Here is a 144,179-nt window from a genome sequence, read left to right on the forward strand (position 1 = left end):
CAACTTTCAGATAATAGCATGTATATGCCAAAGGCAGCATCAGCTGTTAAAATTAAGACATATCCGTAAACTCCTTATGGCCCGCCGCTCCCTTTGTTCCGGAATATGCAAAGCACTGCGAGCTTTCTCTGCTGTAGCCTTCTTGGCGCGACCCTCCTCTCTCACTTCGTCTTCGTCAGAGTCATTGCGAAGAAAAAAAATATGACCCAGTTTTATACCCGAGCTTGACGTCAGACTTTATCACTATCTGGGTGCCCCCAATGATTGACATGATGTCAAGTAAGCTCCGCCTCTCCAACTATTCCCTGCCTCCATGCAGTTCTTTTGCACATTTCTTGCTTATCATATAAGCAGAGAAGTTATGCATAATATACATATGCTCCATTCAGAATTGATAAGTGACTCTGTGCTCATGAAAGTCAGAAGTGGCTTCTGGGTAGCCTCCATAGGGGTGGAGACTTCTCTTACATGCATAGGAGAAGCTTGCTTAGCATGCATGTTTAGTACTGTGAGCGCTAAAATGCTGGCATTCTTAGGGGGGGGGGGGGGGGGGGGGCAGAGCCCCCCTCTGAATCCGCCAGTGCCGCAAGCTCATTTTATTTTAAGCCTCGGTGAGCAGGCACCCAACACAGTTAAGCCATGTACAGATACTTGTGCAATGTAACTAGCTTAGTACCACGTTTTTATGGTTTTTACGTTTCCGTTACTTTCACTGTGCTAAGGCAGTCAGTGTGTAGTAATAAAGCTTTATGAATGATTGTGCCTATAATATATCTTATGGTGAAAATAACTGTTAATGATTTGGTTGTAAGGATGCTTGTTTGCACATTAACAGCTTCACATTCATTAAAAGAAGGTCCCGCTGCAAACAATACTCTTGCTTGTTATTTTGAGGCATCAGTGAAGAACTCTGAGCATGCATATTTATATTTCAATTCCAGATAGTGCAGTTGCGTATACTCGTATGCACACCTAGCACATGCTTCAAAGTTTAAGAAAATTATGTGTACTTTTTGCACTACCTCTGTCAAGGTGTCAAATGCTTAGAAGGCGTCAATAAACGATTGTCAAGGATCGCTATGTCAAAGATCTCGCAGCTATGGTTCTAACACGTATTGTGAATGGCAGTCTGCATGTTGCTCGTGTAAATAGATCAGAGTATTCGACATGTCATCTACTACAGTGTGGCAGCGTTGTTCAGAATCGGACTGAACCTTAGGAAAGTGCATAAGGCTACAAAGTGATGCATTTGACTGGGTATGGAGAGAGTGAGGGATGCGGAGAGAGGGGGGCTAGAAAAGCCGCATACTGACGGACTTTTTGGGGAGGGGGGGACGTGTCCGGTGTGTCCCCCCGGGCTACGCCACTGACGTTGCTACAGGAGCCGAGCACTTGGGACATATCTCTTAGCCAACTTTAGGCGATCCCCAAACCTAGGTTATTAATTGTGTAAGGGCCACTCCATCCCAAAGTCTCCAAAGAGACAGTTCCTGTGTCCGGGTAAGGATTTATTTATTTATTTATTTATTTATTTATTTATTTATTTATTTATTTATTTATTTATTTATTTATTTATTTATTCATTCATTTGTACATACTGCAGTCTATACAGACCAAGCAGGTGGGCGTATTTCTGCAAACACTCATATAAGACAAGAATTATGCTCTTGTGCTAGACATATGGAACAGAAGAAAGAAGAGAGCAAAAAAAAAGGAACAAGTTGAACTTTCTTTTACTGCAAAGGACGATATTCACACCATCAGTTAATGCATTGGCATAGCCAATATCATATCGAAATAACAAGTTCACACCAGAACAAAATGCACTTGCATAGGCGATAGTAAAAATAACATGAAACATGAATAAAAGAAGGAAAAAATAACATTCCATATTGCTGTGCAAAATACATGAGTAGCGCCTGCTCAAAATTATCAGCAGAGAAAATTTCTAAGGGTAGATCATTCCACTGAACAACAGTACGAGGAAAGAATGAATTTTTAAACAGGTTAGTGCGTGCGCGGAAAGGGAGCAAGTTGTGAGCGTGACGGTGTCGAGACGCGCGTGACAGGTAAGGTTGAATGTATGTTCATCCTTTAAATTCAAGCGACTTGTCGTACATCGTGAAAAGAAATTTTAGTCGTGCCACAGTTCTTCGTGCTTTTAAGGTAGGGATATCGTTTTCGGTCATTAGTTGTGACGGCGAATCAGTGGACCTAAACTTGTTGAAAATGAACCGTACTGCTCGCCTCTGAACCATTTCAAGCTCATGCTTATCCTTTATGTAATAGGGGTCCCATACTATTGAGGCGTATTCTGGTTTTGGCAATATAGAGGTTCTGTATGCTAGAAGCTTTAAATTTGAAGGTGCTGTTTTCAGTTTATGACGCAGAAAGCCAAGCTTTCGAAAGGCGAATGCACAAACGTTCCCAATGTGTTTCGATCACGATAGAGTGTTGGTAATCGTTATGCCTAGGTATTTATATTCGGAGAGTTCCTTTATTTGTGTACTATTGATGCAATATGTAAATGCCATAGGTTGCTTTTTGTTCATGACTCGAAGTAAGACAGTTTTGTCAGTATTTAGGGTCATAGACTAGGTGGTGCACCATTCATGAAGTCTGGTTAAGCTAGTGCTTAACTGAACTTGATCATCACGGCAAGTAATCTCTTTAAAGACTACACAATCATCTGCGAGCAATCTGATGTTTACGTGCGGATGAAGGTTACGGGAAAGGAAGCAGACATACTGGGGAATTAAGGCACATATATATGTGTCCCATCAGAGGTTAAATTTCAATTTGCGGTGGAGAACATGGCAATCAGAATACAGTTAGGCGTCGCAGATGAGGAAGGTGATTGAGGCATTTGGTCTGCCCAAGTGGTTGAACCAATTGTATTTGTACTTGTAGCCCTTGTACTCAGTGCACCTCAATACTGAGATGTGAGTACTTGTAGTGTCTGTGGATTTAGTGACAGATTTGTAGCATTCTTGTAATTTGCTTGAGGTGCTTCACTGCAGCAAGTGATCAAGACTTTGACCGTAAGTGATCGAGAGTGATTTGCAATATTGTGATGTTGGTCGCTCTACTGATGGACTAGATGGCATTGTGTGAGGCTTGCAATTGAAGTGGTAATTGGTTGGCCGCTTCTGCCTTGTACGTGAAGGAAAGTCTAATAGGGGGATGAGAGGGACTCACATAACTTTCTGTTATGCTTAGCATGTCACAGATGCCCATTTCTGGTATGTCTCACAAGATTTCATAGTTGAGTTGAGTTGAGTGAGTTGAGTGGTTGTAGGCTACTGGTGGGATTAGCCTTGCAGTAGCTGCCGGCAATTGCTCCACCGTAGCGACACTTAAAATACATAAATCATATAAATCAGACACAGACCTCACAACTACACTACACATAGTCACACCTAAGGTCACCATGTGGAGGCCAAATCCGTGTCCTGCAGGTAATTTAAAAGAAGGCGAGAAACCTCCTTCCTATCTAACCGGTTCCCGCGCGGGAAAACAATGTCCTGTATAGAACTGTGGGGAATTCCTGTCCTCTTGAGGGACCCGAATAACACGCTCCTTTCCGCGTCATACATAGTACAGCACATAAGGTAATGTTCTATGTCACCGCACACACCACACGTTGAACATAATGGTGACAACGCCAGGCCAGTCTTACACATCCACGCAGGGGTACGAGCAGAGCCCGTGCGAATGCGGAGCAGTAAAGTGGCTTGGTTTCTTTTGAGACCCTTAGTCACACATGGCTTGTGAGGTGAGCTCCACAAAGAGTGGAAGTGGCACGACACCGCTTCTCTGAAGAGTCTCTTGTCCTCTTGAGGCACTTTTCTCAAAGGATTCCCAGACAGCGCTCTATGGGCAAGGCTGTCCGCCATCTCGTTGCCTATGATACCTATGTGCGAGGGCACCCATTGGAATCGTATCGAGAAGCCTTTGATAAGGAGAGTGTGCACCGAGCGTAGGGAGCTTAGACATAAAGCATCAGTAGGGAACCCATACTCTAACCTTTGAAGGGCGGATTTCGAATCTGTAAGAATGACTACGGGTTGAGGCGTACAAAGCCGTAGCTTTTTTAGGGCTGCCTCAATGGCAACGCTTTCGGCCGTTGTGGAGGACACGACTGTAGTGAAGCGAACCGACCAATCATACTTTAAAGCGGGAATATGAAAAGCAGCTGCACTAGATCCTCTGACCTTGTCCACAGAGCCATCAGTAAAAATTTGAAGATGACGTGCATATTCAGTTTCAAGATGTTCCAGTACGAGCGAACGTGTTGCCGCCAAAGGAGAACTCCGCTTAGCACGAACGTGAGGAATTGTCAACGAACAATCGAGGCTCGCGAAAGACCAAGGTGGATTCAACCTCTTAGTTCGACCTCTAGCGTCAAGACCCAGGTAACCAATAGTATTAAGGGCCAAGTACGCTCGGGACTCGGATCTCTTTCGAAGGCTCTGTAGAAGGGCTCGACCGGCTATCGTCTGTTTGAGGCGGCCAATTTGCATCAATAGCCTTTGTGAAGCGACTAGGCTAAGAGGCCTCGATAGAGACTCATAAAGTACTGCATTATTAGGAGCAGACTGCGGAACGCCAAGAGCCCTCCTTAGGCCCTTTCTGTGCAAAACCTCAAGTCGTTCCAGCTGTGATAGTGAGGGGGAAATTAAAGGGAGCTGGTACATTATTCGACTCGTCACTAGTGCATCGTGCAGCCTGATCATTGAAGAAGGGTGATTTCCCCATTGCTCACTTGCAACTCTACGGATCACATTGAGACGCGGAGATAGTGATGTCACAATAGAGTCCACAGCTCGTCGCCACTGTAGACGGTAGTCAATAATTACGCCCAAAAAGCGTTTGTACTTCAATTGACGAAGGCAAGATTGATCAATGTCTATCTTCAGCCGCGCATACCGTCTTCCTCTACCTGGAAACATGATGAAGCCAGATTTTTCCACCGAGAGAGTCAACCCTACACCTTGAAGGTAATTTTGAACTGAAAGTAAGGCCTGTCGAGCTATCAGAGCTAAACGCTTGTGTTGATATCCGCTTAACCAAATACAAATGTCGTCCGCGTATATCGACATATGGATATGCCTGCAATGTTTTTGCACTTCAGCGGGAAGACCAGCCATTACAACATTAAACAGCGTCGGGGAAAGAACACTTCCCTGAGGTACACCTCGCGATACCGCCCTTTCGGTGCTTATGGTACTTCCTAACCGCACTTGGATTTTACGATCACTGATAAGTGAGTGAATGAAGCGCAGAAGATAGCCCTGTACGCCTATGTCCATCAAGCTATTTAGTACTGAACTTTGAAGTACGTTATCATAAGCCTTTGATACGTCTAGGAAAATAGCTAGTGTTGAGAGGCCGAAAGCTCTTTGATGTTCAATGTGGCTTATCAAGTCCAAGACGCTATCTTGCGCGCTTAGACCTGTGCGGAATCCAGTCATGCATGTTGGCAGAGCCCTTCTATCTTCAAGCCACCATGATAAACGCTTACTTGCCAGCTTCTCCATGAGCTTAGCCACACACGACGTCAATGATACAGGTCGATACGAGGCCAAGTCTGTCATTTCTTTGCCGGGTTTCAGCACTGGGACAACACAAGCCACCTTCCATGAAGGAGGGACGTCGCCAGTCTCCCATACTCGATTGAGAAAGCTTAGGAGCATCTTCCGGTGTTCTAGAGGTAGGTTCTGCATCATCTGGTTGGTAATGTCGTCAGGACCTGGTGCACATCGACGCCGCAGGCTGCTGAGTGCTGTCTGTAGCTCTCGAAGTGTGAACGGGGCGTCCATAACAGACGTAGATGTTGCAGGCCGAGCGCACTGATGAATTCCTGAGCTTGCACGTACAAATGCATCTGCAAATTCCTCTGCCAAGCAAGCGAGAGGTTTCTGCTTTAGCAGTGCAAGCGCTTCGAAAGGCTTACGAGGACGAGAATCACCAGCAAGGCTGCCAATGACTCGCCAAATTCTCGTCATTGGTGAAAAAACAGACAAGCTGGCGCAGAAGGACGCCCACTGCGACCTACAGAGCTTGTTCGTATGGCGACGAATGGCAGAGTTAAGCCTGTTATAGGTCGTCTTCAAGGATCTGTCGTCCTTCTTCCGCATCATTTGTCGCTCCGCCCTTCTGCGCGCTGCGCAAAGGTTCCTGAGTTTTAAATCTGGAGTCGGAAAATGATTAGGCAACTTGACCGCCGTGGTAGCTGCCATCTTGCCATAAATCATTTTTTCTATCACATCTCCAGAAACACATGCAAGTTGCTCCCTGTATTTGTCCCAATTAACAACATGGCTTCTTTTAGTGCCGCGCGTATTGAAGTCGGCAGTAAACACAAAAATTGGGTAGTGATCACTTCCCATGCGGTCAGGTGCAGTTGACCACTTCACACGAATGTCAGGTGAATGCAGAGTGAGGTCTATAGATGTGGCTGAGGCGGGAGGCCGGAAGAAAGTGGGACTTCCGTCATTGGCCACGCACAGGTCCAAACTGTCGATAACTTCTACCAGTTCGCGTCCGCGGGAGTCTGTGTTCCTGTCACCCCAGACCGAGTGATGGGCGTTGAAGTCACCGCAGATAATTCGGGGCGCTGGGCAACGGTCACAAAGCTGCTGGAGAAACAAATCCATTGCTACCTTCTTCCGCGGAGACACGTATACGGATGCAACTGAAAGAGTTCGAAAGCCGAGCCGTATCTTCACAGCCGCTACCTCAATGCTATCGGTGCAAAGATCGGTAACGTTCACAGCCACATGAGGAATCTCTCTTCGTACGTAAAGGGCGGCACTTCCTGTGGGAAATGACTTTATGCTGCAATTCTTGTGCGCAACATATCCAGTCAAAGATCTCCCCCTTGGTAGGCCAGCCTCCGAGAGCGCCAATACTGGAACACAAGTTTCTTTCAAAAATAATTTCAGTTCTGCTAATCGACTTAGAATCCCAGCGCAGTTCCATTGCATAATAAACGGCACTTTTCGGTGATTTTTGGTTGCACGAGGTTGAAGAAAACTAGCCATATTATAAGGCAAAGTTCGCTGCGAAGGCGGTAATCATGGACTCAAACGAAAGAACGAGCTGTAGAAAGGTCTTCAGGGTGCCAGCCTGCATCGCTTGAACATAGGAGCGGAGGACTTCAAACAGAACTCGCAGAAGGTCGGACAGATCCTGATTTTTGAGCTCCTTATTTTGTTGAACGCACTGCCTCACCACTTCAACAAAAGATGCGGACTGGGACTCACTCTTCGTCGCTGCAGCTGGTTTCTTCGTCTCTTTTGAGGCAAGGGGATGTCCTCCTTGTCTTCGAGTCTGGTTGTGATCTGGTCGCTGAGGAACTTGGACAGTTTTGGTTGAAGCAGATCGAACAACCGACTCACTCACAGAGGACTTTGCCGTCTTGCTAGGGTCAGGTCGCTCACTGACGTCGCTTGTTACCAAGCCACGAACTTCCGACTCTAACGCAGGGAACTCAACTTCCGACTCTAACGCAGGGAACTTGTCACTTCCAGGTGTCGGCTTCTCAGTAGGTCGTGGTTTGGGACCACTAATGAAGGACACTCGACGGTGTAAGGCGCTTACACGGAAGGGGCAGCCACCGAAACTCGCTGGATGGTCGCCCCCACAATTAGCGCAAGCAAAATCTGCCTTGCAGGCTTTGTAATCGTGGGCGCCACCACATCGTTTGCAACGTTGATCTTTGATGCAAACTTTGGCTACATGCCCAAAGCGTTGGCACTTAAAGCATCGGGGAGGAGTTTCAACGAATTCTTTGACTGCATGCTTGGTGAAACCGAGGTTAATTTTCTCTGGGCGCTCGGTGTTGGGAGCAAACGTTAGCACAACAGAGGTAGTAGGCTTCGCTGCCCATTCTTTTTCTTGAGTTTCCACCCGGCGCATCATACGTTTCACGTGCAATACACCTTGCGGTTTCAAGTAGTCAAGAAGGTCGCTTTCTGAATACCACACTGGTACTTCCCTAATAACACATGTGTTCGTCATGTAGGAGTGGGGCAACCGGGCTTTAACTCTTATGTCACAAAGCTGAGAGCACCGGAGAAGAACGTCAACTTGCTCTTCCGTTGCGATATCTAGATGAAGAGCACCTTGCGTAGTGAAGCGACTGCGAATCGGAGCAGATCCCAGCAGCACTTTAATGGCTTCGAAGAGCCTGATAGGGTTCTGCTCTCTAAAATCAGCACCTTTCTCTGTTGGTAAAACTATCACTGGGATTCCGACCGTTCTTTGCTTCCGATGACTCACCACCTTGAAGCCGTCGCTGTCCACTTCCGCCATATCAGCCACTTCCTCGTTAGGGTCGACGATAGTGGAGTCGTCCCCACTGAGCGATAATGACGTACTGGACTGCTGATCGTCCCTGATGACTGGCAGCTCCACGCCTTGCGAGGCCATGGCCGCCTCCGCCACGCTGGCTTCCTTCGGATGGCGCTGTCCCTTTAAAGATGTCGGCGCCGGAGCAGCCGTACCCTTTCCATAGGGACAGTACCGCCTTAAAGATGCGGCCGTCTTCCCAGGATATAAATAACTCACTCAATGAATAGCAAAACTTTGGGAAAATTACAGAGCTGAGGTGACAACAGATCGAACAGCGTCGTCGTCTTCTTCTCTCAAGATTTCATAGCTCCAAGTTGTGTCATAAGCTTTTTCTATATCTAGGAACATAGATGGAAAGAGCCGGCTCAATGTATACCATTTGTTGTTGATCGTCAACTTGCCTTCCCTAAAGCCACTTTTTACGGATTACGTAGCTTTCTAGAAAGTGTAGGAGACAACGAACTGTTAGTTTCTCGAGGATTTGCATATACAGCTATATTAAGCACCACACACCTGTAGCTAAGCGCCAAAGATAGATCATTTGCTTCCTTGAGAAGAGGAATTACAATGGGTTATTTTTATGTAGAACTAAGATGCCCGAAATGCTAGATCTTGTTATAAATTAAAGGATCATTTGTGTTTCAGGGTGCAAGTATTTTAATATATCGTGTGTGGGAGGTCAAAGCCGCCTTAAATTTATCTAAGTCTGCCCCAAGCACTTGATCGAATAATATATATATATATATATATATATATATATATATATATATATATATATATATATATATATATATATATCATCATCAGCCTGGTTATGCCCCCTGCAGGGCAAAGGCCTCTCCCATACTTCTCCAACTACCCCGGTCATGTACTAATTGTGGCCATGTTGTCCCTGCAAACTTCTTAATCTCATCCGCCCACCTAACTTTCTGCCGCCCTCTGCTACGCTTTCCTTCCCTTGGAATCCATTCCGTAACTCTTAATAGCCATCGGTTATCTTCCCTCCTCATTACGTGTCCTGCCCATGCCCATTTCTTTTTCTTGATTTCAACTAAGATATCATTAACTCGCGTTTGTTCCCTCACCCAATCTGCTCTTTTCTTGTCCCTTAACGTTATACCAATCATTCTTCTTTCCATAGCTCGTTGCGTCGTCCTCAATTTAAGTAGAACCCTTTTCGTAAGCCTCCAGGTTTCTGCCCCGTACGTGAGTACTGGTAAGACACAGCTGTTATAAACTTTTCTCTTGAGGGATAATGGCAACCTGCTGTTCATGATCAGAAAATGCCTGCCAAACGCACCCCAGCCCATTCTTATTCTTGCTGATTATTTCAGTCTCATGATCCGGATCCGAGGTCACTACCTGTCCTAAGTAGATGTATTCCTTTACCACTTCCAGTGCCTCACTACCTATATATAACCTACCTATTATATATATATATATATAATGAGAATGGCTTATCTGGAGCATATCTGCAGTTGAGTTGTTTTCGTTCAACATTTCATATAAAAGACTAAACAAGAATAATTTACATCACCAGGAAATATGTTCGAAATGCGGAACTCCCGCCCGCTACCCAATGTGCATGCTTAGGCTGACCTCATAATGTGTTCCCTTAATTAATAATTGGCCAATGGCAAAGCGTGCACGGGTTTGCTTTCGTTTTAGCCTATCCAAGCCCACCAAGCAAGGCCCACCGCTGAGTCACCTTTCATAACACAGTCTTGATTACATATTCAAGATATCCGGGATCGGCCCTGTTTACAATTACTCTTTCAAGGATCGGCTCATTTTACGCACGAGCACACGCCTAATCCCGGGGACGTAAGAAAATAAAGCTTCTGTTTATAATTGCACGTGAGCACTGGAGGCAGTTTCATTGGCTTCTCCGCAATCCGAGGCAGGAATGTTTGTGCAGCTATTATGGCACTAAGACGGACAGAACGCGCCGTGGTTGCTTAGTGGCTGTGGTGTCAGGCTGCTAAGCACGAGGTCGCGGGATCGAATCCCCGCCACGGAGGCTGCATTTGGACTGGGGTGAAATGCGAAAACACCCGTGTACTTTGATTTAGGCGCACGTTAAAGAACCGCAGGTGGTCCAAATTGTTCCGGAGTCCCCCACTACGGCGTGCCTCGCAATCAGATCGTGGTTTTGGCACGTAAAACCCTATAATTTTTTTAAGGCGGACAGCACTGCAGCAAACGCGTTGTCAAGGTTTATTCACTGGGTGCTTCCATCCAGCAAACGACTCGCGGTGGCAGACGTTCCCATGGTAGCAATTAACTCATATGGGCCCGACCCTTTGAGGAAACATTTGAATGACAGTGCGAAGGCCACAGTTTCAGGGATCCGTCACCTCTGTATATAAGCACATATTGCGGCGCTCGGTGACTACTGTAAACAGAGCGCGTGGCGATGCAAACGTGGACGTGTACCGTACGCTTGCAGTGCCTGTTGTCGCCTGCTGAACACACGCTCGCCGAGGAAGGAAGGAAGGAAATCAACTTTATTCAGGTCGTGCAGGCCACGAGAGCTTTGGGCTCTCATGGAGTGGGCGTCTCCCACGACGGAACCGGGAGGCTGAGTTTCCTGGCGGCGTCGTGGACCTGCTGGACGGCCCAGAGTTGGGGAGCGAGTTCTTCGCTCCGGATTGCTTTTTGACGGCGCCCAGTGAGGAATCGGGCGAAGAGCGTGCGTGTGCGTGCGGTAACACCACCACATTGTAATTCATCGAGTGCACGAATGAATTATGCGGCTGTTATCCGATATGTTTCCCAATGTTCCGAGAAGAACTTACGTCACAGCGTGTTCATACTCGAGGGAAATCCGGGTCGTGTTAGGCGCAGTGTGTGGCGAAACGTTAACGTCTCTCGAATAATTAGGAGCTTTGCAAATAATTACTAAACCGTTGCTTTCGCTCTATTATCAAGCGTTATGTGAGACGCCTGTGGTGCCCTCAATGAACTACTCATGCGCGCGCATACTCATGCGCGAGCACTTTATGGCAATTTTCTTCAACCACATAACCCACCATTTACCACTTCACTAAGAGATACATGTAAGGCGCTACTTACACAGGGCTATCATATATATGGTTCATTCGTTTTGAAAAGGCTGTATTGTCAAAAGTATTATATACACGTAAACACATGCAATATATATGGAAAGAACCACAAACTCACCAAGTTTGTAATGTGCGATTCTGGGGTACGGAAAATCCACTTGCAGGCGTGACAGTTGAAAGAGGTTCTTCGTGTTCCTACTTTCCTTTGTCCGTCTCTCCGCCATCTGTTTATTTACTATTTTCATTCCTATTTGTTTCCTATCTTCTCTTTTCATTCCCTCCACCCGCAAGGGTAGGTAGGCGTCGTGCCCCTCTCGGTGGCAGTTGTCAGCTTGCTCCCTCCCTATTTCATTTGTGTGCTTGTATGCTTCAACAACAACAATAATAATAATAATAATAATAATAATAATAATAATAATAATAATAATAATAATAATAACTCAACACATAGCCTTTTCAAAACGAACTAATAACTTATGATAGCCCATATGTCAAAGCAAGATTTGTTTGCCCAAGTGGTGCCAGTGGTTCATGAGAAATTGTTAAAGTGTCGAGGTATATTTTAACGTCACAAAAAGCTAAATGTTTCTCTCCACTGACTACACCAAAATACAAAGAACTTTTATTTGAAGACACGTTATAATTATGCTATCATTATTATTGACTATTTTGTTGTTTCCCGTGACTTCCAATTGAGCCCAATTGGGACCAATTGGCATATCAAGCTCCAATGATGTCCAATGGTACCAACTGGACTTCCAATGATGTCCTATCGGAATCAGTTGGACTTTTAATGGTGTCCAATTGGAACTAATAGTATCCCATTAAAAAAACCCTATTGGACTATGACGACACGAACGCAACTCGTACTGTGGAGTAGCCAGGATTTTTTTCGATACAGAAACTTGGTGGGTAGTTAACATATCCGGAAGAATCGACATTTGGGCAAGTTGGCACTAGCTGAACCTCTAGATGGTTCTTGCATGATCGATGGCTCTTGAAGACACAAAGAAGGGAAAACACAGGACAGCCCTGTACTTTATTGTCTTTGTGGTTTGCGCTGTGCCCTCCCCCTCCCCCCTGGCTACGCCCCTGCTGCTACAGCGCACACGTAGCTATGTACTATTCTCGTATGTAGCAGCTACTGAACAGACCGTCGCTCTAGCCAACTTCTTCGTCGCATCAGACAGCTGCTCGAGAACGCAAGATCCAATGACCAATTATGTTGTCAGATGGTCCTGGTCAGATGGTCAGAATTGTTCAGAACTGGTCAGAATTGTCAGATGGTTCTGGCGACAGCTTCCGCAATGGGTCGACCAGACTTGCAGCGTTGGCCGACAACGTCATGGATAGCCACCGGATGACACACGCTCTTGACCGCACAATCTCATCTCACCTGCAGAACAGCTCGAGCGCAACGCTATACCTTGTTATCGCTATCAATCCACCGCCTTCGGGCGAGACTGCCACTTTTTCTAACAAGTGTTTATGTGATCTTCGGCGTTAACAACCTGAAGTGTACACAAGAGTTTTGATAAAATGCCCTGGCAAAATGTTTGGCCCCGCCTTTTTTTTTCTGTCGGCCTTACTTTAGCTTAACACGTGCTCTGTCGGAAAAATATTTTTCGCTATACTTTGTTGTTCCTGGAGTTTAGTTGTAATGTCTTTAGATATAACCCCCTAAGCAACGGTATTTTTAAGGCTTACACACAGAGTTCCTTCGGTGGGGCCGGATCTGGGTTTGAAGCCACGCTCCCGGGCTTCAAAAGGCGCGCCCAGGCCGGTAAATCCGGCCCCATTCGGTGCTCTCGTTACGCTGCTGAGGTAGCGGCGACAATCCCGACCACGTCTTTCGCATTTCGAAGGGGCGAAGTGCAAGAACGCTCGTATGCTGACATTTTGGTGCACGTTATATAACACCAAGTGGTCAAAATTATTCGGGAGTCCCCCACTACGGCGTGACTCGTAATCAGATTGTGGTTTTGGCACGAGAAACCCTAGAATTTAATTTTAAGTAACCATTATCGCCTTCGTCACACTTACAGCGACAAGAAAATGGTAACATTTGCGACATAAGCAGCGTGCCATCAAAGCAAAGTGTTCTATAAAAGATTCCGACCCTCTATATTTACTTAAGAGTACAAACACTCAAGACCATTCCACCCAGAGAAGCTGTAAACATCGTGGTATGACAACTTGTGGTAAAGACTTAGTAACTTATCACTTAGTAACGACGGTCACAATGGCTTTGTGGTAGCTATGATATACACTGATCGGTATACTCGCAACTGCAAACACATTCTTTAATACTGTGAAGTCCATGCACGCACGCCGCTGGGTGGTCGGTTGGGCAGGATCAGTGTGGCATCGCAATCGATGTCTGCAACCCGAAACGCTAAACCACTCCCTTTTCGGTCCCGACACATCCACATTGAAATTAACGACAACGACCACTGGGGTAGTGTCATCGAACTAACCCACGCAAAGTGAGTAGCCATCAACCTTACGGGGCTACGAGTCATTCCATTTTTTGCTTGCTTACGGGGCTGAGCCATTGATGATATTTTTTGCGTGCGGACCCGAAAATTCTGTTGCCCTAGCCATATACATCTCCGCATCTCCACTTTAAAGGGACACTAAAGCGAAACAATAAATCAGTTTAGACTAATGAAGCATTGTTTGAGAACCGTGCAGGCAGTCATTTCAAAACAATAGTTCTATTATTAAATGAGAAATTGAAGGTCCAAGTATCAGTATTTGAATTTCGCGCCGAAACCCCAGCGCCGGTACGTCAGCGTGACGTCAGGGATACCAAAGTATGTTTTCGCATTTGGACCGCGTTGGCTGAATAAAGGTTCCCGAAACTTGCCATGTTTATTATTTGGTTCCTTCAGAACACAATGTAGTCAATCTGTACCGCTATATATAATTAGTAGGCCCTAGAAGATGCCATCAACATTCACGACATCACAGCCCCCAGGTGCGGGAACTTAAGTAGGCATCGCCACCCGTATTTCGTTCTTGCGCTTTTTCTGGCTTACCAAACGTCTTATCGTTGTAAGAGCGGTGTTTTTGGTGTTGTAGAACGGCAATTTACTGATGCAGAAGAAATCATTTTTCACTTTAGTGTCCCTTTAAAAACTAAATGTGCGATCATCGCCCACCTAGTTTCGCTAGAACAAAAGGCAGCCAACAACTTAGAGTAAATTGTGGGGAGCATGAGCACCGGACATTGTACTGCGTTCAAACACTGCTACGAAAAGACCCTCCATGACTCTTTCCGCTGAGCAGCGCCGGTCACGCGGCTTGAGGTGGCTGTGAGGACGCATAATATATAAAAAGCGAAGACTGCTATTTTATAATTTCATAAATTGTAGAACAGCTGCAGTAACTGAATTGCTTTACTAACGCTGAATGCTGATTTTGCGACAATTGCTTTCTGCACAAAATAATCTTTTTCCTAGAAAAAACTGACATACTCGCGTCATCCGTGCGCTGCCAGGGAGTGGACATCGACATCGCGGACGCTGTAGCAGGCGACGCAGTCGTCGCCGCCCTGCGCGCATCGGCGGGTAGGAGGACATGAGGGAACCCTACGCTACTGCCTTCCACAGCCTCTGGGGTGTCATTACATCATCACATCGCCGAAATGGCCATATTGTCAATTTTGATTGGCCGAAAACGCCGTCATAACAGAATTACACACTATCACGAATAGCACCCCCTGTAACCTCGTATTCCTTAAGTTACAGCTAAACCTCTAATATTATATACACGCCGACCCCTATTTGCTGATCCTTGTTTTTTTCATGTACCTAATTTTGCCTTTTAATGCTAATGTGTCACTCACTTTGTGCCTGCTCATTACAAAGGACTGAAACAACAATTAGCCACAACCAGCTCCAGTAGCTCCGCATCCACCAGAGTGCCTACTGTGGCCACAGTGGTAGAATAAGCGCGAGTATGGAAACAGTCCCCTTGCACCGCACAAATTAGCACGCTGTCTTTATTATCCTGCCATCATCACACGACCGCGACGCCTTATTAGGTGACACACTTGCGACACCTAGCAGTCCATGACCAGCAGCAAACCAATCACGATTTATGTAGCACCTGCGTAATATCTGCTGCTTATTTCACCACGAACAGTCACAAACTCCAATCGATACATGAAACTGTGCAAGTCTTACTGCACATAATATTGAGCGCCTGTGGATTTTACAAAATGCACCAGGACAACTATAATTGCTTGGTGCCACTTTACAGCTGACCTATAAAAATCAGTACCAAAGTTAAACGAAGCCAGCAGTAAACAACAAAAGGCATGATAGGAAAGAGAAGGGAAAAACCGTTTCTACAGAACCGCGAAACGCCAGCTCCACAAACGTGACAAACTAACGTTAGAGGGCCCCTCCCCAGGCCACAGCAAATTTTGATTGTACTCTGGAAGTTGTTACGTGCTTTGAGTGTTTTACCGCAACAATGTTTCAGATTAGTTCGTTAATTGCAAAGATAATATTTGAAGCGCCGCGAACCCATTTCAGGAGGCGAGCGTCGCCGCCAACATACACACTCCACTTGCCCCGTCTAGCCCCCGCAAGGAAATTCGTTCCCTGCTTTCTCCCATGCTGGAACCGGAGGATCGCATGACAAATACGTCACGGGCTTCGCCATCCTCGCCTTCATATTTTTATCGCGCGCGCGTTTTTGCTGAGTGGCGCACTTCCAGTGACGGAGCGCTGAGCCGTGCTCCCTCAATGGCTGCAGAACATAGCTCCATCCGTTCCCTTCCTCATACAGAACCATTCCTCACTCTGATGGTCTCCCACGCGAGCGGTATAAGTCAGTGCCACAGTCAAGAGCACTAAGGCGTGACAGGATGAAAGAACATGATCGCGGAGCTAGAACACGGTAGAAAATGGTAGTTTCGTTTTATGCGCGCGCGACTGCACTACGCAAGAACAAGCAGACGAAACGGAAGTACACATCTTGCTACGGTACGAAGTAAAACAAGAACATGCAGGCATTCGGTTTGTATGTTTTATTATCTCTCGAAACAGATTAAACAAATAACTGATGTAGCCTTGAATAATTCTCGAACATGTCACTGCCAGCGACGTAAGAGCACAGCAATGTACTTAGGCGCACTAGCGCGATACTACCTCTGGCTGGGAACGCGGCGCCACAAGGGCAAACGGCGTTTGGTTCGAAACTTCAGCTCTTTAGCGGCGCGTAGCGATGCAACACTTAGCAGACACGATCATTAGCGTACATTGTATTTACTATTGTCAGCTCAAGATGGTCAGACCTGGTGAGGGGCCCTTTAACATAAAAGAAACGAAAATGTGCAAGACTTACTGCATATAAGGTCTCTGAAAATTAACGGGACTAGGTTTGTTCTGTGGGCTGTGTAAAGCAGGGGCTTGGTTCATAGTAATTAAATAATATACCTTAGTAGTGTTCACTCTAATTTTAGCTTTCAGCAACGATTCAATTTTTTATAAGTCATTTACACCCTTGTCTATGCACATCATTCAGCAGAACTGATGAATCAGCCACAACATGGAGCAACGAATCAACTTAAGATTCGTAAGGTAGAAGTAGACTCCATCAGAAGCACTCTAAATTCAATATACCTTGGCATGGGTGTAACAACGCCCTGTCATACAATTGTGAGTGACACAAGGGGTTCAAAGAAGAGGGCATATCTAATAGCAGATATGGGCCTTCAACAAGAACTGAAGGTAACGTTGTATGGGTAAGGCATACATTGTGTGCCAATCATTGGCTAACTGTTCGGATAACTGCCAGCTAGCTGGCCATGCTAAACAATTGGTTTGGTAAATAATCTTGAAAGACTTTTGCATACAAAACCTGTGCAGAAATGATGCTCAATTCTGATCAGAAGCTCTACATGCAGGTGTGTCAGTGCAAGATGGCATGTTTTCAAATGGGGCCATGCTAACTTCGGAGAGTCATCACTAGTGATGCGACACACATTTTTCAGTATGGCCCAGAATTCAAGCGCCAGGGTTGTCGATGAAAGTCACAGACATCACCAAGACCAAAGAAATCAAGGCAGCCCTAGTCAAAAGTGAAAGACGTGCTGATCACATTATTTGATGTGAGAGGCACCATCAGTATGCATCAGGCAGTGCTCAGTATGTGAGAACAGGCAAGGGCTGTGGCAGGTCAGGTCTTGACTGCTGCATCAGGCCTGCATTATTCGGCAGATCGTGGCCAAAAGGACCATCACCATCCTGGAATCCCCCTATTCCCTTGGTCCTGCCCACTGCAAGGCGATTATCAAAGGGGCCTATTTTTGAAGGCGTAGAAGCAGTCAAGAGGGCCATAACGACAGAGCTGCAAAATATCTTGGAATCCTTCCAGCAGTGCATGGAGGAGAAGGATGGAAATTGTGTTAGGGCTTGTAGGGATTACATTAAAGGGAGCACCTCTTGCAGTTTGCCGTTTCGCAGATAAACAAATTGTCTGCAATACCAGTCACATTACTTTTCAGGAGACTTCGTTAGGCATCAGCTAGTACATCACTGCTTCACATTATGGGTAAAACTGCAATATTTTCCCCCTGATACCAAAATGCACATTTCTACTGGTGGGTGTCGTATTATGTTGCACAATGAACAAACCAAGTCTCTGCACTGCAATTACTGTCGAGCACTATGTATAAAGAAAAATAGAAGAAAAAGCTTTGTCACAGCAACCAACTTATTAGGCCACTTTTTTGTAAATACAGTAACATTATTTCACAGGCATCTGGTAGACTTCCCTGCCCGTCTTTTACATGGTGCATTTTATTGCTTGAAGCGCCTGTACTCTATAAATTTATCTTCCAAAGTAAATGGCAGTTGTAAAATAAAAGCGGGAATGGTGCACAAGGTACAAATGAAGACTTTATATGCCAAGAAAATGGGTTACAATTCCTTGTTGGAAAACAAAGGAAGGGAGGTGGAGGAGTTCCTTTTTAATTTCACATTAAACAAAACAGTCTTACTGTGAGCTGTACCGTGCATAGTAATTTGACTGAACAAATGCATTTCGATGTACGAGGTGCACTCACGACTCCAAAAGCTTTTTGAAGCACTGCAGAAAAACGAAATTTCATTGCGGCTAATGCGTGCATCTTAAAACCAAACTGTGCAAGATACAGTAATCTCTTTTACAACCCCTGCACTGTGCCTCTATACTTCGTTTCAAACTTGCCCTTTGTTTCATATGCAGCAGGCAAAGTACAGAGGCCGGAGACCTTCCACTGCTCGATTTCACTACCAATACATAGCTTGTCACATATGAAGAAAAGATGTAGGTATCCGTAATGTAATTCAGTAAAACATATATTTTGATGTGTCATAATATGACATGTACTTACAAAATATGTACTAATTATGTCATATTCTGCAACACAAAAGTATAAGACAATGTTATGTTGAATTACATCATGCAGACCTATATCTTCCTTCGATCGGCACACTGCTCTTTGGAGACAAATGCAATGACAAAAACACCTCGAGAAAGTCTGTAGTTTCAGCTTATACCTTCATTAAGGCAGAATGGAATAGTGAAAGCAGCAAGGCACTGCGGAAACACCTATAAGGAACAGAATAAGTCTTCGAGGCTTCCGAATGTGGAGTAAGGCACACAGGCGTCGGAAGAGAGCAGTTTTGAAGTTTCAGTATCAAACTTCACACCTAAACAAAGCATGACACCTGCCACTGGTACTAATCCATACGGTAACAATACAGGCTTAGTGCCCATAGACAGCTAAGCTTTCATAATAACTGAAGCAACACAAGACAAACAACAGACATACAATTTGCAAGAAAACAAGGAAAAAATAAACACTGCACAAGCGGTGACAAGAGGATCCCAACACCATATTGCACACTCAAATTTTGAAATGCTAGCAATCTGCTAGGGGGACACAAAGCATGCTCAACCTTGCACGACAACACACACAATACACAACATATTGCATTTCTCAAGTCACGCTATGGGCGACTTGATCCACCGGTATAAAAAGAGAGACCAGAGCTGGCATCTTTATAGACTATACAGCCAGTGCAGCAACCATCTCTGCAAGCAAGAAGCATTTTGTTCAACACAACACACCAAACCACAATCACAAATTAAGAAAAACATAGCTAATGCATTGACAGTAAATGAAAACAAAATGAATCCCTGATAGTCGGTCAGGTTCAAGCACCTCTGCAGCTCACACAAATTTTGATGAAGTGTCCATAATGGTTTGTGATTGCAAGTAGCATCTGCATAGGAATGTTCAACTCTGGTGTTATAAGGCACATTGGTTGTCATCAAAAAAAAAGAAAGGAGGGGGCGGGGCCTAATATGCACTTGCATATTGACCATGGCAGCTAATGTGGACAATAGTATAAAATCTATACAGCTATAGTAGGCCTCTGTAGTTAGAATTCTAACAAATATAAGGCATGATATGTTGGCTTAAGAAAGTGATACACAAGCAATCATTTTATGACTGCTGTCAGCCCTTATCACCTAAATCACTGAGGGAATTTCATCAAACAAATAGTTGTTCACAATAATAGAGCATTTATGCTTGAATGCTTTCCTAGGAACAGTCCCTGGGTTATATAGCACCACAAAAATAGTATTCTGTGTTATTTGCAAACTAGAAAATGCATAGAAAATGCATTCTTTTATTTATACAAAAAACATGTGACCAAAAGTTGCCTTAGTCCTATTCATGTTCCAAGACCATGTGTGGTTCACAAATGTATGTTGAGCCTTGCATTAATCAAATTACACTGCACATGAGTGATTTCAGGGAATTTAGACCCTATTATGCAGTCACTGACTCTAAACACAATCCAACAAGGAAAACTGCAACAGTAAAATTGACAGTGCTACTGATGCTGTAATACATACACACACACGATCAGAATCGTACACCATCACTCTACAGCAACATGCTCGTAACATGTGTATGTGCTATATAAAAAAGAAAAAGAATGAAGCCCTGTGTCTTACAAATGCAGGAGCAAATAATGTATATATAATGCATAGCTTATTCTCAAGCAGGAGTAAATATACAGGACTTGGGGTTATGAGCAGAGGAAGAAAAAGTCAACACTGAGATTCACCCCAACTATGGGGAGAACAAGTTCAGTTTACCTGCAATACAAGGCACTTTGGTGATGCAGATGATAGACTGGTGAAAGGTTAGAATTGTTAATTAACACGCAGAGCAATAGTGCTCCTCCATTATTATTATGCTGCACCATGGTACCCCATGAAAGGGACAGGTCATGCTTGGGCATGGAGAGTAAGAAAGTGTGAGTAGAAAGGAGCCAGGTGGCTCTTGTAAACATGCAGTAAAAACAGCAATTATGCTTTGTTTCAACAATGAATAAGGCACACGCTGGATAAAGAAGAGATGTTCAGAATGGTTGCGAGATGGCATCCACTCGTTTGAAGTTACCAACAGGCAACATTCCTCCGACAAATGCTAGACTGCAAGGCACGATCATCAGCCATAGGAGCAGCTGTAGCCTGCCAACTCCCACAGAAAAAAAGTTACAGTCATGATCAGTCAACACAACATTCGGCATGCACGCTTTTTTTTCACCGGTTGATCGCTGTTTCCAGACTTGCGTTTCACACCAGTCCACTCACTAAGTGCAGTCGACAAACAGAAGACCTCATTTCTCTATAAAATACAGCTCTCAGAAACGACAGCGCACTGCCCAAACAGCATCGCGACATCTTACACGCCACATATAATGCAACAAGAAGGACAAACAAATGCAATGTGTCACAACCACTCCTTATCCTTGAGGTGGCGGTGCTCCACAGTGATCAACCGGCACGCGTTGTCAGATGTGCGGGTGAGCAACCAGGTGGCTGGCAAAGTCATACCTGTGCTTGCATTGGTGACCGCAAAGGTTGCACCTCCATGGTTTGCGGAAGGAGTGAGCGCCACGGTGTAGAAGGTACAGGGTGCGATCGTAGAAGACAACATCACAATACTGGCAGGCCAGAGGACTTGGGTAGCGCATGTCAACGCCACTGTCACCATCGGCAGTAGATGTTTCTGGTGTGCTGCGCATCTGTTTCTCGTCGGCTTTATCCCCGACAGAAGTGGACCCAAATGCGCCAGTCGGAGGAGGCGAGATGACTATACCAAGGTCGTGGTTTCCATGTACTGCTGTTGCACTCCACTGCCCACTGGTCCCCAAGGAGCAGTGCTCTTGAGACGACGAAGATGAAGGCATGGTCCAGTTTCCTGTATCAGAGGTAATGAACCCATGGTCTTCGGCAGAGGACTGGTTGTCCCGAGGAGAATCCCTGCTCTCATCAGCTCCAGCTGTTCCAGAGCCAGTGCTGGCAGAGGCATTGTTGTTGTTGCTGGCATTTGTGTTGTTGTTGTTGGTGTCGCCGTTGTCAGCGGTAAGTGTGTCAGTGATGTTTTCCTGCATCTCAGATTTGACCACAATCATGCTGTCATCGTCGTCCTCCTCACCAGCCTTGTCAGCGGAGTCGCGCTGAGATGTTACGCTCGTGATACGAGGTGATATTTCTGAGTAGTCTCCTTCAATGTGATGCACCTCTATGGCACCCACACCATCCTCGGAGGACTCACGGTACACATCCATTGCCGCCATGGTACTTGGCCCTAAGGTGCAGACTTCACCATTTGGACCCTGGTATGGTGAAGAAAGCAAGGAAGCAAGGCCTGGTGAATTTCCTGTTGGAGATGACGACCGCAGGGCTCTGCGAACGTGGTAGGTCATGTAATGAATCTTTGCTCCGCCGGCTGAGGTGGCAACAAAACCGCATATGTTGCAAATGTTGCTGCGAGGAGTGTAGCCTGACGAGTGGGCATTGGAGAGGTGACATTTGAGCATGGGCACAGAGGGAAACGTCTTTGCACAGAAGGGGCAGCGCAGCGGTCGCTGCTTCGAATGCTTGCGGACGGTGTGTTCAACGAGATGGTCCTTGCGGAAAAAACGCCGAAGGCACAAGCGGCACTCGAAAGGGCGGATGCCAGAGTGGCTGAGCTTGTGCCTCCGCATGTTGGCAAACTGGGTGAAACGCATGAAGCAAACATCGCACTCGTACGAGCGGTTGTCACGTACAGGCTCGTCACCAGACTTGTTGCTTGCTGCGGTAGTCGTGTTGTTCATCTCTCGTACTGTCACAGCCATGCTTTCACTTCTGGGTGTCGTCACCTCCCCCTCAAGATCCATCCTATGCAGCTCTACACGGTGGCAGTGTTACCTGAAAACCTAGAAAATGATTTGAGCAAGTTAAAACCATGACAGCAAAATGTGCAGGAACAATGACTCATGTCTACAAGTGTGACGATGTACAATTTGAGCGTAACATACCATTAACCCTGAAAGATATTTTTAGTGAAACAAATGTACACACTAACGTGCCTTGAATAATCAAAGGGTTTTCCATCATTTCTCATGCGTTAGGTCAAATAATGCCCAATTGATGCCCCTGCCATCTTGTGATCATTAATAGCCAAGCATTCTTTTATCACAGAAGTGTTTTATGGCTAGGTTGCCCATAGGCTTCTAGTATCATGATGAAACGAAACTCAAGTCAATATCAACGTGCCAGTGCCCAGCCTGCCTGCTTCAGGCCAAACGAATAGCCCTTTCTTAAATGTCTGCTCCCTTCACAAGCAGCGAATGGTGTTGCAGAATTTTATTGTGATAGCAATTATTTGGACACTCCAGACACATTTCTGCCATCGCCGTTGTTGTGATGTTCAGTATAAAGTCCAAGGGTGATAACATCGTTGCCGTGCGCCATATGCTGTGCTTGCGAATGAAAGTGCGCAAGGGTGAATCGACGATGGCAGCTCAATCTCACACGCGCAAGGGAGGAAAGTGGGGAGGAAGCGCACAGTCGTCCATCATGTGCAAGGCATCGGGTGGATATTCCCATTTGTAATAAACAAGCTCTCAGAAAGGGGATGCACTATGTTTAAAACACGTTTACACTACCCTGACTTGCGTGTTAAATAGCAAATTGCTTTTCTTTGTTCTGTTCATAAACTGTAGCTTTCTTATTTATTCTAGTACCTACAGCATGGCAAAGATCTGAACATGAAGGATAGGGAAACAAAAGTGTGTCGAGAACAATACACAGAAGTAACCATGCATGAAGAACTCGGTGACAGGAGCACTTCAGGGAGTGCTTTGAAACTTTGTAATGTAAAGGGGCTGCAGTATTTTGGAATAAGACTCTACACTGGAAGACAACGAGTACAGATCTTGGCACTCCCTCACATACTGTCTTGCCCTGAATAACTGCTTCAAATACACGAGTTGGCAAAGTGTCACCATGGACACCTATTTGAACCTTCCAATTCTTAAGCTTGCTGTATCTCATGCTCTCTACACTTCATTAATGTCAGGAAACACACACTTGATAGGTTGAAACCGGTTAGAATAGAACATGGTCTTTACACAGTAAACAGATGTCTAACAATTCACTGGCTGTTCAATGTGAACGCCTCCTGCTACAGTACTGATGCTTCGAAACAAGCTAGAAAAATATGAAGTGCCTCGTGGCCAAAATTAAACTAGAACAAGAATTAGGAAGCAACTAGCTGCAAATCTGGTGAATTCAAGTTCTCTTGAATGTTTGTTGCGAGTGTTACAGGTACTTCAATTCTCATTCTTTTTTTCAGAACCCACTTTCATACACGACAAGAATGATGAATCTTCTAATAAAGATTTTTCAATGATACACTGCACACTTAACTTTACATGGATTGCTGTACAATGAACGTACCAAAATTGTACATCTTTTGATGTGGCCCCATTTTATAGGAAGGCATACCAACCAGAAGAGCAAGTTTTTTTGTGTGTGTGTAATTTGATTATTACGCTCTCAGAATTTATCAAACCTTGTTATAGGCCTTTTCATCGGGCGAGGAGAAAACAGTGCGCGGCGAGCCTTTCCTCCTCTCTGGCCTGTGCGATGCGGCGTGCCGCTGCTTGAAAGTAGGTATTGCTGTCGCGTGCTGCGGAACGATTTTGAGATGTTTTAGAATGTACTTTGTGAAATTTACGCTATGTCTCGTCATATACGGTCGTCAGGGAAGCCTTTCGGTGCATCGGTAACTACAGTACACGGAAATACCTCTTGGGGGCGCAAACATGTGACGCGCATTATCAGCCGCAGCGTGTGTATGTGTTGTGAGCTATCTTGTGTATATCGGTTTTAATTCAATCAAGAGAACTGGCGTCTCTGTATTAACAGCCTGAAATGGTAAATCTGCTTACTATCTGATCGATTGGCGTAGAGACTAAAACTTAAGAGCACATGCTTGTGTACGACCAATCTAGGCAACCCCGAAACATCTAAGCGACAGGCGCTATCAAATATTTGTGATACACCGGCATACTTCTGACACATTTCAAGTCTAGTAGGTTTGAAATCTGCGCTAGCCTCCTGCATGAGGCTGCTGGCGCTGCTCAACACAGCTATCACTGCGGTTGGTGAACCAGCATGATACATATATAAGCTATGTGCTTCAGCACTGCCTTTTTGCGCTGTAAAGCCATAATATCCAAGATGGATCGCATAAAAAGAATGTGATGGCTATTTTTGAGGACAAAATTTTCGTAATATGTGTGACTGTGTCATAGAGAATGGAACAAATACAACCGAAAAAAAATTTGGTTATTCTTTCTCGAAAAAGAGAAAAACGGGCTAACGCCCCAGTACGACCTCGCATAGTGACGCCACACAACGTTTATACATCTTTAAACGTTGATGCCGCAAGCATGAAGCACGCGCTATATAGAACAAAGATATCTGTAATCCTGCACCTACCACTGCTTGGGATGATCGCACAGTTTGTAAACGGTCACTTTGCTAGACAAATATAGTTCACAATGTAAGGTATACTGTTATTACTAACCAAAACTATTTTATTCATGGGTGGGAACCTCATCCACAGAACCAAGTAGCCACACAATGCAATCTGCAGCTAACAGTTTGAACGCTTGTCAAAGTATAACAGCACAGCTCAAAATTATTGTAGCAGAGCAGTACCCATGCTGTCACGATCGTCGCTAAACCGCAGCTTAAAACTAGAGAATAATACTGCAATAAGGTCACACTAGTGAATGCAACTTTCATAAATACACAATTGCTCTCTGAGGCTGATTCTAGGCTCAAATATGTGCCCACACATCGCGCTGCGTGCGCAGTCAGCACCAACACCAGCAGAAAGTCCGGCCATATCGACTTAAACCAATTAAGTACATCTCACAGAACCGTTTACCACATAGAAGACACCACGTCATATTAAACAGACCACACGAGCGCAAGAACAAGCGCCAGAAACTACCGCCTGCCATGCAAAACGGAGCGCTCGCCCAAGCCAGCATGGCGACTGCCCATAGATGGCGCCACTGCACAGCAATATGGTGGCACCAAGAATCACAGTCCAGGCTGGCGGAATGGACGGCGACAGCTGCGGCCACCTGGGCCCCGACCTAGCCTCCCACCATGACCTGGCTCCCCCTTCCCCTACTATTTAATAAGGTGGTTTCCTCCTCCTCCCATGAAAAAAACTGTCTATAGTTTCAGTTCACTGCACAGATAAATGTCGCTCCTATGTGAGTGCAAAAAGTTACTTCATTATGGCGAGCTGAATTTAAGTTACAAGTCCTCGCGTGACATGCACATTCGTTATTTTTAATAAATAAAAAATATCAAAATTGTTTACACCTTATGCAACACTTTAATTTGCGTAGAAAAATGTGCTCTATAATATAGAGTAATAACCAATGTTCTTATTTTTCTAAATAAATATTCCATCTCCAACTTGGCGTCATACGTTAAGGAATTCCAGGTGGCACTAAATAATTCAGAGTGTTTCCCATCATCAGAGATTGAGTGAAAAAGAGAGTCGGGGTTGTACCCTTGCACAATCACTTCCGCTAAGTTTTGCATGACTAGCGCCAGACACGTTGGCTTCCACGAGTGGTGGTGTTCCTGTCACTGTCGATGTGTCCAGCTTCAGTCAGGTGAAATTTCACGAAAGTGAAAGTATCCCCAAAAGTGATTGTCCAAGAATACAGCCATAGCTGTTTTCCAACTGTGTGATCATTTCTAGATGTCAATGGCATGACTTCATTGTTTTTTGTAGTTGTTTTTTTGCTTGCAACACTGATACTTTTTTCATACCGTCTGAAACGTGCCCACATATAGACCTTTTCATCGAGCGAGGAGGATAGGGCGCGCAGCCAGCCTTTCCTCCTCTCTGGCTTGGGCGATCCGGCACGGCGCTGCTTGAAAGTATTGCTGTCGTGTGCTGCTGAACGATTTCGGAATGTTTTAGATCGTACTTTGTGAAATTTACGCCATGTCCTTTCACATAAGGTCATCAGGTACGCCCTTCAGTGCATCAGTACCTACAGTAGGCAGAAATATGTCTTGGGGGCACAAAAATGTGATGCGCTTTATCAGCCGTGGTGTACACACATTATCAGTCACAGTGTCTGATCATTTGGCATAGGAAGTAAAACATAAAACATAGGAGTGCATGCTCGTGCACGGCCAAGCTAAGGCAACCACGAAACATCTAAGCAGTGGGCACTATCAAATATTTCTGATACACCGGCATCGTTCTCACAAATTTCAAGTCTAGTAGGCTTGAAATTATTTGATGTCTACGCTAGCAATCCTGCATAAGGCCGATGGCACTGCTCAACACAGCGATCACTGTGGCTGGTGAACCAGCATGATACATATATAAGCTGTGTGCTTCGGCATTGCCTTTTTGGCCTGTAAACAGCCACAATATATGAGAGGGATCGCATAAAAAGAATGCGATGGCTGCTTTTGAGGACAAAGTTTCCGTAATACGTGTGAGTTCGTCATAGAGAATGGAACGAACACAACTGAAAAATAAAATTCGGTTATCCTCTTTCTCGAAAAAGCAAGAGAAAACGGGCTAACACCGCAATACGACCTCGCATTGTCAAGCCGCACAATGTTTATAGACATATAACTGCCGATGCCGTATGCTTGAACCATGCAGTATATAAATATACCTGTAATCCAGCCCCTACCACTGCTTAGGACGCTTGCGCAGTTCGTAAACAGTCCCTTTGCTGGACAAGCTTAATTCAGACTGTAAGATATGCTGCCATTACTAGCCAAAAGTATTTTATTCATGGGTGGAATCTTCATCCATCGAACCAAGTAGTCACGCAATGTAACCTGCAGCGAACAGTTTGAACGCTCGTCAAAGTATAACAGCACAGCTCCTATCGTAGCAGAACGGTACCCACGCTTTTACGATTGTCGCATATGTTTCATTTCTCCTAAACTGCAGCTTAGAACTAGAGGATAATACTGCAGTAAGGTCACATTAGTGAATGGAACATACGGAAAGACACAATTGGTCTCCGAGGCTGATTGTAGGCTCAAATATATGCGCGCACACATCGCGCTGCGAGCTGCGTCCGCCTTAATGCCAGCAGAAAGTCCGACCATACTGACTTAAACCACTTCAGTACGCCTCACAGAACCGTTTAGCGCATAGAAGACGCACGTCATGCTAAATAGGCCGTGCGAGCGCGACAACAAACGCCAGAAACTATCGCCGAACGTACACCTGCCATGCAAAATGGAGTGCTCGCCCAAGCCAGCATGCGACTGCCCATAGATGGCGCCACTGCGTAGCAATATGGAGGCGCCCATGAAAAACGGTGTATAGAAACATGCCCTAAGATGGGTGTGGTATCAAGATGGCGGCATTATCATCAATATAGAGGAAGAGGGCTCTGCAATGGTTTTACACATGGTAATTAAGCCCATCATTGTTTACAAATACAGTTCAAAATGGTGACACCTGCATGTCATCACAAGCGTATCTATCTATAACATTAATCACCACATATGGCTGCAGAATGACTTATACAAACAGTTTGAATGTATGAACGCAGGCTCGTGCTCCTAAACACAACTAAATGTAAAGCAGTCAATTTGCCATAGACGCAATCGTTTCCACTTCCCTTGCACAATTACAAACATCTTTACTGACACCACTGAGGCGTTAAAATGTTGAGGCATTACTGTCATGCGTGACCTAAATTGGTGCTAACATATGGCTAACATTACATAATCTGCTAATAAAGCTTCACATTATAAACCTTAACGTAAGCAATCGTGAGGCGCTGGCTGCTGCGTGTTCCTAGTCAGCCATTTTAACCCCATTGACTCTTCTAGTATATACATTGTAAGTACAGTCTTATACTCCCAACATCCCTGTAACAATATCGTTCAGTTTCTTGTGCTACTTGTTAAATCGACACTAAACAGAAAAATTATTTGATCTGTATTAGTAAACTACCCTTCTAAAATGCAAAAAAAAAAACCTCTCTTAGCACGAGAGGAGGCTCGGTAACCTAGAAAAGGCACATGCATAAAAGGCGAGTAGCAATGCTGCCTTGAAGTTTCTGCACCACCTTGATGCGATGTCATAGCTTTCGATGCTGTCTGCTTGGGACTGATTATTTTTTTTAGCGCTAGAGATGGCCTACATTGTATTGTAAAAAAGGCGAGCCGAAGACCAAAGTGGTTAAGCTCCCCGAACTTTTACAGGGCCTTACTGGTCCAAATGCAAAAGATACTTTGAAATATGTGATGTCACAATGACGTACCAACCCTGGGGTTCTGCCGCAAAACCTCTGTGTACTGATCAACCTATTAAGGTCGAAATATCAAAAATAGAGTGTTTTGAAAGATTACTTTACCATCATTCAGTAGGTACAAGAGTGCTCCTGGCCAGGTGCCTGGCCATTATGAGACCTCAAAATTTGTAAAGGGGCGTTACTCCCCAACCGGACAGCATTCCCACCTAATAGGTGCTCTGGGACACTGCATGGGAAATTGTCACCATGGGAGTGGCCCAGATACCCCTTTCAAAGGTTTTGTTGTGCCCACAGGGTTTCATGAGATTTGCGTGACGTGGGCTTCTTCCCCAGAACAGTTCAACAATAAAAGCAAAGCCAGGGGACTCCTCTGCCCATTTGGGTAACCAGTGTGGAACCGGTACCGGTGCGGTTTCGAACCCACATCTTCCCATAGCCGAGGCGGACAGCGTTATAAAATGTCAGTGTAAAAAGACTTATTTCTCTTTACTGTCTCTTTAAATATGCCTTGAGCCTTTTAAATTATGTAACTGTGTTCTGCAGCAGTTGTTGAGATGCAGTGTTGCCAGTATCTTCAAGATGGAAATGTATAAGTTCTTGCTGCAGTTCACGAAAGCTCCATCCACGTTTTCCACTCCAATCTCATCAATGGGAGAGGCAAGCACTTGCAAATCTTGGATGTACACTTAAATTTAATGTGCTGATTCAAAGTTCCCAACAGCTAATCGGGGAAGAAAAGACTGCACCTTTTTCTGTGTACCCTTTCCTTTCTGGAAGGTGCCTTCAGTGAATGCCTTAAGATTGTTGAATAAAGGCCACTAGATGATACTGACCTATGTATTAACTTGTAGAATGATTGGCTGAAAATTTCTGTATGCCTCCAAATGTATAAATAGGAGCTGACCCTGTGCTAAAGCTTTCTCTTACCAGCTTATGCTAAACACGGAGAACAGTGCAATGCTGGAATAAGTAGGCAAGTATTTGAAAGATGATGCAAAAGAACATCAGCAGCTTTGCCGTATAGCATCGATGGACATTTCATAAAGGTGAGAAGTCATCTGAACTGGTCAGGAGCACACATTTACAAAACCTTATCCTGCTCCTCTCCAAGCTCACGGATAAAGTGTACTAGTACAGTCAAGCAGTTAGGCTGATTGCACTAACCTTTGCTATATTGTTAAGTTCAGTTTATAGCCCAAGAGCGGATAATGGCATCATTTTCGTACAGCCGACTTGTTATTTTGATCCTGACGAGACCAAAGAAATTGACTGAATTATTCGGCAGGTCAAAGCTAAATAAGCTGCAGAAAAACGGCAAAACACTCGATTCATTTGGCAGCATTTGCCCGATTCTGATATGCCCCCAAATAAAACACCCGCCTGCTTTGTATGTGTCCAAAGTAGAAAAATCCAACGGGCACCAAATTCCTCAGCAAGAAAAATCGTCAATATGTGTTGCACAGTGGCGGCCAGATTTTTAGTCTTCATTGCCGCACAGGGCTTTAAAGTTAGCTTGGCTGCAATACACTTGTGTTTTGCGGCAAAGCATACAAATGTCAAAAAAACGCAGTTTTTGGTTTTCATTTTCTTGGGAAGAAAGATAGATGCACGTTAGAATCGAGTAAATACCATAATCAGACATCGTGAGCTACTAGTATTGCTTGAATATCTTCCTGGGGCAGGCCGAAAATAGCTGTTTCCGAGAAGAGATCATGTGAGTTCAACGCATTCACTGACCCTCGAGCTCTGCTGACACAGACGACGCCAGTAAAAGGGCCGCTATCGGGGTCACCATAGGTGTTAAGTGCATGCATGCTGACTGGTCAGGTTCGAATTATTCAACTAAGGCCAATATTAAGATTGAAAAAAGTTTGGGCCCATAGAAATGCATGGGTGCTGGCCGGGAACTCCCAATTTAACCAAAATATCGAACTAACTCTAATGGAATTAACGGAAGTCCATTGTATTGGCAACAGCAACAGCAGCTTTTAGATAGTGTGCTGCTGACGGGGCATTCCTTAAAAAAGGCTTGTCTTCGTTGCAGAGCAGTTAAGACACATTCTACTCAAGCAACTAGCCCGGGCCGGCCATCCTTGTGAAAATTGTCTTCCAAGGCCTGCATGCTTATTAAGTACTGGTTAAGCGGTGGTGTTTGTCATGGGACCACAATAACGAAACGGTTACCTGGCCTCCTACAAGAAATTCCTCGGCTGGGCATGTTAAAAAGGGATCATAAATCACTGCAAGCAGACCAGGCCGACGCAATGGAGAGCCAGCTAATTCCTGCAACGATTGGTGCTTCATGCCAGCCCATTGAACAAGCCAAGGCGCAGCAAAACTGGGAAAATTAGCATTGTATTCCAGCTGTGTCCCTTTTCACTTGGTGCTCAACGATCAAAGGTACATGTGTCGCTGCGCTCTTTTACCACAAAGGAGGGGGTCAACGGTGTGTTCGGACCACCTGTTTGTGGGGATGCGTCATCATGATTTCCCTGGTGTAGGGATCTGGGGAAGACAGGTGATACCTAAATGGACCTCTCGTGAGCTGCATTCTGATAAGCATTTACACAGATGTGTGATTAAGCATGCCCAAACGTGTAGTGTGCTTGGTGATCCCTTAGCCTGTAAATGTGTATGCTCTAATACCTCCTATAAAAATGTAATTAAGCTTTTGCTTTTCATACAGCCTCCAGATTTCAACTCCTCACCAACAGGCCACTTTCATCATGAAGATAAAGATGATGGTGTGGGCTCACTTAGCCTCCGTGCAACACCCCGGTAATGTAGGCCAGCTACCCCTTTCAATTCAAAGGGCATAGGCTAGCAACCCTCCTGGGTGATGCTCAACAGCATGCAAGCAGACAAAAGCATGACCATCCTTTCAGTCCTGCGGGAAGGAAATTGAAGCAAAAAAAATGAGTTGCAAAGCATCAATGCAGGACATTTTGCAGCCTCTCCATTGTTGCTATTAAGCTACACTGGTCGTGACTGGCATCTGCAGAGTTCCATAAGCGCAAAGCATTTGAAAGTTGAATGCAGCTCCTCCTTGAGCCACTTTGAAAGCAGTCGCTGATTGCAAGAAGGCCGCCATTCCACTTATCAGAAATTATACTGGAGAAAGCTTCTGCTTATCCTTTTCTGTAACCACCTGCGTGCGACTTATTCTTAATGTCAGTGAGAGCAATATCCCAAAATTACAAATTTGGTAACCTGGCACCACTGTAGCCACGTGCATGGTGGGCAAGATGATCCTGTGAAGGTCCCTAAAGGTTTGGAAGCTGAAACATTGACACAACAGCCTGCCTGGTTGGGTGAACAACTGAACAATATTTACACTTCTTACACCCAAGGTTGGGACCCAACACATCTACTTCCTCCGTGGTTAAGTCAAGTGCAAGCATTGCACCTGATAAAGGCATAAGGAGAGCGCCAAAAGTTGGTCTGTCTCGCATTTAACTTTAGAAGAGTGCTTAATTATCTTGCTCAAGTTAATTTTCTCGACATCTCATTCCATCCTAACCATCAGATTGTGCCTCACAGGTGAGGTACAATCTGATGCACAAAAGTATGTCTGAGCTCTCGCACTTCTTGGGCAAGCAAGAATTGTAAAGCAAGGGACTCGGACAACCCAGAACAATTTAACATGTGTGCCTGTAGCGAATTAATTTAAGGCCTTATATCTATTTTAGTAATTATTTTAGAATTGATGTACTAGTATATATAGATCTAGCTTACGTGTACGCCTCTATACAGCCTTTCTTTTAGGTAATAGTCTAAAATTACAATCTTGATAAATCAAAACACATGTCCTCGCGCTCTTTGGCCTTAGATGCCCTTGCGCCAATAAACTTCAATCATCATCATTCTCACATTTAAAGCAAGTAGCTTTCTTTGGCGCTTTCACCTGTTTTCATGGTCAGCGGCCAGATTTCTCCGCTGGGGTCACGTGCTCTTGCACAACAAAGTTGCCGGGCACATTTGTCTCTGAACGCAAGACGCACATGCTGTCATGCGACATCTGAAGGTTTAGATACTGTAGTCGGCAGGAGCACGGTGTCGCATTTCTACACCTCCTGGGCGCATTCATCACAAAATTCTGTTGCACCTCTCTTGTCAAGATGCACTGTTTCATTTTGCTAGCTCACCACAGCTCCTCTTAGACCAACTCCTATAGAGGGTGGGGTCTTCATGATTTTATAGCAAATGGTGGGAGTTTCTGGCCTCCATGGAGTAAACAAATGGAGAAGGAAGCACAGGCACTCAGCCATTATCACACCATCATCAGACTGTCACCATTTCGTTGTCATGCTGCCATCACCATGCTGTCATGGTCACATTGCCAAGATTCTGTTGTCATGCCGCCTTGAGCATAAAGCTGTATCTCGTCATTGCACTGCCATCACTTCTATCATTGTCGTTCCTTTGTCGTCACATTGTCATGCTGCCTATCAAAACATGTTGACAATAATTTGTACCGCCATTCAACATCAGTAGTATGCTCTAGAAGCACTATTGTTAGTGCAGTCATCCGATTTCTGTGGTCCACATAAGTTAATCACTTACTTTGACAATCAATTTCAATAGTTTCTGCAACAATTCTTTCATGCATCTTTCCGTAAAATCGTTGAAAAAAGGGGAATAAGGGGCGAGAGATTGCATAGGAGAGACGTATAGAGCAGCTACACTGTTGAGGCAGCTATTACCACTTGCCACATCTTCCTTCTTTTGTGGAGTGCAGGTCATGAACACAACAGTGGAGAGGTTAACCCTCTGAACAGCTGGCACTACTCAGTGAAGTTTTGATGCACCATGATCCTAACAAAAGCCATATGCAGTGAGAGATGACCTCCAAAAAAGCTCTTCCTGTGATGAAGCTTTTGTGGCCCAGATATCCTCAATGTTTGACAATGGCACTACATTCATTAGCAAAGCTTTCTACAGAGCTTTTATGTTGCCCAAGCATATTACTGCTCAGCCTCACTATAAAAGATATATATCTGACAGTTACCTTCGTGAAATCTGACATTTGTTATAAGCATACACACTGATGTCAGCAGAAAACAAAATTTAGAGCTATTTAATTTCTGAACCAAATTAGGTGCCCACAGAAGCGTGGCCAGTTAGTGTTGTCAAACAGTGAAATTAATCAAAATGAGGATTGCAAGCAGCACGCAATCAGTGATAGTTCCAGTCTGAATGAGTAGCATGGTCGCAACATCTCTTGCTTGTGTCAAAGGCCTGATACTCCAGCAGTGTTACTTAACTTGATCCATTGAACTCTCTGCCTTTGCTGTTTTCCCACAATGGATCCGTGGCATGTTGTGGAAAACCCCGCTAAACTACGTGCCTCTTTACAGCTTAAAAGGCAGAATCGAAACAGATTTCTCTGGCCCCAATGTGGTCAGTGTCAATCGCCAATGGCAAGGTGGCTTGCAAGGATGCCTTGAAGAAGTAGGTAAAAATGTATAGAAGCATTTCAATGTGTTTGCGCATTGGTAAATGTGAATGACTGTTATAATTTTTCTGAGATTGAGTTTCCACAAGCAAATGAGAGCTGAAATGGTCAGAATTGCTCATGTGTTCTATGTCTGCCTATTTAAGTGTTTGCCATTGTGCTGAGGATTCAGCCAGCTAGCACGTATCCATTATGCATGCAATAATGCGAAATTATTTTGCACAATAGAATCTATTGAAATCAAGAATTTTGACGTGCTTGAGCATTTGTGTACATTGAACAAGTTTCAAGACAGTTTCAAGGTATCAGCTACCATGAATGCCAATCCAGGCCAGCAACATGATGAGCCACCTGTGTGTTACCATAAGCAAGGTCTTCATGCCCCGATATCCGAGAACCAATTTCAAGAAGACTGCCAAAATAATGCCCAAACTTTGCTACCAAGTTGAGATGAATCAAGGGCAGCGAAAGTCCAGAACACAAACGAAGGAGTCAAATGGGTCAGAATAGTTGGCTACCCACTTGGCCTGAAGTGGGCAGGCTTGGCAAGGGTGGCTCTGCCACATTAGGCAAGGACGTTGACATAATTTGTGTGGAACGCAAGTCAGTGGAAAACCAACTAAAACCACTTATGCGGTAAAAAGTTCTTGCTCAAGTCTATGCCAAGTAAACTAACAAAAAGTCTCTATGGGTTTTGATGGCCCATAGGTAGCTGTGCCACGAAGTGGCGCAGGAATAACAAAAGTTACATACATGCAGTTTGCACCAACACTAATACACAATGTTGCGGTCAATGTCACCATGTGGGATGATCACGTCTACAGTCCAACCGAGCCACGCCACTAGCCAGAATGCATAGGTGCTACCACAATATGCCATTTCAGATGTGCTTCTGAACTTTTGCAGAGTACAGTCACAGACAGATTTTTGTACACAAAGGGGCCCATGTGAATGCTCACATTCTGCTACTACAGCCGCCAGTCTAGCCAGTTCTTATGATCTCATGCTCGATCGCTGATGAGGTCTGTGGGTATATACGAACATGCGAACAGCGGGCATCTCACAATGGCTCGCCTTCAGCTTTTGTCACCGCCATACTGCCTACGCCACCTAGCCAGCACCGCCTCATAGGGAGTCGGCAATCAAGGCTACAGTTAGATGCAGAGACAACGTGGCACCAACTCTGCTCATACACAGCGCAGAGTTCATGGCTACCATGTTTGGTTTGCTCATGGCTTTGTTCATGCAGTCATGTTTGCAGCATCACATGCGTGGACCATGTCCAAAAAAGTCAACCAGCACACTGTATGGCATCCAAAATTTTGATTGCTGTCACATGCTGGTTTTATAAATATAGGTTACACTGCCAAGAGGAAGCCTGAATAACATTGCAGGTCCGAAAAAAGGCATCTTAAAAATCAATCAGTGACTGTATTTGACATTTTCCTTGTCAGAATACATACTTTGATCTAGGTGGAAACAACAATTCCATCAGATTTTTTTTCATTTTAGGTTTAGCTACAGCATAATACTAGGTTGAAATGAAGTTTGTCCAACCAAATTTTATACTTACTTCGTTATATTTGATAAATTGCTTGCTGATAAATGCCTAATCAAAACTTTCTCCCATTTGTGCAAAGTGCTTGTACTAGCAAATGTTTGCTTGTTTTTCTTTGTGTTTGCTTGATAACTGGCCTTATCTTTTGCTGAAAATGCCAAGGCAACCCCTCAGATGCATTTAGCATGTTTCCCAAAACAAACTGGCATTGCAGTTATATTGAGGGTTGACTGTATTTTAATTTCTTGTTGACAGTGACATTTGAGGTTTTTCTCTCGTTGGACAGTCTTTGGGTGCGGAAGCCAATTATGTACTTCCCTGCTTGTAGATGGTGACCAGGCATTAGTTAATAAAAATCCAGATCAACACCTTGATGCTGTCACTGAAGTAGGGGAGGCGGACATGTTTCTGTGGACGAAGTGAACTACGAAGTTGCAGTTTCTGTAGTTCAGTGCTTCTGATGACGGATGGCTTTCCCAATTGAGTCATCTGGTAGTTTTTCCTTCTGGGTCCAGCAAGGATATACAACAACCACTTGCCAGCAAAAAGTGACATTTCCCTTTTTTCTTGGACTTACTCCGATTCAATTATGGGGTCGGATCGCATGAATTGCAGTTTCCATTTTTCTCAATTGTGGACTTGATCTAGGTGGAGTCTTGAGGAAGCAAGGTCAATAAACAGCATGTCCACCACTAACTGCTTCACACAGCCTTTGGGGAGCTGTGCGACTGATCCAGTGTGGCATTTTCACCTTCATTACAGCTAGGCAACGTTCAATCTCCTTGGTAGCGAACCAGCACTCAGATCCATGCAGGGCAATAAATGACACTAGAGCATAGTAGATGCTCAACTTCATGCGATCCTCAAGCAGGGGTCACACACCACAATGGCCAATGTATGCCACTTCAGCCAGACAGCATTAGTGCATGCATTTGCTTCACCCTTCAAGTTGCCATCAGCCAAGATAATCAACCTGAGTTACTTGAAGTGCTAAATGCAGCAGGGAAAATAGCCACCAGTGACACTGAATGTGCTGTAGTTGCTCTTATCCATTGTCCAGAATTTGGGATTTATAAAGTTCATCTGGAGTTAATTCTTCACGAGGTAATTGCACCAGGTCTGAGTGAACAACTGTAGGTCAGCCTTGCCGCGAGCAGCAACAAGCCAATAATCAATGTCACATGAAATAAAAAAACATTTATTGTCCAGCAGTCCTAACCTATATGATGTCAAGTGTGCCAAACCAAGAAAAGGGACATACCAGTTCAGCTCAGAAGTCAGTTTAACAAAACAATAGAAGCATAGCACTTCGCAAACCTAGTGACGGAGCCAATCTGGTTTGAGAGTGTCAGAAAGCGGGTTAACCTACTAATGCTTATGCTGAAGTGCGCTTATTGCAAATATAAGCATGCTTACAGCAGATTGCAGCTTAAGATTTCTCCACACACAGGCTTTCAAGTAAACCCCACCTGAAGTTGTGAAAAGTGCCTCTAAGACACCCCACTGCCAACACCTGCACTTCCCCATTGTTCTGCATTACTGGACGAACCAGCTTGGCTTCGTTATTTCTGTAGCCAAATGCACTGGGCATCCCTGGAGGCCTTGAAACCTTCCACGTGCTGGGTGGGCATGCACCATCAATACCAGGATAGCACAACAGTGGTGGCTGCTGGAGTAGTTGTACGTGGTGCACACAGTGTAGTGCGGAGGTCAGTGCTGCCTCACGGGAGCTGCCAGGGCTGTCACTCAGGCAGCCATGCGAGTGCGGCGCAGACCAGCAGTGCAAGCAGTTTCACACGTGACACACTGATGCAACAGTCGCGACACTGGCCATCACATGAACCAACTGCTTGCCATGAACACTCAAGCACTTAAGTCTGGTCATCTAGAAAAAGTCACTTATTGCCTCGAAGTGCCTCAGGCACCAGCGAATGAGGGACATATTCTGCAATGATAACTTTTGGCAATAGTATTGCCTTGGCCACGCCTCCGCTATCAGATGCGCGCCGAGTGAGTGCTTTAGCAAGACCGGAAAATGAATAGCGCCATCCAGTCGTTTCGGTCTACATCAATTTTACGCTATGGTGTCGTTGGGTGCTTCCGACATATAATGAATAAACGAACACATCTTTTTGCAGTCGGCTGGTGGTGAAGTGTAGTAGATAGGAAAGAGATCATAGTTTATAGTATTCTTTAAGGCAGTTTGCACAAGGCTTTGCACAGCGCTATTTGTTGACTGTTGATCGGCTAGTGCATTGCGTTGCCTTGTGTAAGCGACAATTTTCAGTGACAGTTTCTTGGATCATGCTGACAGTGGCACTGGGAACAAACACGTTGCTCCTATGGTTTCTCTACTGGGAGACGAGGTTACTCTGGCGGTGCACAATGGCTGACACACAGACATAGAAACAAAGCGTGTCGCTTTATAATACCATCAAAAATGTACTTCGCAACCACGCGAGTTCTAGCACAATTTAATAATTAAAATAAAACATTTCTTTCAATTTATTTTATCTAAAGCAGCCACAATCAGCCCTAGTTAGTGCACAGAAGCTGAATTATGGCTGATAGATTTGAAAACAATACACCCAAGCCTCTATACACTCACATGGTGCACTCTCTCTTGTGTTGTGAAGCCTTCAAAAGTGTGTGTTGGCAGTGCATGATGACGTCACAGGTAATCAATTGCTTGAATTATTCAATGTGCCTATTGCCGAGGCGATAGTATCTCAGGAAGTGATCATCGCAGAGTATGTCCCTGAAACTCCAAGCATGCATGCCATCAATCCTCATGTGTTGTAGCTAAGTACGCCTTCTCACTGACTGCAGCCAAGTAACGTTTCTAATGCGCAACGATGGAGGAATACCAAGACCTAGACTCCAGTCAGTGCTGTTACCATTTTTGGGTATTGAATGCACTGTTAAAAACTCGGGAAAACGTTTCCTATTAAATTACTCAGGAAGCTAGCATGACACCGTTGTTGATTATGACAAAGAAAATGTCTTGCCCTCAAGGTACAACTGCTCGATCCCAGGTACGATTCTGCATGTGATAGCACTCATGGAAAAGGTGTTGGCAGTGGTTATGTCACTGAAGGACAAATCAGGGTGGAACTGGAGGCATGCAAACACAACCCTGCAACAGTAACTACACATTCAATCGCCGCAGCTGTTGCTCACACATGGCATCACTCACAAGCGCTGTAATGTCTCATGGGTTTCCACTCAAGTGGGGTTTCTACTTTTTGTAAATCTCTGGAACAGTGAGAAATACTGTTAGGAAGCCTACAAGGAAAATGTGTGTCCTCTCCCTTTTTTCCTCTTTCTATTGCCCTTTCCCCAACCCCCCGTGTAGGGTAGCAAACCGGGTGCTCGTCTGGTTGACTTCCCTGCCTTTCCTGTCCTCTCTCTCTCTCTCTCTCCCTCTAAAAATCTGTGCCAGAGCTTGCCCTGCTGCTAAGGAACCAGAGAAGGAAAGAAGGCCTTAAAAGGTCCTGTACTTATAGTCAAGTACGAAGAGCCAAGTGACAAGAATGTGGGTGTATAAAAAAAAGCTGATTATTTAAAGATAAAGATTGGTATAACACATTCTTTTTGCTACATTCTATTCCTTTCCACCACTCATGACCGATCATTCATGGTGATAGCACAGGCAGAGCATAGACAAGTCCACCGACCAAACGCGAAATAGAATAGCACTGTAAAACAATTCCTGTACAGAGGATGAGGTTCATTGTTATTCAAACACAAGTTCCTTGTGGAAACATTGCAGTAAAGGCTGGTCACAATTGTGTACACCATACACAATACAAATTGATAGCCAGGGCAAGCACTTTCTGGGATTTTACATGCCAAAAGCATGAGACTATAAGGCAGGCGTAGTTGGGGACTCTGAAAAAATTTCGACTCCCTGGGTTGACCCCTGGGATTCCCAATGTGCGCCTAAATGTGAGTACATGAGCATATTCATATTTCACCCCCATCGAAATGCAGCCGCTTCAGTCGGGTTCGAACTCCCGAACTCGAGTTCAGCAGCACAAAGTCACAGCCGCTGGGATATCGCAGCGGGTGGCCTTAGAATTTCCGGTCATGACGGACAAGGCAAAATATATGAAAGGGAATATTGTCATCCACCCGACTTTAGCACAAAGCTTCAAATGCAGGCCATATGGGTCTCTCAGAAAGAAAGCTCCGCAGCTGAAGACAAATTCGTCCTGATATGGTTATAAAACCCAGGACCAGTGCCTTTCCAAAGCAGTCACTCTAGCATGAGCTAACCAGGAGGCTAGCAAACCACAATGCAAGGGTGAATTAATTGGCAACTTGAAGCACAGGGACACTGAATACTTCATTTGCGATGCTCAAGGCAAAATGTAGCCAAAAATCAATTGCTGAAGAATTGCACACAGTGCTGAAATTGAATGGTCATTAAAATCAGTTAAGAATCAACTTCAATGCAGAAGTTCCTAGGTGTTGCAGCCGTTATCAGGTATGGATGCCTCATGGGCAATGCCCGGCACACTTGATTAAGAAGGATTACTATGTTCCGTGCACATGTGCAGCACTGAAGCGAAGCAGTCGAAAACAAATGTGCACAAAAAAGTGAATTCACTAGCAAGTCACTGATGTTGACTTAACACATGAGCAGAACTCTTGCTATTGATCAAGGTGCCAGTCAAGCTAAAACGCCATTGACAAGAAGATTACATCACACTAAAAGTTAAAACATGCTCCTACATGAAACAAAACACGGTTTGCTCAGACAAGGACAGTGCGTGACAATTCCTGACCAGACTGTATCTTAACAGCCCTGTGTGTTTCATGAATGGCCGTGCGGCAGAAGATTGCCCCTATCTTCAACCAACGTCACCTGTTTGCACAGAGACAATTCCTACTCTGATTAAAGCCGATAATCAAGTTAGGGCTGTGGAGCATAGAAAAAAAGTCAGAAGCAATACCAGTGGAAGCAAGGATTACGTGTTTCAAACACCAGCATTATCACTAGCAACACACAACCTGAACAAATAAAGTGACTTCACAAACGATTCTCTCTTTGAAACAAGTGTGTACAGAGCTGCTTGCCTTCAGATATGAGCTTAGTTTTGTTAGCCTCATCAAAAGATGCATCTACCCATTGCCAAGGTCTGGGCTTGCCACAATCACACCATCCCCAACAACGCAGACAACCAAAAGCCTGTTGCATCTCCAGGTGCAAAATCTGATGACAGACAACATGAATATTAACTCCAATAAGATGGCAATGACATTTGCACAATTCTGAACAAGATGGATGGTTGAAGCAGTTACATTGCTATTAACTCTACACACCCCATGCCAAGAATGATGGCTTAATGCAAAGCTTGAAAAACATGACATTTCTGCTGACAGAAGAATTAGAGTGTCAATAGATGTCTTAGAATCTAAATCAGTAAATAATAAAAGACAAAAAGAAAGTACCGACATGCACTGATATCACTGTTCCGTTTAGTTCTGAGAGCACAGATCTTGTGAACTTACACCGTGCTTGCATTTGCTGAATTAAACACCTGGGGAACGCACCATCAGCACGGTTGGGCCTGCAAGAACATCGATTAAGTTTGCATATCAACACAATTTTGTCCCTCAAATGCTACAACAGGTGTTCTTGTTCACCAAGGCAAATCTACCGCAGAAGACAACAAAAGATGCTTTCGTGCCACTTACAAAGAAACAAAAAATCGTAGCTCGTATACATCGTTATTAGTTCCAGGCCACTAAAATGAACACAAGTTGTCTGCCAACATTTGCCAATAATAAATTCTACACGAGCCAGAACACAAAAACACTCGTCGCGAATACTACACTAACAGGGCATCCGTAGGATTTTTTTTTCCAACGCCGACAAGAGGACAAACTATCAGTTCGAACAATTTAACACTTACCTTTGTTTCCTATATCATAATGAACGGAAACCTACGAGCAGATGGCAAGTTAGTTACCGCACGTGACCTTCACGAGCCGCGTTTAAAAGGCTCCGCGGACGAACTAAATTCGAAAGACGATAAACACTCGTTCGGAGTCCTTTACTAGTTAAATTCCTATCACAAATGCAGGGCACGACCTCCCGAAGCCAAGTGCCACGCTTATCTACAGCCGCGCGCCCGGCCGAGATAGAGGGAGCTTCCCATGCGGTAGGGAGACGAAGGAAGCCTAGCGCACCTGCCACCGTCACATGTTCCGTTAAGGCGAACAAAAGCTATTCTATTTAATCATCGGCAAAAGAAAAATCGCATACGAAACGCTTCGCAGAGCGCACGCGCACACACACGCAGAAAAAAGAAAGGCGGCTTTGAAAGCAACAACCCCGCCCTCTCCCTTCCGCGACAGTCCCACAGAACCGGCCTGGGACAACAATAGACGTTCCACGTCCCAAGGAGCGAGAAGGCGGCGTCCAGCCGACGGGATTTAGGTCAGGTTTGAAAAACTGAGAAATGCGGCTGAGAACCGCTGAAATAGTCCGACATTTGCGATTAAACGTCGGAAAACAACCTCACACGAGTCGTTCGGTTAACGTTAAGCACAAATTCGACCGCGACGAGCATGAAAACATTTCTTCCCACTTTCCCGTCGTGCGAAGCGCCGACATGCATTCCTCCATGATAGTGGTGGGAGCCGAAGCGGGATCCAGCAAGTTGGGATCGAACGACAGACGCTCGCATCGCGGTTTGTAGAAATTGAGTCTACCGTCGCGCCTACAAAAGTCTCGTCCGTTCCAGCGCGTGGCTTTGTTAGCCAGCCCACGAGCAAAACAGGCGGGTTAAGTTGGCAATCCGGCTGGCAATGCGTCCCCCCCGAGAACATCCACTCCTGTTCGGGGATGTCGCTCGGTGGCACTTAAAACGGCCACGAGGCCCCAGCCGTTGCTCGCCGACACTTTGAGACAGGGTTACGCGAGACGACACTGATTCAACAACCTAATGAAAGTCGCAAATAAACGTCAACTCACCAGCAGGTTGGTATAACGCCTCATTAGTCTTCCCGCAGCGTCCCGAACGGTTTACATTTCCTTGTTTACGTTTTAATTGAGCAAGTTTCGTATCTTAAGGATATTGACATCGCAAAAATTTTTATAGCGCAATTTAAAAATATTCTTTCTCATTATTTGAAGAGTGTGTATCTTACAAATTATGAAATTAGTATGAATTATCAGCAGCAATGTGAATTTAATACGAAACTAGCGTTATTGTGGATCCTCATTCATCTTCATTTTTAGTCGCTATGCGCCGCTAGTTGTTCGCTGTATCGTAGAGCTCGAGCGCGTCCAAAGTTTTCAAATGCGACACATGCAGCCGCCTCGTTATCTTGCTGAACTACACCCGTCATGTTGCATAAGTAAGCTTTCCTTTTGCGTTATCACTTTTATTTTATCACTCATTGCATTCTGCAAGGCATGTCTGCAAGCATTATTTCATTGAGGTAAAGAGGACTGCTAGCGTTCAAATCATTGTTTTGCTGCAACCGTCAGTTTTCATGATTGCAGGAACGCTGCGTCCACTCGTGAAACATATTAAAATGTTGTCGAGATAGTGCTACAAGATAGCTCGTGCTGTGACGGTGTGTGCGGCTCAATGGTTTGCGACTGGTGTGCACGGATTCATGGTGCACTGAGCGTCTGCCCATCTTGCTTGCGGAGACGAAACTAAACTGTCACACTCGTGAAATACAAAGGGCAAAATCTACTCTTTAAGCACAGGCAGGACAAAATTAATTTTGGCATTTGCTATTGCACAAACGATAGTTTCGGGTGTTGTTTATACGATAAATTATGTAAGTATTCACAAATCAGGGGACGCCTCCAATCACCAGTCTCCGACTGGTGTTGGCGATTAACCGTTATCGTGATGACTATCATCATTGGCCGGCTGCACGGTGCCGGCTGGCATGTCCTAGTTAAACTCATTTTAAAAAATCAGATTTAGCACAAGTGAACAACGTCAGTGATGATGAGGTGATGACTAGCATGGGAAGGAACACTTTCCAAAAGTCCGCGCAACAAATAAGTGACCACGTGGCTGCTAACAGCGTAATCTTGGACGCTGCCGCGCAGTACTTTGTCCACTCGCCCCCTTCCTTCCCCCCTAATCTCACTGACTCTCTTTATGTATATATATATGAAGACAAACTCCTAGCACTGCCCAGAAAAGCACGGTTTAACGAGGATGCACGTTTTACGTTGCCGAAACAACACTTTGCATAACTTCTGACAAAAGTTTTTCATTGCTAAGGTGTGCAGCCACTTCGCATCACATTAGGCCATCGTCCTTTTGCTATATTTAAATGTGATGACATTTAAAAAAAGACTATACCATTCCGTTCACAAATTGATGCATTTATGAAACGTAGGTTGATGATCTAGATATGGTGCATGAACGAACAGTGCTAAAAACGGGACGAAACAAAGACAAGGCAGTGCATTGTCTTGTGTCTTCTTGTATAGCCCCGTTTTTAGCGCTATTTGTATTTCCAAGCATTTAAGCAGCAGCGTTTACAAACCCACAGTGAAAAACGTAACCGATCGTGGCCCACCACTTGCTGTTTTACTCTTCGCATGCGCGAGAGATGTATTTTCCAACCACAATGTTCTTGTCCATAAACTAGAAGAACAATGTATTCTTACCATTGAATTAAGGTGCCTCGCTTTCCTTCTCGCCCGCTGCTTCGTATACAGGGTGAGGGAATTCTTTGACGGGGTTCTCGCCGCCACAACGCTTTTTGTAGCGCTGTCCGCCATTTTCACGCCCAGCTCGCGTGTCGGGGACGTGCCGGCAGTTGGCAGTAATTTGCGGCGGGTTTCATTTCGCTGAGCGTCGTGGCGCAAAATGCCCGGCTGCTGTTTGTCAATGTGCTCAAACCACTGCAGGAATGGTTGGCGATTGTACCATTTTCTGAGCGACCCAAAAAGAAGAATTGCACGGGTTGCAAGGATCAGCCGCGACAAGAGACAGCCTACGAAAACCTCATTCATTTGCAGTGTATTACGGCACTCCCTGAGAATATTTTTCCGCGGGAGTTTTCAAGAACGAGCGGCCGCCGAGATAGAGATAAGCGACGACTCTGAGATCCCGTCCATTGAAGATTAGCCGAGTGTGGCGTTTTATTCCAGATCGCTGGATTTCTTATAAAAGGGATATTGAAATCTATCGGCGACTATGCGGGATGCTAACCTGCATGTTGGGCTGAAACAGCAGTGAGCGTGCATGACATCCGTAAAGGAATACGTCCGTGAAGGGAGCAACCTTCACTACCCAAGCAATGCAGTTATGCTCGCGTTCAAATCTTGCGAGGAGCATTTCAGTGGCATCACCACTTGGACGGAAAGCGTACTTTCGTACGGAAAGGCTTTTATTGCATACCTTAACGAGGTGCCGCGGTCGAACGTAAGAGGTTCCTGTCAGCAACACGAAGAAACTGTGGAAAAGCTGCTCATTTCAAACTACGCGATGCTGAGGTTGCGCGTTCACCTGCGCCAGGTCGCGGCGGAGGGACCTAGCTCGCACGCAAGCAAGAGTGAGTCTACAATGATCTTCGAAATTGGATTATGATGCACATCGCCGCAATTCAGACACTTTGATTTCTGTTACCTTTTTTGATGTAGATTTTGTTATTGTGTTAATTTATTTTCGCTTCCGTTCTTCAACTTGTAAAGTTGAGCCTCACAGTGATATTGCCATTTTCTTCGTTTAAATTTATTAAAAGTTCATTTTCCTAGTTTATCCTGTTTGGTCCGAGGAACTCTGCCAAAGACGTGTGGCAGAGGGCAGTACTCAATAAAGACGTGTACTTAGATCAAAACTTCGAGGCAGTGATCACGTATTCATTCATCATTTATTGACTGATTCTCTTTACTGTCAGCATGTTCTTAAGGGATTTCATTATTACTGCTGCATAATGATTTGTTTCCAAGCAACGCGACTTCGCCGCTCAAATCTGCCTGAAGAACAGCAATGCCTAGTAACATGGTAATTCGACATTCAGTCGTCCATTGCTCTATACGAATGCTTGAGTAAACGTGTTATTTCCCACCTCTAGAACAAAACGGCGGGTACGATGTAATTCAGTTCCCGTCTGGCAGTAAACAAAGCTAACAAGCAATCGTAACGCGTTTGAGAACGATTTCAGACTGCAGCATTACACGAGAGCGTGAGACGGCTTATTTACTAGTGCTGTCAGACTGTAAACCACCAAGATATTACCTACTTAACTATCATCACGCATTAACGCCTTTCTATAGTATTTTTGTACACATAAAGTCCCCGTGCTGCCTACAAGCCGCTCACACAAACGTGCGCCGACAACGCGTCCCTCAGCAAGCGTGAGAATGGCGAACGCCGTAGCAGACGACGCCGTTGTTTCCACCCTCTACGGAGTGGCGGGCGAGGAGGACATCGAGACACCCTACATAGAATAGGGAACCAGCGCTGGATTTAGAGTGCCTCGATGTCACGGAGGAAGGAAAGTTCCTCCATGTTCGATGTCAACACCGTCTCCGCAGTTCAGGGTGGTGACACCCTTTAAACCAGGCCCGCGCCGCACCTCCGCCATATTGTGTCGGAGCTGTTGCAACGGTCGTACATGTGCGTGCATTGGTCAGTGCGCCGCGGTCGTGTTGCCTGGTGTTTATAATTTCCACAGTGCTGCGTACGTGTTCGCCGAGTTGAATTTTTGGGCTCGCGACGTGAGATGAAACGTGCTTGACAGTTTTATCGCTCAAAATACTTCGTCATGCCCGTTTGCTTCGTACCTTTGTGCACCAGCTCAACGAAAAAACGACACAAATGTCTTATATTTCCCCGTGACTCAGAAGGAACCAAAAGGTCGACAAGAACCTTGTTGATCAAAGCCATGATGTTTAAATTTGTGTCTTCGTGTGAAACGGTCTTAAGAAATTTTCTGGTGCACTAGGCGTTTGCCGTCTAAATCATTTAATCAAGGTGATGAGAAGCCTGCTCAAACTCAGTGTGTGATTTCCAACAATCCCATGCGCTGAGCGTCTATATGTCAGGAAAATTCTTATGGGGGATTTTGTCTCGTGGCAGCTACCGCCGCAGTTGTAAGCTTGAACTGATCTGTTTTTATGTTTATAATAAGCATATAAACTTTAGCTTTGCTTTGTCAATGTCCTCCAGTTTCTGTGCATGACCTCCTGTGGCTTCAGGCAGCCTGAACGTGTTGGTGAGCTGTCTATAACTACATTTCGGTTTTCGGGTTGTCTTCGTCTGGTTTTACTCAAGTGGTAGCTATACGGGGTGACCATTTCTGAGTTTCCCGAAGTTTTTAAATATCGCCTGAGGCCGATATCGGGCTTCTAGTCTTCGAGCTGGGTTATTTGAAGAGCCGGACCATAATATCATAAGAAATCAAAACACACATTTCAAAACTAGCAAGAATTCGCTAATTAACTTCATAATTAATTACCCTACGGCACATGTTGCAATTTACGAATTGTATCGACTTGAAATGACTCCAGGATGACACCAGTCTCGAGATATTTCCCCAATTGTAGTACGAAATACATGGACGTTCCAGTTAATTGGTGTTTCAATGCGCAAAAGAGAATTTTGCTTAAAGAGTAAGTGGAGCGAAAGGGCATATTTACGGCGAGTTTGATCGCGCGCATCTCCAATCTGGTGTCATTCTGGAAATTCATGCCAAGTCGATACGCCTTGAAAAGTCACCAGCTACAATTCGTAACTTGCGATATGTGCCGTAAAGTAATCAGGAAGTTAATTAGCGATTTAAAAAAATAGTTTAATATGATTTCTTTTTATTTCTCGTGCAAGTAATGTCCGCCTATCTGGATAGTCCATCTCAATGACTAGAATTATGTTATCTGCAAGAGGCGATATTTAAAAATGCCGGAAAACTTGGAAATGATCACCCTGTATGTTTTGGCAATAAAAATTCCCTTTCTTTTTGTGAGATATGTCACTATGTTTCTCTTTCTCAAATTGCTGTGCTCATCATGGGCCTTTGCATAACAGAACTGAGGCAAATGTCTTTCAGCAAAATATTTAGGCATTATATCTATAGTTCACTTGCTTTTCACTTATCGAAAAATTAATTCTGTGGTTTTACGAGCCAAAACCACGGTCTGATAAGTATGCGTAGTGAGGGACTTCGTATAAATTTGACCACCTGGGGTTCGTTAACGTCCTAGAATCTGATTACACGATTGCGTTTTGCCCCGTTCGAAATTCCGCAGCCAGGGCCGTGATCAAAACCGCGACCTCGAGTTTTTCTTTTCGTTTTGGTACTCCTTAGTGTATCTCTCCTAATGTAAGCCTGTTTACGAGCACGTGCTCTTTGTCGCTCTTACCTTTCACACGCACGATTTTTATCCGATGAATACAGCACTTTCAGCTATTGGCAACAGTGCCGTTACCAATAGCTGGTAACACAATATGGCGACGCAACCGGACGTGTCACTACCCTGTACGGAGAAGCGCGGCATCGAGGCACCCTATTTCGAACTGGAGTTACTGTATATGCTACCACCTTTGGTAGCATATACAGTAACTCTATTTCGAACTGACACACAGCGCCCCCTTGTGAACATCACGTGCATTCTTTAGTAATACAAACAGAAGAACATCTCCAGTTGCGATACGGTGGGGGATGTGCAAAAGCTGAGAAAAAAGAAAAGCTTGAAGGCCGTCGTTATTCCTGTGGGATTAATTGCCACAACAAGAAAAGCCGTAATGTCGCCCTATGCTTGCATTATTTCTTTATGAAACTACGAGCATGCCTGACGCCGACGTTGGACTCGGGCAGGCACGATCGCACGCCGTTTCAACTATTGTTTCGACAGCTTTTCTGACAGTCACCATGTGCATTTGATTTTATTGCGATAGCTAATATATGGACACTCCAGGCGCATTTTTGCCGTCGGCGTCACTGTGATGCTCTGTTTAAAGTCCAAGGGTGACACCACCGTCTCTGCGCGCCGTATGCTGTATGTGCGAGTGAAAGCATGCGAGGGTCAGCCTACAATCGCGGCTCAGTCTCGCGCGCGCAAGAGGAATGTGGGGAGGAAGCGCGCCGTCTTCCGCCGCGCGCGAGCCACCGGCGGGGAGGGCAGAGATGGCGGGGAGGGGAGGATGAGGGCGTTCGGCCTGAGTGCTCGGCGAGTGACGTCACGGAGAAGAGGCCGGCGGCGCGCTTGGGAATAAGGGTTCAATGAAGCGATCGTGGCTTGGTTCACCTAGCAGCAGTATGCTTCCATTGACGACTCCACACTTTTTCTTCAGTCGAAACTGCGGAATGAGCAGCAGACACCTTACAAAGCATTTATTTTGAGGCACAGATACAAAGAAGCTTTGTAAAGCTTGTGCAGGTATTGATGCCAGCAGCTTTTTATAGCGTCGCGCTTTGTCGTCTTTGTAATGTACGTTTTTTGTGAATTATTATATATTATACCCCATACTTCATACACATTACTTCAAATAAATTGAATCCATAAAAACTTTTCCTTCCGTATTTTTGTACTTATGGTTTTTATGGCGCGGCAATGATGAATGTAACGCACTCGATTAGCTTCACAATTGCGTATGAACAATTTTATTGGGGACCATATGTACTCATTCCAATCTAGATTATGCTTAAACAAATAATTTCGCTTTCGACGCACTAATTACTGCAGTCCACTAATTTACGACAACCCAAATAAGCTTAGAAATAGTATATAAAATATTCGTGAAGCCATTTACAAGCAAACCGCTGCCTTATTGCGCAGAGTTTCAGCTTTTCTCTTCCTTGCCTTAGCATTGGCATCCAATATTTTGTCATTCATCTTGCAGCAGTAGTTCTTCAATAAAATATTCGTGCTACACCACAAAAGGTGCCTTAACAGAAATTCAAATTTTTGTCCATCCTCGCAGGCGTCGAACTCTGAGGAATCATCGCTTTCTGTAAAGGCACTTTCTGTAATTGAGCAATTAAGCTCCCCGTATTTTTCAAAAGTAACTATTTAAAGAAGTTCTGAACACCTTACCCTGGAGTGCGGTGATACAATGAAGTCTGCACGTGGTATCGCCCTAATCCAGGCACTCTGGGCTTCTTCATCTTGCGGAAACTTGAAGGTATGATTTTTCGGCCCCGATTAAATTTGTACATGTAATTGCTCTGGCAATTGAGCACGGAGCACTTATTAGGCATATCTTGGCATGGCACTCCACATTCCGGGGCAATGAAGACTCGCGGTGCACACAGTCGCAAGCACAGCACAAGTGTTGAGGCTACATGCAGTGGTCACGTCTGGAAAAAATGTGCGTTCGGAAGCATGCAACAGCATGGCCGAGCATGCCGGGACTTGTTTAACCCCGAAGCTATTCAAGGAGCGGCAGGGCTCCTGGAACTAATCGAATTGTTGTCGCCGCCCGTCTTCCCCTCGGTCTTCTCCGAATATCTGGGGTTAACCATTGTAAATCTTCTGCGCTTCATTTTCAACGCAGGTGCGCCGCTTGTAGCTTCGTAGAACGCTGCACGGAACTTCTATGTAGGCCTCTTTTGCGTGACGTAGCCCAAGGGGAGAGGGTACAGCCAGAAGGCCTTAAGTTCTTTAGAGGGTGTTTGTTCTACTCTGGCGGCTGCTGCGTACGGCGCGGTGCGCGGGGGCCCGTATCTGGAAAGCGATCTGCGATCTGGACAAAGTGTGCCAAGCTTCGAATGCGCCGTACTTTCGATGCTTTCGACGCTTAGTTCGCGTTGAATCGAGACGCGGCACGAAGGTCAATTCGCTCGCTGCTGCTGCCGCGCTTCTTTATTCCAGCGTTTTGACAGCGAGTTTTCGCGGTATTCGAGTGATATGTGTTCATGTTTACCTGTGCGCGCGTGACACCGTGCTTGTTAATTTAGTTAGTAAGCGAATGTTTACAAGGTTATACAAACGATAAATCTACTATCCTTACTTCGTATAGCTATCTGTTAATTTGCTATCGCTATCGATGCTTCGCCTTTCGGGCGAAGCTGCGGCTTTTTTATCCAAAGCGAAAATGGAAATGACCATCAAAATTCTTTCTAGTAGAAGAATATACACTGGCAGTATATCTTTCGGGAGTGCTAACATAGTACCAGCCCGCATAAATGCATCGATCCTCACCGGGTTTCCAGCGGTTCGCGTCTTTGACAGTCCATGGTGACAAAATGCACAGTATAGCGTACGGTGACACACGCATAGTCTAACAACCGACGGTGCACGTACAGACCTGCTAAAATGTGCCGAGAACAAACCCTGTATCTGTAAGGATTCATAGCGAGTTGATCCGCGCATGTTAATACGGGAGGTCCAACGCGCCGTCGCTGTTCGGAAAGTTCCGTATCTTTATCGCGCACGCATGTGTACGTGACCTTGGTAAATGCTAAAAAAAGAAAGCGCAGATTTCCCTTACTTCGTCTATATATTATCTTATTTTACCTTGAAGCGGTTGCGCTGCAACACACAACAGCGCAGCGCACCACCTTTATTCGATCCGCACTTGCAGTGGCACGCGCGTGCACCAAGATGGCGCGTTACCCGGTCTCCGCTGTTCGCGTACGCACCCTGTTGGCCGGGACTGTTTGGCTGCCGGTAGTTTTTAATTGGTGCGCGCCCTCGTTCGTAGCTTTGCCCGCAGCGCGGAAGCGCTGACATCTACCGCGTCGCTCCTTCCTCCATGGTGTATACGCTCCTTTCACTCAGCTTTTTTGGACGATGCCCTCCGAGAGCGTCAAGTAACCCTCTGAGAGCGGCATCGCGCGCACGCGGATTTCCCGGTCGGCCCGCTTAATGATATGCACGGCCTTCTTATTGCTTTTTTTTTTATTATTCAGCCGCCATGATACCAAGGTGCACGTCGCCCGCGACCGGCTCTCTCTCGAGGTGGTGAATCGTGTATCGGGCATATGCACTCTCGCATGCGAGATGCCTTAACCCGAACGCATCGCGTATACCACGCGCACAGGGAACGGCGCGCTTGCTTATCGCTTGGATCTAATTGACCCCTTCTCCCGCGTACCGGTGCAGCACTCCTTGGCGAGAGAGAGTTGTGGGTGCGCTGCAGTGATGTCGACGTCCAGCTAGCGCTGGAGCTGTATACTTTCTTGCGTTTGGTGCATCCTTTAACGTGCCCCGTACCTCCTGAAGCACATTGGTTGTGGTTATTCTAATTTTTCGCATCGCAGATTGAGTTACCGGCGCTCTACGCAATGTCGCCAGCGCGTGAAGAAACCTTCGTGACGCCCCCATCCTCATAATCAACGCTGTACAAGAACGTTCAATTTTTTTAGAATGCGCGGCCACGGAGAAATCATACGGGGACAGTGTATAGGATGTCTAAGTGGTAACGCTAAAACGAAAATAAATTTTGAAATTTTTTGAAAATCGCCGGGCGAATGACGTTCACCGCTCAGTGTGTGGAATATTTTACGGAATGTGTTCACTGTGGTAAAGGGGGGCACAGAGCAATTTCATAGTGATGGATGCAGTGCGTGTAGCGCTTACGACCTTGCAACTTTTGCTGTTACGGCGTTTGTTGCAACTCCCAAACGCCTGCGCAATAGCCTTTCCGAAGTATACATTTGCGTAACACCAATTATTAATTGCCCTCTGTTGTCCAAGAAAACAAATGGAATGTGCATAGGTTAGCAACGCTTGGAGGTTTTATTTGGTGCCCTTTCTAAATGAGACAAAGAACTGCTCCTTTGGACTTAAACGCAAACAAGCGTTAATGCGTTCGTCAGTTGTTTAACATTGGACACTAGGTCGTATAGTTGCAAACTTTGAATGAAAGTGCATCCTTTAGAGAATATAACCAATCTTCGCACAACGACAAGTGTAGTAGTGATCATTCGTGTTGGTGGAGGAAGAAACAATTTTGATCCTTTTTTTCAGATGAATTGGTCATAATATGAAAGTGAAACGTATATTCCAAGCAGAAGTGGCGGCTTTGTTGCGCAATCACAAATAAAGGTCCATAAGTGTGCACATTCTTTTATTACGTTTCAAACTACCAATACTCAACGGAAACATAGGGATGTACCGCCATGGAGCGAAATTTAATGGCTATTCCCTTTACGTACACCAGCAAACATAACCCTCAAAATTATTCGCGTGCATGCGTTCGGCCTGCTCACTAGCTGCGAACTGCAGTCATGAAACGCTTCGTTTAAGCGTGCGCCTTTTATTGTATTGTTTCCAATGGCAGTGTAGAAACACACAAGGCAACAGTCGCAATTATTTGCCGGGCGTCGCACCTGCGGCTGGAATGTCAGCAAATTTGCGTGATGATGATCGCGTGACGTACTACATTCATTGGACAGTTCTTTCGCTGGATCTCGGCGGAGAACGTTTGTGTGTTAAAAAAGAAAGCAAGCAAGAAGCTAGGAGGGAGCGTGACGTCAGGCAGATAGCTTCGACAAGCCAACCGTCTCTGACGTGTACACCGTCCCTCCTTTTCTCCGGAGCCTATCTGCGCTTTGACTCGTGGGAAATAGGCCCTCCGTGGTGGCTGGCCCTAATGACATCGTTCGGTTGCGGGAGCTCTCATAGTGGTGTCTTCGTCACTATTGACTCTCGCCACCCACTCTTCTCTCTATGGTATTCTGATCTCCCTCGCCGTCTAGAAATTATTCCGCTTGCGTATCACGTGGTGAGGGCCTATTTCTCATGTGCCTCTTCTATATATATATATATATATATATATATATATATATATATATATATATATATGTGTGTGTGTGTGTGTGTGTGTGTGTGTGTGTGTGTGTGTGTGTGTGTGTGTGTGTGTCCGGTGTTTTCCTCCTCTCACGAGTGCTGTTGACGCGCTCAGCGTTTCCGACAGCAAAGCACTCAGCGCACAGCTTTAGAGAGGGTTTCAACTAGCGTCATGTTGCTGAACGAAATTACAACCCAAAGAGCAACCCCAGAGTCCGGCACCAATAGGCAAATGAGTATACATCGATGTAGGAGGATTTTTTTTTATGGTTCTTGTTGTTTTAGCTGCACCACATTTTTAAAAAATGACTGTGACAGATAGCACTATTCTAACCATTAAGCTAAATTACTCGACGAGATGGTCGTCGCTTCTACGAGAAAACAAAATACTTGACTAAATAATTACCATAGTCACACTAATTGTCTTTTAATTAATTACTTTGGGTGAATATTTCAATCTGAGAACTGCTGCTATAGTTAGAGAACTTGCAAGGCATGTGGACTTGAAACTAATTTTGAGGATGGCACGGGTTTCGAGATATGCGCCGTCAAACTTGCGGTAAAAAATACACTGTTCCACACATTTCTTTAAAGAAAACGCCGTTTTATGCATTAAAGTAAAAAAATAACTGCAACGGCGACTTGTGTGCTTTCGTCGGACACTTTGGAAATTAATATCTCGAAACTGATGTAGTCCTGAGAATTCGTTCTAAGCGGACACGCGAACTCACCTGTTAGAATACGTAAATTGAAATATGTGCTGTAAATTTATTTTAAAAGTTAATTAGTTTAATTATGTTAGATATTTAATTAAGCATATCGATATCTTGTAGAAGTAATTGCTGCTTCACTGAGTAATTGAGTTCAGTGGTTGGAATTGTACTATCTGCGACAGGCATCTTTTTTTTAATTTGGTGCAGCTAAAAAAAAGGACAATCTGGTATACCGTCATACCCTAGTAACCACGAGATGGAGAGGTGCTCTCAATTCATTTCCACCCGTTCGCATATGTGTGTAGTGCGCTCGTAGCGCACCTCGCCTGTCTTTGCTGAGACTGGTGATCGACGATACGCTACAGATGCTTAGATAGAGCAAATACAAGAGTGCGGTAGCACAAAAGGACACCCGGCAGCGTGTTGTTCCTCAGCTCGAGCGCCGCCCGCCTTTTCCTCTCCATTCCGATCGCATCCTCGCGTCCGTATCTCTTCCCCGCCGGGTGATGATTATCGCGCTTTCGGGCGCACTTATTCCTTTCGCGCACCGCCGCCGAACAATCAACTGCGCGCCGCGGCTTCTGCCTTTCAAGTGCGCACGCGCGACTAACGGAATTCTGCAGCGCTTCGAGACCTGGATTGTTGTGCATTGCGTACGTGACTGCGTCCAGCCTCCGATTCTGTTTGTTCGTGACGGACGGCCACGTGACTTGTTGGGGATTCACCGCCACACTCTCTCTCTCTCTCTCTCTCACACACACACACACACACACATAGACACACTTTCTTTCTTTCTTTTTTTCTTTCTTTCTTTCTTTCTGACTACCTTCAGCCTTCGTCCATCTTCCAGTCCGGCTTGCTCTCTCGCCGCTTCTTTCGTTTCACCAGTTGGGCGATGCATATTACTGCGCGCGATTATGCGGGGTAATTGACGTTCGAGTTCACCTTCTCCCCTCTCGCCTAGTGGAAGGGAATGGGAAGGGTCACGACCAGCTGGCTTTCCGCTGCTGCTGCTTGCTGCCGCGTGGCGCAAGCAGCGCGTACGTCATGGCGGAGGTGTTTAACTCTTGAGCGCACTCTTTTACTCCGAGTTCGAGGGCTGTTCTCAGAGAAAGAGTGCGCTGGTCAGTGACTAAGCCCGGAGGAGCTTCGTGCGTGCGTGCCTTCTCTCGCGGAGCTGTAATCGGTGTATAGGTCTCCGGCGATCGGCTAAAGGCGAGGAGATCCACGCACGAGCAAAAACGCCCGAAGCTAAGCGATGCGCGGCGCATAGTTTTCCGTGGACAGAAGAGTTGTTTCCAAGGGAGGAAAGAGGAAGAAGAAAAAAAAAGAACAGGATGGTGGTTGTGTAGTAGCAGAAGACAGCCGGCTGAGAACTGTGTCATGCGCGTGTTCGAGGCCATCGCTTCTTTCGCTGGTCGCTTCGTTTCTTTAATTAAACGAGCCCTACTTGGAAGAGCTAATTGTGCTCACTCATCACTCTTTTGAATACCAATCATTCGTTCAATCCTTGTGTCATTCTTCTCCTCCCTGTTGTCCTTTCTTGCTCTGCGCAGATGCAAGGAATCGTTATCCTTCATTGCTTTCTGCTCTATTTCGTTCGTGCTTCCTTTGTGAGAACGGCTGCAACGTGAACTTGGAATCTGTGTTTATCTGGAACGCGTGCTTGAAACGCGTACTTATGGAAACTCGTGAGCGTGTGCTTGCGTGCGTGCGTGCGTGCGTGTGTGTGTGCGTGTGTGCGTGCGTGTGTGTGTGTGTGTGTGTGTGTGTGTGTGTGTGTGTGTGTGTGTGTGTGTGTGTGTGTGTGTGTGTAATCAGTAACAGCTGAGCGCATGCGCAGATCACTCCCAGCGGCAACTACGCGCACTTTGCCGAGCGACGAAGCTGGCTTCGGTATACCCACACCCATACCTCGATGCAGGTCCGTGTACCGGACAACACCGGTATGTTACTTGAGAGCCTGCCACGTTGACGGTTCCGAGCGGGCAGTTACGCGGTCGGATGCTTGGGGTGATCTTGCAGTCCCATATGGATCGAGCTTCTGGTGGTGTACAACTGGTGGCGTAACACCTGACGTTGCATTTCAACATAACATTTCGTCGGCCTGTTCCGTGTTGTCGCCTGACAGTTTTGAGCCGGCGCAATGGCTTTATCCCGTTTGTATCGAATGAATTTCACGCAAGTCGTGCTGCATGCATCAACATCTGGCTACCGAGAGTTTTCGTTATGCAGCAGGAGTAGATCATGGATTTAACCTAGCACTAAAGGAAAACACGAAGTGAATCAATATGAAGATATAGGTAAATCGCCCAAAGATCTGTCATTGAGATATTGGCGAAAAATAGATGGTTCTTTTTAGTCGAGAAAATGATGGGGCTACCGTTTCCGTTCTTGATGAAAACACCACGAACGACTGCGGAGCAGTGGGTCGACGTACAGAGACAAGCGCTGACACAAACCTGTAGATTGTGTTCACAGCGTCCGTCATGAAGTCGTCCACATGTCAGTTTAGTTGCAATATATTTTTATTTATTTATTTCATTGCCCTCAGGGCTCGAGGACATTACAGAGGGGAGCGGGTACATTCGATAAAGTGGAAAACGAAAAACAACAGCAGTAAATTTGTATAAAACTAAAAAGAAAAAGAAAAGGTTACATCAATACAATAAAGGAAATTAACAATAGATAGCGCAAAGTACATAAAAAACGAGAAAAAGAAAGCGCTAAGCATACAAAGCATAAATGGATAATATCAACAAAGAAGAAAACAAAAGAAATGACACTCAAAATAGTAATATATGGCTACAAAACAAATATTGGTGGGGAAAAAAAGAAGGCTAAGCAAAAATAAAAAGTATGACAGTGCTACAATCTTTTGTTTTTATGACAACAGCAGGTTAGTTAAATCAGCTTTGAACTTAGGATTATTAGACATTTCGACGACAGGTCGAGGAAGGCGATTCCAACTTGCTGACGTACTGGGGATGAATGAATTGAAAAAACGATTGGTGTGGCATGAAGGAATACTAACCTTATGACGGTAATCGATGCGAGCTGAAACGTAATAAGGGAGGGTTATCAATTTATTCTTAAGATTGGGGTTGTCATAATCTATATTATGGAACAGGCAAAGGCGGAATATTTTTCTACGTTGCGATAGCAATGGTAATGATAAGCTTGCTTTCATAGTAGTGACGCTGGAGTTGCGGTGATTGATAATCAGAAAGAATGAAGCGAGCCGCCCGGTTCTGGATAGATTCAAGTTGATAGATGAGCGTCTCTTAACTATGGTCCCATAAAGATGCAGCATATTCAAGTTCATGTACGAACTAACAATGTATAAAGAAATAGTTTCACAGAATTAGAAGAAAGATAAAAACTGCGGCGTATATACCCCAGCATGCGATTAGCGTTGTTGGTTTATGGTCTACATACATCTTCCAAGAAAGATTACAAGAAATAAAAACGCCTACGTATTTGTAACAAGACACATTTTCGAAGTTACGAGTATTAAGATGGTATGGAGGGCAGTGTAGTATTACGACGAGAAACACGCTTGTACTTACATTTGTTAATGTTTGGTTCCATGTTCCACGTGTTAGCCCAGTCGACAGCATGGTTGATATCAGACTGAAGAAGGCCTATATCGGAGTCTCTGTTAATTTCACGGTATATGACACAATCGTCTGCAAAAAGATTGATTTATGAGCGTAACCTATCAGGTAAATCGTTAATATAAATGAGAAAAAAGCAAAAGTCCCAGCACAGAGCCTTGTGGCACACCTGATTTAACTGTAGAAGTGACAGAGGAAGTGTTATTAGCTGTGACAAATTTTGAACGATCGCTGAAAAAAAGAGTGCAGCCATTGAAGAACGTTAGGGTCAAGGTTAAGTTTACCTCGTTTTAAAAGAAGCATTTGATGAGAAACCTTGTCAAACGCTTTCGAAAAATCTAGGAGTATGCAGTCAACAATGGAACCCCTGTCAAGTATAGAATTTAAATCATGTGTAACCGATAAAAGTTGAGTTTCACAGGAAAATTACTTGCGAAATCCATGCTGATGTTCTGTAAAACAGGCGTTTGACCGTAGGAATGATGAAAGGTAGGAGTAAATGACATGTTCCATAATCTTACAGGGAATGCACGTAAGTGAAATTGGCCGATAATTATATCGCGAATGGCTATCCCCAGACTTGTGCAAGGGTATCACCTTCCCGACCTTCCAGTCTTCCGGAATGCAGGCGGTCTGAAGAAATTGCTGGAATAAATTAGAAAGTATTATAGCACTGTACACTTTAGTACTGATTAAAAACTTGGAATATATATTATCAACGCCACGTAACGAAGAAACGTTTAACTTATCTATTATTCTTTCTATGCCAGCAATATCAAAGACAATAGGGTTCATCGGTAAAAAGTCAGTGATCTCTTCTTGAATTTCGCGCGAGAGCTGCTTGACCCCACTGGGGTTAGCGATCGAATTTCTTGGTATATTATTGTATTTTCGGCGTGGAAAAGCTTCTCAAAAAGTTTCAACATTGATCAATCATAGCCTCACCCGCCGGGTTGCTTAGTGGCTTTGGCCTTGCGCTTCCGCGCACGAGGTCACGGGACCACGGTCATGCATGGGGTCGAAATTTAACAACGCCCGTGTGCCGTGCATTGGATGATCGTTAGAGAACCCCGGATGGCCAAATTAATACGGAGTCTCCCATGCAGTATACGGTGTGCCTCATAATCAGATCGTGGTTTTGGCACGCAGTATCCCAGACATAGATTTTGGCACAGTGCCAGAATCTGTGACGTCACGGGCAACTTGTGCGGCGATATTGAGACAGCTTTGTCCGCGCCTTTCCCGTTTTCGTGTCCTCTCTGGCATAACAAACGAGCGCTGACAGCAATAGTGGTCTGTTTGCTGCTCCAGAGCCCTTGTATATGGCAATATATAGCGGCAAATATTGAGCTGCGCTCACTCTTGCTGCGAGAGCAGTCTTGGTTCGTTAGCTAGAATAAAACGCAGCTGGGTACCGTGTACACAAAACACTTCCTACATAAAATTTCAAGAGCTGATGATATTCCGGAATGCACTTGTGGCCACGCCGATGAGGATGAACAGCTTCTTCTGGTAGAATGTCCGCGACACGACACAGACACGTGATTTAGTTACATTAGACCGCAGGCCTTTCAGTCTCGGGAACATCTTAGGTCCTTGGCCAAAATACTCATTTCAAAAACGAGCGTTACTGGCCCTTCGGAGATTCCTTGAAGCGAGCAGTATTCTCGGAAACTATTGAGTAGAGTGTTTAAATGCGATACGCTCATTCTATGGGATTTTTTTAACCCGACTTTGGCCAATTCAATGCCTGGAATAATGTACCTTGTTGCGGCTAGGGTGGCATTCAGGGTATGGAATCCACCATCGACCATCGACTACTACGTCAGGTTGTAGGAAATGAAGGAAAAAAAGTTTATTTAGCTTGGTTGTATGGCTCCAGTCACTCAGGAGCAAGTTAAACATCTCGGTTCACATCAGGACCCTCTGTCCTCACTCTCGAAAGTATCTGCTTTCAATCCCGTCGTCTTCCCTATTCGAGTCGATTAGGGAATTTGAAGTTTGTCCAGCAGCAAATCACCATCGTCGACTCCGTTGCGATACCACCCTCATGCTATTCATAACCCGCAGTAACTCCGCCTCGAAGAAACTGGTTTGAAATGTGTGGAAGAAAAACCATCCGGCGACACCTGGTTCGTTCGTTGTTGCCCACCCCGTCCTTCGCTCAGTCTCCAAGGAATACTGCTAGGTGAAGGGCGGGCTGAGGGCCCTTCGTGGAATCCTGCAACAGCCGGTTTACACGCTGTCTTGATGGCTGGGTAAGTGCCGAAGGATGGGTGGTGATTTGACTCATCTAATTAACTGCGCCTATCCAGTCGTTGTCGAGGCTCCCTCCCGTTCATTCTTTTCTCCGGTTTCCAGGTAATGGCGGGGTGAGCGCTTGTAGGCGTTGTCCACGCCGCATTGACGTCTGGATAGGAGGTGCGGTGGTTTGACACGTGGCAAACGTTCAATTAACACCCTTGGTGGTGTTGAGACGTAACAACCTTCATTTGAATATAATGCGTGCTTTCTTATATGCCCTGATTTTAGTATAGTTATGTAACCAGACTTCTTGTTTACTTTAGAGCACCTATGGGACTGGACTTTGTGTTGCTGTGTTTCTGAGTTGATATTCAGTTTTAGTGTGGCATTAGTGTGCTTATGTGACTGGACATTGTGTTATTATTTGGAGTTGACGTTCTGTTTTAATGGGCAAATAGTGTGCTCATGTGACTGGGCTTTCTGTTATTATGATTTGGAGTTGGCTTTTAGCTTTAATGAGTTTAAGTTAATTATTTTTTAAAATCTCTATTGGAAAAGGAGTAGCCGGCACCAAGTAAGGGCGACAACATCTCCCAAGTACCATATTATAATAAAACAAAATGCAGAAACAAAAGCCCGTTGGCGACGCCGTCCTGATGTTCCCCCACCGGCTCGCCGCGGCGTCGTGGATCTCGACAGCGTTAAAATCTGATGTACTGATCCACGACCCAGCGACTGTTACCTCCGAATAACAAAACTGGATCTCGAAGGCTACGCTCTTGCGGGCCGCATGCGCCGGAAGTGATTGCGAGGCTGGAAACACGTCATAGGTGCCCCGTTTTCGGTACCGCTAATTGTTTATGGCATAGAGTTTCCTACAATAATTACGGGCAAAGAAAGACTGTGTTGCATCCATAAGGGAACCGTATACTAAGCTTAGCAAAACCCACGAACTCTTCCTTCACCAAAACCAGCCCAAATACGAGATAATCGCTCCGAATTTAGTGACGTCACACTGACGCTGATGTTTCGGTTCAATAAAGTTCGATAAAGGGACCTTTCATTATCTCCATTATCTCCATCTGTAAGCAATGAGGCCTGCTCTTCCAAATGAATGGGACTTGAGTTTTGAAGGTCTAAACGCGATGCAGATTAAACACCGCTCGCATTCCGTTACGTGTCCTATAGCCTTAATTCTCCTCCACCCGTCTCGCTCGTTCCTTCCATTCCGTCGACGCGGCGGAAACGAAAGACCAGCGAGTGGCGGCGCATTCCCGTCCTTAATGGGGCCCGGTTCATCGTATTCGATTAGCGAGAGCGGCACAGCTGCAGGCACGCGCAGCGATGTACACAACAGCCCCCGTTTCTTGCGGCCCTGCAGACACGCGGAAGCGAGTTGCCGTCCATCGCGCGCGCGGAAGGCACCATATACGCGGGCGTCTCCCGCGCGCACTTATGCTCCCCCCCCACCCCCCCCCCACCCCCCTGTGTACAGGTATATAAATAAGCGTATGCGCAGCCATTCGTTTTATAAGCCCGCGAGTGTACCTTCCTGCCTTCCCCGTAGCAGCACGTATATACTTTTCCTTGGCGCTATCCGGCGTTCGCCGAGGGTGTCGCGCTCGCGAGAATGTTTGTGCGTGTGTATGTATGGGATGTGCACCGTATATAGCGTAGATAACGCCCGTTATTTGGCGAGGAAAGAAATGTTTAGAGAGAAAAAAAGAAAGTGAACGGTACGGCAACGTGTTATCCGTGCGGGACGTGTTTCTTTCTGCTTGCAGCGCGATGCCATTGCTTTATTACAGCACGATAGCGTAGGCTAGGAGATAGGGAATTTCGCTCTCTTCCGTGGACAGCATAGACCTGCCGCGGTATAGCTTAGTGGCTATGGCGTTAAGGCCGCCCCACATTCAGCGTTTCTACCGGCGTTTTTTGGCGTTGCGTCTCCCGGCGTGGTCGCATGAACGGCGCCAGAGAGGGCGTCCAGCCACACGAGCGGCACGCGGACCAGCGCCAGCGCAGCGTCACACAATGTGACCAGATTTATTTTACCAGAAACCTCCTAAGCTAATTGTGTAATGTCAATGAAAAGAGCTGTCATAAGTATTCTTCAATGCAATATTTATGCCTTTTGCATAGTTTTACGCTAAATAAAATATTCAGGGCAGTGTAGAAAAATTACACAAGGCTAAGCTTCAGAAAACTGGCAGCAATATCGGCGTGAACATCACGAGCGGTCGGCGCGTGGCCACGCCCTGCCGCGCGCTGATTGGTCGGCGCTGTCGAGCCGCTTCCGACGGCGGCGGCGAGATCTGGTGTCCCTTGAGCACGACTTTTTGGCTTGGCGCCAGCCTCAGCGTCGACGCCGAGCGACGCCGGGTGACAAAACGCCAGAAAACGCCGGGAAAACGCTGAATGTGGGGCGGCCTTTAGACTTCTGCGCTCGAGGTCGCGGGTTCGATTCCCACGGCGGCGGCTGGATTTCGGTGGGGGTTGAAATGCAAGAACGCTCGTGTACTTAGACCTCCTTGCATTTTTAAAAGGAATCCCAGGAGGTCGAAATCAAACCCCACTACGGCGGGCCTGATCATCCGACAGTTTCTTTTTCTTTCGGGGAGGGGGGGGGGGGGGGGGGGGACGTAACGCCCCTATATTTAATCAAACTATTTCCCCGAGACGAATACACACCGCTGGACTCTTGCCGTTGTTTCGATCGTTCTTTCTTTGCATTGTCATCCCGCTTAACTTACTTGACGCTAACAAAACATGGCTTCCAGCTGCGCGCCTGTTTCGCAACATGGTTCGTCTATAGTTTTCACTTATACGGGTGTCACACGGCCGCTTTCGATCGCGATCATGCCGGATCCGGATCGAAATTCTCGACCGCGACTGGCTCCCTCCCGCAGCTTGCGCAAAGGAACCAATTTTAATCGCGACCGAGAAATTCGATCCGGATCGGGCACGATCGCGATCGAAAGCGGCCCTGTGACACCGGTATTACCCTGCAGCCGACATATGGAACAAAAGGTGCAAACACTTTCAAATTCTTTCACGCGAATGTACTGCGTTTTCGCCGCCCCACTGGCACGTGAATCATCGAGCCGACTTGGATCGTCGTGGTCACGTCGCGCGCCCCCGCGCGCGATGACATGCGCTTTCAGAAGCTGTCAGCGTATACGAACATGCTTCGTGGTATACGCCTGTCGGTTCAGCTACAACGTGATCCTTCTTTCGCATTGTTACTTAAAGCGCTCACTAAAAACACGGACACAGAACAGACGACGAAACACGAGCGCTCTCTTCTGTGTCCGTATTTTTAGTGTGCGCTGTATAAGTAATAATGCAGATGTACCGACTCGCCCAGCTATCTACCGTATACTACAGGTCATCCTTCCGGCATACACAGCGCATCTGCGCTCACAAGAGGCTTGTCTCTCTGCTCAGGTGTTGGTTGAAATCGAGCAGCAGTATATTACTGCTTCATGATGTTATCAGTGATTCCCACATGCATTGAACAAGAAAGATAAAAGGTTATTCAGGAAACGGCAGAGAAACCGGCCTGAGGTTAACTCGCCTGCCACTATGCAAACGTACGTGGAAAGGGAAGCGAAGGGCAAAGGGGGCGCTGAGGGTTGACGACTGCGGGCGGACGTACACTCTAAAAACAGTTGTTCCCTTTGGGGTGTATATTTGTCCCACAACGATAATCGTCATCTGTCATGCCCGCGTTTCCTTTCTTTAACGCTACGAGCCCGGTACTTCCTTGTCACGAACGGCATGCGCGTTACCAGTGTGACGCAGCATTCTCGACAGGAAAGTAGCCAGCGCCGAGTTTTCAAGAAAGGAAACGCAAGCAAGGCAGATGACAATTATCGTTGTGAGACAAATATACAGCCCAAAGGGTGCAAACTGTTTTTAGAGTGTACGTGATGGGAGCACGAAAAATAATAAAAAAAGCAATACGTGGACTTGCAATTGTTGGCGTTTGTCGCCACAAATTGTCCATGTCGGATAGGAATAGTGTATCAACTCTTGATTGATAGACTGTTTTAATATACCGCAGAAAGATGTCCTGACTCCTAACGACGCATACTGCAATACCAAAAGAACACTCTAAAACAAAATTACACCCTTTGGGTCGTATCTTGCCACATAACAACAATCGTCATCTGTCTTATCCGCATGTCCTTTCTTTAACGATGCGAGCCCAGTACTTCCCAGTAGCGAACGGCATGTGCGTTATCATCGTCACATAGCATTGCCGACAGGAAAGTAGCGGGCGCGGCGTTTTCAAGAAAGGAAACGCAAGCAAGGCAGATGACGATTATCGTTGTGCGGCAAATATACACCCCAAAGGGTGTTCCTTTGTCTAAGAGTGAAGTTTCAGGCAACAGTAACTCCGGTGGCGCCATCTTGTGACGCTGTAATCAGCCATAACGCGCCACAGAAGATCTTGCGCTGTGTGATACTAATGGCGTTTTTCACTGGTCGATCTGGAGCGGCCGCCGAAATCCTCGAGCGAGCGCTCGGGTTTCACAAATCCGAATCGGCCAGCGGAGCGCAAAAACGCTCCGCGGTGGATCACACAGAAAGTCTGCGTACACGTCGCACGCGTCGCACGAACCGGTTCCGAAAACCATGCCCGACTTCCGTTCTGTACGTTTCCACGGCAACCAAACTCGCCGTCCCCCGTGTGTAATTTGACCGTGGCAGTCGCATAGTCCGTCATTTCCATGTCGCGCCCGCAAGGATTGTGCATGGACAACGTGCATAGAAGGCTTCGTACAGCACCTGCGTCACTTCGTAATCGCTGTCGTCCGAGCTCTCATCGCTAAACGCGAGCGCTGCAGCAGCACCGAACGCAGCCATTTTGCGAAGCAACACAATGTTGTGCGTACCAACCGGGTACCGATTTCACTTGAAGATGGAAGTGACGCGAGCTATTTCCGCCCGAATCCGCGCCTCGGCGGCGGAGCAAGTGAGAGCGATCCGGCGCGGAGCGAGTTGATCCGAAACGACCAGTGGAACGCGCGAACCGCTCCAGATCGACCAGTGAAATTCGGATTCGTTGCCGCGGAGCAAGAAATCCTGCTCCGAATCGACCAGTGAAAAACGCCATAAGTACCTTCGGCACGTTCGGCAAGCCCAAGTCACAACTCAGCCATTCTTTTAGGCGAACAGTTGATCGGAATACTTTGTGACACGGAAATGACGAAGTAGTACGTCTCCGCTATGCTAAGCTCTTTCATTTTTGTCACATGGGGCTCTTTAATGCAATAGCCATCGAGTCACTGCTGCTGCCGTGGGCTTGCAGCAGAACTGTGCGGTGCGTCATCTATAGAGGACTTATATCGCGCCTGTCACATGCAGATAAGTTTATTTTAGGAAGTGTACGGCGTAGATATATATAAACGCTCGGGGGGGGGGGGGGGTGCTTTTTTGGGGGGTCTGCATAATGCATCCACGCTGTGTGCGGCCGTTTACCTCCTTTCCAACTTCACGCGGGAGCGTTGTCGGAGCAGACCCCAAGGACTGCGATGTCGGACACTTGAACGTCTCGTTCCTCTTACGGGACGGAAACAGCGAAACGAGCTTCGGAGGGTGCGCATATATCTTTTCGCACATGTATACAGGCACGGGCGTTTTGTCCTTTTCATACGTTATTCCCCTCCTCAAGATGCGTGTTGGCGCATTCTATATATGCATATACTATAGCTGTCGAACCAATAGGGTGTGCTAACTCGGGCACCGCCCATTCACCCGTCGCAGCCGACGGCAGCAGCAGCAGAACTGCTCTCAGTGCGGAAGACGCGAGCCCCACTTCAGAACCGCTTTCTTCGCCCCCGACATGCTCGTCTCGCCCCCCGTTTCCTAGCTTTTCTCCCCCTTCCCCTCGCCCCTAGCGGCGGTACTTTCTTTTTTATTGCTCGCGGGCTGGTTTGGATGTGTAGTACACGTTAGCGATATCGCTCTGCGCGGAAGTGCTCACCGTGCATACTAGACAGGAGGTGGCAAGCACGGCGTGGTCGCCATGTTTTTTGGCATATAGGCGATGTCAAAACATGGTGGTGTGTTTCTGGTTCCCGCAATCGGTTCCGGAGCATGCAAACTGTAAGAGTATATTGCCTTCGAGATCAATTTCTGCTTTTTAATAACAATTTTATTTGTCGTCGGGGTCGGTGGGAGAGGTGGAGAAAATACGTTTTGTTTATTTCACTTGCAGCATTAACGTGATCAGCACATACTTAATTGAACCTGAAAAATAAGAAGAAAAAGTCAAAGAGCAGTAACAAGTCGCAGCATTCCAGTGCGTAATATTGCAGTGGGAATATACACTTTCAATATGGCACAAATTCGGATACAATAAAGAGCAATGACAACAATGCATGAATAACACATATTCCATAACCATGTGTAGTGCAAACACCAATACATGTAGTATCATTATAGAGAAATGCAGTAAGGACAATAAGCAACAAAACAGTCGGTTGATGATCTTAAGTAATACCTGAGGCGAAACATCATATCTCCTTCAATTTTTTTATTATTATTTTTGAAAACATTTCTACCCCTCGGCGTCGGCTCCTTCTCCGAGGGAGCCGTCGCTGGCTTTGCACTTGTCACTTGTCTTGTCACTTGGCTTCGCACTTGCACTTGTCAGCTGTGATGCCCGAGATGTTGCCATGACGACCTGTGGTGGATAGTCACTGTGGCGTTCTGCTGCTGAGCCCCAGGTCGCGGGTTCGTCTACCGGCCGCAAAAAAAAAACGCTCGCGGACTTTGATTTTTGTGCCCGTTATAGAACTACACGTGGTCGAAATTAAATCGGAGTCCCCTATTTACGCGGTATCCTTCGTAAACCGTGCTCTTTTTTTTTTTTTTTCGCTTGGGTTTTCACGCGGCATAACGTCATAATGGAGCTAAATATAATCATGCAGGCCCGGTTCATAGAGATACTGCAACAGGGACTTAGGAAATTTGTGTGTAAACCGTGCGTTGTTCCGGAACGTTTAACCCCGCAAATTTATTTAGTTTGACGGCACGTCTAAACCTAGCCGTCGTGTGGCGCGTTGAGTAATGGCTAATGTGACGCCCGCAGGGCATTGCGACTGGTTGGCAAGTGATTGTGGCTAGAAACGACAGGAGCACGTGTAGGTGATGTAGGTGCACACACTGCGTGCGCCTTACACGTCTCTTTCTCTTCCCTTTCTTTCTTTCTTTCCTTTTTTTGCTTTCTTTCTTTGGAGCTTGCAGGTAACCAAAACCATTCGGCGGGCGCGAGAGGTGTAACGGATCGGGAAGGGGGAAAAAATGAAGTATAGGTGTCGTTGAATCGCGTGTCATTCTGCGGCATGCCATTCTCTTCTCACCGCGTGCACGTATTCCGTTGTCGATCAGCTAGCCGATATACAGCGAGGCGAACTTCTCGCTTCGCGCATGGGAGAGAAACGGGCACGTGCACGCTCGTGTGCCTGCCGTCATCGCCGAGTGGCCTGGCGTTACACCACACGCTTCCGGCTTCTCACTCGAACACGCAGTTTCCACGAGTCGAAAGAGATCGAACTCAGCCCGTGGATGCACTGCGTCGGCAGGAATTGGGTCGTGTCAAACGAATCTCGCTTTCGCCGAGTGATGTGTGCGCGTAGTGTGCAGTGCATGTTTGGGTATATGTGTGCGCGCACTTGTATATATATGTACGCATGCGCATGTTTGTTCTTTATGTGTGTGGTGCATACGTGAGTGTCTGTGTGTGTTGTGTGTAGACACTGCCGATAAATTCTTGGGAACGTGGAATTTGCGAGAGAGCGTAACGCCTGCGAACTCGGGAGTGTGTGCAAAGTGAAGGTGTCATAGAAGTCCATATGCACTCCAGTGGCGGCTTGTGGAGGCACGACAGCACCATCTAATTTGGCGCGGCCAACTACTCGCAGAAAAAGAGAAAAAGAAGAAAACGATTTGCCGTTCTAGACTTGCTGCGTCAAGTCGGCCATTGCGCCAGCGAACATCACATCGCACATACAAAGCACGCAACAGCACAAATGAAGCGTAAGTGAGAATATTCGCCGCTACATCGCGTCGCACGGCACGCATTACACTGGTGCGCCTCGAGAGTTTTCCATGAATTCATAGGAATGGGTTCACCCAAATTTTGAACTAAGTACCATATGCATGTGTACGTAGTACCAACACACACCTGTTATTTTGGTGTTAAGATAAAGTCGACATTAGATTGAAACAATTCGCGAAAACCGCACATTAATTTTTACTAGCGCAGTACGCGTGCCACCTGTAGTCCCTTTATATTATTGAATACATACAAAAAATAGTGAAAAGGCAGTTACAAAATAAGGTCACTGGTCAAATCTTATAAGGTTATATCGTATATATTGACTATGTATCATATATATATTGGCTACGTATAAGAGAGTTTCAACGATTTACAGTGCCCCTTAATACGGTAATACCAATGTCGGCACATCTCAGCACGCGTCGTAACGAGCAAATTTAAGCAAGCCTGCACAGTTTAGTGCTCATAATTATTCGTGGATGGAGAAAAACAGCCTGTGACTTCACATTTTTTTTTAATTCTAATTACATTGTCTGTACTTCTTGCAATGTTTTCATTGGTGACGTATTGGATGCATAATTTTCATCAACTATAGTGTTTCGCCCCGTGAGACGGTAGTCGCGCTTCAATCGCAGGACCCTAATTGATGTCGCTGCTCATTGGTTTGTAACCGCCTCGACTTCGCGACCTTGTGAATTGGCCTTGGTGCGTGTGTGTGTGTGTGTGTGTGTGTGTGTGTGTGTGTGTGTGTGTGTGTGTGTGTGTGTGTGTGTGTGTGTGTGTGTGTGTGTGTGTGTGTGTGTGTGTGTGTGTGTGTGTGTGTGTGTGTGTGTGTGTGTGTGTGTGTGTGTGTGTGTGTGTGTGTGTGTGTGTGTGTGTGTGTGTGTGTGTGTGTGTGTGTGTGTGTGTGTGTGTGTGTGTGTGTGTGTGTGTGTGTGTGTGTGTGTGTGTGTGTGTGTGTGTGTGTGTGTGTGTGTGTGTGTGTGTGTGTGTGTGTGTGTGTGTGTGTGTGTGTGTGTGTGTGTGTGTGTGTGTGTGTGTGTGTGTGTGTGTGTGTGTGTGTGTGTGTGTGTGTGTGTGTGTGTGTGTGTGTGTGTGTGTGTGTGTGTGTGTGTGTGTGTGTGTGTGTGTGTGTGTGTGTGTGTGTGTGTGTGTGTGTGTGTGTGTGTGTGTGTGTGTGTGTGTGTGTGTGTGTGTGTGTGTGTGTGTGTGTGTGTGTGTGTGTGTGTGTGTGTGTGTGTGTGTGTCGCCTCTCCTACATGCAGGCTCTGCAATCTGTGGTGTGAGTAACGTACTACCTCGTTTCATTCTTCGGTGTAGGCGTAAGCGCACGTCGTCTCTCACTTTGTTGGGTACGATATTGTTCCTTGCCGGGCTTTGTATTGGTAGAAGAGTCATTTGTTGCCACTGATGAATGGCCGAGCGCGCTGTGATCGAGCGTTCCCGGAATCACGTCGATTCGCCATAACGCGCCACTTTGTGTTCTCGACTTCGCACTCCCGTTTCGCGTCTTTTGTTTCCTTTTGTGTTTCTCAGCGTTTGTTTTGACGGGATAATCAGAGTGTTCTTGAGGCACGTAATCGCAGCTGTGATCATACCGCCTGGGCAGGCACGTATTGCGGCCACTCATCGGGCGTCATCATATTTCTTTTCGTCTGGAATGGTGATACTGCTCATCGGGGGATAATAATAAAAGTAATAATATTAACAATGACTAAGAAAATAAGAAAAACAAGCTTGAATTGTTGTGTTAGAACAAGGCGGCGGTAGTGCCAAATACTTGCGTCTTACGTAAAATGCCGATTCGACAAGTCTAGATATCAAGATTGAGAGAATAATTTCGAAAGTTTCAGTCCATTTTCCTTTATTAGGGGCATAAAGAAAGTTAACGCGCGCATCCGAGGATGCCTCATTCCAAGGTCTTCTCTGGTGCCACCTTTCGATGTTATCCGTGTAGTTAACCGCACGAATCACGAGAAAAATATCACGAGGTAGTAGTACCGAAACCGAAACCCGCTGCTGATATCGAAACCAAAACATGGCCGGCGCCGCGAGATCTGAGCGCATTGTGCGATCATCTCGGAGGCGCTGCGACTAAAGCGCCTCTTGTGGCGTAATGGCTGTGGATCTATTCCGACGTCGCTTGCCTCGCGCTTCCGTTATTTAGCGGGGAGGAAACAATGCGTGTCGGTAACTTGGGGTTTCTTTTTACAGATTCAATTTTCATCTGCGCTGTTTTGATTTACTTTGGATAACTTCGAACTCCAATAGCTTCTTCTTCTTCGAATACACCACCATTCACTTCCGCAAATTGTTATCTTGTAGAAGTGAAGGAGAAAGAATGGAGTAGAAGCTCAAGTTTGGAGTTTAACATTTCAGGCAACTTTTTTTTTTCCTTCTTTTTTACCTGTTCAGATTTGTCGATATCACTGGCCACCGGGGGTCCGTTTGTGGCGTCTTCATTTCCTTTTCTTTCTTTTTTCTTTTTCCCTTCCTCTGCGGCGTGTTAATTCGTGTGCGTGTGGTGACCATTGATGTTCTCGTAAGTGCAAGGACAGGAAACATCGCTTGCGCTTAATGGCGACTGAAAGTCCGAGTTACCCTGAAAAGCGCCTACTCCGTCATGCAGGTAGGTATAACAGATTGAAGCAGTTTCCGTCGATGCATGCTGCGGTGCATTTTGTCGCACCTGTACTAACGCTCGACGTGATTTAACGACGCACATCGAAGGTAGAAGTCTTGTTGCTTGACATTTGGTCCAGCCCAGAGGGATTTTACACGCCTGACTTACGTGTGCATTCGTCTTCCCGTTTATTAGCGTCAACCGCTCGCGCTCGGAACTGGGTTCTCCACGCCATTTCTATTAAAAAGTGTAGTTGTCACGATGAAGCATGCTACATATCATTTGCCTTAATTAGAAAACTGGTAGAACTGAAGAAAGAAAGAAGAAAAATTAACGACTTCTGCCTGTGCGTGGTGGAAGGCCGTAAGCAAAATAGGAGCTGGTGCAGATTCCGCGCGCACTTAATCAATGGGTCGAAAAACTTGCGCCAGAACGCTGCCAGCGGTCTGCCCGAACAAAAGAAAAATAATCCACATTAAGGACGTCATGCATCCCTGCCGGGATTCGAACCCGGGACCTTTGGATTAGAAGTCCAACGCGCTATCCACTGCGCTACAGGGACGGGGCCGGAGGGGGCGGTCGTAGGAGAGCATATCATTCACGGGCAGCCTTTTTCTTTCTGCGCGTTGCCCAAAAGTTCACATCGCGTACCCGTCGCGATTATCGCCCGCCTCGCAGCCGAGTCCCGTCGCGCTTTTTCTCTTCGCGGATGGCGTCCCGCGAGGCCTAGCGACGCCGCCGGTCTGCGGGCCCATGTGCTGCGCTGTGTTGAGGCTCCTCCTCGAACGGCACGGAGGAGGATTACGTGGCTCTACGGTCAGCGACGATACCAAAAGCGGGTGCCCCGCGGGAAGTGCTGGTGCTGGTTGGCGAGAGTGAGGAACGACGATGTACGCTTCGCGAACTGGGACTCGGGAGTTCCGGTGGCGTCTCGCCAGCTAACGAAGCGGGCAGTCGATAGGCCGCGTTTCTTGCACTGCCGCCGGTGGGGTTTGGGGCTTGTTGTGTCTCGCGCGTTTCGCCTATCGAGTTCGACGCCTTTTCGGCACTCTCCATGCGCAGCAACGGTGTCAGTCCTCTCGCCATTGCTTACCTTGTTTATGGGAGGGGGAGGCTGTTGCTGTTACTCTCTCTGGTTTCAACGATCTGATACTGTTGCATTTTTGTCACTGTTGCCGCTGTGAGTAAGAAAACGGAGTTTAGAGACAGCTTCGTGAATGCTTTCCGATGCGCCGTAAGTAGGGACAAAAAAAATTACATACAATTAGATCGAATAAGTGTAGCAGTGGGTCGGTGACTGCGGTAAGTGGGACTTTAGTCGCTAGTATTTAAAAAAATATCGTGCAGGAGGGCACGATTTGCATACGTTGTTTTGCTCCCTGCTACTTCAATTCTTGTCAAAAGCACGTCTGAACTGCTTCGAGCATTGGTACACGCATGAGCGCCGTAGAGAAGGCAGCACATGCCTACTCCGTGCCGTGTGTAAGGTGATGAATACAGATTTGGCTGATTAGTATCTCAACATTATATAGTAATCATCTTGTTGCATAGCTATGAGCACTGCTTTTTTTTTTTTTTTTTTTTTGCGCGCCTGGGCAAGTTTGGTCGAACGTACTAACCATAATCAGTTTCCGAGAAATTTCGCTGCTGTGAAGTCAAGTGAAGAAAATGCCACGTGTATGCCCGAATACGTTATGGTGTGCAGCGGTAAAGGTATGCGGAGAGCTGCTGCTGCGAGAGCAGCCTTGTTATTTTTACTATATCTGTAGCGCGATGTTTAGTAGCCAAATGTATTAGCGGAATGCGAGGAACTTAACCTTTTCTGTTGGAACCAGCAAAACGCGGATGTCATTTTGATTGATTGATACACTTGGTTCAGAATGGCCTGTTTGTTCGCTGATAGTGCAGCGTTTATTGCTTCATGAAAACTTGCTTCGGCCACAAAGGCGGGAAAAGTTCCCCGTTGCTGTCAGTGCCATTATTTTCCTTCGATATTTTATTTATTTATTTTGTACGATTTGGTTTTATATGATATAGCAAATTATTTACCGCTTTCTTTGGTTGTTGGGGAAGACAACACGGATATTTTCCATTCAGTCTTGTGTAGACTAAAGAAGTTGGTTTCTCTTACTATATCAAAATAACGCATGCATTGGAATCATGTGTGTGGCTAAGAATGAATAAAATGGTTGCTTACTTATCCGCCCCATGTCTCTGGTGTCATTTATTTATTTATTTATTTACCTGCATGTGCATACCAGTGATGCATACCTGCATACCCAGTGAGCATTACCATAGGTGGCAATTGAGCGTTTATGAACAATATATGCTTGTGTTAGAATACTGTGACAAAAAAGTGCAATACACTGGTATATAGCTATATAGAAGGGGTACGTAAAAACATAAACACCAAATAGCAGCTAAGGCTATACGGGAACTGAACAAATAGGTACATTGATGATCTCATAGGTGAAATGTTTATTTTATTTATTCCTCCTTTTTTTTTTCTTCTTTTAGTTCACGTGTTCTGCGGGTTGGCCTTGTCAACTGTCAACACCCGTTTGACATGGGCCCTTTCTACAGCAGAGATCATGATGTCCACACTGCGCAGTGCTTTGTGCGCATGACACAGACACGTGAAGTGAACATCACTGTGTTGTCTTTTAACGTACGTTTCTCTGAAAGTAAGTGTTTTGTAGTAGACAGCTCCCGTTGTAAGGGTCTGCCTCTGTCGACTATGAAAATAAATGTTTCTGTCTCCGACCTGCGAGGTAATTTACTTTTGACATGCACGACATGCCTACATTCCTATGACGGCACTCGTATGCGCGGTCTTCCCGAAGCAGCGTGAGAGAACGAAGATCCGTTTTTTGAAACGCAATTTTCGCGGCACCTTGCAGAGCATCTCTGTGCGCTGTTTATGCACGTACAGCTGATTCGCCCACGTGGCCATGCACGGTGACTAGGTTGCGAAGCAACGATACGAAGTTCGGTAACGTGAACGTGTCAAACAGTGCATTCCATTCCTGAAGCAACCTTCGTGGAGAACAGCCTCGGCACTACGAAAACCCCTTTCGCTCGGGTGTACCGGGACTAAAGTTCCTAGATAAACTTTTATTAAACGACTCTTATTTGGGGACTTTTATACGGACGTCCCAGGTCCTGTGGCCTGAAATGCGCGTTCTTTCATAGTGAACGCGGCGAACAAACTAGGAATAGACTCAGTGAACAAGTGTTTGGACGGTGGCGTCGTAGTGATATCGTTTTGATTTATTGATTCATTGACATCAAGGTTTTTCTTTAAATTCACGACTTCTAGAGAACACGGTAGTGTGCGCGCAGCAGCCGCCTCGCTTTATCGCAGTCACCTGAGCCTATCCCGCGGCCAGAAATGAGAACAGAGATAGTGTTATGTGATTAAAAGGGGCAGGTTATGAAAAGATAAAAATGTTACGAAAGGTGTAAGGAAAGCAGACAGGGTAGAGATAAGCGTTCTGAACGCGGGAGTAGCGCATGCGAGTGTCCTCGAGTTCTATCAATGGAGCCCTGTTGCGGCTCTGTTGTCTTCGCAACAAAGCTGTGAATAGAGAGTTTTAGAATATTGGGGCCCCAAAGAGCTTTGCGGGTGTCAGCACGCAAAGGCACGCAGGAGTGAAGAATTTTAGAATAGGGCTTTGCGTTTGCGGATAGCGTCGTGCGCTGACAGCGCCATACGGTGTCAAAGAAGAACTATTAGAAATAATTAAATAAAATGTACCCTTTTATGATAGGAATAGTAATTTTGACTTGCGTGTGTTCGCGTTTCATTACAATTTAGAGGTTATTCTTCAAGCAGCAAACGATTAGTTACGCTTAGTCTTGAGCAACAAAACCAACTTTACGTGCCTTCACCAGCCAAGCTTAGCCGTGTTAGGCCTACGAGCCAAAAAATCCACAATCGAATTCGGAATCAGCGGCATCTAATGAATCAATCTTCATAACACACGCTAGTTAAGAGAAAGCGATAACCGCAGTCACTTCTCCTAGCTTGCGAACTTCACGCGTAACCGCGAATCAAACCCAGTTTGATGCTAGGTTAGAGCCGTCGCTTCGATGGGTGCCGCCATGTTTGTTGACGCAAAGCTTTTGGGACCGCCATTTGGACTCCCGCTAAATCGGTGAAATAGCTTTCCCAACGCAAAACCGACACGCAGTTTGCGTCTCGCGCATGCGCAGTGGCTTTGACGCTATTTCTTTTGGGCCCCAAAACGTTTGGGGTCCCTATTCTAAAGCTCTCTAATATCGCCGACGAAAGCGCCTAAAGACGCTGGCACTTCGAAACTGCGGACAAACTACACTAAACAACACAGCAGAAAGGCCAGTCAATCTGTATTTTGCGCGTATGAATGTGACAGTTCAACAAAAATAGGGCGATTTGGTTACTTCTGTGCCTGGCGCAGTTAATTTTTTTTTCCAATCTGGTATAATTGACGACTGCAGCGGTTTGGGTTTATGGTAGAGGGGACCGTAATCGCTCACTTAATTTCTTTAACGTGTCCCGCGTCAGTGCAGGGTTATGCTAGTGGCAGAGCAGGACTGCAATGTCATCCACCCTCCTACCTCCCCCTACCCCTACTTAGGTAGTTGTCGCACATTGTAGGGCCCCGTCTGGTCAAATTGAATCCAAAATCAACTCGTAGTCCTGTTATTACAACTGGGAAGTGAGAAGTACTAAATCGTTTTTTACTGATTAACTATTCTTGTAAAACTCAAATTTCGCAGCTTTTGCGGTCATGGATTCATTATTAGGAGAAGAAATTAAGATCAAAGTTCCTTCTTTCTTTTAATTTCACGCCGAAACCCCGACGCTGTCACGTCAGTGTGACGTCAATGGTCTCAAAATATAGTGGCGTATTTCTGTCGTTGCGGAAATTCTTAAAACTCGTTAGGTTCATTCTTCGAATTTTTTTCAGGAAACAATATACCCATAAGACATATTACTGGGCCAGAGAGGAAGGCATCAAAATCCGTGACGTTACGACGCGTGCTATAGTGTGGGAATTCGAAGGTGAGTGGCGCCACCAGTCATTTGTTTTTTGCTGCTTTTCTTGCCTACGAAGCCTCTTCTCACAGTAAGTAGGTTTTTTTTAGGTATTTTAGAAGATTTACATAGCGATACAATTTGATTTTCGCTGTATGGTTTTACATTAAGCAAATCGCCTACGAATGCGTTGGGACGACTGGGCAATACCACTAGACCGTCCTCTGTCTGTGCGGATGCTAGTGGAACGCCATCCCCATCGGATGTCGGACGCAAGTCAGTGAAATACATGAATCCAACAGAAGCCAAAGACCTCCGCGTTGTTGTAACTAAAGAATTTTTTCGAACGTATCCCTTCGTTAAACCTTACTCTTGTCGCACAAAGCAGTGAAGGCACTTTTATGCTTCTTGAGCGCGACTGGCCCATGTCCTTCAATCACGTGACGCTGTCCTTGCGCGTCCACCCCCGTCTTTCCTCTCACATTTAATGTGAAGCATACTAATAGTCGAATGCAGACCGGTTTTTCCTGCCGCGTGTCTGACCGTTTTTGTGTGGGCCAAGTGGAAGACGTGACAGCGGGACTTCGCTGAGAAACTCATCCACCACTCCTTCAAGGATTCCGTCCACGTAATGCTGTCCAGTCAGTGTGTGATCGAAGAAAGTGGGACCGATTATAGAACCGGCGCAAATTCCGCACCAGCCATTAAACGACCACTGGTACTGGTGCCGAGCGCGCTTTGCCCAGTGTGAAATGGAGTCGCTCCAATAGTGTGCATTATGCGAAGTGACCTGGCCGTTTCTGGAAAAATTGGCTTCATCTGTGCGCATGATGTTGCTCAGAAAATCCGGTGACTCATCGGCTTTTGTGAGGACCCAGTTCAAGAAATCTAGACGATTGTGAAGGTCCCTATCTTCTAAGCATTGGTGTAGGTTAAGGTGGTACGGGTGAAAGGCCTCGTCATTTATAATCTTCCTAACTGATGACTTGGAAATTGGTGCCTGGGCGGTCACGTCCCGCGCGCTAGCATGAGACTTTGAGGCCATAAATGCTTGAACATCCGTGCGTAGGCTAGGACTCAAAAACGGAGTCCTCCACCGCTGTTGTTGGGAGCTGCCGGTCTCTCCCAGGTTTTCATAATTTCTGCTGATAGCCGATGTGTTTGGTCTACCGTCACGTACACTTCCATGACTGACAAAAAAGCAATAAACCATCCGTGTACCTTATCTACGCTAAGACAACCGCTGTCACAGCTTGTTTCAAACTAACAGCAAACGCGACGTGTTACTTCAGCCGGGGCACGGCATGCAAATAAAGAACTAGCTCGATCACGATGTTCTTTCTTTATTTCCTTTATTTCATTCTGGATAACTCCGAGAGAGCTTGTTCGAGGGCACTGCTTTATGAAGTGGGTACACGGGAGCGCATAGTCACGTGGTATTTTTCATATTTCGTAGAGTTCATTTATGAGTCGGAAATAATTAGTGCGCAATTAGTACGTCGTTGAAAATGCCGCAGTTAAATGTCCCTTGCCTGTGCCTACAAATGTCTCATTGATACTTTGATTATTAGGATAGTACGTCTCGAGTTGGATAAATAATTACAATTACCTAATTAAATCTCAGTAATGAAAAAAAAATGACTGGCAGCTACTCCACTGTACCGGAAAAATATGCAATAGGCTTTCTTCGAGTAACGCAACTGCGCCTTTTTTAAGATCTGGGCTCATGATAGTTAATCGGGATTCCCACTACATATTTATGACCTCTGCGTGCAAGTGACGTTTCCATCACTAATTGATGTTGTAAATATTAGAAGAGTATGTTTTATGAGTACATTGCTTACTGGAAAGAGAAGCAACACTAAGGCACATATCATTCATGTGCATGTCACACGCCGTTGATAAAAGACTCTGCCGACAGGGTCACTGAAGTCTGCAGGTTTTTTTCTAGGTCAAAAAGCACGCAAAGCAATTCGAAGCGAACATACAGCAACATATTCATTCTCTTGGCATAGGCTATCCATACCTTGAGAAATAATTTTTAATTGGCTACCGCCTTCTTTTTCAAAAGTATAATAAGCTTTGTCCTGTGTGTATATTTAAATATATTGTGTATGTGCGTGGTGTTTACAGTGGAAATTTAAAACAATGTTGAAGTGAGAAAATACGGATGACGCAGCCGCCGCTAGTGTTTCTAATGCACTTGTCTTCCTATTGCCCGGATTTGCAGAAATAAAGCGAAAGTATGAATTAAAAACCCAGCATGTCCGCACCAACAATGACACAGTAAGCTATTAGCCATAATAAAATTTTAAGTGAAAGGTCTAGGCAGCTCAAAAGAAACCTCAAATGATGTAGGTGACAAATTACATTTTAGGCATGTGGACGGGGGGGGGGGGGGGGGGTAAGCTTATGATGTTTTTTTTTATAATAATAATAATAATCTTTATTTCTTTCTTTCCACAGAATACAGAATGAGAGCGGACGTAAGGGTAACAGCCGCATGCAGCGGCTTGAAAAAAAAAACCATTACGCCCCACAAGACAGTATGACGAGAAACAGCTTAATCATGACAAACGCAGAGAATACTAGAAACATTGGAGTACATTGCAAAATTTGTGAACGTACAAGGGCAAAAAATACAGTAGGGATCAGTAAGAAAATATACGTACAAAATTGACAACAGCCTTAGTGCATTTGTTAACATTGAATGATGTAAGAAACAATAGCGCGACATACAAAAACAGAATGAAACACCATACATTAGTGCAGGAGCGGCAAAACACTAATTAATTTATTTTTCGATATTTCTTCCAGTGAGATGTTATTACGTTCAAGTGTGTTAAGGTAACAGGGAAGTTTATAGGCGCTTCATTGAAAACGGTACACAGTCCGACAAAACGGTGTAGACCAAGCGGTGCATCGGCGTACATTGTACATGGGCACATGGCTTTGAAGGTTGAATAGTGTCAACATATCTGCGTTGTTTGTTCTAATAGCATTCTTGTACATAAGAATTAATCTGAAGGCATAAAGATTAGGCACTTGAATGATGTTAAACTCAGAATAATAGCTTTCTGTGTGGGCATACCATGGTATGTTAGCAATTAATCTTATCGCACGTTTCTGAGGAACAATAATCTTGGATAAATTATGCTTCGTACTTGTGCCCCAGACAGTGTGGCAATAGTTAAGTATTGGAACTGAGAAAGCGTTGTAGATTAATAGTTTAATTCTTGTTGATAGCACATACCGTTGACGACATAGCACCCCATTCACTTTATTCATTTTTGATCTTATGTTATTAATTTGGGCATCCCAATTAAGCGATTCCGAGAAGGTTACTCCCAGACATTTGATAGTACGCACGATTTCAATATAGTTGTTCCCAAACCTAAGCATAACATCTTTTACAACTTTGTTTTTCGCTCGAAATACTATGGCTTTAGTTTTGCTTGTGTTCACCTTTAGGTAATTGTCCTGCGACCACTGACACATGTATTGCAAAAACTCATTACCTCTAGAGGATAAGTCATTTTCTCTACTACCCGTAATGAGCACCGTAAGGTCATCAGCGTAGGCAGTAAGGTTCACCGGTAGCTTAGTGTAAAATATATCATTTAAGTAAACTAAAAACAACAAAGGGCCTAAGATGCTGCCTTGCGGCACGCCCGATTTTATGTATTGGCCATCAGACAGAGCATCATTGTGCGCTACAATTTGTTTACGATGTTGTAGGTAAGACCGTATCAGAGAATTAGGAATCCCTCTTATACCGTAGTGGTTTAGTTTGTTTACTAACAAGTCATGATTGATTAAATCAAAGGCTTTCGAAAAGTCAATATAAATTGTTGATGACAAAGCTCTGGCAGTGACATTTTAGGCGCTTGTGTGTGTGTGTGTGGGGGGGGGGGGGGGCGTAGGCAGGCTTCGCCATCGCCGGAAGACGGGGGGGGGGGAGGGGGGGAGGCAAACACTTCCAAAAAATTTTTAAAGATTTTTATGCATTCATAATGAATGCATAAAACGGCGTTTTGTAAGGTTACTCAAACGCCAAGTGCATATTTTAAGAAGAAGCAGTTGTTTATTCTTTCTTTCAAAATACAAGAGAAAGTGAAGCAAGAGCTATAGGCATATAGCCTGACAAGGGCTCTTGCTCCAAATAGCATTTCAAGCCCAGAAAGCGCACATACAAGAAATGAAATGTTATGCAATTCCATTGTAGATATATACACAAATTCTACAATTTACTACAAACTAGCAATGTAAATAAAGAGAGTAATTATGTTCCGCAAATTTCGAGAATTATCTCTGAACTGGTGTCATCCTGAGAATTCGTTCCAAGTGGATCCGCCTTGCGAACTCCACGGCTATCATTTGTAAATTGCAATATGGGCCATAAGGTCATTCGTTAAAAACTAAATGAGTGAATTTCTCTTAATTAATCGATCATGCATTTCATTTTTTTGTGCATGTCTGCCTCATCGAGTGTACCAGCTGATGGACTAGAATAGTACTATCTGCCACAGGCAACCTTTAAAAATTTTGAAAGTGTTCGATGGAACACCTGGTAAACGACACCGCGATTTCCAAGTATATACACTTTCGTATTTGAGCCGCTATGATTCACTCAAACATATTGAAACATGCCAGGTTCGGTATTTCGTTCTATTGGAGTGCAATGTAGTGAATCTTTCTTCAGCTGCAACAAAAGGTTAACTAGGCCCGAGCATATGACCCTGTCACAATCTATGACGTCACAGCGTCCCGTTGCACGAACTTCAAGGTGGCGTCGTCACCCGCCTATCGTTCTTTTTTTTTTGTTCTTGTTTTATGAAGCTGTAAAAAATATAGTAAAAGTATAGTGAAAGCATATATACCAAGAAACAAAAAGAAGACTGACACGATATTTTAGACTGTTCATTTCTGTCGTTAAATAAAGTGCTACACCTCCAGACCCTAGAAGAAATAGCGACAAGCCACTGAGCTCCGGTAGAAGTTTAATATGATAGCTTTTCTACTGTCAGTTTAGGTTTTGTTTCGCAGGAGGATACTGTGTTGTGACGCCACGATACAGCATCCTTACCAGAAACCGAAACTGGCTCTAGAAAATCTATTATATGAAATGGTTTACGATGCTGTGAGGGTTAACTTATTGTGACTGTTTTTTTCCTTGGGTTTTAGAGGTCTATATATGAAATGGTTTACGATGCTCTGAGGGTTAACTGATTGTGACTGTTTTTTTCCTTGGGTTATAGAGTTCTATAGGACCAAGGCTTTGGCTTGCTGAAGATGTAAAAAAATAAAGTACGCGAAATCTTGTAACCTTATTTATTTCACGCTAAAATATTACTCGGGAAACCACGTTAGCGCACGCTCTGTGGCACTGCGAGCAGTAACATTTAGATTCGTGGACGATCGTTAGATCAAGCCACACTTGTCATTGTGAAATCAAACGTGCTCAAATAATTTCCACTTTCAACTTTCATTTGATGTCTTGGGTTCACTTTCCGTCACCCTATGCTGTATACATTTGACGTGTGCATGCGAATAATAAACAGTTGAAAGCAGTGCGCAGGTGTGTGTCCGTTTCACTTATTTTGTCCTTGTGAACAGCGCAGTATAAACAGAACGATGTAAAACTAACTTGCCATGGTCGAAGCCTTATTGATAAAAATATATATTTAGGGTCCTTCGTTTTCGGGTAAAATCCGATAACTTAGATTCTTGCATTCCGAACAAAATTAACGAAAACCGACTTGAAGCCGACTAAGTCTCCCGGAAGTTTGCTCTTTGGTAAAGAATAATAATAAATGCGGGTGTTATACAAACTAATTAAGGCGGCCCACCTTCTGCGAGTAAGTGGCCGGGATATATAATAGCATTAACATTGTTAATGCACGATTATGGTACATGCCTCGTTCTCCCTTGACACTAGAGCGAAAGCTGGCGTATATGTTAAATATATTCGAAGTCTGCCGCCGTTGAGTGAACCAATGCGTGTTGCTTTTTTTTTTTTTTTTTAGTAGCGGTATTTTTATGAATACGATAAAAGCGCATTATACCGCATTTCCCTCACGCCACGCAGATGTCAACGACGGTAACGCGAATTAACACAGCGCTGACGTTGCTCTCTGTTGCGAACGGCACGCATATAGCTGTGACGTTGAGAAGATGTTTACCCTATACGACACTACGTTAAAGAACCATGGTTGATTCGTTTATTTGGTACTGAATTAATTTTGTTGGAAGAGCGTATATTGAGAACCAGTAAAACAAGATAACAGACAAGAAAGAGTGGGAGGACCTGTCTCTCTTGGCCCCTAATTATATATATATATATATATATATATATATATATATATATATATATATATATATATATATATATATAACCCGGAAATGAGAGACCTTATTTATATTTCGTTGAAGTAGGATGCATGATTAGAGGGACCAAAGAAAGATAAATGCTTAATCAGTGTAGGTTGTGCACAGTATTTGTGGACAGTTGTTCAAGCGTTCGAGAGTGTCATGATATATCCGCCGTTATCCGCGATGTTTCCCAGGCTCGCAAAACAGTTGCACAAGACCACAACTTCAAGTTCAGTGAATATAGGGGGAATTCTGTCCAGTGTATGCTGCTGCGCGGCGAAAATTTCACGTTTATGACTTGAAAAGAAGCGTTCGAAAGAATTATTGAACCCTCCCTTTTTCGATAAGTTTCCGGGCGCGATTCGAAGATTGTACTCGGTTTCCCCGGTATCCTCGATGAACTATAAAAGCTACCTCGTTGATATTTCAGGAAATAAAATTGACGGTTGTAAGTAATGTGTGCGCAAAGTTCAAAGAGTGCTGTAACTACGACCTTTAAAAAAAAGTTACATGGGCAATTAAGTCTCCTTATGTGCATTGAATGCGATAGCAGTACGACTGTTCCGCGCGATGCTTTTCACTTGGTCATGCATGCTCGATTTGGGCAAAGTCAATTTTGAGGGTGGGTCACCCTAATTTTGGGGGTGGACGAAGTCAATTTTGGGTTAAGAGGGGGGGGGGAGTTTGGGTCAGATGGTACGACATGTTTAAAGACGAAAAGAACCGCGACTTCAGATGGGACTTAACACGAAGGAGTGGACAGGACGGGCGGTACCGCTCGACCTGTCCTCCATCCATCCATCCATCCATCCATCCATCCATCCATCCATCCATCCATCCATCCATCCATCCATCCATCCATCCATCCGTCCGTCCGTCCGTCCGTCCGTCCGTCCGTCCGTCCGTCCATCCATCCATCCATCCACCCACCCATCCACCCATCCATCCACCCATCCATCCATCCATCCATCCATCCATCCATCCATCCATAACAGAGTTGTTGTCCACGTTCCGAGATCGATGGCGTCAGCGTTTAGGATTCCCATGGCCATTCATTTGTGGTCGCGCAGCTGTAGAATGTAGAAGACGTATCGACATCCACCCCCTTATGAACCGAATTCTGAAGCTGCACATAACATAACCTCGCACATATACAAATTGATGGTGATGCACAAATTGTCAGTGGTCAGGGAGAAAAAGACAGCGCTTTGGAAGAGAAAAGAAAATGGGCTGGAGGAAAGAATCTTTTTTTTTTTCTCTGCAAATGGACAAGTCTACAGGAATGTACCTCTTTCAGCTTCCTTCCTGTCCTGTTATCCTTTCTTCTTTGAGAGTGTTCCAAAGCGCTGGTTGTTGAAACTGTTATATATATATATATATATATATATAATCATCATCAGCCTAGTTACGCCCACTGCAGGGCAAAGGCCTCTCCCATACTTCTCCAACTACCCCGGTCATGTACTAATTGCGGCCATGTTGTCCTTGCAAACGTCTTAATGTCATCCGCCCACCTAACTTTCTGCCGCCCCCTACTACGCTTCCCTTCCCTTGGAATCCAGTCCGTAACCCTTAATGACCACCGGTTATCTTCCCTCCTCATTACATGTCCGGCCCATGCCCATTTCTTTTTCTTGATTTCAACTAAGATGTCATTTACCCGCGTTTGTTCCCTCACCTAATCTGCTCTTTTCTTATCCCTTAACGTTACACCTATCATTCTTCTTTCCATAGCTCGTTGCGTCGTCCGCAATTTCAGCAGAACCCTTTTCGTAAGCCTCCAGGTTTCTGCCCCGTAGGTGAGTACTGGTAAGACACAGCTGTTATACAGAGAGAGAGAGAGAGAAGGGAAGACAGAAAGGCAGGGAGGTTAACTAGACTGAGTCCAGTTTGCTACCCTACACGTGGGGAGGGGAATGGGGAGTGAAAGAGGGAGAGAGAGAACTTAGGTGTAGGATGTCTACAGTCTGGCACTCAAGTCTGTTTCCCTCAGGTAGCGAAAAAGCGCTCGAACTGCCTTCTGGGTCAATGAACTATGAGGCCAGGCCCCCAAGATCTTCGCTTCCGTAAATGGCCTGTCATCCAGTCTATTTAAGGCACACTGGAGAGTCTCGCGTTGATTATCGAAGCGAGAACAGTGGCACAGAAGGTGACTGATGGTCTCTTCACACTTGCACTTAGCGCACATTGGTGAATCCGCCATTCCAATACGATAGCTGTAGGTAGGAGTAGCTGTTATACACTTTCCTCTTGAGGGATAGTGGCAACCTGCTGTTCATGATTTGAGAATGCCTGCCAAACGCACCCCAGCCCATTCTTATTCTTCTGGTTATTTCAGTCTCATGATCCGGATCCGTGGTCACTACCTGCCCTAAGTAGATGTATTCCCTTACCACTTCCAGTGCCTCGCTGCCTATCGTAAACTGCTGTTCTCTTCCGAGACTGTTAAACATTACTTTAGTTTTCTGTAGATTAATATATATATATATATATATATATATATATATATATATATATATAATAAACGGTACGGCCCTCGCCCTCTTTTGGCTGTGACCATCTGGGGAGAAAATGGATAGAGAATTGGGTAAATTTTTACAGGGCACGTTAGGATTGCACTCGCAAAGGCGCTGGACTTGTCTCATAACTTCTGGAGATACATGCGCACGCTTTCGAAACATGGGTAACACCGATTACCTGCGTACGCGCGAAATAGAGTAGAGCTCAAGGCTCCTGTATAGAGAGTTTTAAGAATCTTTGTTTCGTTAGCGACATAGAAGTACCCGTTGTGGCCCGATGTATGTGATCAGGCCTACGCACGTTCCATATCCAGCCTCACCGGACCGTCCTTCTTCCGACTTTCTCTTCGCGAACTCTCCATCCCGCTGCTCTTTGCACGGTCCCGAAAGGCACGTAGTTCATCGTTGTGTATTCAGAGGCGGCGGCAGTCATTGGGTCAATCGAAGGGCGCACTGAGCCCCGCCGGTTGGCTCAGCAGCCGCGGCAACGCTGTGTGTACATTTAGCTGCCTGGCGCACACAGTGAGTTCGCGCGCGTCGGCGCGCTTCGAGTACGTGCACTTCCTCTCTGCTCCACCAGCTGCTGCTGCGGCTGCACTGTCATCGGACCTCCGGGGCAAGTCATGTGAGTACACTTGTGTCTGCGCAAATACGACCACGGGCTCTTCATTTATTTTTTAATCTCCGATCTCCCTCTCGACCGACGGTTCGCCTCCCTCCAGTGGGCCAGCCAACAGCAGACTCAGCAGAGGTTTCTCCACAAGGTGCACCTCGTGCTGTTTGTGCTGCGTACACAAAAGAAAGCTCGCAGGTAGAGCCGAGAGCAGCGGTCGTTTCGCTTTTCTTTTGCACCGCTGCCACCAACGTTCCACGCCCATACTCGTTCCTCGCCCGCAGTCCTCCTCTCGCTGTACGTTCATCTATCCCCCCCTCGCTGCTCTACCCTCGCTCCGGACGGTGCCGGTGGAAGTCACGTGACCCCCTCTCCGGTCTTCTGCCTCGGTGCGCTCTCGGCCCGCAACCTACTCGCCTTCTGGCTGCCCGTCTGGCAGCGCACACCGCCGTGTTCCGCTGAGCTCGGCAGGACAGGTGAGGGGGAAGTGGGCTGCTGCTGACGGGGGGGCTGGCTAGCTGGCGGCCGGTCGTCGTCTCGCTCGCCCGTGTGAGAATCCGCGGCGGCACGGTCTGTGTTGTGGTGTCCATCCCCGGCTGGGATTGCGTGCTTCGCCGCGAAGGTGTCGGATCGACAGTATAGTGCGCGTGTGGTGCATTGCCTTTCTTTTATCGCCTTTCCGGACGCTGCTGCTCGCTCCTCTGCCGGGAATACTTGTGGACCGGTGTGATTCCTGGTGAGAGACGTCTGTTACCAGCAGCAGCAGGAAGAGGCTTACCGACTCCGCTTCGTGTTGTGGTTCGTCGCAGAACCTTCTCTTTCCCTGTGTAGTTCCCGAGTTGTTAAGAAGCCTCGATCCTCAGTACCGGCTCTACCGCCGCCGGTGGCGGACGTGGCTCCCCGCTACCTGTTTTCTGTGTCGCGGCCGCGCATCATCTCCGGATGAGTGGTGGTTCGTTGCCCCGTGGACATGTGAGCTCCGCAACGGTCCGGTCAGCAGTGCCGTCGCCGACCGAGTTCTGTTCGAGTACTACCGTCACCGCCGCCGAGGTTGTGCTTGTGGAAGAAGAAGAGGCGCCGCACGGATTACCCTAGCTTGCCGTCATCGACCGGGATATCATCCCTGCGTGCCGCGCCGGGTCGGTCGCGTCGTTCGTCACGGCTCTTCCGCGCTCGCTCGCCAACAGCGAGACGCCGTCAGCATGAAGCCCGGCCGGACCAGGTGGGTTGTTGCTGCTCCGTCTGGTCCGGGAACTTTTTTTATTAGTGATTTCTGTTTTGCTACGGTGACCTCCCGGGCAAGAAAAGAAAAAAGGAGAGAAGCCGTGGTCGGTTCAGAACAGCTTGCACTGCGCATAGTTCGCGGCAGTGGTCCGGAATCACGGGCGTTCCACTTTGGTGTGCTCTTTTGTAGTTTGTTCTGGTTGCTTGGTCGTCGACCTATGGGGCTGTTGTGACTGAACGGACTACTTTATTAATCCAGAGCGTTCACCGAATTGAGAGTGTGTTGCTGGGTGCACATGTGCCGGGCACACTCGGCTTTCGTTCCACTTATTGTTTTTGTTCCGCGGGAACTCGTGGACCTTTCTAAGCTGGTTCCTGCATCACAAACGACATGACTGTACAACGCCGCTTGAAAACTTATATCCGCGCTTGGTATTATGAAATGTAAATTAATATACGCGATATGGCTCTGTTTTTCGAAGTTACCCTGCATTAAGCTCGTCGGGAATGTGCTAAGCCGAAATATTCAATTGTCGGATGACGTGATTGTCGACAGGCCGGAATCTAACTTAGTGGTAGGAAAGAGTCATTTTCAATGCAAACTCACGGTTCTATTGAGGCTATACTGCAGTCAACATAGATACGTGCATGTTGAATGTCGAGATTGGAGCCGTAAGCGGCATAAAGACAGTAATGATTTAGTCTGTGCCACAAAAGGTCTTAAAAGCAGCGTATTTGCTCCATTGATAAGCGGTTGACTTTCACCCCTAACTGAGGTCTGACATCATGTCATTGTGCCAGCTGGCAGACGCCCGTGCAAACAGGCCCCCGCAGGTAAGTCTCACGAGGGATATTCAATCTGGCTGGACTTCTCTCCCGTCAAGAAATGGAGAAGCTAAAATAAGAGAAGCTGAAACGCAGCTTATGTGTAAAACTGAAGCTTTTATAAACAACTGCAAGTTGATGGACGATGGTATTGATGACGGTGATGGTGGACGACACCTTTCATTATGGAACATCTAATAATGCATTCGCAATGCGCGCGACCCGATGAACTTTGCAGCAGTTTTGGCCTTACGAGGCTGTGTTCCTCCGCCTAGTGAATCGTTTGATGATAACAGCAAACTTCTCGTGCTACCATCAGAATATTTGGTCAGAACAGTTCTTTAAGGAAGTTTTTGAGGCTCGTATCAAGGGGGGGCGTCAGCTTGCACTAATGATACATTGAGGTTATTCTGATTTGATAGTACCAAAACGAAAGATTCATGCTGTGAGGAGTCCGGCCAAGTACCGTAATGATACCTCGGAATCGAGAGAGAAAACTTTTCGTGCAGTATTGTGCTAAAAGTATTGATGTATCGGGCTCCGACCTGCACTGCTGAACTGCAGGACCATTTGACAGAGGTTGCTTAAGTTTTACGTAACCAAAGCATAAGGAATTAGGCCTGCCTTAATGCTGCACACGATTGCTATAGATAAACCTAATAAATGCAAGAAATGTGTATTTTAACGCCTTTTCACAAAGACGGAAACTTCTGCTCAGAAAACAATATGACGAACCATAATTTTTGTGTAAGGTACTGTATACTTCATGCAGAACGATCTGTAAAAGTGGCAGGTCGCGAAAACCGAGCAAATAATTTAAGGGAGGCACCGTTACGTCACATTATAGGGAATGCACTGTTGTGCATAAATGAAACGCGAACAGGTATGTTTAAACACGAACGCGAAGAATGCACGTATCTTGTTGATGGGTGTCGCACAAGGGCCCATATATGCGCTTTATCAAAATCTTAGGGTTTGAGATATCGCGTTGCAGAGTTTCAGTCGTCCTCGACAGTAGTTTGTAAACATCCCATCCAGGACAACTTTGTCAACCCCATTGAGCGGCAGTCGATCCCGAACTTTCTATTCGTATTTCTGTCGGAATCTTGTTTGTTTACCCAAGCCTCTGTGTTTGTCTTCTTTATTTCCCCATCTCCTTGTCCAAGGCTTTGACACGTACTTAACACCGGAGGCCGTATTCACAAAGCTCTTCGTCCGTAAGTGCTCTTTGCCGTTGGCTGGCCTCCTTCGCTAAATAGTCCGTCTAGCATCAAGATTGACTGAAGTTTTCTCTTAATGCAAGCGTAAGAGCCTTTTGTGAACACGGACCCAGTTACTATGCCGCACCAGAAGTCTGTGGCTTGATACTTGCCAAGCCTGGCGTTTCCAGGACGATGGCGGACCAGTACAAACCCGAACGTTCGTAAGCAGACATGAACGAGGAAAAGGAGCAGGGAACCCAGGAGCCTGGTTATTTTGTTAGCCGCAATCATGTGAAGCCAACACATAACGAAGCGAAGGGAAGCATAGGGGAAATTATCGGTTTGTTTTAATTCTGACTGCAGAAAGGATAAACAACTTGCCGTCGGTGTGAGCCGAATCGACATCTTCCAGTTGAGGAGATGTGGATTCACCTCCCATTGGCGACAAGTCGATTTTTTCGTCCAAATTCATCGCCCTTTATCTTACAATTTCTACATTTCAATTAAAGCAATGAACAATTCCCCCTTTGCTTTCTTTGACTGGATATGGTCGTGATCAGCAGATATACGTTTCGTCTAACGTTATGCCTCAAGCTCGGTCGACTTGCGCGTCCGCGCTGCGACCGTCAGTGATTGGTGTTCATTGTGGCTTCCGCAGGAAAGCACCAATCGCATTTTTTTTTTTTTTTTTCGTGCGCCCTTCAGACATGGTGAATTAGGTGGTCAAATGTGCACTCGACGATGACGTGCGGACAACTTAAAATAAGTGATGTCATGGCAGGTGGATTGACATGGTGAACGCTCAGTCAAACGTTTTTGGTCTCGCATGCGTAGGGCCTTCAGAAGGACTGATCGTTGGGCTGGTTGGACTTGCATTCCAACTACGGCAAATTATAAAGTGACGTAGTAATGATACAGTCCTTTGTTTTGGAGTTGTGTCTGTCAAGCACTTTGCACTATAAGTTACCCTAGTTACGTTGCGTAGCTACGCCTGGCAGCAGTTCTCGAAATTTATTACAAAGCCGAGAGACGCAAATGTTGATGAGCCACGTATTGCGGTTTATATATGTTGAGACCGAAGAGAACCATTCAAATCAGGACAGTAAAATGAGGAGTTGCACTCTGAAGTGGTTAACATAAATGCGGTTGATTTGAACTTTATCGTGCAACTCGCCACACCTTTTGTAGGGAAACCAAGGACTCCTTTATTTGACGACCACCAACAAAATGTGTGCATTTTGCACACGTGTGTTCGTGTTTCACGTGCGTTTGCAGTTTGCGCTTTGCTTTTTGCACGTCAGGGCTATAAGCGCCCGAAATCGTGCATGCTTCCACGAGCGACCTGTCGTACGGTGCGTAAACACAGTTAACGATTGCGCTTATTAAGGAGTCGGGACAGAACGCGGTGAAGACACGAGAGGAACGTGGAGTCATTTGCGGTCATTATGCAAAACCAACTACCCTCTTTGCAAGTTTTCTTCGTTAGAAAGATGCGCTGTGTGGTCCTTTCATATAGCCTGCCCTACAGAAAAAAAAAAAAAAGAGAGAGAGAGTTCTACTCTGTGTTGAACGTAAGCGGGGCCACGTAATTTTCTAGCGCCGTGTACGTCGAGATGATCCTTGTTCCAGCCAGGAAAAGTATGCGGAGCTTCTTCCTTCCCAGCACGCAACGCCGAGGCATGTAGCGGATAAAGACAGAAAAAGAAAAGAAGGCAAGAAATACACAAAAGCCTAAGTGTTTACCTGGCCTTTCCTGTTACGCTCTTTGTGCTGCGCAAACGTTGGCAAGGTGTACTGGCAGCCCGTATCCAGCGGCTTTCCCACCGCCTGCTGCATATGTATCTATACCACGCCGCATTGGGAACGCAATTAACGAGCTAAGCACTGATGGAATTATCAATGCCGAGCGTTAACGCGGGCTATAGTGGTTCCCAAACTTTTTATCAGTCAGTGGCCTCATTACCAACTCACTGGACACGCGAAACCTCGAGCACGCTCCTCTGTTATTTTTTATTATTTTATGTTTTTATCGCGCGCAGTCATGCACGAAAAATCAGACGTCAAGCTGGGAAAGAAAAGTTATGATGATCGTGTGACGTATTTTGAGCCACAGTTGATTAGTTTTGTCCCCCCCCCCCTAAATTATATGACAATCACATCAAATGGCCGGCACCATAAACGATGATGTTGCGCGTTGGAAACCGCGGCGATGACGTCTCGTTCAAGTGAATTCGACGGCTCATTAGTTCGCCGTCATTTCGGTCCGCGGTCAGTCGATATGCCTCCGGTTTTAGGCGCGAAGCGCATTACTCTCGGTCTGTGGGGCTGGTGGCACCTTCCTATATACACGCCCCTGTGCCGTCGTGCAATGACATAGCTTCGTCCAGCACTTGCGGCTACAGAGCGCGCCAGAAAAGTGAGAGTCGCACATTGCGAGTGTATCCCTCTTGATCACGTGTCGCAGTTCCTCTGCTACACGTATGTAGCGCATTTCTGCGAGACTTGAATGAAAGCGTGTTAGCGAAAGTCCGCTGTCGCTTTCTGCGCGGCGCCCTCGCGGGTCGCGCGTATACGCTCGCGTGACACAGATTTCTTGGTCGATAGCAGCGTGTCTGCGTCCAATTCAGAGTGGGGCATGAGGGGGGGGGGGGGGGGGGGGACGAAGAGGTCGTCGAGACAAAAGAGGCGCCGCTCTTGACGCGTGCTCATGACGCGGCCTGGTATTTTATCCGCACGCGTCCCCTATGTAGCCTTTATACGAGCATTGGACAGGCACCCCCGCGTGCTCCTCGAAGGCGCGCCAGACCAGCGAGATTAGAGAGAGAGAGAGAGAGAGAGAGAGGAAAAGAGACCGCGACACGTCGGGATTACGGAATGTCGGCGACGAGGATATAGCGCTTCTGTTTCGAAACCGGGTGAAATGCGAATCGAATCGTGCGAGATTCGCGGGAGAGGAAGGGATGAAAAAAAGCTTCTTCGATTTAGAAGTGTTGTTTTGTAGACCTGTTCTCGAATTCTGTGAGAGTGCGACGCGGCAGAATGATTTCCAGCAATTTACTCGAGTCTATAAGTTCTAGCAGTTTCTTTCGAGGTGCTGTGAAACATAGTTGAGTAATAAAAAAAAGAAAGAATAGCGAGTTATTTTTTTCTTTTTTCTTGCAACCGTACTGAAGGACGCTGAAGGTCAGTGAACGCGAAATTTCATCGTTGTGGCTTTAATTAAAGCAGTTCAATCTGCAAACTTTGCCACTCATCTCTTTCTCTATCTGTTGCCATTACCCGGAGTGCAGCCAGGTCGTTGCCTACTCTTTCTTTCTTTCTTTCTTTCCTTTCACATTCTTTTTTAGGCGAGTGTGACTCAAAGAGACAGAACTCGTGGCATCAAGAAAAGAAAATCATTAGCGTTGAAAAATTGCCAGGAACAAACAGCTTTTGACAATGCCACTCACATTGACAGTGTCAAAATCTTGGTCTTCGCCTTAACGACCGATGCAAACCCTTGTCGTGGAGAACGGGGCTACATCCACAGCCTAGTTCCAGCCTTCGATAAAAATAAGGTTAATGATAAATTTTGTTGTACCATGCATTCCAGGGAAACAAGGGCGCGGACCGATAATTGACGTCATGGCATCCGCACGTATATTTTCATTTATTAAAGTACTTTACGCACCCCACGTGGAGCACGGAGCGAGAAGGGGATGCAGGAAACCTATAAATATCAATCGAATAAACACATCTCGCCGTATAAGTAAACACACCTCGCCGTAAATAAAAATAAATGAAGGGGTCTAATTCGCAAAGCATTTCGTTCGTATGACATACGGCCTACGAGCTAGCCTACGAACGAAGGTGTTTGATTCACCGGCTACTGGTCTTATGTCCAACGTCATGTTAGAAGGGCATCTGCTGTTACAAACAGTTCTATATATATAGCGTAAGAAGTTTTTTCCTGTAATCCGAAGACTTGGGGTTGCAGCGTTGTGTAAAGCCTCGAAAGAGAGAAATTAGGAAACAAAAAGACTACGGGGAATAGGAAATATACATTAAAGAGACAAAGAACGTCGGTCCCCCCTCCTCACCACCACCAAGAACAATCAAATATCGCACTACACGTTTAGAGCAAAATACACACACACACATATACACACGCACACACACAATACACACACGCGCACACACGCAAGCAGACACACACAAAAGAAAGAAGGAAAATAAAGAATAAAACGCGATCCCGACGAACCTGTACGCTAATGTGTTCTTGTGGCATTCTAATATATGACCTAAATGCCGCGCTGAGTCAGTGAACCGACGGCAACTAAACGGCACACTCATATTTATGACTGCATGCGCGTCTCTGAGGTAAGGCGTCGCATAATCGAGTGTAGCGAGCGCAAGAATTCGCGCGCGCTTCTGCTTCTTTTTTTTTATTCATTTATTTCCTGCTGCCTAATTTCACTTCTGGGTTCACGACATCCCCCTACAGAGAGTGCCCGCTTGTAGCGTAATGTGTGAATTGTTGTCGTGACCTTAACGCGAAGCGTAGAGAAACGTACGTGTAGTAAAAGCGCGCATGTTGCCGTTCCTACCTTCTCGTGAGCAAGCACGTTTCCCTTTCGCCCGAAAACGATACGCTAAACGAGGACAACTCGGTTATTTTGTTTATTTCCTTTTTTTTTATTCTTTTTTTTTTTTGCACGTCGCTTCTACTTTTTGCTTTCGCTGTTCTTGCGTAAGTGCACGATTCGAAAGTTGCGAGAACAAAAAAAAAATAAATAAAAATAAATGGAAACCGCAAGTGGCCCCAAAGTTATCTTATTAGTCTTCACATGAGACGCTTGCTGTTCTTTCAGAATTCCTACTGTCCTTTTCTCTAAAGCGTGAACCCAGACTTGTAGTGTGCGTGGATGTGGAGCGGTCGTCAACCGCGACATTTCTTTCCCCTTTAATTTTACTTTCCGTACTTTGTTTCTCATTTTTCTTTTCAGAATTACGAAAGTCAGGCGTCGCGTGCGTTCTTATTTTGTGGTTGCTTCGTGAGCCGGGTGAGCGTGTTTTCGTCAGCGTATCTTTCCTTTTTCTGTTTTTTTTTTTTTTTGTTAGTTTCCTTTTGTGCTGCTTGGAAGCGGAGCTGGTATCACTGCCAGGTGTCCGCGTTATGCAAGACACCTTTTGCAGCAACAGACGTCAGCGAAAGAACAAATTCAACAAAAGAGAGGGAAGAAAAAAAGGTGGCTTCGTTGCTTTCTTTTACTATAGCGATGGCAAGCTATACTTAGCGTCTGCTTCGGTTCGTGGTGCATCTTGTCTGAAGCCTCGCATGTGTCATATGTACGTTACCCGAAATGTGTAACCAAGATAATTTTGCTTTCGATTCGCACGCATAGTGCTTGCAGTGGTTCGTGACATATTTTATCTGAAGCCTCTTGTACCTCGTGCATGTATGTGTAACAAATAAAAGAAAGTTAAATACAAGTAAAAGGGTGCGAAAAAACGCCAAGGTTGACAAACGTCTCGGACGTAACAGCCTTGAGAATTTAAACCAGGAGCTCAAATTGTTGGATCAGACTGTCCACGTACGTCAGCCGCCATGTTGTATCGGTGGTTGTGGGGTTCTGCTTCCTAGCACGACGCCGCGGTTTCGATTCCCGACCGTGGCCGCAGTGTTTCAGTGCGGGCAAAAGGCGAAAAGCGCTCGTGTACTTAGACGTTAAGGACGTCCCCTAACCTAAAACTTTCTAATATGGAAACAAAAAAGACCATGGAGGTATACGACAATGGGAAGAAATAAACTAGAAGAGAAAGCTGTACGATAACACAAAGGGAAGTGTCCTTGTTATCTGAGGCTCGCAATTGTTGCCTATGGACAAAAACGTACCGGGGCAAATATTCGCAACAAGATAAGGCATGTGTCTGCTGCAATAAAAAATTACGGAACTACTCATCAGATACGGAATGCGAAAGTATTCGCCCAGTGAGACCCGTAGGTGTACCGTGCACCTTCCAGAAGAGCTTGGACTTAATGTGGATGGAAACATCAACCGGTCAGCAGTCGAGATAAGCAAGAGGCGTTTAGAGTATCGGGAGAAAAAAAGCAGGGAAGAGATTGATACGGCCGGATCCGTTACATGCATAGGTAAGTACAAGGTAAGTTTTGAGGGACAGAAAAAAGATTAAGGAGTTGTATACAACAATGGCTAGAATAAAAAGCATGTAGAAAGTACCTGATTGACTTAAGCAAGCCAGATGACTATTTGTCACCACCCAGTTTGAAAGGACATGTCAATAATTTATCATCATCATCATCATTAAGCCATTCCGAGATTCTGGACGCATACGCGACATTCCAACATGATTCCTGCCAGCATTTCCAATGCTATTCAGAATTGAATAAATTAATCGGCCCTCAGGAAAGGGAGTCCGGAAGTGCTATTTACGACAAGGCCTCACTACCAACGTGATCCTCACTTCCGTTGTTACGACTTTGTTCATTGTGCGTGCGTCACCATAGTAAGCTGGCATTCGCGCAAATACAAAAGGCGGGGGCGTTGTTGAGCGGTTTGTCCTCGGCTCAATTGAAAAAGGGAGCAGTGTTGATAAGGCGTCGGGGCGGAGTCAACGCCTTCCCCCCGGTGCGTTGACTTTTTTCTTCGCAACCGCGACTGCCTATATCGCGGACCTCCCCCTCCCCCCCCCCCCCCCCCCCTTGTGTCAATTGTGACCGCTGCGAGCGTGTCTGCGCGGGATCCCCGCTGCGATTCGGCACGCATATGCAGAGCGTATAAGTAGTCGGCGCGTGCGTCGGCCGCGGTCCGTGCACGCGGGCAACAATGCACGCCCGATAGAGCTCGACGTGTGCGCCGAACGGGGAACCGATGGTGGGGGGGACCTTGTCCTTCGTTTGGACAAGGCGTGTCCCGATGAGGTCACGAGGAAGCCGTCCAGTTCGTTATCCAGCGTAACGGGCAGTGCGAAACCTCCGTCACGCCGCCGTGGTCCCTCGCTCCCGCGGCGGCGGGGTTTGATATCTGTCGGAGCAGCTAGCGCAGCAAGAACGGCGAACGCCGTTCCTTTGGGTGTCAAGGCGTTGAGGCTGTTTCCAGCGCCGAGGCAGGCGGGCGGGCCGAACGTGCATGCGGGCACCTAGCACGCTGCAGCTTCGGCTTGAGGCCGTGGCTTGTTTGCGTACGCAAAGACAGCGCGACCTCTTGCACGACTTCTCCCGTCGACGTTGACAGGCGGCGTGGCGCCGAATGCGTGTCTGTGTATGCGTTTCAGATGAAGACGGCACCCCCGAGAACAGCGATGCTGGATCGAGGTTGGCCGAGGTGCGTTGCGCTGCGCTCGTTGGAGAAATTTGTGGAAGAGGCGTAGAGCGTGGACTGGGCGTCGGTCGTGCGTTGAGGGGGAGGTCCGAAGTCGGACGCCGAGGACTGTTACTTCAGCGCCGGCTACTCGCCGCCGTGCTAGCGAGGCGTCTCTTGACGTAGCACAGATACGTCACTCGTGTTTGCATCGCTGTATTGTCTGGGATACCAGTCACGTGGACGTATTGGAGGGGTCACCCGTCGCTTAATCAAAGCAGCGAGTGACGTGGGTGAAAAGTGAATGCTCCTTCTTGGCCGGTGGGCACGCTCCCGTTCTGTTTACGAGTGCTCGGTCCGCACCTTCGCTGTGCGTAGCCTCGGCCTTATCGTCTTTTTTGTTTTTTTCACAGCGCTGAGATGTATACGTAGGCCCATATTGACAGAAGTTATCTTGTATATGTGCTGTCTGCGTTTGGCGACCGTCGCGGTAATTGTGTCGTTACGTATCGCGCCGGTCACTATTATAGGAACGGCGCACGCCCGCGAACGCGGCATGACTCAATCCTGGGGAAAGGCTCTTGCGTAAGATACGTTTTTTTGAATACGGGGTAACTATAGCCACTGGTTAGTCTGTGACACTGCAGAGCACTTATGTGTTTTTGCGCACGGCGTTATCAGTTAGGCAGCTGCCAAAATTCATGGTGGCATAGCCCGTACAGGCCACGGCGACCGAGTTTATAGATTGAGGGACGAAATGCCAGAATTAACGCTCGCGTTACAGAACCTCAGCTGGCGGTCGTCCTTACTTCCGAGACCTCCACAGCTGGGTCCCCTGTAACCCGCTGCGCATTTTCGGGACATCAAACCCCGCAATTTAACATACAGCCCATCGAGCACTCATCTCGGAAAACTAAATAAATTTGTTAATGCCGAGAGCATCAGGCGTAGAGCTTGATGATGTAAGTATAATACGTGTCCGGTAATGCGTGTTGATAACTTTCTGCGTGCTCCTGAATGGTACCACACGAAAGGAGGCGCAATTCCACCGAGGCCGAGTTCTTGCGACTCGACATCTGCTGCGCGGCGACTCAGTGGCTGTGGCGCTGTGTTTGCGAAGAACACGAGGCCGTGGGTTCGATTCCCGGTCACGGCAGTCGCATTCCCATCGGGGCATAGAGGGCACGAATACTCGCGTACCGCGCTTTGGGTGCTCGTTAAAGAACAGCAATAAAAAAAAATTAAGTGGGCAAGACGAATCCGGAAATCTCCACTGGGTTGTCGTAGCGCCTTCGCTGCTCCTATAGGTGTTGAACCCCATCAATAAGCCGACTTGACAGTGTGTTCTTCATATGTCATTCAGTGGACCATGCATGTACTATATGGCCGCGCTCTTGGCACTCTGTAACGAAGCTTAATTCCCGTTTTCGATATTGAACAACGTGTGCACATGTTCCGATGAAGGGATGAAGTGTTTCAGTTTGTCAAAGTTTCGCCGTGCTTTTTATGATGTCGAACTTAGCTTTATTTTTCTCACTTTTATTTTCTTCTCTGTTTTCTTTTCTACCGCCGCTGGCTTAAGCTGCTTTCTCCCCGCGTTACGGCCGATCGGCGAGCCTCGTATATTCGGAGAGCGGGCAGTGCAAGCCTCACACACACGCATATATATATATATATATATATATATATATATATATATATATATATATATATATATATATATATATATATATATATATATATATATATATATATATATATATATATATTTTTTTTTTTTTTTTTTCGGATACCCTATACCGTAGGCGCTGCAACCGCCTGCTCTTTCTCGTTTGTTGCATGCAGTGTATTTATGTATGCGGTGTATTGTTTGCAGTGAAATGGCGCCGGTGCGCGCTAATTAGTGCACTACTTCTACAAACATTAAAATACCCTGAATTATATCTTTAAATTGTATCGAATATCAACATCAATGTTTTTTGGGTGTCTTCATTTCTTCTTTCTTCTTCTTCTCTCTCTATTCTTTTGTCTTCTTTTCATGCCCTCTGGTCCAGTGTTGAGACAGGCAGTTACTGACATACAGTGCACGCTACATTGAGTTCTCGAAATATTTTGTTGCATGCATTAAAAGCCAGACAGTGATACGGTTTCAAGCGTAAGCAACAACTATACTGAGCTGAGTAAATGAGTGCTTGCCGAGCACACACTCACTTGTACTCGAGACATTTGCTCGACTACTCAGTCGACATGGAATATACGTCGCGTTGCCGCTATACAATGCTGCCATATGGTTCTCACTATCAAAAAGGCGAGGCTTCGCCCGAAAGGTGAAGCATCGATTGCAATAGCAAACCGCTATACGAAGTAAGGATGGTAGTTTTATCGGCCGTATAAACTTGCGAGCATAGACTGTTAAACAAAATTACACCCTTTGGGTCGTATCTTGCCACACAGCAATAATCGTTGTCTGTCTTGTCCACATTTCCTTTCTTTAACGCTGCGAGCCCGGTACTTCACGTCACGAACGGCACGCGCGTTATCAGTATCACAGAGCATTCTGGACAGGAAAATAGCGAGCGCAGCGTTTTCAAGAAAGGAAACGCAAGCAAGACAGATGACGTCTACTGTTGTCTGGCAAATATACACCCCAAAGGGTGTACATTTGTTTAAGAGTGCAGGCATACTAACCTAATTAACAAGCATGATGTGACGCGCGCACAAGGAACATGTGCACATCTCATTCGATGACCGCGGAAACTCGCTGTCAAAACGCTGGCGTGAGGAAACGCGGCAGCAGCACCGAGCGAAGTGACCTTCGATTCAACGAAAAGTGAGCGCCGAGAACACAGCAGGCACAATGCTACGAGCCGCCGACGCACCTAGACTCTGCCCCCAACGCAGATCGCTCTCAATTACGACCCCGCGGAGCCTCCACATGCGCAGTTGCAGCCGGAGTAGAACACCCCCCCCCCCCCTCCCCGTCCCTCACCTCCTTCCGGCGCCTCGCGACATTGGGTGCCTCGCGCGCGACGGAAGACGGCGCGCCTCCTCCTGCTTTCGTATCTTTCGCGCAGGCGAGATTGAGCCGCGATCGTCGGCTACTCTCGCAAACTTTCACTCGCACATACAGTGTAGGGCGCGCGGCAACGGTGTTATCGCCCTTGGACTTTATACGGAACCTTATGGCGACGGCGACGGCAGAAATACACATTTAGAACCCGAACATGTGCGAGAGTCGATTTTTGTGGGCTTATGCATTGAACGAAATATGGTGCGTGGTAAGAAATAAGAAAAAGAAAAACACGGGAATTGACGATTTCGGGGAGGGGCTAGTCATGAGCAATTCCACTGTCATTGACAAGCACGAGCCTTGTCTGCCGCAGAAAAGGCAAATCGCTTATAGCTCGTTTTATATAATGTGTATGGAAAGAAAACTGCCCGCTTATAACGGCTATTACACATGGTCTTTGCTAACTGAGGGCCCCAGTAAAAGAGCACGTGATGCTGAAACACGAAGAGAGGCTATTTAGTGAAAGCTGAAGAGGTTTGCGCAGTGGCACGGGGATCTGGCATCCTGCTATAGGTGAATCGATGACAAATGAAATTATATACGCTCAGGACATAAGGCCGACCGATGGAAGGATGTCCAGCACTAACGGAAGAATTTCACCGGAGACGGGGCCATGGCACACCAAGTGAGAGCTGTCTTATGTCCTACTTTACACACTCGCAGCCACAGCTTTCTCAAGCGCAGCTATAGTTACTGGCGCCGTCAATAGCTATGCACAGGGACCCGTTGAGTGCCTGCGGTATGTTTGTGTTTGCACAGGCGAGCAGCGAACCCTTCGGTCAGGAAGGAAGGAAGGAAGGAAAGAAGAGAGAGCAAAAAACGAAAAGTGCCCGCGGGAGGTCATGCAAGATCAGCGGCGGCCTCGCTGGCTTCGTCGTGGCTGCCCGCGGCGGCGGCGGGCCTCGTATCTTTGCACGGCCACGAGAGATCGGCGATCTGGAGCCGCTCTCTCACTCGCGCGCGCGGCCGAAACCTGTTCCTCGTTGGCACAGCACAAATCGCGCGGGAGACCTGGAATCCGAGCGGATGATCGCGTTCGCTTCTTGCTGCGTTTCGCCATTGCCGAAGCACGCACAGAGAGAAAGAGAGAGAGAGATAGAGAGAGGAGAACATGTGCGTGCGCGCGAGCTCAGATACCGATGACACAGACACATACAAACAGATAGTCGCACAGCAGAGACGCACAAGCACTCACACAAACTCACACAAGCACACACACACACGCAGACACGCACATACATGCACGCAGGCACATACAGGTATACAGGCACATTGGGTGCCGCGATAGCATCCGATGCAGGCCGCGGAAGCGGCGCAGCGTGCCTAAACAGTTGACGTGCGTAGCCTGGTCGCCCTTCGCCCGAACGCGTTGGACGGCGCTAATGCGAAAGATTGAGCCGCGCTGCCGCGCGAACGGTTTAATGCGGGGCGAAGGATGTTTCAAGTGCCTCCTCTCGGCCGACCCGTTAACTCTGTACTGAACGCTTTTGATGGAGCACGCGTGAGCGACGCCGATTTGATTGCGTGTTTGTTTTCGATATTCTTCCGGGGTTGTGCTCCCTTCTTTATGTGCGTATATGTGCGTGCGTGCGTGCGTGCGTGCGTGCGTGCGTATATTTGTGTGAACCTCTCCTTCGACGCGGTGTGGCCAGTACATAGAAAACGAAGCTGGAAGCAATTTTGTTTTCTGCTTCACGACCGCGCTAAGGGTTCAGTGGCCCCCCTGCGCGCAATGTTTCTGTATGTCGATGTTTCCGTGTCGTGTAACTTATGTTTACTTTATGCCACGGTGCATTCGTTTTCTCTTCCTGCTTTGAGAGAGAGCGTGAACGGGAAGCCGCATGATCTGTCGATGTACAGCTGTGCCACCATTCGTTTGCGGCGTGAAGATTGTGTCTCTGTCAGCGTCCGTCTACGTGATGTCCTTTTCTCTCGTACGGGTCTTGCAGCGTAAGTCTCGAAAAGCAAGCCTATGGATAAGGCAGGCACATTTAAGGAAAATGTTGTTGTGCGGTGGGTTTGTTTCTTTTTGAATATGTTCAGGTTAACTTTCTCGCTGATCACGTTAAACGCCATGGGAAAGGGCATGTGCAACATGAGCCGGGCTCCAGTGGCTTGCGTAATGACTGCGTGCCGCGCGCACCCTCTCCCTTCACCGAGGGGCGCGGTTCTTGTTCTTGTGTACCGGCTTCTATATACGCAAGTCATGACCTAATCCACAGGTAAACCGAGCACGCGCACTGCAGCTGCACGTATACAGTATATACTCGCGCGAGCGTGGAAGGCACATCAATGCTTTAGTTTCAAATCGCAACGCCTTTACGCAAGTGATACCCTTCCACAAGGAGAGGAGTGGCACGATCTGAGCAACGTCTATCACGAAACCGAAACTTTACAACCGCGAAGCGAAAACTACGCAATCCATTCCTCTACAACAGATTGAAGGAGCACGATCTCTCTGGAGCGTGCACAAAGACGGCGAACGCAGTGGCGGCAAGGGCGCGATCGTCCCGAGGTTCCATGGGACACGGCGCGGTCACTGAAGGTAAGAAGAAGAATAGTGCGTGAGCGGCCCGCTCCTCGGCCTTCGTGCAGCCAGCCAACCCCGCGACTCCCAGGCACGCAGTCAGCAGAAGCAGCGTCGCGCGATGGGTCAAGTTGTATCGTCCTGCGCCCGCGCGCCTCCCCACCTTCCACATCGCTTTCTTGCGTGCCCACAATGACCGGTGGCCGCGCGCTGGGGTTGTGTGGCGAGCGAGGACGGAGAAAACGCGGGCAGCTCCGACGCGAGCACGCGTGCCCCCGAAGAACCTAATGGCCGACTTCTTGCGGCCGAAGGCGCCCGCTGTCGTGCGTCCATTGTGCTGGGACGTCGTCGCCGACGACGTTCGTCGCGGGGACAGTGGGCTCTCGCTGGATGAAGGACGGCTGGGGGAGGGAGGGAGGGAGTTCGGTGCCGACGCAGCCACACGCACACACGCTCGGTCATCGGCGCACCGCGTCGTGCGTTCTGCTGCGCTGACCGCCGCCCTGTTTTGGAGGGTGTCGCAAGCGGAACAGAACGCGGACCTCCATCCAGTGCTCCTCCTCTTGGGCGCGGAGCGCTCGCCCAAGTCGTCAAGAGGCGGGGGATGGCGCGGACGCATGTGACAACTGCGCTGTCGGTGCGTTGTTTGCCGCCGTCGGCTGCAGGGAGTGCGCTGCGTGGCATGCGTTGAGAAAAGCGTTTCGTCGATCGTGTGTTCGACGTCGATAAGATCGTCGCAACACGAACACGTGCCGTGCGCGCGTTTTTGTCATCGATCGTTCGCCGACGCTCTGGTGGCCGATGACATCCCTTTGATGCCTGAGGAAAGGCTGCGCGCTTGCAAAGGGGGTTGGCAGTTGGTTCTTCCTCGTAGAGGTAGCGAGTGACATAACGTAAGTTTGGACGGTTGTTATGCCATTCGGCGTCCACAACTGCCGCGCGTGCCCGTGTACCGTTGTATTTAGGTGCTGACGTCATTCAAATTGACATGAAACTTCCACCGCGTTGTGCGTTAAACGCAAATACTTTTTGAGCATAACTCTTACTGTTTTTTGCTGTTTGGCGCTCGATATTCGGTAGGATCGTGCGTAGCCGGGCGCAAAGCTGAGTTAGATGGTAGGCATTCATCACCTGGAAAGGCAAGCGTGCAAAACGCGTACAAAATCGCGAGAATGAACTGCGTTTGTGTTGTCCTTCTCGTTTTCCTTGAGTCTGTGTGCTGTACGTCGGCCGTGTCATGACTAAGGAACTTGCCTACCTGTGGATGCCGCTGCAAGGACCCAATTAAAATGACTGGCGAAATTTTATTTCGGACATTGTTATTTTTACTCATAATTATCTTTACCCTGCACCCCCTCTTCCACCCCGCGCTTTTCTTTCTCTGTTGTTTCTTTCTTCTCTTGTTGTCCACAAGTGTTTTTTTTTTCTTCTTCTCTCTTTTTCTTTTTTTCGGAAGGAATCACTGCTCAAGATAAACTGTCGCCGAGAGTTTCTCACCATGCGTGTGCTCCTATCGGCCACCGTGTGCTACACGCAGTGGCTACGCACTGTGCGCTATACGTAAGTAATTGGGTGCACAAGGTCGCGCTTAGGAATAGTCGATGGCGCGACCTTGTTTCTGGGTCTCCGATTTTATGCGAGTAACGATTAATCATTCATCATTTTAGCCTTTAATCGAATAATCGCTTTCTATGCAGGGATTTTTCATCGATTAATTGATTAATCGAATTTTTTGCCGGGCACCTTAACAAGGTTGGAAAAAGATTATCTAATTTTGTAGGACAGTATTTTAAGCTTTGTGAGGTGGAAGCAAGTAAGAAATACACGTGTATAAAGTTTGATAAAGAATAATGTTTAATTTGTTAATGACTAAATAGAGTTGCACTATAGTGGCATTTGAAAAGATAAACAACATTTATAAAATGGCACTTGGAGCACACTTAAACAAGATACATGTCACTAGTGAATCCCTATACAGTACAGTTTAACAGGGAATTGGAAAAATGGCATTAAGTGAGAGGCGAAGTCCGAATAAAGTATGCAAGAAATTGCAATATGGACCGAGGAAAAGAAAATTACTGGTTTATCGCTCTATACCACAGCCGCTTCAGTCGCTCTATACCACAGCCGCTTTAGTCGCTCTATACCACAGCCGCTTTAGTCGCTCTATACCACAGCCGCACAGTCGCCGCTCGTGCAGCGCCATTCTAGTGCGATTTCAAAATTTTCGCGCAACTCCTGTCAAACTATCGAAGAAGGATTAATCGAACATGTCTAATCGATTAAGTCGATTAAATGAAAAGTGCACATCGATGAAGATTAATCGTTCTGAGGGATATTCTTAATTGACTGATCGTTGATCGATCTTACCAACCCTAGATTCGCGCAGGCGAGACCTAACGCTCCCTCACTTGCGTTCTCCTCACCCGCTGCCGAGAGTGTCCGACGCGCTCGCTACATACCGACGTTTCTGCGCCTGAACTAAACGAAGTGACGCATGTGGTTGGGTCTCATAATTTCAGACACTCGTTTAGCCGCTGTACAGTCGAGACTGCAGGGGCCAAATTCAAAAGTTTTCCCGTTTGCAAGTGCCATTTGCCCCCACCGGCCAGTGGGGGCGGGGCGGGGGGCTTATCCTATACGTCCGACATCACGATTCGCGGCGGGCGTTGGCTCTTATACCAACAGTTACAGAACGTCTTTGTGAATACGCGGGCCCAGTTTTCACACGTACCCTCGAGGCTGAACTTCGGCCATGCTTCCTCTGGCGTCGAGCCCGTATTGTATATATGCGCTCGCTCCAGCTGCGTGAGTAGATGTGCCGTGGTAGTCTGCGTATATAGCCCTTCCGTCGTTCGACGCCTCGCAAAGCGCACTGCGGACGTTCACCACGCCAGCCCCCCCCCCCCCCCCCCCCCCGTCCGTCCGTCCGTCCGTCCGTCCTTGAGACGCTGCCGGCGAGCCGAGAGCGGCCAGGGTTTATGACTTCCACCGTCTGGCAGCCGGCGGCGCGCTTCAGCGGAGAATGAGTTATTTCTCCATTGGCGCGGCCACCGCGCTGCCGGCGTTCTCCGCAGGCGCGCACTGTTCTCCTTCGCTTCTCCCATCTGCATGGAGAAAGAATGCGAGAGAGTCACAGGCGGGCGTTGGGTTTCTGGTTACGTGTGGTACGCGAACGGCGGGCGTTTCCTGCGGCCGCGTCTCGCGCGGCGTCGCTTCGAGACAAAGGGGAAAAAAAAAAAGCTCTCGTTGTACCGGCGCCCGCGGCCGCCACCGGTTTCGGCTATATAGCAGAATGGGCGCTACGCGTGCGCTACCGTCTCGCTTTCTTTTTTTTTTTTTTTTCTCCTTGTTTCGCACTCATTCTTCGCGCGGCGAGGTGGGGAAATGGTTAAGTACCGTGGCACTATAGCTGTAGCGTTGGTCGGCGGCTGAGCTATGTAGACCAGCCCACTAAGGGGGAGGAGATGGGGAAGGTGAGGGGCAGTAATTGCTAAATTGAGGTTCGGCAAAGCTCGTGTTATCGCGGATGCTGCGATGTGAAGCAGATTAGCCCTGTTTCATTTACAAAAAGAAATAATAAAGAAATAAATTGATATGCCTGTAGGAAATTACATGCTCCGCGGTGGCTTTGATGCTGCTGAATTTTGAAGAGACCCTGTACGTGTCACTCAGTTTAAACAGCGCCAAGAAACACGCGGACGAGGAAGAGTATGATAATAGCGCTTATTGCCAACAACGTGTTTATCGAAGCTTGCACAAATATGTGCTATTCGCAACGGGCCGGAAGAGAGAAAGGGAAGACGAGTCGTCGTCAGCCAACTCTTGCTGTGCATACGTCACAAACGTAAAACTATACAAATGTAAGACACACAATATGGACAAAATCCAAACTGGTTAACTTCTAAGGAACTTAAGCTCCTTATCGGAAAGAGCTATAGAAGGGGCGCTTACGCAAGTGGCTCCCAACTGACACATTGAAAATGCCTCAAAGATTTCGCTGACTACCTGATCGCTGTACCTTCTCAGCACACGTGGTCTTCTGGGCGGGGTGAACAGCCGCACTTTTCCCAATGAACAGCTAGATTTTTCAGCGCTCTTTAAAATGAATGATCCGTACCAAGTAGCTCGCGCCCTAACCCTTCTAAACCCTATGTGTAATTACTGGCATCAATGTCAAGAAATACCTCGTGACATCACTGTTCGGAGTGCTGTATTAAGGAGGGCGCCTTTGAAAGGGTAGCAACCCCTTGCTTCTTTTTTGACAAGAGGGGAACACTGCGCTCCACCATGATCACTAATTCTTAAAGCGTATAGTGAATGGAAGAATAAAGCAAAAATAGTCGTTAATTGTCACACGGGACAGACAAAGATTCAATGCGTTTTATGTCACATTTCTTAGAGCTCCATTCTCCGTAAGCACTTAATTTGAAGTACGGGCAACCGCTGCCCAGGGAGAGCTATGGAGGATATAACGTTACCAAAAAGCTGGGGCGAATTCTTAGTGTTCCGTTCGTGAGTGCATGGTCTTTTTTTTTTTTTTTTTTTTTTGCGACTGGTCGGTCACGTTCGCTTACAATATGTCCAATGACACTATTGGCTGGTACGTACGAATAGTTCTAGCGTAAGAACATTTATGTGAATACGATGTGCCCTCGTGTTCGCTGGGTCTGATCGCGTGACACATTCGTATTAAGAGAGAGAGAGAGCGCCGGCAGATCCCACTCTCTGTGGCAATCGATGTTATGCGAAGCAGGTGCGGGAGAGGGGGGGGTAGCCTGCCAAGTTAACGAAACGACCATGAGAGCACCAAGACGTAGGCGGCTGTTTCATGAACCACATGGCACGCATGTCTGACATTCATGTCATATAACCTATCATTTATGTTCGTCATACACTGTTGTCGTACTATGCCAATTTTGGTACATGCCAAGTTAACGAGACGACCATGAGAGCACCAAGACGTAGGCGACTAGACAGACGCTCTCAAAGTGGCAAATGTTCGCCAAGAAATGGTTCGCATTCAAAAAAAAAAAAAAAAAGAAACGGGAAATAGTGCGCGGGTGCTGAGGCTCAGCTTTGGAGACGTACGTCCCGCTCAACTTGGATTCGTATTGGACGTCCCAGCCGCGAGCCGAACGTCCCACGATCCTGCTACTACACACGAACACCGGACGCCTGGTGCGACTGCCTCTGACGCAGCAAAAGGTGCGTGGGCTCCCTTCCCTTCCTCTGACGCACACCGTCACGCACAGAAGGGAGAGACTGCTCTCGTCGTTTCGGTCGTCGCACTCCCCTGCCCCCCCCCCCTTTTTTTCTTTCGTGCTCCCCCCCCCCCCCCTTCCTTGTAGTGGCAGTGAATCGGTGGGGAAGACGTCTGTGTGGCCGAGGGTGGAGCAGGTTCAACCTCAAGGCCGCAGACGCCCCTTGGCAGCACAGAATGGGATGTGGTGGTCCTCGGCTTCTTTTTGTTACCCCTGTCCTCGTGCTTATATTTTGATTGTCTCCTCGGTTCCGCCTGGGTGTTGTCTCTGCTGCGAACCCTTCTTCGGGCTGGCGCATCCGCGGCGGGGAGGCTTCCTGTCTGCTCGTCCGTGTCTCTGCGCCCGATCGTTAAGGATTGATTGATTGACCAATACATTCACTGGTTAACAAAGAAAATGGTGATACTGCAGCCAGAAAGGAAATGGGAGGCCGCGGCAATCGCAAGTGCTCTCTATCATTACAGGTATACCAGAACCATCTTTCAGCCATAGTGAAAATAATGTGTTAGAGGAAAGAAGGCTGCGGCTCTAGAGAGACTCGTCTGCGTCAGGGCAACAACTGACGAAGACAACATGAGCAACTTTTCCTGACGAGGACAGGTCAGCTGCTTGTCGGAACATTGACTGCAACTACATTCCTTATTCGACCATTGTTGATCAATCGTATAGAGTGAAATACATGTAGAACAGGGATTGATGTCTCTATTGCGGAAACGTGATATGTAGAAAATTTAGTATTATTCGCTCATTTGTGGACCGGACATCTATCTCAAAAGTAGGCGAAAAAAAAAAGGAAAATCTGCTAAGCTGTACAACAGCCACGGTATTTGGCCCTCAGAGCCATGGAAAGCCATGCAGGCTGCAGTCTTGGTACGAAGTATAGCCAAGCGTAGCATCTCTGCTCGTTCGCCTCCTAAATAGAGTAGCGCGAACGGCAGTCAAATCGATCTGCCCCGTGGTGTTGCTCTTGGTATCGCTGCATGAACCTCAGCACTGCAGCATGGAACAGTCGAGAAAGTGCGGCACGTGAAGATGCTTCACCGTCGAAATTACACAGCCCGAGTGTCGGGGCATGCATTTGTCGAGTGGCCTCCGCATGCAGCTCCTCTTCCCAGCGTCGACGTCTCGGGGGATGTTGTTGTTCGTCGGAGCAAGCGGCAGCTGTCGCTCTGGGAGCCCGGCTCCTTTCTCACGGGGGAGCGGCCCCCGTGACCTCGCGTCGGGGCCCCACATCCTCAGCCTTTCCTCTTCTTCGCCGTCGCACGGCACCTTCACCTGCCAGTCAGCAATGCACAGGGCTTTCTCACTTCCTCTGCGCCACTCCCCTTCTCTCCCCCCACCTTCGGCACTCTCTGTCTCGTTGATCCGTGGCCCCCGACTGGGTGCCGAGCGGTTTAAAGCCCCTTCGTATGTGTACTGTTGCTTGGAAAGTGTCGCGCTGAAGCAGCACGTACGTCGTGGGGGCAGCGACAGACGTGCCCGTTCGCGTGGAAGTGCACAATGACGTAGGTGACATCCGCCCGCTTTTGATACGCACGCCTCGGCCCGGTTTCGGGGAAAGTACTATGTACGCATGCCGTCCTGGGAACCTGCCACGATCACCGACGCCGGCCAATCCCGTTTCGTCCTGCCTTCGCCGCAGGTGTTTGGCGATGCGTTGCGAGTGGAACGACTCACCTCCTCCCCTCCCCTCCTCCCCCCACCCCTTCCTGTACAGGTTGTAACGTGAATGTAACAAGCAAGAAACGCAGAACGGAGACCAAGAGCTCCTCTGCGTGGTTGTGTGTTCTGTGCTCCGCAATAGGTTGCAATAGGTTCCTTTTAAAAGAAACGTCACGATATTTTTTTTTAATCTACAATTTTTCTCCCAGAACGATGGCTATCACCGTCGCAGAATACACCGACAAGCATTGGTTTGGTTTTCAAACACCTGCGGCAGATACGTCAACGCACATCTGCTTGTCGAGTGGTTTTCAGTGAAGCTTACTTCCGCGTTACTGTGTTCTTGCTCTTTTTTTATTTTTGCACAATAGTTTCATATTTTCGCTTACCAGAAAGGGAACCATCGCCTATTTGTAAGTGCCGATCAGAAGCGGGGTTTTTTTCCGCAGTAACGCGCTTTCAACAGGCCCATGCTCCCTGTTTGGGAAATTGGTGGACAAAAAATAAAATTAAAGCGTTCCTCGACTCGCACGAATTCGCGCTGCTTTCTGCGATCCAGCAGCGGTCAGATCCGTATAGAAAGCCATTCAGTGACTGCTGCGCGCGTGGCGACTTTCAAGTGTGCAGTTTGGCAGCCCTATACGTGTGTGTGTGTGTGTTTCTTTTTTCAATCGCTTGCCCACACAGCGAGACAAAGGCGGAGGGGAAAAAAAAGGCTCTATTTTCTGCCCTCAATTCGAGGTGGGCCCCGCGAAACGCTTCCATTGTGCGCCCACGCCGACGAGCATTGTCTCCGCGCGCGGCTCCACGCGGGCAGCGCGTTTTTCTGGCATCCCACACCACCACCGCCACCGACAGCACACAAACCCACGGTGTCCGCCGCAAGGAGCCGGAGGAGGAAGCAGTGTAACAGAGGCAACCGCGCCGAGACAAAATAAACCAACAGATCCCATGCAGTGGCCGGTTCATCCGCGCGTTTCTAAAGAGGCGAAGAACGTGACGCTTCTGTCTCGACCGGCGAGCCGGCCTTTTTAGCTGCGCGCTTCGGACACGGATGCCGGCCTGTCCAGCTAAAGCCGCTCGCACCATGCGTAAAAAGGCCGCGCTTGTTTCGAGCGACAGCAATTACGGCGGCAGGCAGCGGGAGCCCACTTCGTACCGTATATACGAGGATGCATCCTGTACTGCGCGCACGAGCACTATATAACCGTGTGCTTGCAGCGTGCTGCACCCGGTGTATGTCATCGCTCGACGCAGTTTCTTTAGTGTATACGCTTACTTACGTGCGCACGTCTTCGTCGCGGCTGGAAACGCGGTATAGCGCGGGAGAGCTTGCCCGTAATTGCGTTTGCTGCTAAGCCGAGGTGGGGGTGCGCGCTGCGCAATCTGTCTTCGCAGTGCGTCTGCTCTGTGAAGGAATGTTTAGGCCTATAGTGCCGAGAGGATGAGGCTCGTCGTGCAGTTAGACGACCCGTCGGGTACACCGAAGTGCATGGCGCTTCGGACAAGTCCTCAGACAAGACCCACGCTGGACAAAGACTGCGGCTGCATAGCCGAGGATACAAGCGCAGGGGTCACGCGACCGTGACATCCGCAATGACTGCGCTTCTACGAGAGCGAGCGCTGCACGACACGTGGGCTACACCCGAAATTCGTGCCTGTCCCGGTTTGCAGTCCGGGCTCTGCATGCCTTTACGAGGAGACGTTCGCTAAGTCACACTGCTGTTGTCAGTACACTGCAACTGTACTAGAAGAATCGTGCCTGCCTCGGCATACAGTAGTCCTGTCAAGACGAACGGTACTTGTCTACCGTGCGTCTTCTCTCCGTCAATGCCTCTGTGTTAGGTACATGTCGTGCATACACGCACACACTGTGCCCGCGCGCTAGAGACGCGACGGCGAAGACTCGTCGTCCGTGTGCAGTACGTATACCGTCGTCGCCGCCGCGGTGTGCCTGCAGCATCTTCCAGTCATTCACCCCCAATCAAGCCACGTGCCCGAGGCGTCGCTTCGCCCTACGTGTATAGCTCCGGCACGAGTTCGCTGGTCCCGACCGCCACTGGAAGGAGGCAGGGAGGGACCGTCCGGCGATTGGGCGGAACGTTCCCTAATTGCTCGCTCCTCAGTTATCGCTCTCGTGCCCCTCCTCCTCCTCTTCCCCCCTCGACTCGCCGCCCTGTCCTCTTCCTCGAGCCTCCTTTGTTGTCTGCTTCTTCGTCGCGGCAAGCTCGATCAGCTCTTCTTCTTCTTCGCCCGGTCTGCGACGGCACCGTCAGACATTTTAGCGTGCGCGCGTGACTCCGAAACGGAGATTGTGCCGCCCCTTCGCCCCGTAGCCCTTCTTACTAAATTTACTATAAGGGGGACCTCTGGTGCAGCGATCTCTCGGCTACAGTGGGAATGAAGGGTATACTACTATAGCACATGGATTTGCATGATCTTCGTGCGTGTGGCTCCGTACGTTCTTGTCGCTCTATTTATTACCGTTTCTTTTTCGGAATTCGTATATTTCTGAACGTGTGAACCCTGTAACAAGCTATTCCACAAAAGAATGATAACTGGGAATTGTCACGCTTGTAACGCAATCTTTTGTTGCGTATGATCGATTCGCAAAGCCGCAAAGTAGTTCCAAGCAGAAAGGAGAAAATTTAGGCAAGTATATATGCATTCACGTACCACCTATCATTCCCGTGCTGACAGAACTGTCATACCTGCAGCAGCCGTATATACACTAGCGCCAGATTTTGCTCTAGTAATTTCTGTAGGAAAATAAATGCTTCACCCATGGCTTCATAGATGGCGTCCGCTATAGTTGCCGGTTGCCGGGGGCGGGCATGCTCGCGCTGATGGGGAGGGAACTAGCTAGCGGAGGGAACTGTATTATTCCTCTCTAGAAGAATTCAGTGTGGCGCAAGCCAAAAATGGCCTCAGCTATAGACCGTTTCATCGGGCGAGGAGGATAGGGCGCGCCGAGAGCCTTTCCTCCTCTCTGGCTTGGGCGATCCGGCGCGGCGCTGCTTGAAAGTATTGCTGTCGCGTGCTGCGGAACGATTTCGAGATGTTTTAGATCCTACTTTGTGAACTTTACGCCATGTTAGTTCATATAACGTCGTCAGGGAAGCCTTTTGGTGCATCGTAACTACAGTATAGGCAGAAATATGTCTTGGGGGCGCAAAAATGTGACCCGCATAAGCATAAGGTGTACGCGCATTATCAGTCGCGGTGCGTGTATGTGTTGTTTACTATATTGCTTATATCGATTTTAATTCAACAAAGACAACCGGCGTCTCTGTATTACCAGCATTAAATAGTAAATCAGCTCACTGTCTGATCGATTGGCGTAAGGAGTAAAACATAAGAGCGCATGCTCGTGCGCGGCCAACCTAAGGCAACCACGAAACATCTGAGCGGCAGGCGCTATCAAATATTTGTGATACACTGGCACCGTTCTCACGCATTTCAAGTCTAGCATGCTTGAAATTACCATATGTCTACGCTAGTCTACGCTAGCGCTGCTCAACAAAGTGATCACTGCGGTTGGTGAGCCAGCACGATACATATATAAGCTGTGTGCTTCGGCATTGCCTTTTTGGCCTGTATACAGCCATAATATATGAGAGAGTTCGCATAAAAAGAATGCGATGGCCATTTTTGCGCGCAAAATTTCCGTAATACGTGTCAGTGCGTCGTAGAGAACTGAATGAACACAACGGGAAAAAAATTCGGTTATCATCCTCTTTCTCTAAAAAGCAAGAGAAAACGGGCTAACGCTGCACAACGTTTATAAATGTATAACCGCTGATGCCGTATGCTTGGACCATGCGCTATATAGAACAAAGATATTTGTAATCCAGCACCTATTACTGCTTAAGATCGACGCTCGCGCAGTTCGTATACGGTCGCTTTGCTGGGCAAGCTTAATTCAGACTGTAAGGTATGCTGCTCTTACTAGCCAAAACTATTTTATTCATGGGTGGAAACCTCATCCATCCAACCAAGTGGTCACGCAATGTAACCTGCAGCGAACAGTTTGAACGCTTGTCAAAGTATAACAGCACAGCTCCTATCGTAGCAGAACGGTACCCACGCTGTTACGATCATCGCGTGTGTTTCACGGCTCCTAAACCACAGCTTAGAAATAGAGGATAATACTGCAATAAGGTCACATTAGTGATTGGAACATTCAGAAATACACAATTGATCTCCGAGGCTGATTGTAGGCTCAAATATGCGCGCACACCATCGCGCTGCGTGTTCCGTTCACCTCAACGCCAGCAGAAATTCCGGCCATGACGCCTTAAACCACTTCAGCACGTCTCACAGAACCGTTTACCACGTAGAAGACGGACGTCATACTAAACAGACCGCACGACCGCGAAAACAAACGCCAGAACCTACCGCTGAGCGTATACCTGCCATGCAAAAGACCGCTTTCACCCAAGCCAGTATGGCGCTGCTCATAGGCGGCGCCACTGCGTTCACAATATGGCGGCGCCTACGAAAAAACGGTCTATACCAAAAGCAGGCAATACTCAATGTTGTCCGCGACTCTTCATTGGCCGGCGGTTAGTTACGTTTCCTTTCTGTCTTTCGCGAATGTCCAATGCAGCGGCACTAAAGAGTGAATCGCGAGCCGCGAATAGGCCTGTGAAATGGGCGCCTGATCTGTTGACGTTGGTTGTTGACGTTGGTTTTGGTTTTATCGAAGCAGTCTTTTTGTAGTTTCCACGGTCGCCGACCGGTCTTCAAGCACGCGATGTTCCCTTCGCCATGGAGCTGAGGCCCATTCGGTCACCTTGCGCTCTCAGAGGAGGAAATTCGTAGCTTCTGCGCGCTAGGCATTTCGCGTACGTTGTGTCAGCCTAATCAATACGACGAGAATAATTTACCCTTGTTGGAAAAGTGCTGCCTCTCCCGTAATCGAGAGTAGATGTAAGCATGAAATGGCTACCGGCAAAGCACATTGGTTGGAGATGATACTAGCTATACAAGCTTAAAATGGATGTAGTGCATGTTCGCAATAACACCCCACACCTCAGCATGCACACCGCACCACACCGTACTGGGCACTGGTCCATATGGATGCAATAGTTTCCTCTCACAGACAGAACCTCATTGGAAGTCTCGTCTCGGTCAAACAGTCATTCCTGGCGCACCGGACGCGCCGCGGACCTCAAGGACCGCTGGCGTTGAAAAGAGCACAGACAACTCTGTCTCAGCGTCAAAAGATGACAATCAAGTGTGTAGGACCCTGCATCTGCCTTTTGAACATCGGTATTGGAACTGACAAATAAAACTTCAGTGTACTAGAAGTTACAGCTTGAGAGATATTGTGAACAAACATTTGGAAGAACTCGGAAACAACATTCTTTTTCACTTGTTTGGGAAGTAACTAGCGTATGTGATGTAGTCTTGATTGGTTGCCCGGATGATCTCGTTTTGTTCTCGCAACTTGCCCGAATGTTCTCGTTTGAGTGTCCGGATAACGGCTCTGGCTTTTGGTTCAAGGTCACTTGGAGGTCGCCGACAAAGGGAGCTGACAAAGGGAGCAATTTTTAAGCATTCCATGTTTAAAAATCAGCGCTACGTAAGTGACTCGCGTCTAGCATACAGGAGAGAATGCCTCAGTTTCTTCTTTCTTGATTTTTTTCGGGAGAGACCCTATGTTCGGGGACCCTACAAGTACGCGGTACCTGACCCAGTGAAACGGTGAAAGGAGCGGCAGCACGGAACGTGCGCCTTTGGAACAAGAACGCGCGCTGCCCGCTGCCAGTGCTCCTCATGCATCCAAGCGTTGCGACCGCTAGTGTTCGTCATATCATCGAGGGAACTTTGTTCATGTGTGTATTTCTGTGGCGTGACGCCGCGCGTGTTTACAAATAAGCGAATGTTTGCTGCAGTTTATCTTGCCCATTAATCTACGAGCCCTACTTCGGGTAATGATCTAATACCTTATACTTTAGCTGACAGTGGTCTTTCGGTATAGTTCACGTCACCGATATATAAACGTTATACGCATACCGAGAACCGCTTTGCGTGAGGCTGTATGGAGGATCACCTTTGTCGCAGCTTACATTTCCTTTATGTTCCATTCAGGGTCGCCCGCGGATGACAGGTACGTATAAGCGGACAAACGCGATCTCGTGCCCCTCGTGCACTTCTGGGCCGGCGGATGTTTTTAGACTCGCTAGCGGCTCGGACGCACGTTCTGCTCAGCCGAGTGTGTTCAGCGTATCCGGCGCTCTTGCAGTTGTTATATGGCCGTATACGTGTGACGCAGAGCTGGCGTTCAGAGCAGCGCGTCGGTTTTGCCGGTGCGTGCATTCATGCGTACATTAGTGAGTGCGGCCTCTATCTCTCAACGTAAGTAGTTTAAAGTTGTGTCTGGCTGTTAACCTGACTGTTTTTAGATCAGTGCTCCTTAATCTTCTAAACGTGAGCGACCGTTTGGCCCACTCAAAAGTCATTACACGGGAGGCCCATTGAGATTACGTTACCTCCTAAGTTACGTCAGGCGAGGAACGCGCGTATAGAAACGTGTACTGAAGCAGGAACGTAACTTAAAAACACATTTTCGACTTTATACAATGGCTGTGTGCGAGCTTATTATTCGCAGTCTACAAAGGCTCAGACGTAGCGTCCATTTGAGGCCAGTCGAAGTCACGTGCATGTGCAGGTCAAAATCCAACCATCTAGTTCTTTCTTTCTTTCTTTCTTTCTTTCTTTCTTTCTTTCTTTCTTTGTGACGGGTCAGTGCGGAGAACGTAGTTGTGTGGAGAGATTTAAACATTAATGGCTCGTTAATGTCTCGCTCTTTCGATGGGCGATGTGTTAGGGTCGCTACATACCACCTTGAACTGAGTTGGCGACTGCTAAGGGTCAGATAACCCCACTTTAAGAAACGATAGTTTTGACCGTGAGCAGTTCTACGAGGTTCTGTTGCGTCGACGGCGTTTAGCAGTCTTCTTCAGAGCTTCAGTGTAACGGAACCCTGCCCTTGGACTAGCAGCTCTAGATTGGTGATATCGTATGGCCACTTTCGGTAATATATATTTTTTTATCTGTATACAATGTTATTTCTTTGACGCGGACGATCCTTACTAGTTACGCACAGTGTTTTACTTGGCGTGCGACGGCAGTGATCAGCACTGTGGACAACCTTCTTCAAAACTTCGGACACTTAGGTGCGAGACATGGGTTACACTGGCGTTCATACTCGTAAGATATGTCGTAGCACGGAAATTAATGTCTAGCTAGTTCATACATACTATAACAGATATTTTGGTATTGGTACTGCTGACAAAGAAAAATTTATTTTGAATTCTTCGAAATAATCCAGATATATTGTATTGGGTTGTTCAAGTATTAACCTTATGTAGGTATTTTGGTGTGTGGTGAACACTAACCACACTGGATTCGTACTGCTCTGGCATCCTTTGGACCTTCAGTTCGGATTCCCATTGCATTGTAAACAGCCTTAAATTGAATTGTATTGACTTACTACGGGATGTTCTGATTTGCGGATTATCCTTCTGTCGCACATCACGATTGATTCAGGTATTCCATGCATAAAACAAGAAAAAAAAAAACAACTTCACTCCACAGTTGAGTATATCAAAGAAAGTCCACGTGCTTAAGTCAGGAAGGAAGGTTTTTCCACTAAGAGTTTCCCAGGTATCTATTTCCGTGTTGCGCGCTTTTGATGACCTTCGAAAGAACAATGATCCCGTCTTTATTGTTCTTCCGTCTCCTCCAGCGGTTGCTCGTACGCGGTCGGGGCCGACCACATTGCGTGCTTGTATATGGCTCGGTGTGACCCCCGCATTGTTCGCTGTATTTTGCAGGAACGCCTTTAGCCCTTCGATGTATGCTTGAAAAGAAGGGCCGACAATGGCCCGAAGGCTATAATAAGGAAAGATAACCGCGTCGTTAGAAGACTGGTTCAGGCATTGATCTGGGAAGAAGAGAACAATGCCCGCTCCAGAAACGGACGGGCGCGCTGCAGAAGCGAAGCGATTTAGCTCCTCGTTTTCAATTCTGATCGAACTCGTGGAAAATTGCTGGAATGACGCTGGAGGGGGGCGGTGGCGAGTGTTCGACGTTCTTTCGATAGAGCCCCCCACCCCTTCTTGGATAACACATCGCGAAACCTTTCCTGCTAGTATATCCGGTCCCGCAATATGACTGTGTTTACATGTGTTCTTTGCTCGTTCGGAGGAATGAAAAAAAACCCGGTTCAGGCTGCAACCACTGGCTCTGAGGGCGAGATAACCCGCTCCTCTGCGAACGAGATGGACGGACGCAGATTTTTACTCCTGCCTTTTAGCTTCGAACATGTAGGCATCGAAAGATGCATGCGTCTGGAAGGTATAATATGTCGGCATGGTGTAGTTGGGTCATCCATAAATAACGTTAGCCTGCTTCCGGCTCCTCAGGACACAGCGAGCGCGCGCGCACTCGAGCTAGTGTATACATCGAGCGTGTACAGTAACTGGCCAAGGTCTGCTGACGCAGTCGGGGAGGCCAGATGGGCGGCAGAGACGGAGGGAGATGAGCCAAGGTACAATGCACTAACTCAAGAGACTCGCGCACTGAAGAAGAATTTGGGAGTCAGCACACAGACAGACACGCGCAGTACTATTCCCGAGTTAAAACAGTTTGTATGTTCTACTAGGATCACATTGGCGTTGCCTGCCGAAATTAATCGCCCCCTGCGCAATGCACGGTGCCTGTTGTGTATAGGAATTATGTTATGAATTATTTATAGGAATTATTTTCTGTACAGGCCGGTGACAACACAAACCAAGCTCAGCGTATAAGGTAAGATGGCAAAAAACCAGGTCTTGACGACAAAGAAAAAAAAAAACTGTATAGTTCGAGCGGGTAAGTGATAGAGAAAAGTAGAAGCAAGGCGCCAAATTCCAGAGGCCACGTGTAAATGGGAGCTGCCATTTAGGCTAGTTGGTATAGATAGATGGTGGGATGAAACTGCTCCATAAAAAAAAAGGAAAAAGAAACGGCGCAACTTTTTGCTCGGACAGAGAGAGCAGACCGCACAGGCGCTAATATGGCCAACATCAGGATTGGCTGAAATTTTCTCTTAAGAACAATTTTTAGTGTATGAACTTTGTCGCGAGGATGTATAAGCTTAAGGCGTTTAGTGTCTGCATGAACGAAGACCAAACAGCATTAAAAAAAAAAAGGGCCTGACGCTGGAATTTTTTGTAAAAGAAAGTTTCAGCTAATCTTGATGTTCGAATAACGAACGGCGGCTCGCCAATGACAAAGAGCGCTTACAAAAGAAAAGCTTTGTTGGTTCGGCCCCAGGTTTTTGGTCCTCGTGACCTCGAAAACGTGCGTACTGTTCTTCTCTGCGGGTCTCCCGCTGGAGTCTCGGATTGCTGCTGCACGCCAATCAACACACACACACACACACACACACACACACACACACACACACACACACACACAGACACACACACACACACACACACACACACACACACACACACACACACACACACACACACACACACACACACACACACACACACACACACACGCACACACACACACACACACACACGCACACGCACACGCACACGCACACGCACACGCACACGCACACGCACACGCACACACACACGCACACACACACACACACGCACGCACGCACACACGCACACGCACGTGGCAGGCCTTTCGGTGAATTCTCGTATACAGGCTATGCGCCGCCGCTCGCTCCAATTTCGCGCCCATATCGGCCTCCGATGTCTCGCTGCACGTCCGGAAGCAGCGGCATGCATAAGGAGAAACAACATCGATCTCGATATGCTTGCGAACGCCCTCGTTTGGCCGTCTGCATAAACGCGCGCGTGGCTCTGTTGTGAACGACCCGGTTCGTATGCTAAACGACCGCGATCGAGTCCGTGTTATGCGCGGCATGATAGGCACGTATCGTGTGTCGCGGCCGGTGTGCGCGCAAGGCACCTGTACGCTTCCGAGACGACGGCACCGAAACGCAGCGTAGCGAAGACGGGCGTTCAAGGACGGCCATCTTTTTTTATGTTTGTTTGTTCAAAGGCTCCGGCGGAACTCTCCACCCGTGTACGCGCCGCTGCTCTGTGCGACGTAGGCGTGACTGCATTCCGCGCGAAGGGCTGCATGGGGGCTAAACTTTGCGACCTATATATCTCTCTAATAGCGCGCGCAGCAGCAGCGTTGACAAGCGACAGTGCTTAAATTTAAAAGAACGCAGCGCAAGAGGGAGAGAGAAATGAATAACGAGAATTGCCGAACGCGTTCATTTCAGTTCGTTATGATCGTATATAATTATTGAATGATTTATAATTTGTAGGGGAGCCGGCGACAAAATAGTCGCGTACATTTCCAACCTGATTTCAATCAATCAATCAATCATTTGAAAACGACCGGAGAGGCGCTCAAATTTCGAAGTGATTGACCGTCCTATAGCTCTTTTTTTTTTTTTTTCTTTCAACACAGATAAGCTCTACAGCTGCATTACAGCCGGCGTCAGATTTAACCGGAGCAACCGAGACACATCTGTAGCGGCTTGATTGTAACAAACGCATTCTGTGAGCTGCAAACAGCGAACGCTTCACAAGCAAGACGCATATTAAAGTAGCAGTTTCAAGGTACGTCAAGCGGAAATGTTAAGTATCATCCGTAATAGAAACTATATAAGGCGCTTGTATGACGGAGGCTCTACGTAAGGGAACTTTCGTCAACACCGGCCCCCGGGTTTGAGTCGTCGCCACTGTTGAATTACATCGCGGTTTCCCGAAGAATCTTCATCAGACGCGCAGATTCAGCTGTGGAATCAGATCAAGGTCCGGCATGTTTTCTGCGTTGCTTTTCTGAACACGAGTTTTCTAGTGTCCGGTAGTGTTTTTTTTTTTCTTTTTCTTGCGTGATCTTTCTTTGTTGCGCTATACTTTCTGAACTTATACAACGCTGTACGCGTGCGCCGTCTTTCTCAACCCTAACGGCGGTTTTCGCGACATTGCTTCCGGTTCCTGAATGGTTGGCGAAACGAAAATAAATTATGGGGTTTCACGTGCCAAAACCACTTTCTGATTATGAGGCACGCCGAGGACTCCGGAAATTTAGACCACCTGGGGTTCTTTAACGTGCACCTAAATCTAAGTACACGGGTGTTTTCGCATTTCGCCCCCATCGAAATGCGGCCGACGTGGCCGGGATTCGATCCCGCGACCTCGTGCTCAGCAGCCCAACACCATAGCCACTGAGCAACCACGGCGGGTGGCGAAACGAGTTGAGTTGAGTGGTCGCAGGCTACTGGTGGGATTAGCCTTGCAGTTTCTGCCGGCAATTGCTCCACCCGTAGCGACACTTAAAATAGATAAATCACATAAATCGAGCACTGTCCGGTTCACGTTCGCGGTTATAATACCAGGTGTTCCACCGCACAAGGCACAAAACGGGGAAGCAGAGCATTTTGAATAAGCACACTTGCGTGCAGGAGACCTTGTTGCGTGGAACACGCTGCAGGATGGGCGGTGTATCCTCTGCCACACGTTCCTCAGCCTCGCGCACTGTTGATGTGTCCAGAGGTCTGCGCGGCGTCGGAAGAATGGTCGCGCATCGCTTTCTTCACGTGCCGCAAGTTTTACGGGGCTTTAAAACTTTGGGGGATACACGAAAGGTCTTCTCGGGCCCGCAAGGAGCGTCAGAGAGAGAGAGAGAGAGAAAGGCAAAGGAAAGACAGGGAGGTTAACCAGAGATTATCTCCGGTTGGCTACCCTGTACTGGGGAGGGGCAAGGGGATGCGATAGGTGAGAGCCTTTCTCAAATGGCAACGTACTGCTGAAATTTCACCCGCAAGTCTTTGCTCCTGAGCTTTTCTTAAGCTGCACCATGCAGAGACAGCTTGAGAAACTTGCCACGGACGGAGCCTTTGTATAGCCCTCACATTGGGGTGGATCCGTAAGCGCTACGACGTCTTCAGGCTGGATAGGGACAATAATTACCAAAGCTTTTTGTCTGTGTAAAGATAATTGAGATCGGCTGGCAGCCTTCGTTAATGTCATTTTCGCGATCACTATTTGTACGGCGGCGTCTTTTCCTACGAACCGCTGCATGAGGTTTACGAAGTTCTCCGTGAAATCGGGCCTATATATATATATGTATACGCCTTCACAGATATACGTCGATCGCAAGAGCGCAAAGAAAGCAAAGAAACGACGTTTGCAAACAAAAATATGAAGTCGCCGATTGCGTGGCGCACGCAGTTGTTTACACGACGCGGCTGTAAATAATTGTCGTGCGTCAGGGCAAAGTCGGTGGGTGACGCGCGTTATGCACGCGGCATCGTGTCTCTTCCACAACTGTATGGCACAGCGTTGTTGCACGCTACTGGCTCTGTAAAAGCGTACTCTCTCTCTCTCTCTCTGTATGTGTGTGTGTATGTGCGCCTCGCTCGCTAGCTTGTACGTCTTCAGCTCTAGCGCAGCAGGCCTATCGCTTTCCCCGAGCGCAGAAAGCCTTGCGCGCGCGAAGTCGCACGGAGCGGGGCATTTTATCATTCGGGCCCGCGTCGCAAGCACGCACCAAGCGCGGAGGCGCCTGTACATCGACGCCCGAGGCTGTTTCGACACGACGAACGCGAAGCGCTGGTGTTTTGCAAGCGGTTGGCGACGGCAAAGTGAGAAAAAACAAAATTAAATAAAAGAGGTAGAGAGGCAAGGCGGAAAGCTCGGCCTTGTGTTGGCCTGCGTGCGTGTGTGTACGCGGTGTTATATGCCTCGTGCATATTTTGTAGCGGGGAGAAGAGAAGGCGATGCGTAGCTGGATCGCGAGTGTTGAGATTTGAGCGGGCCGCGACGGCGAGTTGGCGGGGACGTGTGAAGCACGCGTGAAGACGCGAAGGCTGTCTGCAAGTAGGGGCAGAAAAAAAGAAGTTAATAAATAAAAAATGAGACGGAGAAGTAATAGAATAAAAGAAAAAAAAGCGAAACTGAAAGGCGAACCATAAGCGCTTCGCCACTTTGTAAAGCGACGTCGTTTCCTTTGGACGAGCCGAGACACGGCTTAATCCTGTCTCGGGAATCGCATTAGGAACGCAATGATGGAAGCCAAAGTTTCGAGGAAAAAAAAAAAAAAAGAAAGAAGGAAGGGTTTGCACCACTTGCGAGGTTTTCGTCAAGTCGCGCTGCGAAACTTTCGCCGCGAGTCAGCGAAAGGACGTGTGCGTGTCTGTGTACTAAATGCCTCAAGGCGGATGCTCGCTATGGAATGCGCCGCGTTAAGGTCTTAAAGCGCACTGTGTGCTTAAAGTGCGTGAGTGGAACATGTGTAAGGCGAACTGCGTTTCGACACAACGCAGTTACAACAACACCTCGTATATATTTGAGACTGAAGACACCCACAACATTCGTCAGACACGTGATATGCGTAAGGTACTGCGGATACTAAACATCATCACCATAATCCGTACAACTTGTGCTCCATAATGTAACTGCACAGCTTGTGCTTATTTGAAAAGAAAAACGTATTACTTGTTTTGCTTGTTGTTTACGTGTTTGCCGGAATTTATGTTGTATACAGCTAGTTTTGCCCTACAGACGCTGCAAACATATTATTCATTATCTTGTATGGTATCTTATTGCATGTAAGGTTCACACCTGTACTTGTTTTAACTGCTGTCCAAGCTGGCGTGCATCATCTCGCTTTTAATTGTGGGCCGAAACTAGCCGCCGGCAACATGGCGCGGCCAGTGTCTGCAGGCTTTTTCTTGTACATGCGAGAAAACAAGTGTATTCAATTAAATTTAATTCAGTTATTATCGCAATCTAGCTCGAGCAGCATTGCTGCGCATCACTGGGGCGCAACAAAAGGCACAGCTCAGGTCCACGACGAAGTGCAGCGAAGTATAGACAGATGCATGGCGCGGTGTACAATATATCGGGCAATGAATCCGTGCCGAACGCGTTCCCGCAGGCAAGTACGCGCGGCACCTATCCAGTCGTCGACACACCGACGAGCGCAGGCGCTATGGAGTCCTTGCCACATGTGTCCTCGTTCCGTCTCGCCGTTCGTTTATTTCACTTTCCTTTCTTCCAGTGACGGCTCTTTATTTTCCTACATATATATCTGTTTTTTTTTTTGCTTGCTTTATTATCGCTCGGCGCTGGCATAACTCATTACGCGGATGCTGGTAATTGTGTCACGCGGAAAGCCTCCACCGCCGCCGACTCATCTTCCCTGGCAATCGGCGCAAATACAGGAGAGGCGCGGCGCATCTGATCGGACAAGTGGGAGAGAAAAAAAAAATGCTCTCTCGCTTTCGGGTTACGTCTGAAGCAATACAGCTTTCTTTCTTTCTTTCTTTCTTTCTTTCTTTCTTTCTTTCTTTCTTTCTTTCTTTCTTTCTTTCTTTCTTTCTTTCTTTCTTTCTTTCCAACCTTGCAGTTCTTCCGTCTCTTTCTCGTCGCTTAATTAAGTCGTCGCGTCTGCTTCTCTCGTCCGTGAACATATACCATCTTCGCCAGGCCGCATCTCCTTCGTTTCGAGCGCTCACATTGCTTGTGCAATCAGTGTATTATGCGGTGATCGAAACCGCATGCAGGAATGCAGCGGAGAACCGGGACATTTCGCGAAGCGTTTTTAGCGTTTCCGAAGGGGCTGTCTGCCCGAAGCAGTACCGATGTTTGGCTTCTTCTGCCGCTGTTTTTGAGGTTGTTATTCTCGTTTTCTCTTTTTGCCCTGTTGAATGATGGATGAGGCTTCTGCATGCATCTGGGGAATCGGCACGTGGTGGTGGACGTCCTTCGCAGCCTATAGCTGTTTTTCGCTTCGTGGCGCGCGTACGTTTTCCTCTGACCTTACCACCCGGCTGAAGGCGGTGGTCTGCATGCTGGCACTCGACGTCCTTTAATAAACCAGTCCATTAGGCACCAGGAAGCTGGCGGTCGCAATTTACTTACTTGCGACAAATTGTGGGCGGAGCGAGTCTGCGTTGGGACGTATGTTAACGTTGATGAGCTAAACTAATAAAATTGGAAGAACACGCGCAGAGTTGGGAGTTGAGCTTATTGGTTCGTCGGTCGAAGGAAAACAGCGCAGCAGTGAGGCGCGGATTGAGGGTGCGAATTGAAGGCGCGCGCGCACGCATGCATGCACATCCACTTGAAGTGGTGTCCTTTAAGGCAGTGCTTTCTTTTATTTTTGTAATATTATTCTATAAAAAGTACGCATTCGAAACAAGGAGATATAGCACATATTTAGTTGGAGGTATACGCCTTTTTAAGTAAAAGAAATAAGCGAACTCGTTTTATTAGCTTAAGTTGTCCCATTAGCCTAGCTTTTTGATTAGTTATCTGCTTGTGTGCGGGAGTTCGCGGTAGGAGGCGATCTCACGAGCACTGTCGACAAAGCTGTATTGTTGTCGAGAGAGAGAGAGAGAGAGAGAGAGGGAAGGGGAAAGGCAGGGAGGTTAACCAGAGGAAAGGATCCGGTTTGCTACCCTACGCTGGGGAGAGAGGGGAGGGGTAGGTAAAGTGGTAACAAAGTAGAGATAAGGAAAGAAAGGAAATTCCTGATGTGCCATCACGGGTCTGCTCTCCGGCATTAAGTGTATATACCTGCCTTTTGCACAGCTTCACCGAAAGATCCATTACGCGGTATCGTGTGTGTTTGCCGTTCCTCGGCCTTGCATGGCCTCAGAGACGCGCCTATAGGCGTCTAGCGTGCCCCTGAGGACGCGCCACTGATGGCGGCCGAACACATGTCGAAGAACAATCGTTGTGCCGCGGGGTGGTCCAATACCTGTAAAAACTTGCCGGCGACACGGTTCTAACCATCCCCAACACTAAAAAAAAGAAAATACTCAGAAGTTGGTAAGGGTTTAGCTTTGTACATTTTCAGGCAGGTCACTAAGCAAATTTCATGCACAGTCCGGAAACTACAGTGAGATATAGAAGGGAAGTTCGTCGACGTACGCAGCAGAATTGCATCGGCGGTGCAGCGCTAACTCGCGCTTTTATTCACCCGTGCACTAATTTGGTGACTTCGTTGAATAGTGCACACATTTACATTAACAAGTTCGTGATTACTCTTATTGAAGCAACTTTGACCACTCTTATTCATCGATGTTATGTGTGTTCGTCGGTAGCAAGATCACTACAATGTGTGGCCGTCATCGCGCCGTGCGGAGTCGTTTGAGATACAAATCTGCACCAACGACGTGTGTCTATTATTGAGGTACAGAAACAGTATATTACGGCAAGGATGGAAAAAAAGAGAAACAATTGAGACACCGCATTAGTGTCAACAGAGCGAAGCGGCTACTCAACGTGTCCTTTGCGCTTCGTGTAACTGGGCTCCGATTATTGGGCTTGCCTGAGGGATGAACCCGGCACGTATTCGAACTGGGCTGCGCCGAACTCCGGTAACATCGTGTATACATGTAGGCTCTCGTTGAGGTCCGCGCTTTTCCTGCAGCTGTCACCGCTGAAGTAGCGGTCTGGCACCCGAACAAAGGGGAAATTGCAGCCGCGTACTTCAGCCATCCTTGCTGCGAAACGTTGTCGTCTGCCTCTGCATCCCGAGCGTATACTTTCGAAGGCGCCCGCTAGGTGGTCATCAGTGGCGCCTTTATTTTAGCCTTTATAGGCCGTGCACTACGCGTATTGCGTTGCATTTTCTTCCCCCGTCCTCCTCTGTTCGGTTTTTTTCTTACCCTTCCTTTCATTTCTGCAATACCCATCTGAAGTGGTGGATAAAGAGAGAGAAAGATAGAGAGAAGGAACAACAGGAAGGGTAATTCGACTTTGTCCAGTTTGCTAGCCTACACGAGGAGATAGGGGGATCGGGGAGTGAAACAGAGAGAGAAAACAAGAATTCAGATTACGCACGTGTATACAAGACACGGCGTGCTTGCGGCCGGACACTCAAATCTGTCGCCATTAGGTATTGCAGAAGAGCGTGTATGGCTTTGTAGGCTGACGAGCTCTGTGGGCAGGCTCCTAGGATCTGAAAACTCTTCCAGTTGTATATGAGCTGACTTCTTCACTTTCTATTAAATTCTGACAGAATCATCTTTCGTAGCCACTGAGCACCAGTTTAATATTATTTTGAAAGCTTACCGGTGAACTATGCTGTATATAACTTTGACACACACTGTATTCCGTTGCAGGGTTGTCATTTTGTACGTAGAGTTGAAGGGAGTTAACTACGGAAGCAAAACGTTGCGTGACTGTCTTGCCGTTGGGGAGCCACGCAACAAACGTTTTCCGAGAGCGTCGGTGCCGTCCACTATCCTGCTTTCTTTATTCTGCCGCATACTTGACGCTACTTCCTCTCTTCTTGTTGGTCAATAATAATACAAATAACAAAAGTTACCCTTTGACGTCATGCTGTTACGCAATTATGACCCGACTATATCTGCGAATCCCCAAGCCGTGGACGTGCGTCTTCAATGCTGGCTCTGCAAGGTCATCGTTTGAATGAGGATCTGCTGCGTTCCCGGTAGCGCTAAACGCCAGGGAGCGCCATTAATAAGCGGAGAAGCCATTGTTCGTGACGTCTGGTGGTGGTATAGCTGCGTAAATGTTAGCGGCGTGTTTAGCCATGCATGCCAAGCTGGTTCCGCCACTGTTTCGCCGGTGAGCTTCGCCTTATAGTGATGCGCATCGCCAAAGGTGCTTACGAAAGTGAGGCTTACAAAGCCCGCAAACAAACAGCATGGGCGTAGAAACGTCGGCTAATGTCAGTCCACGTATACTCTTAATGGGTGGCATTTGCTTAACCATTAGACGTTCGCGCAGCATCTCGGTGAGCCAGGGCTTAAACACGAGGAAAGGAAACGTGATAAGCGGAATACTTATATCTCGTTAGGTGTACACGGAATAAGGTCTACCTGTCATGCCAAGAAAAGAAAACCTGTCTTTGCGCCGCCAGTGAAAGTATGCCACGTGCTATGTTTTGGTTAGTGTAGTCGAGCCTTTCAACAGAACGTGGAGACTTTTTCTTCTTCTAACTTCTTTTTCAAAAATTGTTCCCAGGTTTACGTTAAACAGGCGACGTAGTTGCGGTGTTGAGATTGCAAGGAACTAAAACGTAGCGTGATTATCATTGTTGTTGGGTTTGCACACATAAAAATCACAGAGAAGAGGAAGCGAGCTCGCTGGCAACTGTTGAGGACATATGTGATAAGCCTCGCCCCCTCCCCCTCCCCCTCCCCCCGCCTTCCCTCGTGCGTGCGAACAAGCGGGACGCATCTTATCTGTCCACGTGAGACGTTTGCGTCCCCGTCCGCATTGCTTTGCCCCTGAGGAAGCAAGCCATTTGGCGCCTGGTATACGGGGAAAAAAAAAAGACGTAGAAGAAATGAAGTCTCAATTTAACCTTACGTGGGAAAGCACGTACCGCCCGTGCACTCCCAATCCGCCTGGCGCTGTCTTTAGCATGCACGGTTGTACAAACGAGCGTGTTATCTGAAAAATGGCGGTCAACAAACGTCGAAAAAAATGAAAAACAACTACAAAAAACGCTAAATAGGATAAAATCGCAGATCCAACTTATTCCCTTCTGTGTCACCTTTTTCCCAGGTGCGACAGCCGGAATTGGAGAGCCAACTCTTGTTTTATTTTTCTCTGTCCCTAATACCCTTTGGAATGGGGTTTGTGTGTGTGTGTGTGTGTGTGTGTGTGTGTGTGTGTGTGTGTGTGTGTGTGTGTGTGTGTGTGTGTGTGCGTGTGCGTGCGTGTGTGCGTGTGCGTGTGTGTGTGTGTGTGTGTGTGTGTGTGTGTGTGTGTGTGTGTTTCCTCTTATTTATATAGGATCTGCCTCAAGGCATAATAAGTAAGAAATAAATTCATTGGAAAGCGCGCAGCTCTTGGCCTCGTGCAAGAGCTGTAGCATCGTCTCAGTGAACTTCTTATTTGTCACCTATATGACGGCTGTCTATAGCTTTTGGATATTCATCGGGTTTAGTTCAGGCCATTCTTGTATCACAAGCATAATGGCGCGCTTCCCAGGGTACATCTAAAGAGCATATTCTGTATAGACCCGAGATCCGGGCACACAGGGCCATAGGCTGTAGAATTTTTTAATGAAAGTTACCGGGATTTTGCTTAACCAATACTATAGTTTCGGCCATTAATTTTACCCGGCTCTTGCAGCATAGTTGAGCCATACAAGGAATGTTTAGATTTTACTCACCTAATATTATGGGACGCAAATCGCCAGACCTACAAAAGTACGCAAACAGAGTACAAAGGAATGCAAGCACATCGTGAGTTCTGGATTCCAATGAAATTTGGTTGCGCTACTTCTAAAACTCTCTAATATATGCCTCAATCACAGTGTGTGTTCTCGGGAAGCGATGCGTTTGTCGTGTAGGTCGTCGGCAGTTTCCCTCTTTTCTTAGAGCGACTGCGGTGTAAAGGTTACATAAGCCAGGATAAAGTGCCTTTATCCTTTAGAGGCAATTTGTCCGTGTTTTATCAACTTCGGTACCCCAATGTACGACTCCATCTGTGGGCCCCCTTCTTGATTTCGGATTACTATGCAGTGACGTCATTCACTGTATACGCCAGGGAAACATTACATGGCTTCATTAGTGGCAGCCTAGTATGTTCTTCACATTTACTTTGCTTCTTGCCGAAGGACATCTCTCGTGACTGAAAATGATTCCAGGCCGCTCAGCCGACCCATTTGCGGTATAAAAAAAGAAGAGACCGACTTGAGGCTTTAAACGACGATGGCGCTCTGTAACCAACTTGAGCCGAACACATGAGATTTCTTGTGTATAGCTATCCTACTTGCTTAAACTATCTTTTTTATTTGTTTAATTTGAATTCAGAGAGTAATACAAGGCCATCACAGGTATAGACGTAAAACAGAGTGTGGCGCGCGGCCACGCTTACAGTAGCAGTGGCTATAGGATCACGTTAACTTTCCTCGACGCAAAACATCCAAGTGAACATCCAAGTGGCATGAAAACATCCAAGTGGCACTAAAACCGTACCCGGAGGCGCCGCACTCATGGTATACGCCGGTTCGTAGTCAGAAATAATCAATTCATTGCGATTTTTGCGCTTCCTCTCCCGACGCGATCGAGAACTGAATGCTCTCAGACTATAGACGAAATATATCTGGAGCGCCACGCGCAGCTTATGCTCATCATACTGCGTATAGGAATATAGGGTGGCGGGAATCAACGCTGGAAACCTTACGAAGTCTCTGTTATGGCCCCCGTCTTTGTTTGACTAAGGCGACTCCCTCTAGGTTTAAAAAATCGCGAATGGTGCACGCTTTGGTTTTTCTTTACCCCTTGCGTTGTTCGGTTATATAGCGGGTATAGATGTCCGGCTGCTGTGTATGTGGCTGTATGTGGCCGCCGTATATATGTGTGGACAGTGCTACGTTCTGTTGTCGCTGCAATTGCAGGCAGTCGGCTTTTCGTACTTCCATGCAACAGAAACTATATATATACCTTGGGACATCGCACGTTTCCGTTTTCCGACTGCACCTCGTTCAATCTATTTGCTCCTCGATGGTACGAATAAATGCTCTCTCTCTCTCTCTCTCTCTCTCTCTCTCTCTCTCTCTCTCTCTCTCTCCGCAGCCGTTCGCTCGATCTCCTTCCTCGACGCATCTCGGCGCCTTGGTATGAGGCCCTTCATAACATCGTATACCGACAATGATTGGAGTGTTTTAGTTGAGCGTCTTTACGGTACGCTCCGCTCCGAGCTGCCCCGCTGCGCGTTCGCGCTTCCGCTCCGCTTAACTGCTTAGTGTAAACACGCTCAACTTTGCTTAGTGTAAATAGTGTAAACACGCTCAACTAAAACACTCTATTATCTTGACGTCTGCCGCGCGCGCGTAGTGTGTATCGCGTACCTGCTGCATCAGTTGAGGCACGCGATTGGACAACGACTACGTATACGTATAACCAGCGAGCTTCCGCTTCGTGCAGAGACACGTTCCTGGCAAATAACCGCCGTGCGCAAACTGACGGCGAAACACTACACTTTGCGCACTGTGTACGTGCCTCTGTAATTTCACAGACCTGTGCGAACTGTAACGACATATAGCGCCGTCCGAGACGAAAATGAGACGTCTACGTGAAGTATACCGTACTATTTGTGCGCAGTATAACACATGTGTGTATAGTAACTTCGCGTATAGTAAAAACTCCATTCCACATTTAGTCCTATAGAACCGGAACGGTCCGTTCGCAGCCTCCATGTGCTTCTTTGTCATTCGCAACGGAAGTAATGCATTAAACTTACGCAGGGTCATTTTCAGGTACTTTCTGTGTTGTTTTCTTAACTATCATCCCACCCTCATTGACAGCGATTCCCAGTAAGAAAATTGTTCGTACTAATAACAATCGGTCCCCTCGTTTTCTTTCTCCTTTTCTCTTTTTGCAGTAAACGATTCGGTTTAGTAAACAGACAATTGCATTACGGAAATAGTGTTGATTTTGCTGTTCTTTCGCACGCTACAAGAGTGCGCTCTATACTACGATAAACTGCGTGGCTTAATGCGAAGGCTGTTGGCGTTTGCCATTGGTTACCCGCACTGCATGCATGCCGTAATTTTCCCGCTGACTTTACAATCCCTTCAATTTTCCCAACGCGTACATACAAAATTAATCTACATGCCGGCTGATCGCTATGTTGCCACTATAGCACGCCTTTAGAAAACGTTTTGTTGATGGCTCTATATAGCGCTCTTATTGGACGTGCGCTGTTGGCTAAAGCGGCAACGTTGCAGTGACTCCGCTTATACCGAAGCTCTCAATATAGCAAACACGTAGCCTTGTCCTGGTTGGTTAACGTTAAAGGAATTCCACTGTTCACAGGAGGGGGTTTCTCCGGCTGTGGACACTTCGCCGATCAAATCTCGCAAAGGTCAGTGGGCGGTGAGGGCTAGGAACTCTCTTTATTCGTCCGTAGCACAAGTCATCTTCTCTTCGAGCTCTCCACGTGTCCGATGCCAACAATGGGAAGCGCGGCTTGATTGCCCCCTCCTCATGGGTCAGGCTGGCGCATGTCTCCTGTAGTGCTGCCGCCTGTAGTCGCGTAGACAGAAAGGAAAAATGGTAGGCGCTAGGAGCCGCGTCTCTGAAAGCTGAACGTAATGAGTGCGAGTGATAAAAATATGAAACAAGAACAGGGAGGAGAAGACGAGAGTGAGTGATGTGAACGGATGACCTTGGGGCTGGCTTCGCGGAAGTCGAACCGACCATCTTGCTTCGCTTTATGTCCGCTCAAGGGGCCACGCGCTGTCCGTTTCGGTCGTTGTTCCTTTTGTGCGAGCGCCGAGGGTTACGTGCCTTAACCAGACCCCTAATGACCGCCCGCTGCCCGTGTGTTTGGACGTGTCCGTTGGGCGGGGAGCCTTGATAACCAAGGAGGGACGCCGTCAACACGCGATTCCAGGCATTTATTCTCTCGAAAGCTTGTCTAATCCGGAAGTAGCAAAGCAAATGTTTCTCGTTTACATTTTTTCGTGAGGAGCTGTCACAAAATTATTCTACCGGTGAATAAGTTCGGTAGAAAATCTTTGGCCATTTATCTACGTATATATAAAGTTTGCAGACTACATATATCGGCAATTTATGTAGGTTATGTACAGTTCGCCGGCTGCCACCAGACAGAGTTAGAGCTTGGCGATCCATTGTCACTTGGGGCGATATACTTGGGCCATGGCCACTTAGTGGTTTGAAAGAACAGCTTTGAGTGCCGTTATATATATATATATATCTATATATATATATATATATATATATATATTTTCATAAATATAGCACGTGAAACATTGAGTGGCCAAAAACATGAGGAAAGGAGAGAAATGCTTTGTTTCATTTTCCCATGTGTAAGAGGCAACCTTTATATCACGCGTGCCAGAAGTTGGGCCTGCAATTAACAAAAAAAAAAAGAGAAGCCTTAAAATGCCCCCCCCCCCCCTCCTTTCCACCCGCTAATTGCGCATCAGGTAAAGCTTCATACCGTGCTGCAGCTTTGATCAGTCCAGCTATTCATGTAACGTTGTTTCTTTTCACGTTTAGAATAGCCGGACAGTTCTCTTTGAAGTGCCCTCGCCTCTGCGTTCGATCCGCAGCAGCATCGTCCTGAAGGATCTGCCGAGCATAATACCAGCGCCGGCAACGTCGTTCCATGGTGTTGGCTTAGTCGTGACAGGGAGAAAAAGGAGAGGGAGAGCACGCTTTCGACTGCTGCATGTCGCCACGTTGCTCTGCTGGGCGGTCATCTGACCGTCCAAGGTGAGTGCGTGACGAGTCCAAACTCTGTAGACCGCGCGTTGCTCCTGTGGGTATTTATAGCGTGCTTCCTGCAGGGTAGCAGAAATGGCGCCTCTTTCCTCAATGTAACCTTTCTCTCTCTCTCCCGTCTGAGACTGTTCACCATAGATGTCTCGGCAGCACTTCAGCTATACTGCAGAGTAGACTGCCTGATGTCGGATGGTCGGTTTTCCTTTAGTGATGACGCATGATCGATTCAGTGACGCCCCTTATTTTTTTTTCTCACTGATAGGCCCAGGTCGCTCGGGCTAGCGGGAACTGGCTGGTCGAAGAAGAAAAAGATCGCATCACTTGCTCATTGCGTCTGTCATGACCGCTAAAATAAAGCCGCATATTTTTATAACTATGCCTATAGAATGGTGCCCACGGTTACATGGCGACCTGGACGTGATTTCGAACGCGCAGTCTCCTGATACAGGTGGATATAATGTTCGATGTGAATCCGTTCAGGCACTGCAGGAACTCCCGCCGCCGTGAGGTCGCGAATCGGGGTGAAACAGCAGCATGCACGCCGGTGCTGTTCCTCTCGGCTCAGCGTGTGTAAGTTCATATGCATATTTGCGTGCTCGAGGAGGAGGAGGAGGCGCTGCTTTCCCATGGGTCCAGCTGCCTTTGTCGTTCGGTGGGGCTCCGCCGCAGCAGCAGACCGTGACAGCCAGCGCTGCTACCTGGGGTCGGCCGTTGTCTTTTGCTCCTGTCTCTCTTTGCTCTCTCCTGGGAGGAACGAAGGCTTCCTGTCCTTCAAACGGCGCGTGCGTTGCCCTCCCCTCCCACCGCAGCCAGCGGCGGCTTGACGCGATCGACACGACCACGCGTGTCCGCGCACGCAGCCAAGCTTGCAGCACTTCCTTTCCACCCGCGTTCATTGTGCGGGACTCGTGTTGGTCCACGAGACCGTGGCGCGGCTGAGCGCGCGCTGCGGAACGGCGACAGCAACGAAATCACGCGCGTATAACCTCACACTGCGGTCGTATAGCCGTCGTAACGTGCGGATCGGATGACGTAATCGCGCGTTTAGAGCCCATAATGACTTGCAAATTAGAGTTTACAATGACCGCGGCGTCGGGCACGCTTCTCGAAATCCCGCAGGTATCCTTTGAAGTTCTCTAAAGCCTTTGTCGAACGCGTTATGTGTGCACACGAGGCGAAGATTATGCCAAATAGGAGTCGTACTTGCGAAAGTTGACGGTTGAGTTGCCGAGTGTATGCATAAATGGGCTTGCCGGTGCTGTTTCTCTGATTCCGAACGTCTCTGGTTCAGGTCGCGCAGCATGGCCTGACGTACGGAGCACTTTGTCGGCCGCAGAAGTGATCACTGAGACGCTCACACATAATTTGTGCAGCTTTCGGGATTTCCGATTTATGTTCTTGCCAGAATGAACCTTTTCCCGCGGCCGTCGCCTTGATCGAAACTATAGAATGTGACAAGCATCTGCTGTTCATGCGGAAATAAGCTGCAAAGAGCATGCAGGCTCACGTAGCTTTCACACACGGTTGCCACAAACCGATGGACAGGTTGTGTTTCACAACTTCCATCGGGCCACGTGATCGCGCGTATCATATTTACGTTATCACCATATCAAACCCGGTAATGTGCTACCGAAGCTGCTCTGACCCAATATATGGCTGACAAAAGCAGAGCTCCGCTGCGAGTGCAGAATCAATAAGGATTCGCCATCATAGTTGGCACTATTGTACACCTGGGACCCGAAACCCGGAGCCCACTCCTTGGAGCCCGCTCACCAATCCTGGAGCCCACTCCTTGGAGGCTGCCGCCGCAGCTGGCGTTGGCAGCCGGTCACCGGATTCTGCGAGCCGTGACGAAGCCATCGTCGCTGGAGCTATAGCCAACGGACTCGCGCGGAGCTGCTCGACCGCTTCTGTAGGGCCGAGGCTCACGGTGGGGGTTCCTGTTTGCCGATGGTTGTGGGCGGGGACCTCCGGCTGTGGGGGCTCCCCTCGCCGGCGTTGTTTTACGCCGGTGCGTGTCGCACTCGGTTCACGGCGGCGCGGTGTCTCGGCCGAGTGGCGACACGCCGTCCTACACCCTACCGTGGGTCTCAAGGTGCGGCCGTTGAACTCAGTAGTGTAGGATCTTCCAAGAGGCGACCTAGCTCTCCATCAGGTTCAGATCAACGCGTTTACTATATATATAAGAGAGAGAGAGAGAGCCGACGTATTGGCAGCGTCTTGTTATTGCTGCTCGTGTGCAATACGTAAACAAGGAGGGTCCAGATGATGATGATGATATGCTGCCGAGCGCGAGGTCGTGCTTCGGTTCGGCGGAATTCCGATGTGGGCGGAATGCAGAAACGCTCGTGTACTTACGCCCGCGGATGTAAAGAACCTCGGTGGCAGAAATTCATCCGATAGGCTCGAGCGTGTTAAACTTCACAATTTAGACTTGGATTGATTTCTCGTAGTTGCGTGTAACCGTCCGTGGTTGTTATCGCTCACCCCTACCTGCCCGACTAAACACAATATTTTGATAGTCGCTACCTGACCTCTTCCTTTTTCGCGAACTTAACTGACATGCTTCCGTATTCAGTGTATGTGTACTAAGTTTGGTTCTTACTCTCTCGCCCTTCTTCCCGGTCTTAATGCGAACGTGGGAACGACATCTACGAATCGACGTGCACACTATACAATCAACACAATGTATGAAGTGGTATCTTGCGATCACTCCCGTTGCATATCATTGTACACCGGTGTGAATTGCTCTACTGATTACCCTTACACTTTCGGGCAACGACGAGATGGCTTAATGAGACGAGGATTACCACAGACACAGAGCAACGCGAGGCCAACGGAACGAGCAGAGAGAGAGAGAGAGACAGAGACGTGCCAGGGTTCCTGACAACCTCGTCGCATTCGGCCGTTCGTAGCCCGATATTAGAATTTGGAACTGTGCCGCGCACCAGGGTTGCGTATACGCACGTGTTGGGTGCCCGTTTCTCGCGTTTAATTCTGCTCCTTCATTACCTCCGCCGTGGCGCATATATGCGCATTTCTAGCTGCTCCTGCTCTGTGGAGTGTGTTGGTATTCGGGCAGCTGCAACGCGCGTGGACTGCAGAACGAGGTGGTGGCCTCAGCTTTGGAGTGTGAGCCTCTTTTCGTGTCCTTGGCTGGGTGGCGTTACACACAGAGAGAGAGAGAGAAAGAGAGATCTCGGTTGCGCGACCTACACCGTGCCGTCGCAGTCGGCGTCTTGCGCGGGCACAACGTGCTGTCACGCGGTGTACGAACCCTCCATCCTCCGCTGTTGCACTGTTCCTGCGCCCCCGTGAGAGGCTGGAGACCCGGATGAGCCACACTGTCAACGCTACAACGCGGGCGCGTATTTCGCTTCGTTGCATTGGCAACCGTTGTGGTCATTTCAGTTCTCGTATCACTGCGACTACGGAGCGAACGGGCAGGATCGTGTCAGGCAGAGATAGGCGGATCGAGACAACCCGGCTATATGTAGGCAGTCGAGTCGGTTAGCTTTGGGTCTGTCAGATCTCCACCTTCGTTCTCAAATTAAGAGGGTTCCAGCCGTACCATATGTAAGAGGATGAGCACGTGGCCCTGCGGTAAAACTTTCAGTCCGAGGAAGAGGAAGACACAAAGTATATAATTGAACAGCGTTTTTCTTCCGTCACGGAATGCTGTTCCTTCGTGGCCTACCTCGCTTTATACGCGCGGCCTTATACCAAAGGACATTGGGAGCTTAATTGCTCCGCTTTCATACCGACGCTTGCGTCTCGCAATTTGCGGCAATCACCGCCATTTCTGGTCTGTTCGCGCGTGGGTCGAAATGTACGAGACTTCAATTCCAACCGCAACTTGTTGGCGCTGTAATTGGAACGCTCACCTAAGGGCAGTCGCTGGAGGCAGCTCACAGCAGGCCTTCGAAAAAAGCATGGCCGAGAGCATGGTGTACCTGGCTTTCCTTTCCCAAAGTGGCATTGAAGCAGCGGCCAGCCTTGTCTGTTCTTCTCATATTTTTTTTTTTCGTATTTATCGTTTGTCCTTTTTTTTTTTTCAAGGTGTAGCTCGTTAAGTGCAACGGCTACATCATGAACGTTCGCTATGTAGTCGGGTTCGAACATGCATATCGAACTGCTTTATGTATCGCACCGTCATCATAGCGCGATCAGCTGATTTCCCTGGATGTACTTTATACTGTTGAACCGAAGCAGCGCTTGTTCCGTGGAAACATATACAGAGGACCTTCGTCTGCGGTCACCGCCAGGCCAGTTACCTAGTCCAACTCCCGCACTCTTCCACTCGCGGTATACATTTCCCTCTCGCGCAATCTCTACGCTGCCTGCGTTATTTCGCTCTTTCCAGACCCGAAACTGAGCCAAAATCGTGCGGGTCGCACCTTGGCTTCTTAACCGCTGCGGGAAGGGCAGACATAAATGCTCGCGGGGTCGTGAGGCCAAGAAAAAAAAAAGGGAGGGGGGGGGGGGGAATACGCTTCCATCAGGGCTCGACGTGGCAGCCCCGAAAGGAGCACGGACTGTGCGAAAGCCGCGAGATCATGTACAATGTACCGCGTGTCATTAACAATTGTGTGCAGCAAAACGAATGCTACACGCGGTCCGAGTCATTCTGTAACCGCGGAGAGCGGACAAGTTCAACCACTGTGAGCATCTCATGACTGGCGCCTCGCTCTGTCTGAGACGCTTATCAAGGGTATCATTACTTGATGAATTCAAGCGCCAGCGTCAATGCCAGCGTGACGAAGGGAATGCGACGCTGCTGTTGAATACTTCCACTTTCCTCAGTACTTCCTTCGCAGATGCTACCTATAGAGGACCGCGCAGTCATTCGTACGCCTGTCGCCCCCTTAGTACTCACTGCCACTGTACATAATTAGCGAGTAATCGAGCCACCGGCAGTAACGAAAGCGCGCTGCAGTCTAGAGAATGCGCATCGTCGCAGCCGCTCGTCTCAGAGCTATGAAGATCGCGAAGAGTAATACAGCCCTTGCGAAGCGCTCGCCGGTCTTCGGAGTACGCACGTCCGAGAACACAACTACATCGGCGAAGTGCACGGTCCGGTTTATGGAGCGCGCCGTCGACGGACAGCGAATGGACGCGTTGCGTTGTTGTACACAGCGGGCTCCCCGCGGACGTGCGTGACACCCATTGTGCGCGGCTTCTCGAGACGTGCGTGTGTGTGTGTCCGCGCACATGTTGTTCGTGCACACAAACCGTGCGCGTGCCTGCCCGCAATACGTCGTCCCGTAGAGGGCGCCCCATGCTCGTAAGCACGAGACGCCGGCAGTAAGAGCACGTCGCGGGTGGTGTTGTCGAAAAGAAACGACACGCGTGCGGCGCGAGAGAATCGCGCGGCCGTTCGAGCGAATGGAGGGGACGCATGCTTGCGTGCCTCTCTGCAATCGCGAAAAAAAAAAAAAAGAATTGGCGGCGATTTAGCGGCAAAATGCGAGAGAAATGCGTGAGCATTAACGTCGCGTGAGCGCGGCATCTGTGAGGTCCCGGATCTACATACGATTCAAACCACGTTCACAAGATTGCAAAAGTGTTTGTTGAGGAGCTCACTCTCGACGCACGTCCATGCCTCTTCGAGGGGCGAAGTGTATATATATCGCATTCACTTTTTATTGCGAAAGCAATACTGCTCGCACTTTCGGCCCATCGGTGGTCGTGGCGCCTCCTTACGCAGCTGCGCGTCACGTGACCGTGTGACGTCACGCCAGACCGAGAGACGGGGCCCCAACTCGCGGCATCGATGGTGGAGGCGAAGCCTTGCGCGCCGCTGCTGCTGCGCTACCGAAGGAGGGCGCTCGCTTGTGTGACGTCACGCCAGACCGAGAGACGGGGTCCCAGCTCGCGGCATCGATGGTGGAGGCGAAGCCTTGCGCGCCGCTGCTGCGGCGCTATCGAGAGAGGGCGCTCGCTGGTGTGACGTCACACTAGGAGGATAAATGGGGCTACAGCTCGGCTCCTCGCAGTGGTCGGCGCGCTGCCTTGCGCTATGTCGGATGATGTATAACCATAAGTTTAACAAAGGGCAACCATGTCCACACCATCAGCCGAACCAAGGCGCAGCCAAGGGTATTGCTTTCGCAATCTTCCAGGCTTAACCAAGCTAAGCCTTCAGCCAATTTGTTTTTTTTTTTCATTTTGACACTCCTAATGCTAACGCTTTAACAACGAACATTGTGGAGGACTGCCTCAAAGCCATGAAGCCTTAAGCGATGTAAGCAAGTTAATTAATTGGTCGCAGGACGACGACAATGAGGATGACATCAACAAAAAAATGATGACTATGATAACGATAACATTGCATATGAAGGATACATGCAATTTCGATGCAGCAGTATACAGTAGCAATATTTTTTCGCAAACACGAATGAGAAAAGAAAGGGAAAATCCCGCGCGCATACCAACCGTGTCACTTCTCATTTTTCACATTAAATCTACCTTGAACATTCATTCATTCATTCATTCATTTATTCGTCACAAATAAATTCCTCGCCAGATACCACGCATGAGCGTTAGTCATTCCAACGAACGTGGCTTCTGTAGCTGTGACTGAATGACCGCTAGTCACGAAGTTTTCGGTTTCTGCAAAAGCCTCATGCGTCATTACCTGGTGTCAAGCTCGAGCGCGAGTCGACGGGATCTTTACGGCGGTAAATATTTATCCGTCCCTCTCGCTTTTATTTCGTTTCTTTTTTTTCTATTTCTTCCCCTTTCTTAAACAGGTGGGGCAAGCGACACAGGCATTTATTGTTATGGCTTACAGTATAACGTGCCGCGTCTTCCCCTCGTTGAAAGATATGTTGATCGCGCAGCCAGAACTGTCAGGATTAACACGAGGAACTCCCGTTTCGAAGCGGCTGTCACGTACCGTTCGACGGTTTGCAAACAACATCCTAGCCTAGCCGATCGGCAGAAGCCGGCTGCTTACCCATACCGCGATGCCCCCGATTTTCGGGACGCCGTGAGCACCGATCGCGTCGCCGGATGAAAGCGGCAGTCGAACGAGGCGGTAACTGGGCGGCCTCGCACCGCGCGATGTAGGCCCTGACTGTACGCATATGCCTCCTTGTTCTGGTTTTTCGTGCCGAGCGTAAGAGAGGAAGGGACGCTCGCGATAAGCGCAACTGTAACGAGAGATGAGTATAGTCCTGGTTAGGTAAAAGAAAGAATTGGAAAGTGTTTCGGAAAAATGGAATGTTTTGCTTATTTCTTTATTATTATTATTTGCTGAACACCAGTTTGTATATGCCTGCAGCTCCCGCAAGAATCTGTCCCACACTCTTATAAACGCAGAAAATACCATCTGATGAGTTTGATTATATATATATATATATATATATATATATATATATATATATATATATATATGTGTGTGTGTGTGTGTGTGTATCAGCACGCCATAATTTTAGGTCCAGGAACCTACTTCAATATATGGTATATTGTGTGTGAAAGTGAGTTAAAAAACTTGCGTCGGATAAGGAACCTGTCTTCGATGGCAGCAGTATATGTGCCCGTCTCGCTATCAATATTTCACACAGTATCAGGTTTCACATTCGAGTATTGGTCAGTACATATCTGTGGTTGTTATGACCACAAATACATAGCGCATACCATGTTGTTGTTTCAATCCATGCATATATATCTGGTCAGTGCACGGGGGATTAGCAGGGGCATTGACAGTCCTTCATAGGACAGGTCAAGCGAGCGGCCGAGGCCAATGGGGCCCTGGATTAAAGGGGCTCCGATCGTTGCACGAAAATCCTTTTAAGTTATAAATGTTTCTCTCTCTCTCTACTTCACCACTGCGTTCTTACGAGTCCGCTGTGTGCGGTCCTATTCAACAAGTTTGCTCTGGTTTGTTTACTGTTGCGGCTTTGCGCTGTATAATATATCCTGGCTGCGACACTGGAACGGACATGAAAACTACAAAACCACACGAGTTGCATATATCACCGCCTAAGCCGCGCTTACTTCCTTATGCATTTTTTTTAAATGTCTGGTATTTTTGTACATTGGCCGTCGGCTATCTGTCGAACTTACGGTGAAGTTCAGCACATAGCCGCAGGGGCAATTTCCAAATGAACTTATGAAAAACTTTTCCTCGGCAGGCACGAGCATTTCTGTGTCTCCTCACCAGACTCCTCTCACCGCCCACGTCCATTAAAAAAAAATTATTATTATTTGTATCGTTCGGAAGCCACCGCAAAAAAAATAAAAAAAATAAAAAATAAAATAATTACAGGGTCTCTTAAGACCTCTCATAAGAGGTGAACCGCGAAAGCCTACTCTTCCTCCTCTTACCATTCGCCTCTTTCAGTCATTATTAGTCATTACTGTTCACTACTAAGCATTTTAGTCATATGTAATTAATTGTGGTGATTACAAACCGTATTTAGACATGTTGGTCATATCATAGTCATTAGTAGTCATTACAAGTCATTTCAATCATTATTAGTAATTACTGGTCATTACTAAGCATTTTTAGTCATTTGTAATCTATTGTGGTCATTACAAGCCGTCTTTACACATATTGGTCATTTCATAGTCATTACTAGTCATTACAAATCATTTCAGTCATTATTAGTCATTACTAGTCATTATTAACCTCTACCAATCTCTATTATAACGTTATCATTCACTAACTGTCACTATCAATCATATTCCATTTTTTAATCTGTCTTTACTCTGTCTTCATATGGCGCGCTGACGCTTCGGCGAACACTCCGGCGGTCAGGTCTGCTGACACAAACTTCACCATGAGCCTAAAAAGGAATTCGCCTTTAACACCGGTGTTTCAGCGCTTAATGTCTGCGGTGTTTCGACTGCTTGAGATATCCGCTAAGAAACCGTGGTCTGGTTTTCCAGAAGGGAAGGCAAGTTCGTCAGAACCACTCGGCTCGTCAGAACCTGGCACAACTTTGCGCACATATAGATCGGCATGGACAAGCCGGGCCAACCGAAGAGGCGCGGCCGCACGCCGCAACGCGAGAGGAAGAGCGCGCGAAAGCCCCAGCAGCCGCGTAGTGGTCATCCCACCTCCGCCCCGACCCGGCTTTAACGTAAATGTCATCCGCACACGTGGTCTCTCAACCTTGTCCCGAATTCGGCTCGGCACCAACGCTAACTGTCAGGAGCGGCATTGTTTTCCCCGCCTGACCCGCGCGCCCGTCGGAAAGTAGAAACAAAAACAGAAGCATTAGGAGGGCGCCCGGCAGAGGCGCGGCTTGCAAGACTCCTTTCTTGAACGCGCGCGCTACAAGCCTGCACGCTTTTCAATCCGCTCCCGCTGGCGTACGGGTGCAGCAACTCGTGTGCGGGCCCGAAGCAACTGTAGTGCCTGTTGTTGCAGTAGTGCGCGCGGGGCCGGCGCTGATCTAGATAGCCGAGTGCGCGTTGGCCTCGCACAAGGCTATGTATGTGTGCTGCGCTGGCGCGGTGCGCTCCACCGAGGGGCGGCCGCTGCTGATGCTGCACCCAACAACGTGTTCCTTCAATTAAGCAAACGCCGGGTACCGCGCACACTTATCTCTGAGGTCGGCTCTGTTTGCTTTCGCAGCATGACAGGTGAAAGGATGGCGAACTCATCTTCGCTTATGTATTACGTGTGTGTGTGTGTGTGTGTGTGTGTGTGTGTGTGTGTGTGTGTGTGTGTGTGTGTGTTTTCGTGTTCGCATATGTCGGCATGTGTGTGTGTTTTCGTGTTCGCATATGTCGGCACACGTGTTTGGGTGCGCCCGTGCCGGCAGCAGCGAACTGTGCAGTGGGAGCGGTTATCCTAACTGGCCTAACTTGTAGTGCACGCTGAGCACAGCGAATCCGCGTCACGTGGACTTGAAAACCGACGGGCGAGGGTGGGCTTGTACTATATCCTACATATGATTCCAGGCCGTCTCAGGGGCAAGGGGAGAAGGGGGGGGGGGGGGCTTTAATTGCGATTACGCGCGCGCGCCGCGTCCACCCGCTTGTACGCGACGTGACTTGATCTCCCGATTAACGATGTTGTGATGGACGACAAAGAGAACCGGAGCGAAGACGCCCTTGGGAGTGGCTGGCAGTGAGGGAGCATCGGCACTGCCCAGAGGGGGGTTGGGATGGAGAGGAGGGGAGCTACGTAAATGTGCGTGAAGACACAGAGCAAAGAGAGTGCGTCGAGGAGAAAGGGAAAGAGTGTAGAAAGATAATCTCAAGCTTGGAAAAGGCGAAACTATGCCGCTCTCGAGCCGGTTAGGTCTGCTCTACATATTCAAGCAGCTTGAGTGAGTTAGTTTTCTTTTCTTCTTCGTCTCCGCCTTTCTTTTTTTTTTTTTTGCGTGGCGCTGAATGTAGACGTCTTCGAGGCATGGCGAGAGGGAGAGATACGCGTACTTATTTATAATTGAAAAGGTTTACTTATCCTCTAACGCCGGCCTGCTGCTCCACAATGTTTAAGCAGCCGCAGTAAACTTACGGCACGCGTTCAAAGAGATACGGCTCGGAAGAACAAGCGACATGGCGCAGGCTGTATAAACCTGGGAGAGACGCGAAACCGTATGACGGAACGACGAACCGGACACAGAAAACAGCGTCACTAAGCTTATTAAGGAAAGACAAAACCACTTTTTTTCAAATGAGAGTTCCAGCGTGCGCAAGCACATCCGCGCTCCTAAATCAGACCAAATGTAGGAATGTAAATGAAATTACCAAAACCCCTACTTCCAAGAATAGACACGCATTAATTGTTGCGGGCATGTATACACGGCCAGAGACGTTTCGCCACTGTACAGTATGGGCACTATATAGATTGAAAATGAGTAATTTCGGGTCTTTACAACACGTACACTAACCATGAACATTGTGCACACCACGCATTGATAGCGCACTAGTACACGACTATATACTAGGGAAAAGTATTTGTGTCTACCTTCTTTTCCACTCAGAAGGAGGTTTGTAGCAGCAAGCAACGCGTTTTCTCACTGGACCAGACGTTCCTCAAGGCGACCTTGAGGGCAGGCGAACGTCTTCTCTGACGGAACAAGTACGGAGCGTTATTTGCGGCCACGTTGTAGTACGGAATGACATTGCAATACTCATAAGTCGTGTCGTATCGGTGTATTACAAGTTAGCGCTGCGGAAATCCGCAAGGCGAAGGAAGTTTCATGAAAAAGGCTTGCTTCCGTTGTAGCTTCGGGCTGTACTCTCATTTGGATGACAATTATTGTCTGTCACAGGATCGTGCAGAATCGTGTTATGTAAGAGTTTTCTGCACGCGTAAGAACTTTGCAAACTATAGGCGTAAATCTCACGCCGCCCGTGACTCTAATTAGCCTTCAGCAGCGACGCTGGGATTACGTTGTAGCTCCAACAGTGCGATACGCGCCTACGAGATACGGAAACCTGTTTCCATCGCCGTTTCGTTCAACGTATAAAAGCCGAGAGACGCATACATTCCTGATATTTACGACCGCTTATTGAAGTTATTCCCAGAAATTGCAGCACCAGATATGTTGAACGTGTGCTCACGTCGTCTTTTGGGAACGGAGGACGGTGCCGAGAGCTCTGCAGTGACCGCGCACCTATAAGGTCACGACAAGCAGCAGCAGCCGCGGCAAGATCTTACAGAGCCCTGTTGGCTACGCGCTGGAATACGCCTGGCATGGCAGCTCCTCGTCGCCCGTCCTAAGTCATGATCTATATCTTCCGCGGCACGCCGCTCTTCTGACGACCTTGCGGAAGCCGTGCGCGTGCGTGAGAGAGGACTTGCGCGCGCTGTCGTGCCGCTTCAATTAGCGCCCCAGGCAGGGGGCCGCTACAAGCGCAGCCTGACCGCCTCTCGTGCGAACGGGGCACCGCTTTCCTGGGTCGCCGGTGTACCGCGCCAGCTGGGGCCTCCCTCCTGCTTCGAACGAGAGCTCGCGAGCGGTCCAAGGTAAAGAAGACGAAGGGCCAAAAGTGGTGGCGGCCCCCAAGCCTCTCTGAAGGCGTGCATGCCTGCGCTAAGCATCGTGATCGAGTCCGTCTGATCGCCCAGCTGGCTTCGATGAGGCCGCGCCGTGCGGTGAAGTCAGCGCTGTTGCGTTCTGCTTTAAGTTATTTGGCCCGGAGATGCTGTACACGATTACTTCGGCTGCAGCGCTTCTCCACATTCTACAACAAAACAGA

The 144,179-nt window shown here is 47.3% G+C and overlaps 2 protein-coding genes, 1 long non-coding RNA gene and 1 other non-coding gene across 7 annotated transcripts in view; 2 read left to right on the forward strand and 2 right to left on the reverse strand.

The window, feature by feature from the left end:
* Positions 1–18,317: 18,317 nt before the first annotated feature.
* Positions 18,318–43,192, reverse strand: LOC126536559 (uncharacterized). The gene is made up of 3 exons (XM_050183576.3): positions 43,115–43,192; positions 41,647–41,705; positions 18,318–22,708 (listed from the first exon to the last, which is right to left on the reverse strand). The coding sequence occupies exon 3, from the start codon at positions 22,667–22,669 to the stop codon at positions 21,296–21,298; it is 1,374 nt and encodes a 457-aa protein (XP_050039533.2). The 5' UTR covers positions 22,670–22,708; positions 41,647–41,705; positions 43,115–43,192; the 3' UTR covers positions 18,318–21,295.
* Positions 43,193–70,395: 27,203 nt separating this feature from the next.
* Positions 70,396–73,887, forward strand: LOC140217120 (uncharacterized). The gene is made up of 2 exons (XR_011893622.1): positions 70,396–71,131; positions 73,643–73,887. It is a non-coding gene; the product is annotated as an uncharacterized lncRNA (long non-coding RNA).
* TRNAR-UCU (transfer RNA arginine (anticodon UCU)) lies at positions 71,615–71,687 on the reverse strand. The gene has a single exon. It is a non-coding gene; the product is annotated as a tRNA-Arg (tRNA).
* A 12,177-nt stretch (positions 73,888–86,064) lies between the features above and the next one.
* Positions 86,065–144,179, forward strand: part of LOC126536561 (uncharacterized) — a 161,188-nt gene continuing 103,073 nt past the window's right edge. For 3 of the 4 annotated variants that reach the window (XM_055074097.2, XM_050183578.3, XM_050183579.3), the window contains exon 1: positions 86,065–86,871. In XM_055074097.2, coding sequence (XP_054930072.2) covers positions 86,852–86,871 — 20 coding nt within the window. In that variant the 5' untranslated portion in view covers positions 86,065–86,851. The remainder of the gene's footprint in view (positions 86,872–144,179) is intronic. The other variant, XM_050183580.3, reaches the window with a different exon arrangement.

This window comes from Dermacentor andersoni, chromosome 4, assembly GCF_023375885.2.
Source record: "Dermacentor andersoni chromosome 4, qqDerAnde1_hic_scaffold, whole genome shotgun sequence".
Lineage (NCBI taxonomy): Eukaryota > Metazoa > Arthropoda > Arachnida > Ixodida > Ixodidae > Dermacentor > Dermacentor andersoni.

Excerpts from the sequence above, each read along its gene's own strand:
- LOC126536559 (XM_050183576.3), bottom strand. The coding sequence starts at position 22,669 with ATGGATCTTGAGGGGGAGGTGACGACACCCAGAAGTGAAAGCATGGCT.